At 30.2% G+C, this 123,631-nt stretch overlaps 2 protein-coding genes across 6 annotated transcripts; one reads left to right on the forward strand and one right to left on the reverse strand.

Annotated features, from left to right (window-relative positions):
• Positions 1-18,154: 18,154 nt before the first annotated feature.
• On the reverse strand, positions 18,155-41,902 carry LOC142320127 (peptidyl-prolyl cis-trans isomerase-like). The gene is made up of 5 exons (XM_075357806.1): positions 41,773-41,902; positions 35,961-36,168; positions 30,116-30,238; positions 27,167-27,249; positions 18,155-18,387 (listed from the first exon to the last, which is right to left on the reverse strand). Exons 1-5 carry the CDS (start codon positions 41,815-41,817, stop codon positions 18,202-18,204), a joined length of 645 nt encoding a protein of 214 aa, XP_075213921.1. The 5' UTR covers positions 41,818-41,902; the 3' UTR covers positions 18,155-18,201.
• A 99-nt stretch (positions 41,903-42,001) lies between these two features.
• Positions 42,002-98,191, forward strand: LOC142320479 (telomerase reverse transcriptase-like). Of its 5 annotated transcripts, XM_075358311.1 has the most exons (11): positions 42,002-42,696; positions 47,975-48,916; positions 59,311-60,011; positions 67,753-67,951; positions 68,739-68,972; positions 75,263-75,368; positions 79,049-79,199; positions 80,410-80,628; positions 83,091-83,347; positions 83,860-83,917; positions 97,861-98,000. In XM_075358311.1, the coding sequence occupies exons 2-10, from the start codon at positions 47,999-48,001 to the stop codon at positions 83,910-83,912; spliced, it is 2,838 nt and encodes a 945-aa protein (XP_075214426.1). In that variant the 5' UTR covers positions 42,002-42,696; positions 47,975-47,998; the 3' UTR covers positions 83,913-83,917; positions 97,861-98,000. The 5 variants fall into 5 exon arrangements, with proteins under 5 accessions (XP_075214426.1, XP_075214423.1, XP_075214424.1 ...); XM_075358308.1 differs by lacking the exon at positions 83,860-83,917 and having other exon boundaries at positions 97,861-98,191; XM_075358309.1 differs by lacking the exon at positions 83,860-83,917 and having other exon boundaries at positions 42,002-42,527; positions 97,861-98,191.
• The last annotated feature ends 25,440 nt before the right edge of the window (positions 98,192-123,631 follow it).

Raw genomic sequence — 123,631 nt, forward strand, 5'->3', positions numbered from 1 at the left:
AATAAAAAAATGTTTATTTTCACTGTGGTTTTAATTTTGTGACCGATCGGACCTTGAAAAAAAAATAACCTTCGTATAATGAAAAAATTAGTTATAATTTACGCTTCCTTTTTTACAAAGTTATTTTAAAGGTACATGGCCCTTAATTATAATGTATATTTATCCACAACTTAGATCACGTATTGATGGAAATGGTTTAGACTTGCTGGTAGTAGATTTTTTCTGATGATAGTTATACATTATTATAGTGGTAGTCTAAGATCCATTGACCATTTTACTTACCACATTTTCGCAAGAAACTTTTGTAGTTACATATTTTGAATTCTAGTTAACATTGTTGAATCTACCGTCTGGCGGTGACTGTCCGTTAGATTGTGCTTAGTCGGCGCAAATTGCAGTCTACCAAATAACCGACATAGTCGTTTGCAATTACGATGTTAGTCACAAGGCTGGTTCTTTTCTTATTAAGGTTTACCACCTGATAGTATTACATTAGTAAACATTGCCAGGTGTGTTGGCTGGGACCGTTAGCTACGAGACGGTTTGAATATAAGTAACAACGGTGATCTGATCATTTATGTTATTCGGCAAGATTGGTTTTCTTTTGTCTCTTAATAATAGCGTACCTACGCAAAAAAAAACTTGTTTTAAGACACTTTGGCAGAACAAAAAAAACAGCAAAACATAAAAATTTCCAGCCAACGCGACAAGCTTCACTGAAGAATGTGTTTCCATTAAAATACATAATATGTTATACAAGTTTTAGAATGTCAAAAATATAATTACCAATTACATAAATATCAATGTCTTATGTCTATATTATATTGATTATAAATTTCACGTAAAGTTTAGTTTATTTAGTTAATTTTAGTTTATTTCTTTTTAAATCAGGTCAGACACCTTGCCAAATGTAAGAAAAGATAAGGTAAAAATTTCCAGCCACCGTGGCAAGCTTCGTTAAAAGATTTATTTCAACTTAAATACATTAATCCACTGGGCTGGTCTAGTAATTAACTAGTCGTTCAATTGCTGGCTGTTCAAACGGCGACTTCAATCTTCGAAGTTGAAGGTTCTGAGGTTCAAATCCTAGTAACAGTTCGTTTTATCGGATTTGAATACTACAGTGGCGACTCGCGTATAGGAACTGTGGAACTGCAGCACCCCCTATTTCCATTTGATATTATCGATAACATTTAATATAATGAGTCCTTTTTTTTTTAATTCTTTCTTTATACTTGTACAATATATAATTCTTAAGCTTAATGTCAGAAGTCATCCCCCAGTTTATGAAAAAGATACAAAAATCTTTGTATGGAACTGGGCGCTTCACAGTTCCAACGGCGTGATGTTTGGCTGTTGTGCGCATGCGTACATAGGAAGCTGCATGCGAAACTGCGAGGGAGAGAGAGCACTGTCGCTCCCGTAGTGCCGACCCTGGCGTGCTGGTGGAAGGTAGTTTTTTTTAACTTTGCGTGTATATAGAACGTTCCTTGTTCGTTTTTTTCTAGATTAGTCGGTGGAAGGAATATGAAAGTGGTATAACTGTTTTTCTCAATAGTGATTAGAAGATAGCGGAAAGCTAGGGCTCTTTGATTGCCGAATTTGCCCAAAAAGACGCTGGAAGGGCGAAAGAGAAGGTAATTAGTAAAAACTAATTATGTATTTGTTTCTGTGTACATAGAAATTTAAATTAAGCACCATTGGACTATAGTGCTCTTAAGCGGACATTTTATTAAGTTATTATCGAATAATACTAAAAAATACTATCTTTATTGGCCTTTATTATTTATTCGGTTAAACCGAATACGAATTTTAAGCACAATGTGCTTAAAAACCGTGTACCATATTCTTGAATGTGATAAAAGTGTAGAATTAGATTATTATCCAGCTTCCAGCTATTCTATTTCATTATTTTTTTGTCGGTTCTTTTATTTTACAGAAAACTTTAACCATGGCCTTGAAAAGGCGCAGGAAAAACATTTGTGGAGCACCACCCCCCACTAATTTTAGCTACGAGCCGCCACTGATACTAGACGATGGATACCGATGTTCTTAAGTTTTTTTTTTGTTTTTTTTATAAGGATGGTCTCCTCACTCCCCTCATAGCCATTCCCAACCTCCATGAATTTTTTAAGCACTCTCAAGGCAACTGGTCTTCGTTGTTAAGCATAACACAGTCGCCTTGAAGTGGCGTGGCAGCAGTCTCTACCCACCCTATCTTGCTCCTCTTCCAGGAGCATACCCGTCGGGGTCCCTCCCGCTTCATTGAAACACGCCGACCTCCTCTTCCTGACAGCCGGCGCGTTCCTCCGCTGAAGAGCTACCCTTCCCGGCCATAGCCTATCACATTCAGACGTGCTTTCCGCACGTCCTTTACTCTCCCCCCCCCCGCATTTCAGCATACCCTCGAGATTCTTCTATGCCATCATTCGGGGGACTCCGACCCCCCACTCTTGCGTTTGGACGGTCAGAACATCCTAGCCATAGGGGCTAAACCCACCCGGTTGGTCTAGTGGTTAACGCGTCTTCCCAAATCAGCTGATTTGGAAGTCGAGAGTTACAGCGTTCAAGTCCTGGTAAAGCCAGTTATTTTTACACGGATTTGAATACTAGATCGTGGATACCAGTGTTCTTTGGTGGTCGGGTTTCAATTAACCACACATCTCAGGAATGGTCGAACTGAGAATGTACAAGACTACACTTCATTTACACTCATACATATCATCCTCATTCATCCTCTGAAGAATTATCTAATCGGTAGTTACCGGAGGCTAAACAGGAAAAAGAAAGAAAGCCATAGGGGCTACCTCCCTTGCCCTGAACGGCGTCACGTTTCATCCCGTGGTCGCTTTTTTTTTTATAAAAAGAAAAACACAGGTAGGTGTCTTCGTAATACAGCTTAATTCTAATAACAAATGACACAATATCCTATACTACCAGGAACCTTTAATTCCATTTTGTTACGTTTGCCTGGTTGTGGCCACATATTTTTATTCCCTATCCCTATTGCGCCACAATCTAGCAAAACGCAGATCTTAACCTAGCGAAAATGATTATACAAATAATATGGCTTAATTCTAACGATGATGCCACAACAATGTAATTTACGACCGGGACTTTTGCCGACTCACTTTTGCGTCTTTTGATGTCTTATCCGGAAGTTCATGACTGCATACATATTTTAAATTCGTCCCCAGTGTTAATCTTAGCTTTCCGGCTCAACCGGGCTGTCTGTCCTGTACCAGACCATCTACAGCCTGTAATTTATTTTATTAGTCTTAAGCTTAACAATAATATATGAACAATTACATGATAATTGAATGTTTTTCCTAACTCCGCCATGACTATGCGACGAGGATCGGGCAGCGACCTCCTTTCCCCTTGTTCTTCTTGTGAAGTTTTGTTGTCGATCCTTGATACCCCGTTGTCACATAGTCTTAAACCTAATTCCTAGCCTAACACGTGTTACATACTAATCCTATCCTAAACAATGGTGGACACAAGATTCCGTACCATCATGGAATTTCGTTGCTCCTCAAAAATCATGATCCCACTCTCGTCCTGTTACTTCTTTTGCTTTTAAAATGATAGTCATCATGTTCTTTACTGCTTCCTATTCACGCTGTTCTTTTAAGATGTACGCTATAGTAACTTCCGGCGTGAGGTCTTGGAGTCCATACCTTCTACGCATGTCTTCCCGTCTGATGCATATTATCTAATTAGTTATCATCAATATCAGTTAGAAGGTATGCTCTGGGGAGTCTTCTTGCCCGCAATACAGGCATCTCAGGGTCCGTCTCCTTTTAAATCGATGGCGGTATGAACCGAAATCTCCATGTCCGGAGAGAAGCTGGGAGTGAGGTAGTAGTCTATCTCTCCATGCTTCCTTCGGACCCACGGCTCAAACCTCGGGACAAGCCTCCTCGTCCGTGCCCCTTTGTTCCATCTGTCCCAAGATGTCTGCAATTGCTCCATCATTCTCCTCTTGGCTTCCGGCTTTTCTACGTAAACTTTTACTAACTGTTCCGCCCGAAGATCTATTGGTGGCACCCCAGCAATCACCTTGACTGCCTCACCAGAGATAGTCCTGTAGGCCGAGGTGATTCTGATCGCCGCATACTTTTATGGTTGGATTCAATGAACCACACATCTCAGGAATTGTCGGCCTGACTGTACAAGACTATCTCATTACAAGACCTCATTTACATATCATTCTCATTTCATTGGGTCATGGGGTTGCTTATTGTTCACTAGTTGAACAGATTGCAAGGTACACATTAGGGAAATAAAAAATATTTAGGATTATCATAATGGGCAATTTTAAAATAAAACTACACATAGAAAAATGCATACAGATTAAGTTTGGGGTCTTTTCTGTTTGTCCCCCCACAACGGTTTGTTTTAAGAATAACGATTTATACTCATTAAGAAAATAATAATTATTAGTTTTTAATAACTTACCAACATATTGACATTAAAGATTAGACGTAATAAGTTTTTAACAAAGCAATTGTTCTACACTATTTTACTTCATTTCGTATTGACATTAAAAATAAAAGCATTATTGCTTATAATTATAAATATAATCTAACCAAAATTAATCTACGCTCGCTAACCTTGACTAATTAACTCATCCCTAATTCTTCTGTTCAGTAAGCGGTGGTTGTGTATTGTTAAGATCATGAATAAATAAAAATAACGATCGTGTCAAATGGTAATATACTAGTCTGTAACCAAGTGGTCTTCCTGAGACCGATTTCAATCCTGCAGCCGGTTTTGCTATACCTCCATCTATCAGAAAGATGTAATATCATCTCATGCCCGTTATTCCAGTGCTGAGGGTTATGAAGAATCCCCCTTTCAATTGCAAAAATTCAACGCCTTTCTCCTTTGAATCAATTTCTCTAACTAAACGAAATAATGACAACTTTAGAGTACAATAACTAGACACACTGATTACAGGCAGCGACACCAATGTTTAGTAATATTGTACAACTAAGTAACCGGACATGTATAAACAAGATCGGTTACTTCAAACATGAACAATTACTAAAACGTTAAGTAAAAAAACCCATTGTGAGGGAAAAAACAGAAAATTCCCTAAGCCTGAATCAAATTTGATGGTAACGAATGAATTTATTAAAAGTAGATTTTTATTATCTTCAATCCACTTCATTGTTTTAACCCTTACGCCTGTGGTTGGTATTTTTGTGACATTGGTTATGGCGCCAAACGATTTCTCGATCGCCTAATTATCGGTATACTTGGGTGTGATTATCCGTACGATAATTTTTGAGATACAAACGAATTTTGGCAGCATGTTACCGTACACTGTCTACAATTGTATAAGAATTAATGTAGGTCATTTAAGACCTCTCTGCTTGGTGAATATATCCTGGTTTTTTTTTTAGGTGAAAAATGACTTGCATAACAATTTAAATCGGCGTTATTACGTAGCAATTTCTTTAAATTTTCTTTATATTGATAAAAATATACTAAATTAAAAGGTATGGACACAAAACTGTTGCAGTTTCACAATTTTTTTTCTCGGTTTTTCATGCACATTAACTAATTAAAAGTTTATTTCATAAAAAATTAGAGATTGGTAACATAAATTTTTAAACATTAGTTTCTTAAGTAAACAATATTTTATATGTATTTTATATAAAAATTATTTTTTAATCGTTTTTAGAATACAATGTACAATTAATGAAATTTATAATTAAATGAAACAAACTGAAAGGAGATCAAACTCCTACAGAGCACTAGACTATTGACAAGGTAGTGCCATTAATAGGAATGAAGATGGTTAACCTAAATTATAACCTGTGTTTCTCTTATCACACTAATAATACAAAAATTGAAAAAGGGATCGAAGATATTTTATCTTGTGAATGACATGAGAAAGCAGATATTACGATCATTTATCATGTCTTTAGTACTGATTTTGATGCCAATGTACAGGTAATCTGGTCTGAAAATAGATGTATTTATACATTAGGTAACATGGAACATCATTCAACATTCAGTTGTTTAAACATTAGGGAAATCTGGATTCAGTTCTTTACCAAGATTTCACAACTGGATGCAATTACAATGCTGTTTTGTTTTTTTAGAAAAAGAAAAAAGTCCATTTAAACTGTTACCAAGAGAGGTGCAGAACTGTGTACAAAATTATTTTTAAAAATCTTATTAGTTGCAGCCACACCAAATTTTATGAGTTTTACTTTTTTACATGAAATTCCTGTTAAAATCTATTCTAAGTGGTATAGTAGCAGAAAAACTATGCTTGATGTCTAGAAAAACTATAGATGTAAACAAATAGATCGATATTACTGTAAGGGTAGGCAATAGAAAATAAAGATTAATTACTGCATAGATAAAAAAATTCAATTCCGTTGCTGTTGTTTGAGTGTTTGTATGATTGTTGTTTCCATTTAATGTTTACATGATTGTAAGATAAAGCTGTCCATCTTAGTTGAACCACTTTCTAACCATGATAGAAAAATGCTACACAATTATTAAAATTGAAGAAATTATTAATATTAAGAAATGTTTAAATAAAAAATGTTAACATACTCATTAGACAGACATTTCACTGAAACATTTATGGCATTACATATATGCATCTGTTTAACCCAAATTATAGCTATACAGCCCAGACATTTGAAAAATGTGGCATATGTTCACCAAAAGAAATATATTGCTATTTAAAAGCAATAAATCTTAAAACTTTTATTTTTAAGGATTATGAAAATTTCTTTAAAAATTTGCCAGTTTTATTACTGCTAATAGTATTTCCAATAATATAGTTTTTTTATAAGCAGAAAATGCATGTATGCAAAATTTTTATATTCCCATTTGCCTTCAAAATAATACTTTTTACATGTCTTTTCTGATTTTTTTTCAAAAATAGAATCAAGTCCTCTAATATACATAAGCTACCTCACTAAATTTCTTAATTGAAGGTTAAATAATTCATGTGATATAAAGCCGAATAAATTTCAACACCTGATATTTTTAACCAACTGTAAAGTTGTCATTAGTAAAAAATAAAGTATTGTAGAAGATAAAATATAGTGTGGGTGGGCATGCTCTACCTAACTATTTAATGTGTGGGTTTGTTTAACTGTTTAATCCTACTCTTTTGTTTTAATTAACCTCATTAAGTGCTAGACATTGTCATTAAAATGTACTGATAACATTTACTATTTAAAAAACTTTATCAAATAATCCTAAAAGTAATAAAAGTAAAAAACTGTAATTACATCTTTTTTTGTATTAAAGAATGAATATATATTGTGTCTGGGAAAGAACCACTTTAGTTAATTTATTTCTGTTTTAACAATAACGATTAATTATTTATATCAGTACTGTAGATTTGATTTTTTTTCAATTTGCATGACATTTCTCCTGCCACCAACCCATTAGGTCGCCCTAAAGCATAAGACCGAATGTCTGTGCCACAAACAGCTACTGAACCTCAAATCAGTTTAGCGACCAGTGTCCTAACTAGCTCCTAGAGCTAACCTAATTGCGTGAGCGAACTAAGCATGGTGTCACACACCACTTGCTTCGTGTCCCACCGCTCACTTGTCATATAATCTAAAATGGGTAGGCGCACCCCATCAACTAATAAAATATATATGACATTCAATAAATTAAATTTATCACTCAAGACAGCAATTTGCTGCCATGCCTAGGTCGCTGAATGCCAGCAAGTACCTGTCCACCAATATTAAAGCGCTTGGAGCTTTAATTGGCTGATGGCCAGCCATAACTCTCGGGTAGCTTCCCACAGCAGTGAGGTAGGAGTCTTTCCCTTAAATAAACTACCGATGCTGGTTGAACAAAGCAATGGCATCAAGGAACACCCACACGGTCCAACAATGTGGCTCACGTCACATTAATTCACCGCTTATGAGTAGCCAATTTTCCCCTTGACCTCTAAGTTCCAGGGTGGCCTGAGTTCTGGCCCCCCAAGAGCTGGGCAGTCGAACATCATATCTGTAGGAAGGTTCGACTGGACCTCCCCACAGATGCACAGCTCATCAGCTGCCAGGCGGAACTGAAACAAATATTGGTTCAAGTTCATGTGGTTGGAGAGCACCTGGGCACCCGTTGCCCCTTAAAAACGAAGGAGAGGCATATCACCCCCCCCCCCAAGTCCTGTATAAATCTATACAAGGACTTTCCCTTAGTCGTGTCATGGTGTGCCATTCTTGCTGCCATGCATCCATCGCGAGGTTGTAAAGCCTCCTCCTCAGGTGGGAGATGGGCAACTGAACAAAATTTAGAACCGATGTATTGTGATCACCATTCCGCTCTAGTACAGTCTCGGCTCGAAACCGCATCTCAAATACCTCGGCCTTGCTGCCTCTTTGCAACTTCCACATGGCTATCTGAACTTTCACCACTAAATCAATTGGGAGAGCCTTTCCCAATACGGTGGTAGCCTCATAGGAGTTTGTTTTAAAAGCAGCAGTGCATACGCTGGGCACTCCTTAAATTCTGAATAAGTGTTCTATTTCTGTCCAACCTATGTGCTCAAACAGACACAGCATAAGAGGCCATACTTTCAAAGACACCTCGGTACACAAAGTACAAATGATGGCCCGACCGCCCGTAATCCTTCTGAGCAATGCTCCTAAGCTTGTGCATTACAGAGATGGTGTCCACCACTACTTGCCTAATGTGGTTGCTAAACAGCATCTTCTCATCAAACAGAACACCTAGATACTTATGAACTCTAACTCGGCTGATCACACAGCCTTTATACTTAATGTGGGGGTAATGACTGTATGATAATTTGCCTGCACCCTTGAGAAGCATAAACTTCGTCTTGGGCACAGAAATATTTAAATTTTGCATGTCCATCCAGCCCTCTGCGGTTGACAAAGCCGCCTGCGCCTGGTCTTCTAGCTGCAGTTGTGAATTATCACGAACTAACAGGAGACAGTCATCAGCAAAAGCCTGAGCCGTGACCCTTTCTGGGAATGCCAGTCTCAGAAATCCTTCAAATACCATGTTCCACAGCAGGGGACTGAGAACGGCACCCTGCGGGTTTTCCCTGGTGAAGGATTTTTCCACAGTCAGATGCGCTTCTCTAAACAGAGCCGTATGTTTAGACAAATAGTTACGTCTCGAACTCCGTTCTCAGATCCCTAAAATTGAAATTTTGAAATTTTTTCTTGACAGGTAAGCTCATGTGCTTCCACTCCAAGCTCTTTCATTTTGATTCTGGGTCATAATGGGGAATCCATGTCTCATCACAGGTTAGAATACTGTGCAAAAAGAAATCTGTACACATGCAAAGTCTTGTCTCCTTATGGTGATTTCTTAACTCTGTTAGAGTTCTTGCTCTTGTTTTTATGTTACTTGAGCTTGTTTATGGTAATGTTATAACTGTACCAACACTTACATGAAATTTTTCAGTTAGAACGTAATGAATCGGTCTTCTCGGATGAGACAGTCTATTTGAATCAGTTACTGAAGTTTGACCGTCATTAAATTTTTCTCTCCACTTCTAAAGATATCTGCCTTTCAAAAAATTTTGTTTGTATTGTTTGGTCATACGAGAGTAAATGTTTACCAGTTTTTCACCTTTAAAAAGCAAAAAACAGATCACTGCACACTGTTGTGTGCTAAACTAAACTTCAAGAGGAGTCCCCGTCATAAATTGAGATTTTGAGTTTATTATTTGATTAGAAGTCATCACAGGGTTACCAACTTACTGTTCTGAAAGTATTATAATCCTCTTATCAACTGTTTTGCCTACATAACTATTTGTATCTTTAATTATTGAATGACCCTCATATAATGGTGGAAATAAATTGTTTATTTGACCCCTTTTCACTGTTTTTTTTCTTTTTTTTTAGCCTCCAGGACACCCAATAGGAATTGCTTCAGAGGATGAGATGAAATGGAATTTTTGTAGTATATGAAAATGCCATGCCTGACCAGGATTCAGAACTGGGACCTCCAGATGAAAGGCCAAGACAATACCATTTGTTTCACAAAGGTTAGTTAATTACAAACATTTATTAACTAAGGCCACTGAAGGCTTACCACTTATAGGATATAGTCTCTGATTAATAATTAATTGTATTTCTGTTTTAATAATAAAAGTTCATTATTTATTGTTCAACAATGTAAAACTTCTTCCAGTGATTATTTCTTAAATTTTAAAAAACTGTGAAGTATCTAAACACACAGGAAGATGATAAGTCTTGTAAAAATTTATACAATTTTTTTTTTTAAGAAATATGGTAGGGAAAAGTTGCTCTTCTATGTATACATTTTATTTTTATTTATTAAGATGATAAAAGTAATTGAAAATATTTTCCAGACAGCAATTAATTTAAAACATAAAAAATATATCTTTTATAGAAACAATATTTGTGACCTATAAGATTGATATGTTAATTACTTTTAAATTAATAAAATTGGAAATCAAAAGTATTAGAGATCATTTTTTAATAAAAATGCATCCTTTTATCATATATTAACATAAAAGTTTAAAAATAACAGTTTGCATTTTCTTTTCTTTTTCAGCATTTTATACAAGATTGTGCATTTTCAGTAGAAACGAAACAATTTTGAAACTAATTTTTTTAAATTTTTAAATCAGAAATTTATAATAAAATTATTTCAGCATTTTTTATTCTGATTTGTTTTTATCTATATGAGGTGCATTGACTTTAAATTTCGTATATGAGAATACTTCTGACCATTCCTCCAAATTTAAAGTGCCATAACTTGTTGGACACCCCCACATTCCCTTTATGCTATATATCTTATGCTTTGATGCACTTTAATAAAATGCTAAGCTTTTCATCAATATTAAATATTTATTATGTCCACATTTATTCCTGGCTGAAGTATAGTATCATTTCCTGAGAGCTCCCTCTAAAAGTCAGGATGAGTATTCAAGATACAAAAGAATATTGTCAGATTATTTTTTTGTCCATAAATATGAATAATGTATACTGATATTAAGAAAATTAAAAATATTAACTAATCCATATATTAATTTATCCAATTTTTAATAAAAAGAATAGTTTTTTATTCTTAAAAAGCTACTAATTCACTTCTCATAAAACCAGACAATGGAATTGCTTTCATGTAACTCAAAACAATATTATGGATAATGAGAAAGAGCCTTGTTATGCTCCTACTGCTATTTTTAATAAATTACTGAACTGTTTAAAAATGTTCTCACCAATTTACTTAAAATAAAGTTTGATTTTCTTTTACAGACTCAATATAACTTTGACAATGAATTTAAAAATAATAATTAAATAAAAGGCTGATTAATTTTGTGAGGGACAGAAATTGTCTAATAGTGCTCTGCTGTTATATATTTCTTTAGCTGTAGAAGCAGCAGCAGCAGCAGCCGTCGCTGCCACCACCACCACCACCTTTTATGTTTTTAAAATGTTCCACACTAACACATTGCATATGAACTTTTTTTAAATGCACCTGATCGTTTTCTAGAAAATTGGTTTTGGGTCTGAACAAAATTCAACACACTAGTAATGTTCTAAACAATTGGAAACATTCACTCATCTTTCCTTTATATAAAAAAGATAACATCAAATTATAGGGGTATTTAATTTATTGATGAGGATACAAGATTATTTATTGGTATGCTGCTTAGTTAGCAGTATACCGTAAGGTTACTACTTGCTGCTAAGTAAGCTTTTGGTTAGAAAATGATAATATAATAATGGAATTTTAGGCAGGATTTTGCGAACACTATTCTACAGTTGAGAATATTTTTAGTTTAATAAATCTACTAAGCTCAAGTTAGAAGTCAGTTGTAAGAGTGTTTTTATTTTTTTTGTAACTTAAAGTCAAACCTGATTCCGTTCTAAAAAACATGCTAGTACATAAACTTTCAAAGTGTGATCCATCATAAGTTTATTAAAATAATAAAAATTCTAAATCAGGATACTTGAGCAAGAATTTGCAGTAATACTGGAATGTTGGATTTTTTTGGTACACTGTGTGGGCCAAAAAAAGAAGAAGAAGATAAGTGAAGAGAAACAGTAGAGAAACATAAATATCTGGGAGTGTTCAGGCTCCATCCTTAATTTCAACAGTTATTTAAAAGAAAAACAGTAGAGCTAAATTTGGAATCGTATGTACCTGGTGAAGTGAACTTTCAGAGCCAAGTATACCATAATCAACTAAAACTATTTTACCCTCTAATCTAGATCAGTGATCTAAGTAGGACAAATACGGGGCTTTAAAATGTTTGACTGCACTGATAGATTCCGAAGAGTTTTCTTGAATAATCATAATAATATGGTTTAATCATCCATACAACAGCCCAAATTATATTCTAAATTTAAAAGTAGTAATTAACATCATACACTATTAAATAATGAAATTATTTCTTAACTACATATTAAAACATTCTTTGGCTGCCAAAGTTTACAGGGCTGCAAATGGTTGCTACAGAAATTATAAACAAAAAAAAATATTGTTTGAGAAGAAATTATTTAGTCGATATTGAATATCGGTAGATATTACATCAAAAATGTATTATCTCTACGGTAAAGAAATTTACAAAAATGTATTACTAGTATTTAGGTAGAGGAAAACATGATGCGATGATATAAGGAAAAAGTGGATTTTACCATGGACTGTATCCTATATTGGATTTTAAAATTTTAATTATGTGGATTATCTCCCTTTTAATTATGTAAAGCTAATTGAAAAGCAGAGTGTGAGCATTTTTAATTAAGTTGCAGATCTTTCAAACTACATCTGTGTCAGTTGTGGTCCTGGTGTAATGTTAAGCAAGAAGAAAATGCACGAGTATTTCATTTCTAATTGGTTTCTAAAACACATAGATTGAAATATTTTAATAAAAGTGTCCTGAATGAAAGTGAACTTTGTAATTATTTGAACGGTCAAGATTGGTACTCGCTGTGTGATTAATATTAATAATAATTAAAATCGCAATTAAATTTATTAATAATTAAGGATGGATACCCTTTATTGCACAACTAAGGAATATAATTTGACTAATTTATGTGTACATAACATTTTTTAGATTTTCGTACTAAAAAAGAACAACTTGAAGGTCTACTAAACTTCAGAACTGAGTATAATTACTCATATAATGCACCTTTTAAAATGGAAGAATTCGCGAAAGCGTTGGAAAAAGCAGGTAACACAGCTGCTGGTCCGGATGAAATCCACTATAATGTGATCAGGCAGCTGAATACCACTGCAAAGCGTAGATTATTAGAACTTTATAATAAAATAAGGCGGGATGGAACGTACCCGCAGCAGTGGAAAAAAGCTCATGTTGTTCCAGTACCAAAGAAAAATAAAAATTTAACAGACCCCAATAGCTATCGTCCTATTTCTTTGACGTGTGCTATGGGAAAAATACTGGAAAAAATGATTAATAATCGACTCGTCTGGGTTTTGGAAAAAGAAAACCTGATATCACCGTATCAAGCAGGTTTTCGGCAATACCATTCTACCACTGATCAAATGATCAGCTTAGAGGACGTTATATATAACAGCTTCATTAAAAGGAAACATTGTGTCGGAGTCTTCTTTGATCTTCAGAAGGCTTTCGATATGACCTGGCGTCATGGTATAATGCTCCAGATACATGAATGGGGCATTCGTGGCAATCTGCCTATACTGCTCAGCAACTATATGAATGACCGTACCTTCCAAATACGCGTCAGCAATAAATATTCATGTGAAAGAATCTTGGAAAATGGCATACCGCAGGGTTCGCCGCTGAGCGGTACCTTGTTTACCATTGCCATTACTAAATTGATATTTGCCATTCCAGTAGAAATCAGCAAAATCGTCTATGTTGATGATCTGGCAATTATGTATGCCAGCAACAAGACTGCTATGGTGAGGTACAAATTGCAACGAGCGATCAATGCTCTAAATGAAGTTGCAAGGAATAACGGATTCCAATGCTCACCAGAAAAAACGTGCTATGTACACTTTTGTAGGAAGAGAATTCCTCATCAAAGTCCTGCGTTGACAATTGATGATAATCCAATACAATATAAAGACAGCGTAAGGTATTTAGGACTAGTATTGGATAAATCCCTTACATGGGGATTATATACAGGACTTGAGTGATAGATGCAAAAGAGCCCTAAACATTATAAAATGTTTATCGAACTTAAATTGGGGCTCAGACAAACAGACATTATTGAGATTGTATAAAGCATTGGTTCAATCTAAACTAGACTACGGATGTATCGTATATTCATCCGCTAGAAAGTCGCACTTAAGAAAGTTAGACGTAGTTCATAATAGCGGAATAAGATATGCAACAGGCGCTTTCCGAACAAGTCCGGCGGCTAGTCTGATGTCTGAAGCCGGAATAATGCCACTACATTATAGAAGAGAGATCCTTTTGTTAAGATATGCAGCAAATGTATGGGCTTTCCCTGCTCATATAAATAATAAATTGTTTACGAATCATCCTATGGCTGCAGTATATGAACATCGTGCTACCAATTCCAGACCAGCCGGAATTAGGTACCACGAATTAAGAAGAAAATATGAAATTGCTATACCAGAGACACTAGCAATTTCTACTAGAGAAATACCGCCATGGATCTTGCCAGCGGTAAATACAAGTTTGGATCTCTCTGAAGGAGAAATAAATAAGAAACCAGCAGTGATCATCCAGCAGGAATTTTTGGCAACCGTCAGTAGCTACGAAGAACATATTAGAATTTATACTGACGGTTCTAAAACCGAACATGGTGTTGATGCTCAATATATGTAAATGGAGAAGCCCACTTTTGGAAACTGCCAGATGTGGCCAGTGTCTACACGGCAGAACTCACTGCAATTCAGCAAGCTCTTCGCTACACTGAACACTATTGCGAAGAGAGAGTGCTAATATGTTCCGATTCATTAAGTGCACTCGTCGCAATTCGGAACAAGAACATTAAGGATGTCCTAATTGCAAACATCCTGTCCATTTTATACGTTCTAAAACAACGAGGACAGCGATGCGTATTTGTATGGACTCCGGGGCATGCTGGTATTACAGGTAATGAAATCGCAGACGAAGCTGCCAGAAAGGCAACAGTCTGCGATGAATTGGATGCATTTCCTGTAAGAGTGGCAGATGTTAAAAACCGTCTAACAAACATAGTAAGAAATAAGTGGAACGCTGAATGGAGGAGTTTAAATACGAAATTAAACTCAGTTAAAACTTCTCCTTATAAATGGAAAAGCGACTTTAAGTTGACTCGCCGTGAACAAGTAGCGGTGACCAGACTTAGAATCGGTCACACGCGATTAACAAATTTATATATGTTAACCGGCGAAGTGAGACCAATGTGCGGTGTTTGTAATAAAACACTGACAATCAAGCATCTAATAGAAGAATGTACCATATATGAGGACCTCAGAAAGAGGTTCCGTCTTACAAATAATATTAGTGCTGATCTGGATAATGGAAATGAAGAAAATATAGTTGCATTTCTACACGCCAGTGGACTTCTTAAAAGCCTATAAAATGAAAGTTTAAAGCTGTGGTAAAAGATACTCTAAGCGGTAGTTTATATATATATATATATATATATATATATATATATATATATATATATATATATAAAGAAAGAAATGGTATTGATAAGTTTAATTTTAATTTTAATTTCATGGTCTTTTGAGAACCTTATCTCAAATTTTAATATCGGGGCCCTTTACACCCCGTAAGTGTTTGTGATTGTCCTTGTCTTTCATGTCTTAAATGTTTTGTGTAGTTTGTGCTTTTAAATAAAATGTAAGGGCCCTTTACACCCTTACATACGACGATCCAGATGGTGATAGTAGTTTCTTTTAAAGATTGTGACGAGGGCTAATGACCTTAGCAGTCGATGCCCATAAAAATTAATAAAAAAAAAATTAAAAAAAAAAAAAAAACATTTTGTAGCAACTCTCCTGATACATTATAATCCAGAGCAAAAAATGTTTTGTTCTGTTAAATTTTGTTTCTTTAGTTCAACTAATTTAATCATATAAGTACTTTTTTCTTTAATAAGACATTATTTATTATTACTCTTACTTAAATTACTACTAATTAAAAAATAAACATTAAAATTTATTCATTGACATACTAATAATAATATTTAAAAATAAATAAAATTTGAATTCGTGAATCATCAAATTTTCTGCCTATCTGTTAATTTACACTAAAATACGTGGTCAAATAATTTTCATTGATGCTTTCTGAATTGTGATTTAATTTGTGACTATTTTATAATTATTTTTAGTTCCTAAATATATTTATTTTAATTTTACTCCATGTATTTATATTTTAAATAATTATTTTGGATTGAGAATCATATATATTTTTCATTTTATAGTATAGTGTATCTTATTATACTGCTATGTTCAAGATTTTATCAGAATTTTTCTCATCTGGCCAAATATTAGTGAAGTTATTTTTTTTAATCGATCAAGTAGCATACCTTCCCATTCCTTATACGATCTTAAAATTAATTATATACAACTCGGAATAAAAAAATTATTTATTTATAATTAACAGATGGCCCCTTACCAAAAGATGAATTTCATCTATATAATTAAAAGTACAGTTTAATTAGACCTTTCAGCGAAGAATATGATTTTAATATACATAAAAAATGTACACTATATTAAAACAGGCTAAAAACAAAGTGTATTAACATAATTGGTTAATGACTTGCTGCATTTACATGATGAATATAGAGTTGTTACAGTAGCTCTGTAGTAATATTTGGTTAGTTAACATATTTCTGGTATTGACTTAAGTAGTAAATACTATTAACCAATTGTTTGAAGTACACTGCAGTAGATGCTATTAATAAAAAATTGTCTAATTTTTCTAATATGAATGATTCTAGTACATATAATGGGGGGAGTTATGCGCTTGTTTAATTAAACCACTCCCTTCGTATTGCAGTTGCTCGGATCTTGAATTTGGGTAATATTACAGGCAGTATTTATTATTATCAGATTTAATAGAAGATTATTACTAGATTTCTCATTATAAAAAATAGCAGATGCTATCTGTAATAAAGCATAAATCTGTAGTTGCTGGGAGAAATAAATAAAATGTTTTATATGAATAGAAAGGAATGATCCCTCATGCTTAGATGACATTTGCTTAGAACTTAGAAATACTTGACTGAACTGTCTAATACACACTCACTATAGACTTAGTAACATAACCTTGTTTAGTAAATCAAGGAAATAAATAACAGAAGTAGTGTTGAGTATACTTTACATGAATGTGTTGGTGCTGCAGCCTAATGATCATAAGATACTAACATACATTATGGGAATAACAATCATATTATGCCTTGGTTTATTATGGAGATGAGAAGAGAAGAGGTTTTACATTGTCTTCTTCACTGAGCCAGTAGTGTTACAATTGAATGTCAAGTGCTCTGAAATTTGCATGCAATTAGACTTAAAAGCCACACCTTCACTTTGTTCATCAAAGGGACTGGCTGCACAAATAACATCATTACCTGCAGAGAAGGCAATTCAGACTACTGTCTGTCTAACTCTGGCACTTTAGATGCTTCACTATATATGTCACAACCATAAAAAATTTGGGACAGATAATGTAAGGGAAACACTGTCAAGTAAACAATTTATATGTAACAATGAATTGAATAATTATTATTAACTCATCCCTGAATGGAAGTGTGTTTATGATGTTATATTTAAAATTACTTAATGCTGAACAATCCACTTTAAAATTATATCATTTTGTTAAATGGTATATTAAAATTTTATGTAATCTAATTATTATTTTCATGCTATAGTTTAAACTAATTTTTGCAATTATATTTTTATATTTGATCCACAAATCTAAACCATTAACGTATTAGTTCATTAACTATTTAGTGCATCTGAACTTATCCTACATTTAACAAATGGATAACTGGATAATTCTGCAATACTTTAGTTAATGAAATTGACCTGCCAACTTGATATACATACACAGAAACTGTTGTATTATTTTTATATTTAATTATTAATAGTTGATACCTATTATAAGCCTTTTATTAGGATCATTTTCAATTATTCCCTTTCCTCATGTATTTGGTAGAGATTCAATAATTGTGGAATAAATAAATGAACAAGTAAGTGAGTTTTTAAAAAAATATATATTTGAATTATTTAATAAAAGCTAATTTAACAAAATCTTATTTCATGACGTTCTTTCTTTGAATCAAATGGTTTCTGTGGTTGCCAATTAATGGCAAATATTTTGTGTACAGGAATAGCACCACAATCTGCTATGACTATTGGTTGTGACACTGTTCCATTTATTGAACCTTTAGATTCAATTTTCTTGATGACATCATCTCCTTCTAAAATCTGTAACAAATAATTTGTAATTGTTTTTGTTTATTGGTGGGCGAAAAACGCTTTGGCGTTATCATCGCCCGGAATAAAATTTAATAAAGAAAACAAATAATAAAAAAAGCTACCTTAAAAACTAGAAAAAATTAAAAACTTACAACTAATATCACAGCTGAAAAATTTATTTTTAAAAATACTTAAAATAAATCACAGCCGTAAAACATAAAATTAAAAATAAGCTTAAAACTAAAAAAGTAAAATAACAAGAATTTAAAAAATTCCAAGAGGGGTATAAAGAGTCCCTACTCAGATGAGGGGAAGACTAGAAAATTAAGACAAAAAACTAATCCTAGTTAAAAACTAAAATATTGAAAAGCTAAAACTTAACAACTAATAAAATATCAGTAAGAAACTTAAAACTAATATCACTAAAAAATAAATAAAAATACTATCATAGATAAAAAACTTAAAACTACATAAAAACAATATATATATATATATATATATATATATATAAACCAAATAAAAATAATGAACTCCGAGAGTGTAAAAGGCTCCTTTTCGGATAACAAAAGAAAATACAAATTTAAAAAAAAAAAAGGAACATTAAAAATACATATAATACTATTAAAAGGTATGTAAAATACTAATACTTCTAAGATATAAAAACACCCGGTCCAAAACTTCCTTATCATTGCCCAAGATTTGACGAATGTTCCTGTGCATTTTAAATTTACGAAGCAATACCGCATAACAAATGCAATCCACAAGGATGTGGGGCACAGTCAAGCGGCAGTTGCATCGTACGCATGTTGGTGCATTTACTTTTGACATTAGATATACGTTTGTGACTCTAGTATGGCCTATCCGCAATCGACAAAGGACTACTTCCTTCCGACGGAGTTTTCTAAAAGACAAGTTCCATGGCAACACAGTTTTTTTTAATGTATCGGAGTTCATTATCCACTGTGGCTGTCCAGTCACCTTGCCACTTCTTTCAAAGAGCGTGTTTTATATAATTGCTAAAATCGATTGCTAAATTGAATCAATTTCAATCATCTTTGTTTTATTTCATAGAGGAAGTTTCTCAGGAGATAACAATTGTATAAGCTTACCCAAGTAACCTAAAACCTAATTGGAAAACATTTTGAACAAAAATGCTCTCTAGTTGGAAGAAAATGAAAGATTTTTTCTTTTTTGTCATCATTGCTCAGTAAATAGAAGAATAGATCCAGTAAATAGAACTGCTTTTTGTTATCATTTCCAAACAAAGAATATTATATAAATAATTACACACAGATTTTACATAATTATACATATTTATATATTGTATATATACATTGGTGTATTCAAAGTTTTTATGAGAAAATTAAAAAAAATGTAGAAAACTTGGGTAAAAAAACAATATATTTGCCGCATTTTATAGGGCCTTAGCTCACACCTAGTAAGTAGTTTTATATCAATTTTTAGCAATAAATTTCTTAATTTTATCAAGATATACTCACCGTAGTGTTTCAATGGCTTATTTCATTAAAAGAAATAATATTTTTGTAGACCTACCTGTGCATTAAATAAAAATAAAATTAAAGGAAGTAATATTACAATGAAAAAACCACAAGATCAATTTTCTTACAATTTCGACTTTGAATCCTAGTTAGGAGTTACACTTAGTTGTACTTAATTGATGGTGCATGTTTTTATTTTAGTGCTGATTTCTATAAATTAACATTTTAAAATAATTTTAAAAGATTAATTTTCAAATTTTAGTAAATTTCCTTAAATTTATAAAAGTCAGATGAATATGTACGAGTACGTGCATTTTAAAAAGAAAAACAAATTGAATAATAATTTTGTTAACAAATTAGAATAAAATATAACTTTTTTCACTGATCTCCATATAACTGGATAGGGGATCCTTATGGCGTAAAATACAATTAAGTGTTCAATATTGAAGCATATTCCAGCACTGCAGAATGAGATGATGGAAACTAAATAAAACCATTGTACGCTTGCACAACTTTATCCCTACTCTTACACTTACCTCTGCACATGCACCGTTCCATTTTATTTAGGTCTATAGGTTCTACCACTCATTTAGTGGTGCTGGTTTATGCTTCAAATTTTAACAATTCCAATACATGGGATCCCCTACCAAGTTATACAGAGATCAGTGCTTTTTTCAGATGATTAATTTATCAGATAACCTACAACTTTGTTTGGGAATGTGGTATGGAAATTGTATAGTGAATGAAAAATGCCAGAGCTATATATAACTTTAGTATACAGTTATCAAAATCTAACTTGTGTAATAATAATTGGCTGTTTTAACTGTAATTAATATAATTTAATGTAAATAAATTAGCTATGTAATTTGTTTATCATCACTTCTTAATTTCGGGAACTTAATTTTAGATCAAGATAGTAGGGTTGTTTAGTGTAACTTAAGTCAGAATGAAAAAATTAAAATATAACATCTACATGAAGCTGCAGTTTCATTAATAAAAATTTAATGTGGAATTATTTTATCATGATGGTTTTTATTTTTGAAATAAATTAAGGATCTCAAACATGAGATCTTATTTGTTTTTATGTCTAACAGCTTAGCACAACTCAAGCTAGAATGCATGCATTCTAACCTGAGTTGGTAAGTTAAAGAGCTTGCAAAGATCAATTCTAGTTTTCATTTGCAAGTTAATTGGAAAACTGAAGAGAATGTCTCCCCCTACAGCAATCAGGATGCTTGCATTAACTTCTAATTCATACCAAAATAAGAGTCTTTCATGTTAATAAATTAACAATTTGTTTGCAATTTTACTTAACTCCCTGATAACTTGATGTCGGGTTAATGGGTTCTTAATTTGTTTATAAAATAAACTTGAAAAGAAAACCAATTGAAGTTTTTAATAATGATTAGAAATAACTTATTTTTGTGTGAGTTAGATCTTAATGTATATATTCTAATTTGTAATTAGAATACAGTTTCATACTGTAATCTAATTACAACAGTGAGACAAGTTAGAGCTCATGTTAAAGGACCTTTAAGTAATATTTTTTAAAATAAAATAAAGTTAGCTTTTAATTGGTGATAACTTTGGTTATCACCTACTAATCCCAATTAGTAACTCATGTTAACACATTATTGAACGGAACCTTTAATTTATTTAAAGAATTGAATAGGTAACATTTTTAAATTTCATTTATTTTTAGTTAATTTACAATTTATTTCAGGAGTTTAATTGAAAATTTACAAATTGGTCTGCCAACTTTATGTATGTAATAATAAACTTCTTAAGCATCTTGTATTACATTTAACCTACCACATCACTATATCTCTTTACGTAGAGTAAGTACTTGGAGGCTTTGATTTAATGAGTAACCTAGTTAGATGTATTTTTGAACTACAGCATATACATGTAAAATTTAGGATTAGTGAATCAATTTATTTTCAATAAGTTGTCACAATAATCTAATGGCAAAGACAGTTAAGTTTATTTTTTTTTGCAAATGTAATCTACATCCTCATTGCAAGAGAGATTATGGTCAATTATTATACCTAAGGACACTAGTTCTTAATTTTTTATTTATTTATTTATTTTTTATTTTTTACTACACTGTGTTTCATTTTGAGCTGATGATTGCTATTTCTAATCATCTTCAAAAAAGAACAGAATACATATTTTTTATCAATATGTTCAAACTTTAAATTTCATCAAATGGACCAATTTTTATTATTATTTTTTTATTTTTAGATAAAGTTCTTGATTGTAAGGTTTTTTCTACATTACTAGTGGAAAATTTTTAAACTAAATTTAATAACTGTCTGCATACAAGATATGAAAATATATATTTTTTTCTATCATGCTTTGAACTGAATTGCTGCAACAAAATGATTTTAGCCTGATGTTATGATGATGTCCACTGATGTTTACTGACATTCAGAAAATTTCAAATAAAAACTGGTAATTAATCATACACTCCAGAGAATCTTAGTTTAACTTGGTGGTAATCTCTTCTCATCTTTCTTGGAATTTTATTTGCTATTTTTATCAAGACATCATAGGTTCTCAAGTTTGGATTTTTCATAAATGGCATTTTTTCAGGGAACATTATGTAGCTATCTGTATTTCACATAAATGAAATGAAAAAGTTGTAAAATAGAATAACTTATTCATAAAACCGACTTCAAAAAACACTCTACAAAAAATATTTATCAATTCTTAATACTTATACGTCTTGTTCTTATAATTCTTAATACTTATCAATTCTTTAAATTTTTATTTTCTGAAGTCAGCACCAAACTAAGGGTTAGTAAGTTTAAAATTTGATACTAACTTCAAAAAGTCTGACTATTTAATAAAAATTTAAAAGATCTTTTTTATTACCATATTGTATTTGTACTCAATTTATGATCTTTTAAAATAGTTATGCAACTTTACATATTTTTTATGACAGCCATAAAAATTTAGAAATTAAATTAAAGAAAACATACTCTAGCTGTTATTATGTGTCAGATTTTTATCTTTTATAATATTATAATCATCTCTAAGGAAATTAGTCAACATAAACTATTAAAAGTGAGAACAACTTTTTAAGAGAAGAATTATTTTAAATATATAAGAAAATCCATTAAAATAACCTCTTTTCTTATCAGGCAGTAAAATAAAAATTATCTGACACAGTTTTAACTAGTTAACAAATCTATCTCAATTTAAGATTATTTTAGTGATGATTATACCTCATTGAATCAGTTAAATGTTTTTTATAATCTTATCGTAATTATGTAATATCTTACATAACTTATTTTTTAAATTGTAAAATTGTCATTTAAATTGATAAAATAAAATATCTAAATTGCATTCATGTTATAGTAACAAAATTTACAAAACACTCCAGTTTCTTTTTCATTAATAAAGTAGTACAAACTTATTTCTTATTTTTGTCTATATCTTAATTAATTATTCACCATTAAAAAAGTGTGTTAGGAAAATTTATCTTTTTATTAGTTTTGCACATCTTAGAATAACTCAATTATTAGCAGTTTAATAATCAGCTGGATTTTGGTTTTTATTAATTTTTTTCATTCTCTATCAAAAATTTTGTACAGTTAAAAAAATTTATTGAGTGAATTGCTAAGTATTTTTAAATAAATCATCCAGTATTACACCACAGATCCAAAAACCCTGTAGAGGCTACTCCAAAGGGTTATCATAGGATGTTTTAATTTAAGAAAGATCAAACACTTTTTTCAGATATTTTTTAAAGGTACTGGTATCTATAGATCATATCAACCATACCTATTTCTTGTTAGGCTTAAGAAATTATGTTTAAAAAAAGTTTTTACATCCCCACCTACAATTTAGGAAATTTATGCTTTCAAAATTGCTTAACTTTGATTTAGCATGTTTTAATCAAGGGGAAAAATTGTCCTGTTATTAACATTTAAACAACAGATTTTTGATTTTTTAACTCAAATGTTAACAGGTTTATGTAATATAAATAAATACTCTCATTATAACTGCACTCAATGTGACAAATTATGTCATTTGAAGTAGCTGCATTGGAGATTCTATTTATATTTTCCTAGAAAGAAATTATTTTATAGTCATATATTCCACTTTACTGAATGCTTACTTCAGTTATGTATCGTTATAATGCACACGACTGTCAGAATTATTGTAATAAATAAAATATTTGTCATTTAAATTACATTAACTTATATATTTTTTCTAGGATGTTATTTTTTATTAAACTGAATTTACTGCTACTTGGAAGAAATCATTAAACATAAATAAAATATATATTCATTATATGCATTTTATACATGGTAGAAAATTTTGATAGAGATACAGTAATAAAATTGCTACATTAAGTAATATTTATTTTTGTAAAATTGAATTTAAAAAATATATTAAAAAGAATTGGTTAATTCGTTAAGTACAAATTAAAGCAGTATTGGAAAATTATTATCTTTTCTTATTATTATTATTAATTATTTTCTTAAAATTTTTAATTAAGATAGTTTTGTTTAAACAAAATTATTTCTGAATGAGGTATTCTATTTGCAAGATATGCAAAGGCAAGAAGCTTCCTGTGATAAAAATAAGAAAAGAGATATAGATAAATAATTAAGAAACTAATAATGAGTACACTAATTAAAGCTGTCGGGAAAAATGTATGTTTTTATTTCAAGTTTTCCAAATATTTCTTTAATTTTCATGGAAAATATTTTTAATATCAAAATGAATCTAGTTATGTATCATCAGACATAATGCTCTGATGTATGATAAATGACTTATGGTATAACCAATCAGATATTAAGTATTTAATTGTCAATCAACTACCAAGCAGTGGTGACAAAAAAATCTTCAAATTGTTTATTATAATATGTAATTTTTCATGTACAAACTCCTCCACAAACTCCTCCACTTTGTTACCTGGAAGAAACTTAAACAGATCACATAGGAACTTTTTCTACATAAAAAAAATCATTAAATTTGGTTCATTTTATAAAGAATAAGACTTGAATACAAATAAAGAACTTACTTATTCAAGTAAAATTGAGAACCTCTTTTTTTAACTCTCTTGAAATTAGAATAAATCAAATTATTATGTATAGATTAATATATACTTCTTTAGAAAATATTAATAAATCATTAAATTAAAAACTGAACAGAACTGAAAAATATTATGTACAGAAAATTTTATAGTAGCCTACTTTTCGTGAGACATTTTTATTTATCTGTTTTCTCTGGTAACTTCAGTAAAAGTTTTACTATGCAAAATTCTTTTCATAAATTTTGCCATTTTAATTTTTTTCTGGAATTTCAATGAATTTTATGATTGATTTGTAAATTTTTAATTAAGATTCAGAATTCTTATTAGAAGAATGTGAAAATAAGGCTAGCCCATAGAAAATTTTATTTTTTTTTAAATTTTAAAATAGTAAATGTGAAATATATTATGAAATGAAAAGATTTTTTCTAACATTAGTAAAGGAATTAGTTTATTTTTAATATAACATTTAAAGTATAAAAGTAACTTTAGTCTTCTAATCTGAAGTAAATTAAAAAAGCATGTAGTCTCAAAACCATTTTTATTTTAACTTATTCAAAATCTAAAACTAGATTGTCATTTTGATTGTTAAATGATTATCACTAGTACGTACAGAGCATTTAATATAAAAATCCCAAATAATAAAAATAAAGGAAAAATTGATAATTGTAAAGTAATTAAAAATCACTTAAAGAATAATTTTCTTCCTGGTTTTATAAAAAATTTATGATGAAAAGTAACTCTTCACTAAAAATGAAAATATTATTTTAATTTTCCTAGTTAAAGGTAGAAAGTTATTTTAAAAACAATCTAAACTGATCAAAACTTCCTGCTCAGTTTGACCAATCGTCTAATTTTATTAAATGAGTTTACAAATCAGCAGTTGTACAATCTAAGTTGGAAATTTCAGTAGTTTAGACTGTTGTTAAGCTTTCTACATTTGATTTGAATTATCAAAAATGAGACTTCATAGTCTTTATGAAAGTAAAGTTTTTTAGTTAAAGTTTTAGTAAAGTTTAGTAAAGTTTTTTTTTTCTAATTTACATCAAATTAAAATATGGTCTAAGGGAAGACAATAACCTAACCTGATCTACCCATCAAGTAAATAATCATTTTTCATGACTCACTTCTTTTCCTTATATTTGGTTCATTATTTCTCATTATCACTTCTATACATAGGTCTAAATCTAGTAAGTTCGTGTAGAGGATACTGGTACCTATTGAGCCAGTACATGGTTATTTTCTGGAGGAATTATTTAGCGCTCACCATAGGTTTTTTAGCCTTAGATTGATTTGAGGATTCATTTCCTGGTTAGTAGCTGAACAATGAGCCTAAAAATTGAAGTGCCTATTGGGAAATGCCAGACCTCCAGATAAAAAAAAAAACACCTTCCCACTCATTCTAGTTTTAATGCTCTTCAGACAGAATTTCTTAATAATCATAAATTGTTATGAGAAAATTTAAAATTTGCTTCAGATAAAAATGTTTTACACCCATATTTTTTTCTTTATCATTGCATAGAAATCCTCTTGTACTCATATATATATGTACTACTATGCACAGTTATAAAAATGATATCAAAAACCTGTAATCAGATGTCTAGCTCTAAAGATACACTCTCTAATTTACAATTGATTAAATGAGAGCCATATAACAAATTTTAAAGAAAATCTTTCTTCACTCTCTATAAAACATTGTTGTTAAAAACTTCAACATAAAAATTCTCCTTCTCTTTATGTGTATTACTGCTTCATAAAATTTAGTAATTTTTAAATTATGTAGAAGCAGGTTAAATAATATGTCTGGAAGTTAAGTAGTTTCAACATAACCTCCAGAGTACTTTTCAAAGTGAATGCTAGTTTCTTTAGTACAATAGCCAGCCACTTAAAACATAAAATGTATTTATAAATATATAACTCTTTGGTTAAACATTTTTATATAATCCTGAAAACACTACAGGGGTTTTTATTTTTTAAAAATGAATTATCATCTGCTACATTTACCTTATGTAATGATTTGATAACTCATCTCAGTCACTATACCACTGGGTGTGAAACTAAAGATCCCAGTTTCAATTCCCAGCAATGATCTGGATTCTTGTAGTGAGATAGAAGTATCTTTTAATGTCTCTAATAAAAGTCATATGCTTAAAAAAATATATTTATATGTATATTCTATTTTATTTACTATTGCAAATAAATAAATTATCCAACTATATTATTAGTTAAAAACTGAATTTACCTTGCCAATTACAACATCATTTCCATTAAGCCAGTTCATTGCTCCTCCTAGAATAAAAAATCTGCTACCGTGTGTGTGGTTTCCTGTAACTTCCTTAAGTTAGTTATGTGAATTTATTCATTAATATAATAATTAAAAATAGAATAATCATGAAAATTATCGCAATAATATTAATATTTTGTATAAAAATATATTATATGACATCCATCTTGACCCCATAGGAGAAGACACCCACCTTGTGACGATCCTGGTTACCACACCACCCCCTCCGTTCCTAGCTCTGATGGGCTTCACCGGAGGTCATCTTCTAGACCCTCAGTATCTGATTACATATTTCAGTCATCAGTATGATCTCTATCAGGATGGCACTGATGGAAATAACTCAAAAGACATTCCCGTCGGTTTTGAAATCCAGCTTACTAAAGATATTTTTCAAACTCACTTAAACTGAATCAAAAAACTGATAACCAATAAGAATTTACCAATTGAGCTATAAAAAAATAATCTCATACCTCCAAAAATTGTTCACAACATTGCAGTGTTGATCTACCATACAAAAGCATCCAAAATTACCTATAAATTAACCCACAAACATGCCAAACATCAACCGGGCACAAATGTTGAATGCACCTACTCTGGTGGAAAAGCAGCCAATTCAGTCCCTAGCCACCCAGGCTACTATTCTACACTAAACACCCTCTGCAATTCTCTTGAATGCTAAAAACCTTAAAAGTTGTTCAACAGTGCAAACATGTATGAATATTGGAAACAGAAAACATTAAAAAAATTGTGCAACATATATGCAATTTGCCTAAAGTGATTGTGTTTTTTGCAATTTCACTCGAAAAGATATACTGACGGTTCTTTTTTCACAAACAGTAAAAATTTATTTATATATTATTGAATGATTACTGCCTCAACTTGAGGAAGATACTAAAAAATTCTTTCTAGTACAAAATTATGCTCCACTTGACTGGCAAATAGAGGTTTGAAATCAGCTGGATAAGCATCTTCCAAGTGGTTAAATTGGCTGTGTAACTGAAGAAAACTTGGCTTTGATTCTTTGATCTTCAAGAAGTACAGACTACGTTTTTGCAGATATTATAAAAGATGAAGATTTTGTCCCTCCCTTTCATGCCGTAAAACAAAGTAGCACAATCACTGTTGGTATTGTTAAGCAGAATTTGTTTCACGTGTTTGGGATGAATTGGATTGGACTACTAAGTATATTTCAGTTGTGAAATAATGATGCATAAATGGAACACTTATAGATACAAACTTTAAGAATTTTCCTGTAAAATATTATAAATAATAATCCCCATATTTGAAAAATTAATTTTTGACAATGCATCAAACATATCTATTTCATCTGTATTCATTCTGTATAATATATTGCCTGTTCTAGAAGGTGGTATTAAAAAACAAGTTGTATTTATCCATAACTTCTTGACTCAAAATATTTCGAATAACTATAAAAAATCAAATCACAAATTTAAGCAACCACTAAAGCACTAGTATTTCTTCACTCAGAACGGCACTATTACTTCAATCAAATATACAATGACTGCACATCTTTACCTCAGGCAATCCCTAGAAGATGGGTAATTGATAGATGGATATTTCATTGATTACTGGCAGAAAAGATCAATAACTTCAATAAAAATAGCGTTTATTAATGTAAACCAAATGATTTGTGAAAACTAATGAGCGATTGCCACAACTATTTAATGAACAGATGTTGTTAAATTACTGTTCTATCTGTTGGTATGAAGCAGCCAATTGGGAGAATGCCTGTTTTGACTAATAGTGTGCATTAGATTTAGTCACATCAACTGGTTATAATCAACATAATTCTGACCAATAATGTGTATCTACTCAGCCAGTCAAAGAACTCTGTAGTCCTGCAGATTCAAAAATGTGCTTCTGTGGCCTGGGCTAGTATACTTTCAGTGGAGAAATGCAGACAATGTCTTGGTAAGAAGAGATATCTCTGTCTCTTCTCATTAGAGACGCCTCTTGTATTCTTACATGTCAACACAGTCATGCAGCAACTGAGTATTTTACATCGTATGCACACAACATTATTTGTAAATTACTGAGTGTAACAAAGTGTGTGTTCATTGGTTGCCTTGTCTACTACCAGATCAGGATGTAGGTTATATGTCCAAGCAGCCTTTCTGTTTTCAGATTGCTATTGCAGGGAAAGACATGTGTTTTAGACAATATTGTGACTATAGTCAAGTGTTGGTACCATTAATTCTTACCAGAAGTGAAAAGTAAGTTCCAGAGGTGGAAATATTAACATTGTTCATATCCAAAAAAAAGTGCTGGAAAGGTGTTTACTTTGATATTATCATCGATATATATTATCAAAATGTACATACTTAATTTATTCCTTCAAAAAGGTGTGCTGGAAAGGTGTTTACTTTGATATTATCATCGATATATATTATCAAAATGTACATACTTAATTTATTCCTTCAAAAAGGTCATTAAATATCATTGGTCAAGAAAGCTGAGAAAGCTTATACATGACATTATCATCTACCATATGGCAAATGTTACTAATGCCAAATTGAAATAATTCAGGTGGAAGGCATAAAAATACTTTCCTTACAAAACAGATGACCTTGCAACTTTCATGTGTCTAACCCCAAGAAAGAAGGCTTTCTGAAATAGCTTTATTAGTCTACTGTACATGACAGAAATACAATGTGAAAGTAACATAAAGTGCTAGAAGGAAAGAGAACTGGTGCTGCACTCTTTGACAGGTGTTTAAACCTTAGGATCAGTATATTGAAAAGTAGATCTTGAATTATGCTTTCACTGAAATAAAAAAAAATTGCCTTGAATATTAAATATTTTTTTCTTTTCATATGCATGCAACTTACTTTTTGATTTCCCTCCATATAGTCATCAATTATATTAATAACAACTGGTTTATCTTACCTAAATCTGTCATTGAAATGATTCCTCTGTCATCATGATTAATTTCAGAATCTTCGGCTTTAAAAGTAGAACCATATATGCTAACAGGAGCTCCCTTTCCAGTATTGCATGTAATATCACCTCCTGTAATAGTAAACATTATATCAATAATATAATTTCTGAAATATTATTATTACCATATTTTTTTTGCCTTCAGTCATTTGACTGGTTTGATTCAGCTCTCCAAGATTCCCTATGTAGTGCCAGTTGGTTCATTCTTGTATACCCCCTACATCCTACATCCCTAACAATTTATTTTACATACTCCAAATGTTGCCTGCCTGAACAATTTTTTCCACCTACCTGACCCTCCAGTATCAAAGTGACTATTCCATTAGGATGTGATTATTCCATTAAGGATGCCTTAAGATGTGGCCAGTATGTCCACCTCTTATTGTACCTATATTTTTCCAAATGTTTCTTTCATCACCAATTTGTAGAAAACCTCTAAGATTTGGAAACCTTAGATTTGGATCATCTCCAAGCCTCGCAACACCTCCAAATCTTCTAGGTTTGGATTGTTTATGCACCAAACATATACTTTCAAAAAGGTTTCCTGATGTTTAAATTAATCTTTGATGTAAGTAAATTATATTTGTGACTGAAAGCTTGTTTTGCCTGTGCTTTTCAGCATTTCACATCGCTCCTGCTTCGTCCATCTTTAGTAATTCTATTTCTCAAATAATAAAATTCTTCTACCTCCATAGTCTTTTCTTGCCCTATTTTTATAATCAGTAGTCCATCTACTTTATTTCTACTACATTTCATTACTTTCGTTTTGTTCTTGTTTATTTTCATGTGGTAGTTCTTCTGTAAGACTTCATCCATGCCATTCATTGTTTCTTCTAAATCTGTTTTACTCCCAGCTAGAATTACTATATCATCAGTAAATCGCAGCATCTTTATTTTTTTTGCACCTGCATACCTTGCACTTTTACTTCAGATCTTAGCTGTTCTTTAACATCATGAACTGCTAGTTCTATGTAAAGATTAAAAAGTAACGTGGATAGGGAACATCCTTGTCCGACTCCCTTTTTTATTACTGCTTCTTTCTTATTCTCTTTGATTATTACTGTTGCAATTTAGTTCCTGTAAATGTTAGCAGTTGTTCTTCTCTCTCTACACTTGACCCCTACATTTTTTTAAATGTTGAACATTTTATTCCAACCTACATTATCAAATGCCTATGTTATCAAAAGCCTATAAATACCATCTATGTTTGTTTGTTTTTCTGTAATCTTCCTTTTACTATTAATTTGGGCACTAAAATTGCTTCTCTTTCCCTACACTTTTCCTGAAACCAAACTGGTCTTCTAATACTTCTTCCACTCTCCTCTCAATTCTTTTGTACAGAATTTTAGTTAAAATTTTTGATGCATGAGTAGTTAAGCTACTTGTTCTGTATTCTTCACATTTATTTGTTCCTGCTTTCTTTGGTATTATGACAATAACACCCTTTTTGAAGTCTGACGGAACTTCCCCTTTTTCATAAATATTACACACCAGTTTGTATAATCTATCATTCCTCACCTGCACTGCACAGTAATTCTGCAGATACCCTGTCTATCCCAGGAGCCTCTCTCCCATTCAAAACCTTTAATGCTCTATTAAATTCAGATCTCAATATTGCATCTCCCTTTTCATCCTCTTCGACTTTCTCTTCTTCCTCTATAACATCAGTTTCTAATTCATTTCCTCCGTATAACTCTTCAGTATATTCCACTCACCTATCAACCTTTTCTTTTGTATTAGTCGGTGTACCATCTTCATTTAACACATTAGTAGATTTTAACTTTTGTACCAAAAAATAATTAGCTTTCCTGTATGCTTCATCTACTTTACCAATGATCATTTCTCTTTCCACTTTTGAACACGTTTCTTTAATCCACTCTACTTTCACTAATTTGGACTTCCTCTTTATAAAATTTCTTAATTGTTGATAGGTCCTTTTACCTTCTTTATCACCAGCATTTTTATACTTTGTATGCTCATCCAACATCTGCAATATATCCTCTGATATTTAAGCTTTTCTACCATTTCTCTTTGTTCTGCCTAAGTTCACTTCTACTAATTTAAGAATTTCATTTTTTACATTTTCTCATTCTTCTTCTATATTTTCTACCTTATCTTTTTTACTTAGACCTCTTGCGATGTCCTCCTCAAAAATCTTCTTTACCTCCTCCTCCTCCTCCTCAGGCTTCTCTATATTCCACTGATTTATCTGACACCTTTTCTTCAGGTTTTTAAACCCCAATCTACATTTTATTATCACTAAATTATGGTCGCTATCAGTGTCTACTCCTGGATATGCTTTGCTGTCAAGAAGTTGATTTCTAAATATAAGCTGATTAGAATATGTAAAGATTTAAATGTTTTAATTTGGTTGTGTCTGTTAATAAAGATATACTCATAGTTTGTTTTTTAAACAAATCTATATGAGTCATATTGACCACAGTTATTTTTTCTCATGAAAAAGAAGATTCCTTTTCAGTTTTTTTTCATAAATATTTTCTCATTGGTATTTTCTCATTTTCATCATTTATGAAATCTAACTGGTGTCAAGGCAGTTAGAAAATTTGTACATGATCAGAAAGTACTGATTCCCTTACCAAAGAAAATTGGCTGTGAAGAGCAGAAAACGATAAGTCTAATTTCACATACTGTGAAAATATTAGTAAGGGTACTGAACTCAACAATCTTAAAAATAATTGAAGAGAACACTGGGGAAGAACAGTTTGGTTTTAGAAGAGGAAAAGCTCTAACAACTGGAAGCTAGGGGAAGTTGTAGGATTGGTCAAGTTGATCGGCAAAAGGTACTGGGAAAAGAAGAAAGGAATTAGTTTATGTTTATAGATATGGAGGAAGCCTTTTATAGGATTAAATGCAACAAGCTCATGGAAATTATAAAAGAGAAAAGAGTATATTGGAAGGATAGAAGGCTCTCAAGGAATTATACTTAAAACAAGAATCAGCTATAAAAGTAAGTGACAGCCCTACAGATTGGATAGAGTTGGGTAGAGGAATAAGACAAGGATGCTATTTGTCTCCCACTCCTTTTAATCTTTGTAAGGACATATTTAAGAATGTAGAGTGGGATGGGGAAGGTGTAGGTATTGGAAAAAGATTTCTTGTGTAGCGGTGCATGGTGTTACTGGCAGATGACACTAAAATGCTACAGGGGATGATATTTAAGTGTGAAGGAATATGACATGAAAAGTTATGAGAGTTAATGACAAAGAGGATATGAAAGTGGGAACAAGTGAGAAAGTGGGACAAAGAGGGTATGAAAGGAAGGGAAAGTAGAACAGGTTGAGAAACACAGACATTTTAGAAGCATGTTACCTGATAATTGGAGGAGCAATACAGAAATTAAGTCAAGAATAGCCATACAAGGGAAACCTTTAATAATAATAAGAAATTGCTTTGTAGCAAAACAGATTTGGATCTAAAGAAAAGGCTGGTTACGTATTACATATGGAGTGTACTTTTATATGGATGCGAAGTATGTATTTTGGGTAAGAGAGAGAAGGATCAGATCCAAGCTATGGAAATTTGGGTGTGGAAGAAATGGAGAAAATTAAGTGGATAGAAAGAGTTAGTAATGAGTATGTATTGAAAAGAGTAAAGGAAGAAAGAACATTGTTGGAAACAACTAAAAGGAGGAAGGTCAACTGGATTGTTAATATATTAAGAGGAAAAGGTATACAAGCATTAACAACCATGATTGAAGGTACTGAGAATGGGTAAAGGCGGAAAGGAAGAAGGCTGAAGATGATAGTTGACATCTAGAGTGGAAGTTACAAAGATACCAAAGAGCTGGCCTAGAACAGAAAGAACTGGAGGCATCAGTGGTCCTAAATCCCATCAGGGCTTGGAACGGGAGAGTGTGGCAACTGGAAGCGCCACAAGCAGGTGTTCTTCCCCTTGGGGTTGGGATGGTGTCAGGGACCGACCAATGGGCAGAATACCTCATGATGACAAGATGCTATACTGATTTTGTGAATTGTTCATGTAGCATGTAACATATCAATGTTAATGTTTTTTTCAGTATATGTTCTTATTATCTCACAACAGTGGACGTTTCCTTTCAGGTTGGATTAGTCAATTCGTTCATACTGGTACACAAGAAGAACTGAGATATCATATAATAGAAGTTAGCTCCACTATTAGGAATAATAATGCTATTAGATGTGCCCGGCTAGCATGGATTCACCGAGTTGAACTCTGCATTGAACAGATTGGCGGCCATATTGAGCAACTGCTTTGAAGAAATGTTTACAGTTTTATCAAGTTACCATTTTGATAATTAATAATTTTTAGAAAAAAACAAAAAACATTTGATTTTGATTTTTTTAAGTCTATTGTTTACATACATTTTTCTGTTTTTGATAAGTTTTCACTTATTTTCATTTACATTATGTTGTTCAAACATTTATGAAAACGTTTTGTTTTAAAATCGTATCACTTTTCCGATCCAGTTGGTGCGTTTTATTTCTAATTAAAGTTGAACTTCTCAAATACTTTTTTTTAATTTTAATAGACGATATTACATAATTTCCTCAGAATTAAATGCTGTTTATTGGTGATAAAATATTGGTTTATAAAATAAACTTGTTTATTGGTAATTTAACAAATTTATTTTATTCCAAACCTAAAAAAGGCTGTTTTCCGATAAAACACTTTCGTTTTTATCCAGCTTTTCTTAAAACCTAATTGAGATAGAGGTCTGCGACAAATTTTATTGAATTTCTTAGATCAAACACCATAAGGAAGCACAAATTTACCTCTCGATTTGCACCCCAAGAATTTTAGTTAGGTTTAATTTCACAGAGGGAGCAGAAAGCATGGCTAAATGTATCGCGAGCCAGAACTCGCCAACGAACCGTTTAATAATCCATGTTTATATGAACTTTTTTTTTTTTTGGCTGTAGAATAATTTCCCAAGAGATTACCTTGCAATTTCGAATCGCTCTGTATTCATATGTCTGAAATGCTTAGTTTTTGTCTTATTGCTGCCTTAAGAATTCTGCCTCATATGTAATATAATATAGTACTAAAAACTTGTAGAATGCTAATTATAGTAAAAAATTGATGTACTTTTTTTATGTTATGTTTCCTGCTAATAATGTTTAAAAATGTTGCCCAGAAATGTATCTAATATTTTTGGAGAAAAATCACAAACAACTCAATAAGTTCAAGTAAAAAGATAAGAATTTTTAGTTTTGGTATAAAATGTCTTTATTAGTTCCCAGTAAAAAAATTTAAAAAAAATTATAATATAATTAATTTATAAAGAATTTACTTCTTAGAAAATTAATGTAATAAAGTCAATAAACAAACACTAATTTCAGAACTTCAATAATTAAAAGCAAAATATGGCAGATAATTTTATGATTCTAAAGAACAATAATTAAACAATTTTAAATTTTCATTCCTCGAGCTTGTAAAAGTTTAATTGATTTACCTTGAAGATATTGCTGAAAATAAAATAAATTCTACTAAATTTCATTAGCTTCTAAACAATATTAAAAAGTTTCACTATTAAAATCGCTGCATTTCTTAACTTGTTTCCAAAAATCTTCATGTTCCTTTATGACTAGTGGTATTTGGAATTCAAGTGATCAGTCATTTCACCCACTAACTTCTGAGTTTATAAACCTCATTTCCTGTTCATAAGCAATAATATAGTCGAGTAAGATCTGATGACCTTGGGGGCCGACTGACAAATCCTCCATAATAAATCCATTTTCTACAAAATGTTATTTAAATTTAGACACTAAATAAATTTATGATAAGAATAGTATACCATGAATTAGAAATCCTGGATAAACTTTGTAGAACAGTGATCCTTTGTATGACAAGCCACCATCTAATCCAACAGAAGCTAATGTGTAGAAATTTTTTACTGTTTTTGGCACATCATTTCCAAACAGACCAATTACCAGTTTGCCTGCAGGTTCTTCTCCAATTTGAATATCAAAATAAACTTGATGAGTTACAATATGTTCAATACCCTAAAAAGTATCAAAATTGTGCTATGAAATGAACATTGCAACTTATTTTTATTAAAAGAAGAATAAAAATACAAATTACAGCTAGTTTACAAAAAAAAAAACCTTCTGTCTTGTCATAATTATGTAACATACCTTATTATATTTTCTGTTAAATAAGATTATTAAAATTGTTAGTATAGCTAAATCAAAATGAAAAAAAATCATTTATTAAATTTCATTTTAAAATTTAAGTTAATTTACATTATAAAAGTAATATCCTCCCAGAGGTATTACTTACATTTTCCTAAAATCTTACCCTGCAATCTCAGAAAGTTAACTAACATGAAACATGTCACTAGATGCATCAAAAATATTACTTATTTCAATTTAAGTACTTCCCATCTTTCTAAGAAAAGCTTCCATTAAACAAATTTTGTATTCATTTATGTAACTTTGAAATGTGTTCATCCAGTAGGTGAATTGATACCAGTGAAAAAACTTCAGAAAATAAATAAATCTCTCTTTTCACATCTTTTTCAGACCACTCAGAATAGTGCTGTACAACTTCAAACAAAGATTTAACGACTCATAAAACCACTCTCTAGCTACATAAATTCAATATTCAATAACCACTTCATGGATGCAAATTAAAAATCCACCAATATTTACAACTTTGATATTCTAATTATAAACAAAAAAGGATCGATCACATTCTAATACAATCATTCTCAAACATATAAAGATAATAAAAACAAGAAAATATACATAAACATAAAACAATATACTACAGAACAAACAAAATTCAAATCCTACATGCTTTTCAACACACATTCTAAATGCATATCTGCCTAATTAAAAAAAAAAAAAAAATACCAGCAGTAAAATCAGCTGATTACAGTGGGAAGATAGATGTACAGTTCCTGAAGATGGCTGCAAGAATAACTGGAAACATAATGAGTTAGTTTTTAAATGGTACACTTACTAAACTGTGTTCAGTCCATCATTTAAAGTTTACAGTTTTACCACCAACTAACATGAGCATACACAGTGAAACTAAAAGTAAAAAATAAATCTCCTTGCAAATGTTCACATCTGTATGAAAGTGTGATAATGTGAGAAAAAAGTGTGTGAACATATTTTATCCTTCTTTTTAATTTCTGATACTTTTTTAAGTTTGATAATAAATGACAAAAGACTTTTAGGTAGATTTCATAAGAAAGCTACCTATTGTAATGGGTACCATGATTCGACTTTTGGAAAATCTTGACTTAGCTTTGCGTTTCACATCCCCCAGACCTCAAAACCACCCTCAGTTCAAAAGTTCACTTTCTAGTGGACATGATAACTGTCGTAATTTTGCGTCAATCACTTTCAAATTGATACATAAAATATAACAATCCAAAATCTTGGTCAATTTCATTAATGGGAAAAATCGAACCATCGGAGTGGAAATGGGGCAACTTCTTCGAAAAAACAAAATATTGCTGTAACTTTCATATTAAGTAAATTACTATTCTTATACAAAGTGTCCCATATAAACTGCAACCCATCAATCACTCATCCATGAAATTTCAAAAGTCAACCTTACTCATTTACTCGTTACTGAAATGGACTCGTCCAACATCTGAACATCGCGGTGACGCAGTAGAACACTACCAATAGTAACAACAATGCAATCATAACGTTCAGTGTATTGCTAGAGACAAGATGGTGTTTTCGGTAGATGAACGTAATTTCATTGTTGAGTCGTACTTCAGTACGAAATCAGTGGTTGCAGTGCAAGATTTGTTTCGCCATAAGTACCCAGATAAACCAACTCCTAACAAAACATCAGTATTAAGGTATTAAAATTTAGAGAGACCGATTCTGTTAATAACAAGGAACACAAAAGATCTGCGTCAGTGTTGAATACAGATACAGTCGCTGAAATCAAGGCCCGATTACTCGCCTCGCCAAATAAATCGATCAGACGTTTGTCTGCTGAAATTAATTTGTCTAAATCAACTGTTCATCGGACGACTAAGCAATTACAATTACGACCTTATCGCATTTAAACGGTTCATCAACTTCTTGAGCCCGACAAAGAAAAACGGCTACAATATTGTCAATGGTTCCGTAGATTTCTGCGTGAGGGAATTAATGTTATGGATTCGTTATTTTTCACAGATGAAGCACGGTTTCATTTGGATGGCTACGTAAACAGCCAAAACAGTAGAATTTGGAGCGCTGAAACTCCCCACGTTTATCACGAAAAACAATTACACCCGCAGAAGTTGGGCGTGTAGTGCGCGATATCGCGGAAGAAAATAATCGGTCCTATTTTTTTCGAGTACACCATTAATGTAGAACGATATCAGGATATTTTATTTCAGTTCATCGCACTCTTGGAAGAGGAAGACAGACACTGCTGGCTACAACATGACGGTGCGACATCGCACTACGCAGGTTCAACTTCTGATTTCGTTGAGGAATTCTTTGTTAATCGTGTTATCGGTCGAGGCTTGTGGCCACCAAGATCTCCAGATTTGACTGCGGCGGATTTTTTTCTACGGGGTTACCTCAAAGAAAAAGCCTACAGCAACAAACCACGAACACTTGAACAATTGAAAGTCAATATTGAACAAGCTGTATTAAATACTCAGCCACAAACTTTTAAAAAAGTTGCAAGAAACGCTGTAAAAAGAATTGAAGCTTGTATTCAAGAAGATGGCGGCCACTTCCAACATTTACTCTAAATGTAAAGTAATGGATGGTAATAATAAAAATTACATTTACGTTTACACATGCCTTTTTATTATTTCAATACCTACTAATATAAGGTTGGGTTGCGTTTTATATGGGACACTCTGTAGTAAATTACTATTCTTTGGATAAGGACCTAAAACTTACCTAAGTAAAATTTTTTGATACCACCAACCACTGACCCAGGGAATGGAAAAAATGGGATTTCAAAGACAAAAAAAATCATATCTCCCTTAATAAGCAGAGTATCAAATTGGTTTAAAGTGATTGTTAGTCCTCTAAGCATTACCTAAAACTTTAGTCTGAAACAATTTTTGATATGACCAACCCTTACAGCAAGGGATGACCAACATATTGCTGGAATTGTGAGAAGATGGGGCTTGTTGTATGCTAAACTTGTGAAACTTTTTTTCACATGCAACCATTGTTGTACTGAGTAAATTTGAAGTTTTTTTTAACTTTACGGTGGAAATCATTTTTATCCACTACTTAGCATGAGTGAAATCTACCTCCACCTTTTGGCATGCCAAAAAGAATTTTTTTAGTTGAGAAGCAAAGTGAAAAAAACAATTATTTAATGAGAAATATTTAGAATAGTTTTCATTTGCAGTTACAGTTTTACTTTATTGTATCTAAAGAATCAAATAACTGAATTATTTCAAATTCTTGCTTTCATCTATGTATATGATTCTTATTAACATACTCATCATTAAATTACTCATTTCCTAGGCTAGAAACTTGAAATTTGATACAATTATTCCTCTGTGGTTTTAGAAAAAGTAAGTAAAGATTATTTTACTTAAATCTACACTAACTCATTACTAATTTAACCATTTGCCCATTACATCAAATGCTGTAATTTGACTGTGATATTCCTGACTGTAGTCTTAAAATATAAAAAGGAAAAGTAAATAAAAATTAGTTTAATTATCAAACTTAGGTGATTAAAAATGGATTCCTAAGCTTAATATTAAGTATTTTCTCGTACAAAAAGAAAGTAAAACTCATAAAAGACACTCACAAGTCATTCATCATATTAACATTATCTTCACAAAAAGCATATTTGAAATTCTAGATTTTTTATTTTAGATTTTAATTTTTCCTCTCCTACCCTTTGGAATTTGGCCTTTGACTTACTTTCTGTTGGTAGTATAGCCGATCCCTATGCTGACGACTTGGCCTTGACCATAATCGGGGGAAGTGAGGAGGATGTTATGGCCAAGGACAATACCACAATAGAACTGGTGACAACATAGCTTGTGAAAAATGGGCTTCAACTAATGCCCTAAAAGACTTAGACAATTGTCCTCTCTAAGAGAAGTCAATCTGGGTACATGTGGGTAAACTACATTTCCAGATGATCCAGGAGGTCAAATACCTGGGTATTTGGCTGGATAGTCGCTGTAGTTTCCAGTGCCATACCAGGAAAGCAACCAAATGCACAGGTATGACGTTTGTAGCCTTAAACTGTGTAATGGCGAACATGGGTGTTTGGTGTGCATCCAAGAGGAAGGTGCTAGTGTGTATGGTGTGGACCACACTGTTACACAGTCCCAGACTGGGAGAGGGTATTGTAGTCCAAGAAACCCTGCAGGTAATGGAAAGGGTGCAATGCCAGATGGCGCTTAGGTCGCCTTCTGCTATCAGACAGTCTCCACAGAGGCTGCATGTGTGGTGGTTGGTTTTAGGTTGTGTGAGCGACAGGGAGACCATCTTAGCGGCGATTCGGATGAACGGCTGATGCTCAGATGGGAAGAACGAAGGAACGGCGCAGCTACAGGCAGGTGGCTCCATAGGCTGATACGCAATATGAGTCCCTGGGTTAATTGAGATTGGGGAGTTGAATTTTTAAATGGCCCAGTTTTTGGACCGGATTATGGACCATAAAACTCTTACCTATTCGCCCGAGGTAGGCGCTCGTCCGATGCAAGTATATATTGCGGGCAGTATGAAACTCCGTAACACATGCTTTCTAGCGGTAGCAGATGAGTTTCAAAGAGAGTGGTGTACAGAAGCGTTGGTGAGTTGGCGGCCGACAACACTGACACCAAACGGTTTCACAGCGTTCGGTTCGAAAATAATGAAGATATAATCAGAAGGTAGGTGCCCCTTTTATGGGAGTAGCTGCCTATGATGATGGCTGCAGGTGCCTCGACGATACATCGGAGCGGGATCCCATAATACATTCACGATATTGTATAATACCAGCTATGGTGGGTCCGGTATCGTGACGGTGAGGGAAAGGGGTTTTAGTTGGTTAGAGCCCGACACTACCGTCTGTTAGGGCAGGCGATGGCTGGTTAAGCTCATCCCTATTCCTGCGAAAAAAAGTTTGAAACACTATACAAGTAATTAAAGAGCATAATTCCGAAATTTTATACATTTTTTTGGAAGTAATTGTTAGGGCACGTTAAAATAGAAAGTACCTTATATATATATATATATATATATATATATATATATATATATATATATGTGTGTGTGTGTGTGTGTGCATATAAAACATTATTCAATAAAATTTACCGACTACTTCTTTTCAAAACCCACATCAGGGTTCCTTAATTTACTTCGCAGCAAAGCGATTGAGGGACTGTGGAAAAGAAATAACAGCCTATGTAAATATAGAGTAATATCGTGGAACAGACATACAGTAAACGAACAGAATTTTAACTTCAGCTGAGGTAATTAAAACCATCAGAGTTATTATACAAAACAATGGGTTTCACACTTTCAGTGGCGGTAAACCTACATGTACATGTAATAATAACAACTCTCACAACAATATTTTTTTAAAAATCTAAGTCTTAATAAGTTAATTGCAAAATTAATTCTTGAATTCTTAAAAATAATTATATTATATTAGTTTATATTTTAATTACTGACCAAAGCTTCAAAGACCGTAAGTAAGGATAAAAATATGAAAAACATGAGGAGATGGCTCAGAAATTAAAATGAAATTATGTTTTGATACCCTCGTAGCAATCGAAAAGTTCAGTTAGATTTGGCTCGTTAAATTTTCTCTATCAGTTGTGGGTAGATGACGTAATTATTATCATACAAGTGGGGGACTCGCACTATATTTCCATAAATTTTTCAGCGCGATTCTGTGCTATGAGAGCCATTCCTGCATTAGAGTTATAAAATTAAAACGATAGAACCTTCTTCGAATGAAGATTATAGAAAAAATAATCTTATTTTTCTCTAATCAAAAGGAAACACCATGTCTGTGTTATTCTATAAGGAGCTCCACTGTTTTAAACGAATTTTAATAGTTTAATTAAAAGTATTGAAATGTTAAATGGAATAGTTATTACCAAATATGGATTAAATTATGTTAACTATAAAACAACAACAAAAACTGAGCTTTTTGATTTATTTAAGTAATAATAGAATAATTTTCTTAAGTTTGATAACTACAAATCCATGAAAAATCTAGTTGTTGCTACCATATGACGTTCTTTTGAACGACTATTTTTCAATCGGTGTTTAATTATCGCTTTTGTAAAAGGTTTAGTTGATTTCGGCAAGTAGTGTGTGTTATTGATGATCATCGGTAATTTTGTATCTGTAGTGTTTATTTTCGTATTAATTAATTCTTTATAGTTACATTTTTGCTGCAATATATTACATGCAACGAGGTATAATTTTCTTTATATATGGAATATATCTTAAAAATATATGCATTCGTTTAGACTCCGATAACCGTCAACTATGTAGTGCGTGGTTTTTTAAATTTTGGAAAGTTCTGTGGCATTTAAAATACCAAAAATATTTATACTGTGATTACCTAATTGTTACTATTAAAGGGTTTGTAGTTATAATGTTACTCTTTTAAAATGTAAAAGTATGTAATTACTTTATTAAAAATAGCCTTCTTAAATCAACTACTTGGGTTATTTCATTTACTTATAAGTGTAATCATGAAAAAACAGATTAAAACAATTGTTTCTAGTTTGTAGAGTGTATCATAAATTTTCTTTTCATACAAGGGTTTGACAATGATATTAAACAGATATTTTTAATGTTAGAACACACAAACTGAACACTTTGCACTTGACTTGTAAATTCTTTACAAGAAAACTAAAAAAATACAAGAAGTAGAAATTTTTTCAATGTCCTCAAGTTAGTGATCAGATCTTCTCTGCTGATTCAATTTCTATTTTCATAGTACCTGCCAATCACTAATGGCTGATAAATGTCAACCATCAAGAATACCTTTGTTGATAAAGAAAAAAACATTTAACCAATTTTTTATATAAATTTAGCCAATTCTAACAGTAACTAAGTTGGATTTTGTTTATTATTACTTGTTTTTGTAATAGGTAAAAACCTTTTTGTATAAAATCGAAATATTTTTAATATCTAGAAGAGATTAGAACTAATCTAATACATCATTTATTGTTGTCGCATGTTATCTCACCATATTGAATTATACTGTTAGGTAGGTCTGCTTACCGACCTATTCTGTATAATATATCAATATATACCAAATATAATAAGTAAAATAATTAGGGAATATAAAATAGTTATTAGTTTGGGAATATGATATATGTCATTATATAATATAAAATAGTTATTAGTTTGGGAATATGATATATGTCATTATATAATATAAAATAGTTATTAGTTTGGGAATATGATATATGTCATTTTATCCTGTATATATATTACAGACCAGTGTTATATGTCTGTAACATGTAGACAAATAACTTTTTCATGATTTTTCCATTCCAGTGTACAACTTTGGTAAGATTATTAACAAATGATGGTTAATAGTCATATTCCCGACATACCAATTTGGAGTGGTGAATTCGTTCATCAAATTTACTTACAAATTCAACCATTTCTTTATGTTCTTTAATTTTTCATTTAGTGACAGAGTAAAATTTGTAATCATTTTATGGTAAACTGTTACAAGAGATATAAATGGGTAATATCTAAAACTGTTATGATTTATCTTATAGATTTCAGGTACTGATATATCTAATTTAACTATTATATTTCTCCTTCTCCAAATTCAGGTTCATTTTCCATCTGATTGTTTAATAATTCTCAATCCCAATAAGTTTAAAAATTATATTCAAACTCACGCAGCTTAGTATTTTAATAAAAATAATGTGTATTCACATTTATATGGTTTTAAAACCATCTGATAATAAGATTTTGTTGGACATATTTTTTCTCATTCACAGATACAAATTTTCAAAATGATAAATTTCTCTTTTATATATTAATATTAGAGAATTTCATTGGAACCAAACAGATTCTCTGTCAGATTTGCAGTAACTCAAATTCCATGTATTTCTTAAAGAAATAGATTCAACAAATAGTTGCCAAAAAAATAATAAATGTAATAGTGATGATGCAATATCTTAAAATAGTAGGCCGATTAGTAAATTTGCTTCATTCCTTGCTTTAAGCTTAAGTAGTCTTTAAACAACTAAAAGTAATCGGAAGTAAGGGTACTTACGTATTAACGTCACCGCAGCTACAGCTTTATTTAAAAACAAAGTAGTCAATCGGATTTTGGTGGAAAATTGGCCGATATAGAGTTTAAAAAAATAAATAAATATTTATTTTATAAATATAATTTAACTAATCTTAACCTACGCTCGCTTCGCTCGCTAACCTTGACTAATTAACATAGTAATTTTTTGAGTATTTATTTAATAAATTCAATAATTACAATTATTTATTATTTAAATAATCAAATTGCAATAATTACTGAATTTATTAAATAAATACTCAAAAAATTACAGTGTCAATTAGTCAAGGTTAGCGAGGGTAGGTTAAGTTTGGTTAAATTATATTTATAAAATACATAAATATAAATAATCATTTATATTCTGTTTTGAATCTGTTTCAGCCCATTTTCCACTGAAATCCAATTGACTACTTTGTTTTTAAATAAAGCTGTAGCTGTGGTGGCGTTAATACGTACGTACCGAAGTAAGCTTTACGTACATATAAATAAACACCAGAAAATTACAGACCTTTAGGTTTGCTTCCATCCTTAAAAGTTGACCTATTTAATTAAAAGATTAATAGTGTTAAAAAGATTACAATTTCATATAAATTAGTATTATACATTAGTATCTGAATAATACAGGTGTATGAAAACTAAATCTTCAAAAACAGCATTAGAAACTTATTTAGAAATTATATTCAGGAAAATAAGCCTTTATCAGTATTTTTAGATCAAATTACAGTTTTTGACTGCAAATTTTGAATTCCTTCAAAAATGAGAAAAAAGTATGTGTTTCAGGTACATTAATGATGTTTAGATCATGCCTTATTAGTGGGAAACTGTTTAGAGCAAGAGACAGGATTAGTTAAAAAATATTTGCCTTTATTTTTTAGGTATTAGATTATTGTAGTTTAATACTAGGCAAAGTTCATAAATAAAAAAAATGTTACGATATTGATATCTGAAGTAATAAAACAAATTTATAAAAAGGGTAAAGTAGTTTTTAGATGAAAATGTTTTTACTTCATTGAAAAATTTATTTTCTTTCCCAGTGATAACTAGGTTATTGGTGGGCTTAGTAACCTTTTACTTACTATATTCAGGGGAGATGTTAAAAAGACAGTAACATAATTTTCTCTGGTGAATAAACACATCTTGCCAGCCTATCCGTCTGGCAGGCAGGTTCTTAAGAAAGATTAAGAAATCTTAAAAAAACGATTAAGAAAGCAGGACACATCAGTAAGATGTGAATATATATTTGAATTATTAATTATTTAATGTACACATACTGGCATTAGGTCATGTATTGCCACCTGCGTCAAAAATCACACGTGCTATGGTCTTCCGTAACCCATCCTTTACTTGTAAGAAGAAGAATAAAGAATCCTGTTTTTTGTGTACTTAATTCTTTTCAGAAGAGACTCTCTTCTCCAAGAACTGGAATTTGTCTTCTGTTAACTAAGGTTAACAGAAGAGAAGAGAGACAGGACAAGACCACCCAGTAGAAGTCTGTTTTTTCACCCGCCTAGTCCTTTTCAGAACTAGTGGCTACTCAAAGGTTAAAAAGAAAAGAAGACACAAAATATTCTGGAAAATCACTTCCTACCAGCCTAGGACAGCCCGGTCAACCCACACTTGACTGTAAATTTATTTATTTTTTTTAATGACGACTGTAAACTACATTTTTTTTAATAACTACCTGTATGGGAGGATTGTCCCTAATTACAAGGCTTTCTGCTCACTCTGGACAGAAAGGGAATATGTCATGGAAGATTAGATTATAAGATAATTGTTCCTTCACGTTCCTACCACCGGAAACTCATTTGGATAGGAATACAATCCCAAAATTTACATAAACCATGAATAACAGTCGGTTTTTTATTTAATATCCAACAGTCCACTAAAAAGATCCAGCAGCAAAGGACATAAGCCCTTCCTGCAATTGGATGTTGTCTAATGTACTCTCTGACATTCTTGTGTTCCTTTTGTTGTTTTGTGTATCTTCATTATCTCTAAAAGCTGTATTATCCCATTCAAGACTTTTTTCCTAACTAATGGTTATGTTGTAGGTTACTGTACTTTCACCTCTAACACTTGGCAGATCTGGATTTCTAAATACATGTTAACATACCTGATATATCTGACAATGCAGTCTGCTGCTTAAGTTTATGTACATTTAATTCATGAAATGTTGCATTAGAATTATTATATCAGCCTTTTCAATACCATTTAAAAATTCACTTTGAAAATATTATTTCCCACTAATTCTTAAGATTTCTTTCACTATCAACTACATATTGCAGTTTTCCATTCATCATTATAAATTCTATAGATTATTATAAATGATTATATTTGTTAGGTGTATAAGATAATGAACACTTATTACACTATAAAATTTGTAGATAATGCACAACTTCATAAACACGTTTAACCTTACAAAAGATCTCGTGTAAACATTCTATATGTGCATCATGTAGTTTATTGGATACAACCTATATTTATGATGCAGAATATTTAAGGAAAAAACCAAAGAAAAATATTTAAATGACTCCCTTCCAGAATACTAGAACCTTTTTATCCTAGGAATGTCTGAAGTTTATTGCAGCACTTTCATCAGAGGAGTTACCAGTGGTGTCCATTCTAAAAACTTAATTAACATATGTTCACTTTTAACACAGATTAAAAATATTATTTGATTATATAGTTAAAGGATTTCCTAACCTTTTCCAAGGTAGACATTGCTAAAAATAGTGCTACTGATAATTCTCTGAAAAAAATGTTGCTAGTTAGTTGGAAGAAATCCTATTGAATTAAACGTATTTTGATAGAGAGTCATTTAAATACTTGATTATTGATCTGTTATTAAGTTTCATCTCGTTGTTCAACTAAAAATATTTGCTTTGTAATATGGTATGCTCTTCATAGTCTTCAATTAAAATCAAAATTTTAATTTTTTTCCTTCACTCATGTCAACTTTATGAAGATATATGACAAAACATTAAAGATAGCATGAGATGGATTCTATATTGCTTACATTGAAAGTAAGCAATAATAACTACATAACATTTTATCTTCCCACTTAAGAGTTAAACCAATGCCATATACAATAGCTATGAGGTTGGGATCGAATATATTTTGTAAAAGACAATGTGAAAGTACATTTAAAAATGTAAAAATTGAATTTTATATTTTTTATAAAGGTGTAAACTCAATTTGTCTTACGATTTTCAAAGTTATTTTATTTTGTGAATAGCATTATGAAACATGGTAATGCTTTAAACTCTCTCAACATTATAAATGGATTATTTTCAGATAATAAGGAAATTGTTCACACAGAGGAACTTTTTTAACTAATTATGAGCTCCTTTTTCAATAGCTGTTAGTGTTGGACTTGCCTCAAATAAAAGCACCGAAAAAGGAACTGTATAATGATTTTCAAAAGGTCTGCTGGAAAAAAATTTTCCACTTGATTTGAAAATGAGTTATTTATAAAAATCTTATTAACTTATATAAAAAAATAATTTAACTTCTTATTTATAAACTTATTTTGAATAAGTTTAGTTTCTATTTAAGAGATTCAAATGTATTTAAGTTAATTTTTCTTTCTTTATTTTGTAGGTTTTAGTGAGATTCCACATTTATATGCATGTAGGAAAAATGGAAGTTTTGATTAAGGCACATGGTGAAATTTATTATTTAACTGATTTTATTAAACAGTTAATTATTGTTGATGAAAGTGAACTGGATTTTTTAAACAAGTTTAAAGACGTTCTAATTTATGTTGATGAAACAAATAAAAAGAAATGCAATAATATTAATCAAAATTGCACTGGAGAGTGGAATGATTATAAAAATGCACTTTATACATCAAAATTTCCTTTTGGTTTAACTAAAAGTATAATGCCTACTGTTACAAACATTTTTTATCATCGATCACAGTTTTATTCATCTGGAACAAATCTTTTTAATTTACTTGATAATACTATATGGAAAGAGCTTTATTATTTAATTGGAACAAGTTTAATGAATTTAATACTTAATTGTTCATTATATTTACCTTTAGATTGTAATTCATTTATTGTTTTGCATGAAGAACGTGCTTTAAGAGTACTAAATGGTGTTACAAAAACTTTTACCCCTCTAAATAATCACCTAAAAGATAAAAGGACAGTTACTTTTGATTTAAAACATAAAAAGAGTGTTAACTATCAAAATTCCAAACAAGATTCACTACATAAAAAAATTAATTCTGCATATGGATTTGATGGTTCATTGTTATTAAGTTTGGATAGTCTTATGTACAATAGGAGTGCTGTTAAATACAGATTTTGGTCTGCTGATTGTAATTGTGTTAATAGTGGTGATGTTTATGAAAATATGTGTAAAAATTTACAGTTAAGTATCTTAGAAGAGAATGTTGGTGTTAATATGGATTATACAAATGTTGATTTATCTAATTTTATGAAAATGTTAAAAGACTTTATATATAAAAACTGTGAAAACAAAAATTGTAAAAAAATTATTAAACTACTGTTAGACATTAAACATCCTGATCATCTGGTAAGGATATTATTAACATATATGTATAAAATTAATGTATTTCAGGTTGATTGGTATTTTCTTCAGTAGTTTGTAATCAATTATGACAAAATTCACTAAATAGATGACATATTTAATAAATGCCAAGTGAAGCATTTAAAATATAGATGTTTTTCAATATAATCTCCAAAATAAACATTTAATAATTCATTGATTTATTGTCCAAAACCTGCTGCACACAATTCTTTTGGTTGATAAAATGAATAATTAGCCGGGGTAAAAATCACTTTGGAGCTGTAAGACAGCCGAAGAAGTTGGCAACATAGAATGCATAAATTTTCTACTTGGTTGGTTTGTGTGAGATCTGGCATTGTTGTTATGGAGCAATAATTCTCTAGTCATTAGGTCTGAATGTTTTCTTCAAATTGCAGCTCAAGATATCAGTTGATCTTCCCATGATTTAATTAACAGGATTTTTACTTTCCCGTAACAATCCTGTTAAAATTCTAAATTGTACTGAGGAAGATGTTCCAGGCATAATTCTATTTAATTTATTTTGTTATTCAGTTAGTTGTCTGAGCATCCACCTGAAGCACAACGTTTACAAATTTTACCAGTTTTGCATGTTGTTTAGCCTAAACTATTAAAACTGTTTATTAAAGTTTGTATACACTGTCTGTCGGCTCAAATTATCTTCTTCACCTGCTATAGTATCTGTTCTGTTACATTCTGAACAGGGTAACCAAATCATTTATCAATTTTTAATTATCCTTGAGAAAATTTATTGGCCCAGAGGTGTTCCATTTTAATTCAACAAATTTTCAAAAATTTTATTGCTATTTTTTGATTTTGATGATATTTGGTATATGATAACTACTTACCTTGTAGTGGCCAAAAAATATTTTTTATAGTTTTAAAAAACTTTTTTCTTGAGTAATAGACTGTTTTCTAACTCGCCAACAAGTAAAAACAGCCATTTTCGTCACCTTTTTCAATGAGCTGTAGCATTCTTATTTTACATCTTACAGAGGTAAAAAAGGGCTTTTTTGAAATGTAAAGAGGGAAACTTCATCATAGTGTACTCAAAATTCATTTTGTTACATAACCAAATCTTCTAATGTTTATTGAATTTATGTTTACAAATTACAGTTTTTTTCAAATTTTGGGCCCAAAATAAGTAATGAAGGGCTTAGGGTAACAGGCCTGTTTTTTACCTTTTAACTTTTAGGTACTAGTAATACTTATAAAAAGAAATTGTACTGTTACTAAGTATACAGTGTATACTTTTTCAAATAATAATGTAGGCCTACTTTACAAAATATTTTGATATGTCTATAATAAGATAGCTTATATTTTAGATAATTTGTTACTTAAAGTATGACTCATATACACAAACTCATGTTTAAAAACTAAAGTGGATAGTCATGCATGGACATGAATGTTTGCGTAATCCTGAATGTAAATATTGTAGATGGTTCAGTTACTGCTTTGATTTCAATGTGATATGTTGTGTAGTTGCTAGTGTTAATACTGTGGTTAGGTAATGTACACTTGTTTATTAAGTAATTTTATTAGCAGTGAACTTCTCTTTTATGTGATATCTTTATTTTTAGTTTTATTTTAGCTGTAGAGAAACTGGGATAAGTCAAAGTGAGGTGTAATTGGTAGTTTTATAATTTATACTAACTGTATTGTTATTGTAAGAACCCTTGCATTTTCTAAAAATGTGATGTGGACACCATATGACCTGTTTGTATGCATATTAAATTACATTTAACATATTTTTTTTTATGAATAGTACATAAAATTTTATTTCATTAAAAACTTCTGATATTTGTTCATATTTTTTTTTTTGTTATTGAATTATGCAAGATACATACGTAGATACAGACACCATGCTGAAACTAGTCAAAATGGATTCAGGAATGGTCAAAATAGATATTTTTACTGAAATCTGGAAACAAAAATTTTTTGCAATCACAATACTTCCTTTACTTTGTACAAGGAAGTAAAAACAGATTATGGAGGAGTGTTCAATTGGCATTCACACAGAAACAGTATGTCACAAATTGACTTACATAGATCTTCAGTATTGCACTTTGAGTGAGTATTGCATTTTGAGAGTTTACTGGACAGCAAATAACATTGATATCTTTAAGAAGCAGATGTACTGAAACAAAAAATATCTCTACTTTTCATATAACCTATTTAGATAAATATTTTCATATTAATAAGAAAGTGAGAAATGAGTTGCTCTGACCCATTTAGCTGTCACACTAAACCAGTTATGAAATATCTTTGAGAAATACCTTTGACGCTTTCAACAAGCAATTCAAATTTTAAAATTAATTCCAGGCAGAGCACTGTACAAAATGCTTAAATAAAATACAAAAACCACAAGATGATACAGAAAGTGAACCGGAATGTCAATATATTTGAGCCTCAATGTGTTGTAGTCGAGTCGGTGAATAAAACTTGTTCAGCATTGGCGTTTATCCTATTAAGGTTCAAAAATTATCGAGCAGTGCAAAGGAACCAATTTAAAAAAAATAAAGTTACAAAAGTAACCATCAGTTGCTAGTAAATTAAACAATTCCTTTGATTTAAATATTTTTACACAAGAAAACAGTTTAGTACCACAAAATTATGCTGATTTAGGTAGGGAATATGAAGAATTAATCATTAAAATAAAGGATAAAGAAACAAATACATCAACCCAGGAAAAAATTAATATTTTAAGTTTATTATCATACAGCTGGAGCATTCAAAATGGGTTTCTGTTAGTCAGTATTTAGCCTGTCAACAGTTATTTAAAACAAGTTGAATTTTGCCACAAATCAGCAAAAAGAACCCCAGTCACATAATTGATGAAAATGTTATTAAATATGTTCCAAGATTTTAACCAGAATGATGCCAGACAAGAAGGATTGTGTCTCTCTAAGACAAGCTGACGGGAAGAAAATTAATATTCAAAAAAGGCTTATCTTATGTAACTTAGAAGAATTGTACACAGCCTTCAAAGAAAAACATAATTTAAAAATTGGTTTTTCAAAATTTATTGATTTAAGACCTAAATTTTGTGTTCTGGCTGGTAGGTCTGGTACTCACTCTGTGTGTCACCCACCAAAATGTAAAACTCATTATACCAAAGATGAATGAGGACTTCTCAGTTCTACACAATAAAAAAAATGGCAGGAGCACTAAGTTATGTTAGTTAAGTTTGTTATCAAAAAGTGCAAGATTTATTCATAACTTCCATTAGCAGAAGTAAAGTAAGGTAAAAGTTAATTGAACAATTTTTTACTGAATTTGAATAATCATTTTGTAATTGACTATTTATCATTTTGCAATTTACTATTTATTAATTATCAATTTATTCATTCTAATCAGTTTAGTTATAATTTTTATAATCTGAAAAAATACATAACATCAGTATTTTTGGATATGCTGTTGACAGTTAGAAGGAACAGTGTTTTTAGTGGTTTTGTTTGCTTCATTACTCATCAACCTCTTTGAGTAACAAAATAAATTTTATATGGTTTTAAGGTAGATAAAAAGTACTTACTGCTGTAAAAATTTCAGATTTTTGCCACTTGTCCACATGTGGTTTTTGGGCCCCAAAAATGGGACATTTTCAAAATTTTATGATTTGGCGACCACTTTTTTAATGAAGGACATTCGGTAATAGTCCCATTTTTTTTTTATAAGTACAACTATTACCTAAGAGTTAAAAGGTAAAAAAACAGGCCTTTTACCTTAAGCCCTTCATTACTTATTTTGGACCCAAAATTTGAAATAACAATTTGTAAACATAACTTCAGTAAAAATTACAAGATTTGGTTAATTAACAAAATGAATTTTGAGTACACTAAGATGAAGTTTCACCTTTACTCTTCCCAAAAACCCCTTTTTGACTCTGTACGAGGTAAAATAAGAATGCTCTAGCTCATGGAAAAAGTGATGAAAATGGCTGTTTTTTCCTGTTTGCAAGTTATAAAATAGTTTATTACTCTAGAAAAAATATTTTTTAACCACTAAAAGGTGGGTAGTTATCATATACCGAATATCATTAAAATCAAAAATAGTGATGCACTGATCATTTGTTGAATTAAAATGGAATACTACCCCCTCACTGTTAATACTATAAACTATTCTCATTATAAATAGGGAACATTTCCTTATACATATTCTTTGTAGGAAATCATTTTACTCACAAAAAAAGGCAATAGTGTGCTGCTCTTTGATGTAGACTTATTGAGCATGATTATCATTTATAAACAGAGTTGTGCTTGTAGTTTATTTGGGTAACTGAATATCTTCAAACTGAATTGTGCCATCAACTTATGATACTTTTAACTTGCTACTACTTTCAACTATCCAAATCAATTAGTAACATACTTACTGACATCCCTCATATTATTTTCAGTGAGGCATTCTTTGTTATTAAGTTTTGTTTTATTTTTTATTAGTCTGTTGATTTATTATTATTATTCAGTTTTATTCCAGATTTTTCGTCAACAGGAGTAAAATAATGATGAGTTCAATAGAAATATTTTATATATTACTTACTAGTATAGCAATTCATAATAAGTATATATACCTCTTATTCATCAATCACAATCTCTCTTGCCCTCGCTTTAAATTATTCCATTAACTTCTGTCCCATCAGTCAGCAGGTTTTTCTTTTTTATTAAACATCTTTGATATCAATCCAATAGTAACTGTTTGTGGCCAGCCATATTGGCTTCTAGTTCAGTGCCCATCTTCTCCCCTTGCTCTCTGTACAATACAGTTTCCTGCTGCCATTTTAAGTATTTTACTCAGTCAGGTACATTATTTTTTTTTTTAATAAAAATTATATACAATCAGCCGTCTTTCTATAAAACTTTGTCAGTCCTTGAGGCCTACGTGAAGGCCAAATTTGATTTGTATTTTATTGATGCAAATTTCTGCCAAGGCATTTACATTGGCGGCATCCCGACCAAGGCCTGGCTGATGACTGTGAGATGTAATCAGTTAGAGGATCTATAGACCACCTCCGGTAAAGCCCCTCAGGACTTGGAACAGAGAGGGGTGATGTGGCGACAGGTAATGTCACAAGGTGGGTGTCTTTCCCCTATGGGGTTGGGATGTCAGTCCTGGAATATTTTTTCATTCCATGTTGCACTGTCCTTAATTGTCTGTTTATTTGCTTCATGTCTATTACAATGCCTTTAATTGATGAACACTTATAAAATGCCTTCTTCAAAACTACAGAATACTAATTTTAAATGTTATCCAACTAAGTTTGTTATATCATTAAAGTAAACGTGTTTTGGTAATATGAATTACTTGACTTAAATTCTTCCACAACAAGCAGTACTCATCTTTTTTTTACAGTTATCGCAATATATTTGTCTGATTTGTACTGGGTTGTTAGCCACATAGTAATCCTAAGTACTTATCTAATAGTATAGCTGTTAAAGCAGCTTGTAAGCTAACCTTCACAAAGCAACAAAACAGTTCAGAATATACCTTTTTTTTAATAATGTTTAAGTTAGTTTGGCAGGAAGATTGTAAACTGCAACTGTATATGTATATAGGAAAGAGAGATAGTGAGAAGAGAGTTTATACAAGGTTTGATAAAAAAACGTGTAATTTTTAAATTTCCAATGCTTTATAAGTCCATTTGTTACAATTATTTTTGTTTTATTGTTACATTTGTCCCTAATGTATGTTTACATTGGTACCCATATTGGATATGTAGTTTATTGTTTATTATTCTTTGTTTTTAACTTGTGAAAGAAATGGAACAAAGAATTTGCGTTAAATTTTGCTTTAAGAATGGAATAAAGTGCAGCACTGCATTTGAAATATTGAATGTTGCTCTTGACGATTCTTCTATGAATGAAACAAGCATTTGCAAGTGGTACAAATGTTTTCAAGAGGGCCTTGAAGACATTCAAGATGATGAGCGCCCTGGACATCCTATGACAATATTGAAAAAGTAAAGAAAATGATTATGGACAATTACCAAATCACTATCAGAGAGTCAGTAAGGTACTACCGGGAACTTCTACATTATTTGCCACCGAAAATTGTGTTCTAGAGATGCTTTGAAGACTGGAAAAAGCATTGGCACAAATGTATTTTATCTGAAAAGGAGTACTTTGAAGGTGACAAAATAAATATTGATGAATGAATAAAGAATTTTTGAGAAAAACTAAAATTCCACGTATTAGACACTATACCACTATACAGAATAATGGAGAAAGTTTTTCTTACCTGCCTTCTTTAAGAAGCACATTTTGAGGCTTAATGTACTTAAAAAATAAACAAAAATATTATGTTATTCCACAAATTATAATTTTAATTATAATGTCTAAAATTATTCATATTTTTCTGCAGTGGAGTCCAATGTGAGCCTTAGCCTCCATCACCAATCCTCTCTATTGCCATCTCCATGTAACCTCCCCAACTCATCCTTTCAAGATCATCAAGAATCCATCCTTGGTACCCTGGGTAACCTCATTTTTTCTAACATCCATATTTCGATTCTGGTTCATTTCCAAATAAGGCAAGCCATTCTAAAGCTTATTTATTGGTTTCATAAAATATTTTATTTGGTCAGATTGTTGTCGTGACACAAAAACTCCAACCTGGAGGATCAGGTTACTTTTAACACAGGTTTTCTTCCCTTGTTCTTTGAAGAGTCAGCTCCTTACTGCAAGGCAGCAGCCCTGATTTTGGTCTGACATAGGTATTTTATTTTCCCAGTACCCACTAGACCCAGTGAGCATTCCCCAATCTGCCATTTGGGGAGGCACGTAAAGGGAGAAAAGGAACTCCATACAGAATTGTAAATTATTATTAATAAATATGATACAACTAATGCTTGCAGTCCACAGGAAATATAATGTGCAGGATAGGGGTTAGAGTGTATGAATTCTAATAGGGGAAAAAGAGTTTAATTTTATAAATATACATGCATTATTCTTTAATACTAAAGCAGAAAACATTTAAAGAAAAATGTACATAATTAATTTGTGTAATATTTTAGAAGCTGATAGCCATAATAGATAAAAAAATTGAAAATTTGAATTGAATTGAATTGAAAATTGTAAAGAGAAAGTAAATATGAGGGTTGTCTGAAACGTTTTGAGCCTCAACATGAAGATGGGCAGCACTTGTAAAGGTAGGGAATGTATTCATGCTTGCTTTGAAGGGTACTCACTAAAATTTCATCATTAATCATTTTGGACGCTCAGTTGTTGTTTAATAATAGTTTGAGTAAGTCATTGTGGGTGTTTTTGTGAAAATGGAAAAAATAAAATATTGTACCATGATTAAATACTTGAATTTGAAAGGCAAAACGCCTACGCAAATTAAAATGAAGTTTGACGCTGTTTATGGGGACTCTGTCCCATCATTTGCCATCGTGAAACTGAATTTAAACATGGTCATACCACCTTGGTTGATGATGAATTCAGGATGGCCAAAAACTGCAACCACCATCAATATCATAGAAAAAGTTTACCATATGATACCAGACGACTGACGAATTAAGGCTAGAGAGATAGCAGAAGCTATGGACATATTGAAAGAACATGTTTGCCATATATTAACTGAAGAATTGGATATACCTAGGCCATCTGCGTGTTGGGTGCCGCGTTTGCTCACTTTGTGGACCAAAATCGCATTCGAATGAGCATTTCCGAGGCCCTGCTGGAGCAGTTTAAGCAAAATGAGTCAGATTTTTTGCATCAATGCATAACTGTAGATAAAATGCAGTCCACAGTTTAAACAGTGGACTGCAAAGGGTGAATCTGCTCTGAAAAAGAAGAAGATGGTTTCATCGGTTGGGAAGGTGATGGTAACTGTTTTTTTGGGATAATAACAAAACTCTGTTTATCGATTATCTTCAGAAAGATAAAACAATAACAGGACAGTATTATGCATCATTAATTGAAGCTGAAGGCAAAAATTGCAAAAAAACGACCACATTTGAAGAAGAAAAAGTGCTTTTCCATCAGGACAATGTGCCTGCTCACACTTAAACGGTCACCATGGCTAAAATTCACAAATTGCACTTTGAATTGATTGATCACTTGCCAAATTCACCAGATCTGGTTCCAAGCGACTCTTTCTTGTTTCCTAACCTGACAGTTTCGCTTGGAGGAAAGAATTTTTCATCAGTTCAGAAGGTTATCGAATTTGTTATTGCCTGTTTTGCAGAGAAGGACGCCAGCTACTATTTGGAAAGTTTAAAGAGGTTAGAGCATTTCTGGAAAAAGTGTATCATCTTGAAAGTAGACTTAGTTGAAAAATAAAACTATATTTGACAGAAAAATACGTCTTTCTCCGTTAGGCTCAGAACTTTTCAGATACATATATTTATAAAAATAAGGAATATTAAATACTGTTACGAAAAGTCTGAAATCAAAATTATTATTGACAAAATCTAAATTGAAATTTAATCAGTTGAAACAGTAAGTACATTCTCATACAGTGCATTATTAAACTGTGGGATAATAAATAATAACCTGTTATTAATGAATATCTTGACATTATTTGTAAAACAGAAAAAATATAGCAAACTTGATATCATATACTATTATGCTTTGTTAAATTAAGTGAAGCTTGTCTTCACCTTCACTATTTTTATTAAGATGGTCAAGAAGAACTTTTAATAATCTATTAGTATACTTTATTCAACAATACAGTTATTTTTATGTATACACAGTTAATGTTGAGGGTCCCCTCAAAAATGCTCTCGAGTTAAAAATAGCCAAGAAAAACTTGCTCATTATTCTGTTTTTATGGTTAGTGTAATTATTGTTAGATTAATTACAAATAAATGTGACAACACTTAAAAATATGTACCTATATAAAAGAATATATATTGCAGATTGAGGATCTTTGCAATAACAGGATACGTGAATGTTCCTTCTGACTGAATGTCCTGAAAGACCTGATTTATGTAAATGATGAACCGTGATCGTTTTCATGTTTGAAAAATAAGGTGAGCCCTAGGAAGAATACATTCTTCTTAGCCTATTTTGATAGTACTATCTTGTTGGATGAGATGTTTGATGTGACATGAAAGAGTGATTATTTCTTGAAATCGGAATCAGCTAATGCCTATTCCTTGTGGGAAGATGTACAGAGGTCGATTAGGGAAAACAGTTAAGTTAAGCTTTAGGGAAAAGAGCGATTCTTTAATACCATTTATGTGTATTTGTTCTTGTCATTTTAACTCTTAGTGTTTGTTTCTTTTTAGTTTCAGTTTATTTTTTTCTTTTTGCCCATCATATTTTTTTGCTTCTAATACTTATTTACAGCCCACCATATTTCATTTTCTGATCTCTGTTCTAATTGTTAATCTTCTCATTTCATTTATTATTGCAAGCTCTGCTTCATTTGTTATACTGTTCATGAAGTTAATTTATGTCATCTGTTTCCAAACCCATTTTACAAGCATTTGTTTAGTTTTAAAGCAATATCCTTGAGAAATTTCATCAGGTTTAGTTCAGTTTTATTTGCAATGAAATAATTTCATCCTTTTTTTCTACTTCCTTTATTATTCCTATCCATGATTTTGTTTCTTTCTCATTGTTCCAGTCTTTTGTTTGCATATTTACCAATTCTTTGGAATTTCACTTATCTCTTTTATTGCTGTTTATTTTTTCTTTGTCATCTAATCTAATGGAAATTTTTTGTGTTTTTTATTTTGACATTATCCTATTTTCACTAAGCTGACTGTGCAATCTCATACTCCTAAGACAACTTATATTTTCTGGCCCACCATTATCGCTATTCTGCTTGAATTTCATTATTTTTTCGTGGTATATTTTCCACAACTAGTTATGATCAGTACCTTGCTTTATACCTCTTCTTGAATCTCACCATCTCTGTATCCTTCATCTATGTGATTTATCATACCATAACTCATTTTTACACTCTAGTGATTTTTCTCATTCATTATTTTTCAAAAATCTTTTACAGGTCTATGAAATATTAGTACAATTCCTTTTTGTTATTTTGTAATTTTAGACAGTTTTCTTGTTGGATGGATATTACTGTTAAGAATGATAGAAGCTTATAATGTAGTTATGATTTTTTTTTTACTTTTCTAAGAAGCGTGTTTCTATTTGGTGATTGCTAAGTCAACCAAGGCTTAGTATCCCTTCTAGTTAAAGCCAGGTCTTGTATTCATTGTAAATTTTACCCTTTATGTGTGTAATTTACGTAAATCGATCAGTGTAATCTATTCATATATTGGTTATAAAAAAGCAGTATTTAATGCTGATTATTGAATCAAATATCAAAAAAGCCTCTTTCGGAGGTTTTCATAAATTTGTAAATCATTTTATAAAATTTGTCTTTATAATATTAATTTTGAGTTTAATTATTTTCTTAAGTTTCATTATTTCCAGATTGCCTGTAATAATAAAAGGAAACTATCTGTTGAAAACTTTGATGCTGTTAAAAAAATTAAAATATCTGAAACTGAAGATCCTGTAGTGAAATCATTTGAAAGTGAACATCCAGTAACAAAAATTAGGAAAAGTAATAGATGGTTACATAACAAAAAGAAGTTAAAATTGAGATCTTTATATCCGATAAGTTTAAGTATTATTCGTAAGCATCTCACTTCTATATTAAGAAAAGTTTTGACGAAGGATTGGTTTGGTGGGCAACAAACATTTGTTATAAAGCAGTTGTTATTTATTCTGAAGTATGGAAAAAATCAGGTTTTTGAATTAAGAGAGTTGTTAATGAATATAAATGTAAAAAAAATTCCTTTTCTGCAAAATGTGAAACACTCTGGATTGAAATGGAACCTTCTAGCAAAATTCATAAAGTGGTTATTAAATAAATATATATTTGCAGTTATTTCTGATAAATTTTATGTCACTGAAACCAGAGGATCTTTTAATAAATTACAATATTTAAAAAAAAAAGACTGGCAGTTTTTAAGTTATTGTACTATAAATAAGTTTAGAAAAAGTGGAAGATGGAGAATTGTTACAAAAAGCATACTAAAGCAGCAAAATTGTTTAAATTTAAGACCATGTCAATTGAGGTTCATTCCAAAAGGAAGATTCAATGTTAGGCCGATTGTATGGAAAACAGGGTCTGTATCTGTATTACATTTTATTTTAGAGAAAATGTGCTGCAAAATTATTCAAATATAACCCAAAAAATTGCCGCTGTTTACAGTAGCATAAACTGTTTTATTTGCTAGTACTTACAATTGGTATTGTCAGTTGAATTAAGCCCAACTTAATTATTGTGGTGAAAATACGTCTACCTGTAACATGAGTCTGAATCCCTAACCAATCAACCACTTAATAATCCTTCTGGTTTTCTCAATTCATCCTCAGACAAATACAGCTCATAGGTGAGTGTTTGTCCCCCAATAATATTATAAATATTCCATTTAGCAAAAAAGACTTTCCGCAAACGTTTGTGTATAATTTTTCTTTTTTTTTTATTGTACTTAAGTATACTTTTATGACCACCAGCCCTATGACATTTTCAAAACCTTGAGTCAAAGAATATTTTTATAGAGTTGATCTGACATCTTTTTTACTAATAGTAATGATGACAGTGACATTGATGATGATGATGTGGGCAGCAACACAACAATGATAATAAATACTTTATTATGTTGTCAATATCAATAGACACTATTTTACAAATTATTTGAAATCATTTATTTTATAATGTGCAGAGCTGAAATAGACTATATTTTAATAGTTGTTTTAAAAATTTTTTTATGTTTCTGAGAAAATTTCTTGAGATAGCCAATTGTTAATACGAGTTCTTGGAATAGTAATCAATGTTATCTGTTAAGAACTTTTCTAGAAATTGTGGGATTTTTATTTTATTTCTATCATGAAGGATTAAAACACATTACAAGATATGTTTATTATCCAAGACAAAATTTGAAAACTTGTGAATAAATAGTGCAGGGATGGTAACATATTTTAGCATCTTGAAATGGGATTTACAGAAATTACAATGATTACTCTCAGCAGTGTCTGATTGTCCAAAATATTGTTATTTGAACTGCCCAAGTGCAATTTTTTTTTAACTTTAACTCAAGTTTGAATTAGTACTTTAATTACTTTACTTAACTTTAATTACTTTTTACTTGTTAAAAATATTAGCCTAGAGCATTGTTTATTTTTTTTCATTAGATAAGAAAATATGTAGGGTGTAAGGTATAAAGAGTTTTAAACCCTACCAGTGGTGACGGGAGTGTTTAAATTTTTACTACCTGAAATTGCTGATAAGGTATGAGAGTAGCCCTGACCTTACCCAGCTGATTGATTATGTATTATAACTGTTTAAGGGTGAAGGTTCCATAATGCATGCACGTGCATGCATGCATGCATTATGCATGCACGTTCAAGATGCTACATAAATCCAATTTTAAAAAAAATTACTACATCTATTATTGTTATTATTAATTTAAACATTATTAAATTGAAAGTTTTATACTGTTTTATAAAAACAACCAAAAGTATTTATATAATATTTTGCTGTTCTCTTACATTTTATACATAGTGATTAAGAAGGAATGGGAAATAATTGGGGAACTGATTCCACAACTAGAAATAAATTTAAAAAATTTCATTTAAACATACGTCTGTAAACGCATTGTTATCTAGTTATGGCTAGCGAAAAATTTCACTACTGGATTTCAGTTACCCCGCTGAAATGGGGTTACACTGTAATTTTTAAAGTGTTATATAAGGAGTAATCTTGTAGTTTTCTTTTTTAACCTGAAAAATGGATAAAACAGGTCCCAGAACTGTATCTCCCTTAGTTTTCATGATATCCAACGTAAAACAGAAATATTTGGTGATGTAAAACATGTTTTTTAAGTTTTGAAGTACAATAATTTTTTAAAATGACTAATAAATGCATAAATTTTATTATAAAAACTTGTAGAGAATTTAATTTGAGAAAATTGATGTAATAAAGTCTGAAAAACAAAAAAAGAACAACTTTTATTGTTAAAAAAGTATTATAATTTTGTAAAAATTAAAAATAACAATTTTGGGCCTTTCATACTAGAACAACCTATCATTGTGTAAGAATTTAGCATTTTTAATTATTTAAAAATCTGAAATTTTTAAACAATGAATTTCTTACAGTGCTTGAAAATATCTCATAGCTGAAATGAATTGAAATGTACTATCAACTGGTTGGAGCTACAACACATTTCACAAATGAAGTAAGACTATTTTTAGTTAAAAATTACTGGTAAATGAATTGGATGTAAAGAGCCAGTAAATTGGCCAGCAAGATCACCAGAACTTATTCCCTTAAATTAGTGTTTATGGGGGGGGGGGGGCTGGTGAATGATATGTAAGATATACAAGTAAGGTAGACGTCATGAACTGAAAAGCTTGCATTCTTAATGCTGCTGCCCTCATCAAGAAATGGGAAGATATTAGGTTGGCAACAGAAAATGTAAAGAAATGAGTTAAAAGTGCATCGATGTCAATGGTGGAATCTGAACATTTATTGTTAAGTAGCTCTGTTTTTGGTTTTTAATAATAAATGTAATTCCTTTTTTACTTCTATAAAGTTTATTAAATCAATTTCCTCAGAATTAAATTCTCTACAAGTTTGATAATGAAATTTACGCATTTATTAGTCATTTAACAAAGTTACTGTACTTCAGACCTAACAAAAAAGGTGTTTTTGGTCATTGAAGTTTTTTGTTTTACATTGGATATGAAAACTATGGGAGATGCAGTTCTGATGTCTGTTTTATTAGATTTTTCAGTTAAAAGAACAAGAAACCATCAGTTTTACCACTTATATAGTACTTTAAAAATTTCAGTATCACCACATTTTACGGGGGTAACTGAAAATTGTGCTAGCCGTGACTCGATAACAAAGCATTTATGGACCTGTTTATATAAATTATACATAATTGCAGAAATAAGTTTAGTTTTGAATGCAAAGTGAGGGTTTGGTGACTAATTAAGTTTTTGAAAGTGTAGTTCATTGAAAATAATGATAGTTAAGGTTTCAGTTTTTTAGTGTGCAGTCAAACGGTGTAACTGTTTTTATTTTTTCAATTAGATTCTTATGCAAAATGGATAAATATGTGAAAAACAAAGTAAGCCATATACATCCAGAAAATCGATTGGTAAAAAGACAAGATAGTACAATGACAGTATTTTAAATTATGGTTTTACCTAATTTGATGGAAAACCACAGTGTGTTTGCTTTCAACTCCTCTCCGATGAAAGCATGAAGCCGTCAAAATTAATTCGACACTTGGAAACTAAACATCTTGATCATAAAATTAAACTCTTCAAATTTTTCAAAAAAAATTACATGCTTTGAGAAATCAACGAGCTTCTATTTGTAAATCAGTCCATAATAGTAAAAGTAGCCTACGCTTGAAGCATCTTATTTCATAACATTAAGAGTAGCTAAGGTGTCCAAACCCCATCAGAAAACCTCATATTGCCTGCTGCAGTTGATATGGTCAGTATTGTAATAGACATGGAGAAAGCAAAAATGTTGAAAAAATTCCACCTTCTAATGACACAGTATCAAGGCAAGTTGATGACATGGCTGCTGATGTTCGCGATAAGATAATTCTGCAAGCGTTTGGTATTCAGATTTACTGAATACTATATCATGGATACCGGTGTTCTTTGGTGGTTGGGTTTCAATTAACTACGCATCTCAGGAATGGTCAACCTGAGACTGTACAAGACTACACTTCATTCATACACATCATCCTCTGAAGTAATACCTTACGATGGTTCCAGAGGCTAAACAGAAAAAAAAATTGATGAATCAACAGATGTGGCAAAATTTCTCAGTTCTTATTTTTTATGAGATATGAATGCAATAGGGACAGATCAATCAAAGAAGATATGTTGTTTTGGAAATCAATACCTGTTCATGCTACAAGACCAATGTTTTTTTTATGTTTTTTATGAAGCTACTAAAAACTAATCATAGATTGGATGAAATGTATTGTAGTATGTAGGGATGGTGCAAAGGCAATAACAGGAAAGAACAGTGGATTTCTGAAAAAATTAAAAGATCGTTTTATACCAAGGGCAGAATAGACACACTGCTTCCTTCACAGACGTGCTCTTGTCTCAAAAAATATGGCAGAAAGTCTCAAACAAATTCTTAAAAATGGTTAATTTTATTAAAAGTCAATCATTACAGAATAAAACTATGCGATGAAATTGGCAAAAAGAAAAAATCTCTTCTTTTCCATACAGGAGTCGGATGGTTATCACAGGGGAAAGTGTTAACCCAGTTATTGGAATTGTGAGATGAATTAATAATATTTTTTCAGGATAAACAAAGGCCATTCTCATTATTTTTGGAGAGTAAGGAGTATATTTTGCTGTTTGCTTACTTAGCTGATGTAATTTTGCATATAAATGACTTGAATGTTAATTTACAACGATGTGATAAAAACATTTTATTAATAACATCCAAAGTTCTTTCATTAAGAAGCTTTATATTTGAATTATTCGCGTTCAAAACAAAAATTTTGATATGTTACCACTCACTTCTGATTATATTGAGAAAGATTTGGATGAAGAATACATTATTATTCACCACTGTTTGGATAGCATGAAGATGTATTTGCGTGAGCCAAGTATGACGGGAGTATTTGCTGAAAGATGGAAATGATTTCTTGAAGAAATGAATACTAAATCCATTTAGTAAAAACATTGCAATTGTTAAGTCACTAGTTGGGATTTATGACCAGTTCATTGAAATGACTACCGATAAAACATTACAACTGTTACTCACATCTGAAGATTGAGATACTTTTTTGCTTGCTTGTCAAATTGAATATGAAATTTAGTCACAGAATCATTGAAAATACCACTTTCACCACGTCTTACCTCTGTAAAAAGGATCTTTTATGTATGTTTTTGCTAAAAAATAAGTATAGGAATTGCCTTTTATCATTTGAAAACAATTTGCTTTTATGTATTTCTAACATAGATCCATGTATGGAGAACTTTTAAATGAAAAACAAATGCAACCACCTCATAAATTTAATTTCTTTTCATGTCTACTTATAAATGTAAATAAAATGTTTATAATAAATTATTTTTTCTCATAAAATTACATCATTATTGTTTAGCACGTGTAAAGTTGTAGGCCAATTTCATGACCTCCAGGTTGAAAAACGTTGCTTATAATGTTTAAATACAACAGGATCAATCCATATCAAGTGATTCAGAAAATATCTTATTTGTTGCATGATTATTTTTAAGAACTCTTGATTTTTTTATTTATATTTTTATGTGTTTATGTGGGTTTTGTGTATTATGTGGATTTTTATCTATTATTGTTGGTTTTTACAGGGCGGCCATGTTTCTTTTTTATTGTTGAGTACAATTATCTACCTGTCTTAACTTCATCATTATTAAATCATATGTTAATGTGTTTCGGATAAATTCTATATTCAAAATTCACTGTACTGTACATTTTGAAAGTGGCGTATATCCAAAATGCATCAACATATAATTTAATTTTGACGAAGGTAAGAAAGGTAAAAAACTACTCAATATAAACATTATGATGATTTTAGAGAAAAATATATTTTAATAATAATTTTGTTTTACTGTCCACAGTAATTTTGCAAATTGAGGGATTTATAGAATTGATAGGGATTTATAGAATTGATTGGGATTTATAGAATATCCCATTTTCTACTCATCCTGTCAATATGTGGTAAAAAAACAGTTTATTAGGAAATCTTAAAGGTGAAAATTTAATAAAAAATTAGATTTCTGTCCAAAATTTTATCTTTCTAAGATTTAAGCAAGGAATAGTGCCTAAAAGCCAGTTTTTGTTTTACTGTTTCTATTAGGCAGTATTTATAGTGTCATGAAGAGTTTCATCTGCTACTTAATTTCTCTTCCTTAAAAAGATTCTTAACATCTCAGATGGGGCACGAGATAAATATCAGAACTTTTGGACCATGATGGTGTTACAGTTATGCGTAAAATATTTTAAGATGGAATTAGATTATACTCTTAAGATATTCTCATATCTTAATTATAAAATTCTCATAACATAAAAATCTTGGATACACCATTCTTATCGAATGAATATTATCTGCATTTCAGTAGGCTTAGTTCTTTTATATTGTGCTAATTTCACAATATACTGTTTTGCCATGCCTGAATTTATTGTCGTACAATTATATATATTTGGCTCAGTGGTGAAGATAACAGGAAACCAATCCATTTCTCATTCTTCTTAGTAAATCTTTCATGAAATTTGTTATTCTTGAGAAAGGCTAAGCTATTTTTTGAAAGTGAATTTGTCTTGTGTCAGATTGTCTTTAACCATTACAGTTCAAGCTCCCAAATGTCTTACTGGCTATGTTCACGCTCGCCAATATAAAGCACGTAGCAATATCGGCATTTATATTGTTGCATGTGGCAACAATATATTATTTTGGTCATATAAAAGAAATTACAAAAACCTGTATTCTAATCAGCATTACAATAGAACAGGATCAAAATTAATAATCATCAAATAGTGAAAAATCTTCCCAAGTCACCACACTTAAATATAAAAGTGAAAGATCACTTAACAAATTTTGGTAAAGGGTATTTATCGATGAAAGCAGAAAGAAGTTATGGGAAATATTTAAGTCAAAAACATTTGTCTAACAGAGCAAATAGTCTAGTGAAACTTAGATGAAAAATGAGTTTGAAGTCCGGTAGAAAATTTGGATAAAGAGCACCGTATAAAAGACCAAAAAATACCGAAAGGCCGATAAAAAGACCAAAGATAAACATTTTCTTATATCCTCTAATTCATTATTAAAGTAAGCACTGCATTTAATAAAACCAGAAATAAGGGCTATACACTCAACTTAGCAGAAAAATCTTGTCTTATTTATTTATTAGAATTATACCTTTATCATAGATATTATTTATAGTCCTAGTACATCTATATCATTTAGCGGTTACATACATGTTTTCATTTGGTTATTTTGGGAATTTAAGCTTCATTTAGTTTTCTATTGTTTATCTAAGAAGAAATTTGTTTTGGTGTGATAGTTATTTTTTATTTACACTGCAACAGTTAATACTTCATTTTTTTTTAATTAGTTATATATTAGCTATATGATATATTTAAAAAAAGATTATAATGTATGTAAATGAATCGGTAAAGTATCATAAGCACTTTTATGGACTAGTACTTAAAGATGTCAAATTTATAATAAATTAAGTGAAAATGATCAAGATATTATTGCAATAAGAACAAATGGTGTGTAGAAAACATTTAGAAGTACTAAAGATAAAATCTTGTTAAAATACTGTCAGCTTTTTGTAAGTCTTATTATACACTAAACCCACTAAAAAATTATTTATAGAAATACAATGTACTACCATCATAATGTGCAATTTTTGCACATCTGCCATATCTTACTACAATATATTCAAGTCTTTTATCTGGAATTTTTTTTAGATACACTGTACTCTCATAGAAGAATTGTGATGTAAGTTTGAGAGCATGCAAGAGAAAAAGTTGCCATTTTTTAAAGAGAATAAGCAAGCAGACTCCTTTTTAGCTGCTGATACATTTTTACCATTAATACCTGCGTTGTCTATTGGTTTAACTGTATACTTAATCTATTGTGAGATAAAACAGTGTTTTATCATATTCTACAGTAGTGACGGCACACTTATAGATGAGCTGTTACTAATTTAATTTTTTTAAATTAAAACCAAAAACTGTTATTTTTGTTTCATTAAAATAAGTACTTTTTATTTAATTATAAATTGTTTATTTGGTTTTGTTTGGTGCTAATTAAACTTAGAAATTTTGGATTTCAGCAAGGACAAACTTTTAACATATACTCAAATATTTTTATCACAACTGTGTTTATTAAATACAGGAAGTAGAAAATTAAATAACTTAAACGAACTTCATAAATTATGGTTATCTTGTATAAAAAATTGGAAGCCAGCTAGTTTATATCCGTTATATTTTGTTAAAGTTGATATAAGTGATGCATATGGATCAATAATTGTAGTAAGTTTTTTTTTTAATAACTTAATTTAAAATCTTTTAATTAATATTGGATTTTACTTTATTTACATAAGGCAATTGTTTAACACAGATTAGAAGTTTGTGATGATCACAGAAATTATGATGATCTGTGAAGTTTATGATAATGGCTATTTATTTTCTGCGATTTATCGATGCAAGCATTTTTTTTAAGAATAGGTTTCTTTCCTCATTTTTTATTTATTATAAGATTTAATTATACCTGCTCTCAGGTCAAAAGATAAATTATGCCAGTTCATTTACTACCCGATGGTTTTCATAACATTTTGAACATCTCAGGGTTTAGTGTCCTGGAAACTGAAAAGTATGAAGTAAAGTAAGTATGTACAGTTGAAGTCACTTGAAATTCCCTAGTTCTCATAATTACTGAAATTAAATTTTTCTAAGAATAGTTTCATTACATGTGTTACTGCTGACTGGTGAAACATTGCAAAATGTTGTTTGTTGTACTGTAATAAATACAAAATGAAGCATGCAAAACTTTATATATTTATAGATAAAACATAAATAGAGAATGCTCAAAAACTGTTTAAAAAAACAGTTGAAATGGGAAGTTTAAATGTTTAGAATATTTTTAAACTAACTTTATTCTTTGTTTTATTAAATATTGTTTATTTATTTTTTATTGTCAATATTTCTTTTATACTCTTTTAAAAATTAGAGGTTTAAAAAACTTTTTGCTTTATCTTTTGTCTAATTCAATACATATTTCATAAAGTTACCAATAGTTATATTATTCTTTTGATTTCAGAAAAAACTTCTTGACTTACTCTCTCATGTGATTACTAAGGCAATGATTTTTAAAACTAAAAATAGTGATGGCATTACAACTTCAAAAAAAATTCTAAAACAGTTTACTTTGAGGAAAATAAAATGTTTTAGAAAAAATTGCGGAACTGTTTCATGCAGATATTTATACAGATTTGATGAACTTCCAAGTAATATCCCATCTAATGTAGTTATTGTTCCAACAAAAAATGTTGAGGTAAAATTTAACTTTTAGTATGTAAAATATTTTTTATTTGCCAGTTTAAGAACTTCATGTACTTTCATATAACAGTGAGATCTCACTATAATGACATCAAAGAGATCAACAGTTTTTGCTGCTTTAATAAGATTCTCATTGTAGAGTTAAATATGAATTTTAAAAATCTGTGCATTTTTTCTTATTTCTTATTCTGGACAATGTTTTAGAATTTTAATGTAAAATAACTTTAATAAAAATTTTCATTACACAAATAAAATCTGAGTATAAAGAAAAGAAACGTGCACTTACTCTGAGAGATATGAGACATCAGCTCCTGAAAATAATTTGTTTAATTTAATTTTAAGCAAAATTTTCTGATTCACAGTACAGCATTACGTAAAAACACTATGAAATTACATTATTCTCAAGCAATTCAAAAAATAAATATTTACATTATATACACATATATCTATCCCAGTACTTTTTTTAACTTTTTTTTTGACAGTCGTGGAATAACTTTATGCTTCTCTAATTCAGAAGTCATCTATGCTGTTACTTTGATAATTTACTGATAGATTTTAAATGTTTTTGATACATTTTCTGTTCTCTGATTTGGCAATTACTGATAACAGATGTATTTTCTATTCCTAATATATTGCTACAGACCAGAATGGTGACTTGTTTCTATTTTTCTGCTGACACATTTTTTGCTTTTAAATTTTTATCTGGAAGAAATTTATAGAATATTCCTGTTTCATCAGCATTGAATGTGTTGTCCCTTAAATCCATCACATATATCATTCCATATAATTCTTTAAACAGGTATTTGTAGAAGTGAAATCAGTAACCTCAACTTCACTAATTATTTTTCTAAATGTTATGTTACTTGTATTTTTCTAACCAATCTGTAGAACCTGTCATATTCAGAAACCCTTCATTTTTTTTTGTGAGAAATTCAGTTCTATTTTTATTAGTGGGCCATTTATTGGAATATTTAAACTCTTAGTTTGCTATACCACTACAAAATTGCTTGATCAATAGCTAGAATTCTGGGCTATAAATCTTTTGAAGTTTTTTTTTCATTTAAATTTGATTTTTCTGTTTTTCTATATCATGCTTACAAACTAGATAAAATAAATTTTTTTGTAGATGTCAACTTGTTTATTGCCTCTTTCTAACTTCTGAATTATACTTATTTATTTGTCCAAAAACAGCATTCTTTGTTTTGAATACATTTGTAAAAAAATGCTAATTTAACAACTAATGATTATTATAGCAGAAAGTTATTAGTGGTCATAAAACCAAAGCTTAAAACTTTAAAACAAAAGAAAAACTTAAAGTTTAAAACGAAAGATTGGAATCTATCAAATCAAAAAGATTGGAATTTATCTACAATCGTTCTACAGATTGTAGAACATTATGTCTTTGAAAATATAGGAAGGTCTATCTTTATAAAAGAATAAAGTAAAAACTTATTTCGGATTACTGAACAGTTATTTAAAAGTAAAATTAAAGCATAATATTGTAGAATATTTTAAATAACCTATTTATTTTACAGTTTAAAATTTTCAATCCATTCTATTGAAGAAAAACCTGACCAGACAGGATAATTACCATTACCCATATAACACTCTCAGGGTTAGTAAAACTGGCCCTGATAACATGACAGTTACTGATATTATAAATTGTAACGGTAGTACTTTTTTGTAATTCTGTCTATTACTTTTACTTTTTTCATGAATAAAAATGTGCTAGAAAAAATAATCCCTAATTGGCCACAAAAATATCACCATTATAGAGAAATTAGTAAATTTTATCTGCTGCAATAGAAATAAAACGCAGACATAATGTGAAGGAACTAATAAAAAGAGAACCTCAGTAGCAAGATTTTACTGTATTAACTTTCCCCTTATTTCTTTGTATAGAAACTTTTTACCTCCTTCATTTCATTTCTTTATAAACTTGTTATGAATACTTTATATTTTATTTAAATATATTTGTTAAGAATTAGGAGAGAGTTAGTGATAGAAATACTTAATGGTTGGAATGTTATTATTTACAAGTAATAAGTATATATCATACCATTTTTGTAAATGTTGAACTTCAGGTTGATTTCATTATTTGTATTCCATACTTGCAGGGTTTAGGTTTTTTAACTTAAACTGTTACACGTTTGTAAATCTAAAAACTTATAATCAAAAATTATGTTTTACAATTTGTCCCTTAACATTTATAACTAGCTCCCTGTTGCAGCTTCACCTGTATCATATGGTTACTTGTGTTTTCTATAGTGGTCAGTTTTTTTATATTGTAACAAGACCGGTATAGCGGGCCTGAGTAACGCATTCCTACCAATTATGAAAGTTGTAGAAAGGATAATAATTGGTGAATCCAGAAAGGAACAAAAAGAGAACCCTTTTAGTAAAGATAACATGTTCGCTTAACAGTCATGTTTTGTAATATTGCCTTCTGACACACAGTAAACACCTGTTTTTACCGTGAGAAAAGCTGCTGGACACGTTTATGGAATTCATGGGAACGAAAGCCTCAGTCAATCATTCTCATGCTTTGAGTTGGGTCCGGTCAGGCAGGTAAAGAAAACAGGAGTACAAATACCCCTGGGAAGACCATTTAATGTTCAGTTCTGTGAACTAATCCAGCGAGACGTTACAACATCAGTTCTGCGAGGAGAGGCTGCAAGATATGAGTTGCACGAAGTCTGCAAATCAGTCCAGCAAGGAGAGTCTGCGAGACGAGAGTGCGAGATGTCAGTCAGCAAGAGCATTCTGCGGGGATGACAGATGAAGGAGCGAATTTCCAGTGTGAATTAAGTTCCAAACAATTAAGGTGATGCCATGAGTAATTCCAGTAAACAAAAAATACTATTGATGAGTTACTGTAAAACTATAAGTGAAAGAAATAATGTATAAAATTTCATTCATTAACTGTAAGGGTAGTTTTATTTGTGGACAGAAAAGTTATTTAAAAGTGTTAAGACCAGTAGTCATGCTGTATGTTTTGTTAATGGGTCAGATTTCTGATTTTCTATTTATCTACCTGGAATAAATCCTGAACGACTATTTTAAACTCTGTCTTGTGTGTAATCTCTGTTATTATTACTATTTGATGTGTGATATTATGATTGTTTACTATTTCGATTATATTATATATTACATTATGTTTGTATGTAACCTCTATTTATTATTATGATTATTTGTTTGTTATAGACGTGTAATATTATTGTTCGCTGATGCCATTATTATCATCCTGATTATTGTTGTGGTTGTGGTCACTATGATTAATATTTGTTTATTTTCATTAATTGTTTTATTATTGTTGCTTATTATTATTACTATTACCATTATTATTATCATCACCGTTGTCATTAATATTGATTTGTCTTGTAATTATGTTTATAAACCAATAAACTGTAATTGTATAAACATTCTTTGTCAATCTCTCAATGTCCTGATCGAGCCTCGAGCATGCAACGATATTATATTTTTTTAGTCAAGTGACCAGAGGCAGGTGCAGTCTGTCACACATATAGTAATGGGGCAGTGGCTGTATTGGTTGAATCACAGCACCATATAACTTTGCACCCTTTAAAAGATCAAAATTAACCTTAAAATGGTTTTAAAATATTTGTCTAAAATGAGTATTTGCAAGCCTAAATCTACTGAATATTTCATTTACTATAACCGTGATTGGGTAAATTTATACACATTGCTAAAAATTTTTTTTACCTTTCTTCATCACCTTTCAAGGTCAAATTTCAAAAACCTAGAAGTTGGTTTATTGATGTGAAGACTACACTTATCAAAAATCAGGTTGATTTCTTCATTTGTTACCGAGAAATTAAAAAAAATAACAGGGATTCAAAAAAAATTCAAAAATCCATTTTAACCCTTGAAACTTAGAATTTAAAAAATCTAGTAATTGGTTTTTAGTTATTCATATCATTCAAATCAAACCCAGCTCACACAGTGCTAATTCACAGTTTACAATTCATTAAAGTTTGTGCTTTGACCGACAAATCTCCACTACTACACATATACATGTATATTTTTTAGATGAAATGTATCCCGAAACTTTCTCAGGTATGCCAAGAAACATGGGTAAAAATTTGGTTGCAATTAATCGAATAGTTTTTTTTGTTTATACTGAACAAACAAAAATACTCTTCTCTTAATATATTACTTTATTTAATGTAAATTTTATTCTATTATTATGTAATATTATTCATTCGATTGATTAGAATAATTCAGTTGAAACCCTGTTCACAGTTCATTAATGCAATTTATTAAGGTTGGTGCTTTAACCGGCAAACCTCCACTATTCTACATACATATAAATAAAAAAAATATATAAATAAAAATACATAAAAAAATACAAAATAAAATAATATAAACAATATACAAAATAATAAAAATATAAAATATACAAAATATATATATATAATTTTTTTTTTTTTGAGATGATCTATCCAAAAACATTCTCAGTTATGCTAAGAAACATGGGTAAAAATTTAGTAGTGATAAATCGAGTCTTATTTTTTGTTTGTCCCAAATAAAAAAAACTCTCTTCCTGTTTATACTGTTGCGTGTTCACGGCTCAATCAGGATATTGAGAGATTGACAATTTGAAAATGTTTATATAATTACAATTTTTTGTTTAAAAACATAAGTAAAACAAGACAAATCAATAATAGTAACAATAGTAATATCAATAGTGAATGACAACAATAAAACAAATAATAAAAATAGTAATCACAACCGCAATAATAATGATAACAGCAAACAATAATAATAATAAACAGTGATTACATACAAAACAGAATTTAAATTAATCATCAGGATTTATTCACAGGTAGATAAATAATTAAAACCAGAATTCAGGCCCACTGATAAATGTTTTTAGCATGATTGATAGTCTTAACACTTTTAACCACTAGTCTCGTATTAACAACAGCAGTACAACATTTAAGTCAAGTATAAAGTTCTTTCATTACAAATATCTTTGCTGTTCACAAATAAAACTACCCTAACAATTTATGAATAAAATTTAGTACATTATCTCTTTCACTTATAGTCTAACAATAATTCACCAAATCATTTCTTGTTTTCATGTACTGTCCACATTAGAGTTACTTGTGACATCACCTTAATTGCATTGAATGTGTACACATTGACCTCCTCGCAGAATATTCTCGCTTCAAACTTACATAACTTTTCTATCATAGCACTCTTGCAGACTCACATCTTGCAGAACTGACATCATAACATCTCACTTAGACTGATTTTGCAGAACTGATCTCAACTGGTCTTCCTCAGAGTAATTATACTTCTATTCTGTTTAGCTGCCAGATCGAACTCAACTTGAAGCATGAGAATGATTGATCACCCTCACATTTTCCCATGAAATTCCAAACCTTGGTCTGGTAACTGTTCTCACGAAACAATATCTGTTTAGGTGTGTTAGTGGGCAGTATACAAAAGGTAAGCGGACCTGTTTCTTTAAAAAAAAAAGAAATTGTTTAAGGTAAACTGACTAAAAGGGTTTCTTTAGCTAAAAGGACTAAAAGGGTTCATTTACTCAGGTCTTATTATACTGGTCTTGTTACAATATAATAGTATAGATAGATTACGTTATTTAATTTAAATTTAATTCTGTTATTATATAATAATATTCATTCAATTGTTTTAAATCATTCAGTTCAAATCCTGTTCACAGTTCATTAAGGTTGGTGCTTCATCTGGCAAACTTCCACTACTACATATATATCTTCTTTTTTTTTTAGATGAAATATATCCCAAAACCTTTGGTTAGATAAACCAAAAATATGACATGACAAGGCAGTCTGCCAAGTTGGTAAATGGGAAGCCTTAAGCTCTCTTATTCAAACAAATTCATTAAACTTGCATAATATATATTTATATTTTATACTTTATTATGCATTAATGGTGGTTTTGAAAGACATTCTTAAAAAAACAGATTCATTCATAAAACACTAGAAATTAGCTTGCTGCTTAACTGAAGTTGGGCTGCAAATTGCTCCAGTTAATATTTTAAGTTAGAATGTGGATGTAAAAATACATCCTGTGGATGTAGTTTCTATACCCTTAAATGCTCAGGTTTTGAAATTTCATTGTAATATCATTATGAAATTTTATTGAGATCATCTTGTTACAATTTTAATGTATGTATGCATACGTGTGTGTAAATTTTTTAAGCATATGTCTGCCTGTGTAGATTTTGTTGTAGTATCTGAATTTTTTGCTTACTTATTTATTTTTATTTTTTTTTAGATGATACAAATGAAACACTTGTTTAACTGTATTCGTAGAGAGATATTATTTAAAGATGTTCGCATAGGGAGTAAACGGTTTTTAATAACCAAAGGGATTGCTCAAGGTTTGTTATTCATTTATCTGCATTTGTATTATACTTGTATATATTTACTTTGCGCGTGCACACTTTTGTGCATATTTATGATGCATATACAAGTGACTGTGCATTTGTGGATTCCCATGGATTTGTTGACTAATCAGAAATTTAAAATTTTTAATTAAGTATTTTGATTTTGACTATAAAACTTGTTCATAATTTTTGTAGCCTAACTGTTAAGTTTGAATTGTATTATAACATTTTGAGATAAGAACTTATTGTAATTTACCGCTGTCGATTTTCTACTACGGGCTTTATCTAATCTTTTTTTGTAGAAAAGGAAAACCTTAACATATGATGATTACCTGTAGAAATGATGTAAATGCTAATATTAATAATATAATATTAATTATATTATGAATTATTATTACTAATAATATTACTTTTTCCATTAATTTATATCAAATATATAAATCTTTCAAATATTAAATATAATATTTTTGTGGCATACTGACTGTGCCTTAAACTTCCTTAACACTATTTATCTGCTTAACTTGTTGCCTTTGAAAATTCCCGGCACACAAAACATTATTTTAAGTCATTTAAGTGACTATTATTATTTTATTGAATTTTATTAGATCATTATTAAATTTATTTAATTTTAAAGATCATAGTGTGTTACGACTTGCTATAATCCAGCTTTAGTTTGGCAGTGTTTTACACAACATGAAGTCATGAATGAGACATTTAAGCAGGTGGATTAACTTTTTTTTTATTCCTCTTAAAATAAATTTTTTTAACATGTTCCGTGCTAAACAATTTTTCCATCCAACTGAAAAAATATTTATGGGAGATTTAAAAAATCAAATACCATATATAGTGTTATATTAGCCATAATTTATTATAAATATTTAATATGGCCAAATAAAATGTTGGATGTTAATTAATGTACTCTGTTATTATCAATAGTTTTATCATCAATGCCTATAGGTGTTAACTAACATCCTGTTCAAAAATTGTTCTTATGTATGTAAATTTTTTTAATAGTCTTATTTATGTTACATGATTTTTTAAAATAAATTTAGGATGACTACTAAAGACTTGGAAGAAATAAAACTTATTTTGTGAGTAACAATAATTTATTGTGTGTATTTTTCCAATTTTACACACACTATGTTAAAAATAAAATAATTATTAAAATGAATATTTATTGAATAATTTTATTGATTTTTTAAAATAAGTTTCTTTTTATAACACTTGTACATCTTTAATTTAGATTTGGGATATCTATCAGAAATGTTTTTTTTTTATTTGAAGCACATTTTGTATTAAAAATTTACTACTCCAAACAACAGGTTTTAATCACTACTGCAATAAAAATTATTAGAAAATGATTTTATAAAATTTAAACCTACAGATAAAAAGTAATAAAAATAGTTTTCATAATAAAATTAAATTTTCTTAGGCCTAGTCTAAATAGAAAATGTTGTATGAGAGAGTTGTGCGCATGTCCGCAAAGGTTTCTGAATTAGTTTGAACCCACTAGGTGGCGCTGGGGTTGAGATATTTTGAAAAATTGTGTTTATGGTCTGATTTGGCTCATATTCAGAATATTTACTGGTTACATGAAAAGAAAAATTTTTGAAAAAACTATACCCCCTAGGTGGCGCCAATGTCAAGATATTTACAAAACAAACAAACTTTCTTCTATATATATATATATATATATATATATATATATATATATATAAGGCAGTGTTTGTATGTATGTCTTCTACAGACCAAAAAATTATTGGATTGATTTACGCGTGGGTTTTTTAAAAATGGTTCACATTGTCCGGAGGAAGTTTAAAGCTATTGAAATCTTTGATCTGACCAGTAGAAAGAAAGTTAGGGGTATTTTGAACCGACTACTGTGTTTAGGGAGTAGTTAGAATTAAATCCGATAGGTAGTGCTGTTTTGATAATTGAATTTATTTACATTTTGACTTTTATAAAGTGAAAAGTTAAATTTTGTGAAGTTTTTTGTAATGTTTTGTGAGTTTCTTAATGTTCATTATTAATTGAGATGATTCTGCAGATATATATCTTTTCATTAAAAAGTTATTTTCCACTGACTACTGTGTTTAGAGGGTGGTTTGAATTAAATTTGTTAGGTAGAGTTGTTTTGCCAGTCGGATTTATTTACATTCTGACTTTTATAAAGTGAAAGGTTAAATTTTGTGAAGTTTCGTAATGTTCAGTTTTTAAATGTTTTATCAAACTTTCAATTGTGTTCATTTAATCTATATATATATACACTCAAATCTAGCAATAGCGAAGCATTGCCGGGTCTGCTAGTACTATTATATTTGATCAAATTACTGAGTAAAATAAGGAAAATGAAATAAATAGAATTATGCAACTGAAAATGTGTTATAAAAATTAAATATTTTGACATTAATATTGTTTTAATTTAAAAAAAAAAATTAACAACATCAATGACATTTCTACTGCGGTAGTATAAATAAAAACAGTGGGTGGAAAGGATGAAATTTTAGAAATTGAGATTAAGGGAAGGACAGGAGGAGTATTTTTGCAACACAAACTAAAACCACTGTGTAACAAAATATATTTATAAATGATGATAAAAATACATATACATCCAAATCAGTCAATGGACATTATTAAATGCTCACAGGTGCTCCTGAGGTCAGTTATGGGATATTAATTGTTTCTTTAGCATGGGATGTGTTAAAACAAGTTATGTTTTATTACATATAAGAAGATGAGACTAGTGTACATGCTATAATAATCCTAATCACTGGAACAGGAGTCAAACGCCCACCCATTTCATTTCTTTGAATATAGTATTGTTAACGATTTCTTGAAGTAATTTTTAATGCTGTACATGTCCCTCCCTAATGCAAGGCTGTAGTTAGTTTAAACAGCTAAATTTTGAGAAATTATGGATTGAAGTTTTTATCAAAACTTTCTCTGCATAACTCATTTACTAATTAAGCTACAGATACTTAATTTTGCACCTGTATTTCTTAAGGAATTTAAGTAACTAAAAAGATACACTACTCTTGTGCTGAAAATATAATGAGGAATGATTGCTAATACACAAGAGAACCAGAAAATGTAAATGTTTAAGTTATGATAATCTTGCATTAGAAGTGCAATGCACTTATAATAGATACTATCCTTATATAAAGTGGTATTTTTTAAATAAAAATCGTAGAAATTTTCTTTTACGTATTTTTTTTTTTTACAAAGAATGTGGGTATAACCTTTTATATCTTCTAAACTACGCCATTAATTATATAAAAAATAAATAATTCAATATTTGCTAACAATTTTTATTTTGTGTATTCGTAAGTTGTATTTTTTATTGTTTGTATAAGTTTAAATTACTTAAAATGTTGGCAAGTCTTTCTGATCATCTGTGTTGATACGTTAGGCTTTTATATTTCTGTAAAAGGGGGATAAAAAAAATGAAAGTTAATATAAGTAATAATTTTTTATTTATATTAAACAGATTATTTTAATTGTCCGATATGTAAATAAAATTTTAGAACGTGTTGTAATTATATTAAAAAAATAAATAAAATTTAGTTCATCCAGTTTCTTTCATGTTTAATGAGTAGTTGTTCTACATCTGAACTGTTGGCAACTATTTTTACACAACTTCATACATCCTGCAAACATTTTTTTTCTTCTTCCAGGTGACCATTTGTCTTCTGTGTTGTGTCAAATGTACTATGATTACGTTGACCATTGTTTTTTATTGAAGTATGTAAATAAAAATGAAGATTTATTAGTTAGAGCTGTTGATGACTACTTTTATGCGACTCCAAACTTGGATCGAGCAAAAGCGTAATGTTTTACACATCGCATGTATTTTTATTAATTTATTAACCATTTACCTAGCTTCCCTAAGTTATGCTTTATCTCCTAAACAAGTGGGAATAGCTTAAACATTTTTTTTTTTATATAAAAAAAATATTTTAATAATCACACTACATTATTATTTTTAATATGTCTTAGTAATGTTATTTATGTGATTTACATTAATATCAAATACAAAATTTACTGAAGACTAATGCCAACAGACATCACAATTCTAAACAAATCAAGCAGACACACACACATACAAATTGCACTGTACTGATGTGTAATTAACAGGTTGTTAAAAGTACTACTAAATCTAGAACATAGAAGTAAAGAACATTATATTACTTATCAAACAGCTCAAGAAAATCTTTATGACAATAGAAAAAATAGACATAAAAATATTATGTATTATTACTATTATTTATATTTAAATAACTTAAATACCAAATAAACATCAGTAAAGGTTTCAAAGCTTATCTTTGAAGCAATAAATCCTATGAAACATTTGATGGGAAAAGTAATTGAATTGAGCCTTATGCAGCATTAAAACTTGATATTTTCTGCATTATTCTTGATAGTTTCATTTTATTTGAAGAAACTTTTTATAGTAAATCGCATATAATTAACCCCGTTTTTCATCCGGTAGTGTAATTTTGATACATTGCTTTGTTAAATATCAGTAGTAATTTTCAGACATTTCTACAGGTTTTATTGACACAGACAGGTAGGTATGTGTTTTTTCTATGCAATCTCTCAAAAAAGTTTTTTTACTTAGTGATTCTTGGTTAATGTGTATGGGGAGATTTTTGTAATGCTTTAACATTTAGCTTTTGATGCCATTTTTCCCTATGGTGTTTTTAAATTATAATTATGGTAATTTTAACAAAAATTAGATTTTAATAATTGCTTGTTATCCCTTGGACTTCATTTTTATCACAAACAGAAGAAAGTTATACGTTATTTTAAACATGTTTGATTATAGCATTATTATTAATCAACATATGTTTTCGTGTTTTTAAATAAAAAATAGAATGTAAAAGTAAAATATACTTTTTTCTTTAAAAAAACCCATGAATTCTATAAAAAATGTTAGTAGCTCATTAAATTTAGGAATTTAGTGCAAAAAATAAATTTCATTGGAGACAACACTGACAACACATACCATTTTAATAATTTTTTATTTTTTTTGCAGATTTCTGGAAAGGATGGAAGAAGGCTTTGATGAATTTGGTTGTTTTATAAACAAGAAAAAAACTATTACTAATTTTGGGGAAAATTCTAGCAATTTGATCCCATACTATGGTCTTTTATTTGACACAAAATCTATGGAAATATTTGGTAATTATGAATTTTACAAAGGAGTTAATGTGTTTCACACACTTTCATTCAGATCAAGAGATCATCCTGGAAAGTAAGCGGAATTTATTTATACATTTAATTTCCCAAACTCAAAGATTTTATAAAGCTTTGAGGTATTTGTTTCACATTCAAAAACAAGGTTAAACTATTCAACTCACGTTCTTGTTAATGGAACATGAATAAATAAATGTTTTATTCAGATATGTGTGTAAATTGTAAATTATACCGTTCATATCAGGAATAGGTAGATATGCTACACCACGAACAGCCAAAATCTGCTCTTCCATTCACTTGGGAAGTTGAATAGAAATTATGATAAAACCTTGATCAGAACAGCATCTTGAAATTCAGATAAGTTTAATAAAAAATGCATTTATTTAATAAAAGTTATCTTTCCTTATGATGTTAACTCTTACTCATTTATGTATTATTTGTTAAAATAATTGATGCATTTCAAACTACAAGGTTCATTGTTGGAGTGCAAAACAAAAAAAATATATATTGTACAAATTAGTATACCCACTACTGAAGCATAAGCCTGAAGGTAATAATTGGGATTGATGCAATGACAATTTTAAAAAAAAATTTTAAAACATCCATTAAATTGTAAATTTTTTCTTTTACCTAAGTTTCATTTATTTAGAACTGTAAAATTAAGTTACATATTTACAACTACTGAATGTGATAATTTAGTGATAAAAAAATGGCATGTCTCTGGAAAAAAATGAACTGACAGAGTCATTAACAATAGTATAATTGAACAAGTAGAAATAAATTTTAGAAAATAGAATACATTTATCAAGACTTATTGATAAATACATGTGCGGTAGAATTCAGATTGAGAACTTCTTAGTTTAGATTGTAGAGCTTTAGATTTATAATTAATAGAAGGGTTCATTGTGGCCTGAAGTAGAATATTCCAATTCAAGTTGTACCATTTATCAGAATTTTTTGAAGAAGGTGACATATGAGGTAGATGTTTGTTATATTCAACAGTTTTGTTGTGCATTTTCCAGTTGTTTTGTTTAATGTAATCTACTATAGTTGGCAATTTTAGGTCTTAATGTAGTGATTAATTAGTAACATAAAAGGATACTTTGTGATAGTTTGAAGCTCAGTGGATTGGTGTCTGTTACACTTATTATAATTTCCATGCTATCAATATTGATCCTATATATGGTCGGTCATATTATATATTTTTATATAGTCATATTTATATACGGTAAGTTTTGTATGTAAAGGAAGTATGAGTTGCAGCCCAGTGAACAATATAATTAATGGAATCTACATTGGAATTGACGAACATGTGTTATCTGTTTTTCACATTAGACTTTGTATAATAATATATGAATTTAGTGGGTGTCAAAACTCTATTGTAGACTTGTATAGTGAGCAAATTATAAGTTTAAAGTGAAAGTCATTTGTGTTGATTTGATGACATTTGTTTCTATTTTCCTAGTGAACTAGGTATTTAATATATTTCATTGGTTGTAGTTTTTGTCGAGTCAATGTGGTTATTTTCTCTGGACAATATTGCTGTACCATTTGCACGAGCACAAGATAAATCTCAGGAGGATTGGATAAACACTACTGTAAATGTTATATAATATTGAACTTAAAATTTAACTTTATGAAATCCTTGCTGTAATTCGGTAATAGTCTGATTGAAAGAAACCCTCTGAAACATAGAAAAATCTATCCTGTAAAAAATGATTTTATTATTAAATAATATGTATGTGAAAAAAACACAATTTTTGTAACTAACCATTACACTAGACATTGACAAATGTCTGCAACATGTCTAGAAAACCAGAGGCTACTTTTTTTTTAATATCAAGAGCCAGTACAATGAAGTTTGTTAATCTGTTAATTTGATTAATGGTGGAGGAATATAAAGCTTGAAAGCAGATTAGTGTTCAAGAAAAATGTTATTTTCTTCAATGTGAGCCATTATTCATTTTAGTAATAATTTTAAACAGACTGGGAAAAAGCGGTTTGGTCTAAGATGTGATTTTTATAATTTTTTTACATGAGTTTTAGAATCATGATTTTTTAAAGTTTTCATTGTATGGGAATAGTTGTTTTTAAAATTACATTAAAAAACTTTGTTAGGAATTTGAGGCCTCTATGAGGAAATTCTTTAAGGATTCTGAGGTAATATTTGATTCAGAGGCATAACCCGGTGTTTTTTTTATTTTTTAGAAAAAATGAGCAAGCTTCATGAATAAAGTTGTGATCAAAGTGTTTAAATATTTTGAATGTTCGTAACAAAGTGAAGAAAATTAAATAATTTGTATGATGTCTTAGGTAAACTGTGTTGTGAGGATTACTGAGCGTAATTTATTGTGTACAAACTGCCATTGTAACTTATAAGATTAAGTTATGAAGGTTTGCTTAGTAGCCATTGTGACTGCAACATACTGTAACCTTGAATCACTTTTATGTATTAGATATAAATTACTTAACTTAAGTTTAGATTTTAAAATTCTCAATTTTTAATATTTTTCTTAACAGATTTTTAAAAAGTAGAATGACTGGACTAAGTACCTTAAAATTGCAAACTATTTTGTTGGATCCTGTTATAAATAATAAAAAGACAATATTATTGAATGTAATGAAGGCTTCATTACTTATGGCCTTTCGTTTTCACGCCATTGTAGTAAACATGTTAACATCATACAACAGTGATTTTTTAAATCAATGCATAACAATTTTTGCCAGATTAGTCTCATCTAGAATTATCAAAGTTTCAAAGAAATGTGATTTACCAGGTAAGTTATGTTGTAGTGTTTTTGATTATTTAATATCTTAATACACTTAATTATGTATTAATTTTTTTATTATAGTTGTTATAAGAATTAATTATTTTACAGTTCTCGAATCCAAAAAGTGATTTTTAGAAAATTTTGGTTTGTCTACATTAATGAGTCTTTACAGTACGAATTCCAAATGTAGTTCTTGTGATTTTTTTACTTAAAATCTCAGAATCTGGATTTGTCAAATCACTGGCTTCTTTAATTGGCCTTTAAAAAAAGATCTTAAAATATGCTCTTTTAAATGATTATAATATTAGTTTAATAATTATTTTGTAGATTTTTTATTTTTATTATTTGTGTTCTAATAATCATTTTATTTATGTTAAAGAATTATTTAGTTTTCAGTTTTTACTGACTAAATAAAATATAAGGGTCATTCCATGTACATCATGATGTTTTACAGAAGTTTCACACTTCCATAAATAACCTGTATTCGTAGATTTAAGAAATATATTTATTTTTTACAGGTCACAACATTCAAGAAAAAATCAAAATGGCCACCTTCAACCTGCAAAATTGATTGTTGTGAGTCGTTTTCTTGTATTTTTTAAACTATTATAGTATATTAAGTATCAGTTTCAGATACAAACCGCTAACTAAGTATAGTTTACGGTTTAAAATGAAATATTAACTTTTCATTTACTGTTTTATTCATACAAGACAATTCATCGTGCATGTTTACCACAAATCAGATTATTTACACTCTTTAGAGTTTATAAAATGAAGGAATTATATAAAATTGAGCCATGAATTTAAATAACAAGCATATAATTAGGCAATGCTGATGAAAATTAAAACCCTCCTTCATTTTAAAAAAATCAGTTGAGTTTTGAAACCATTCAGTTGATTTTTAAATGAGGTTTTAAAACCTAATTTTGACTAGTTGACAAGCTATACCAGAAAAAGTAAAAAATTCATAAAATCTACTTTTAGCAGAGATGTTTCTATTGTTTAAGCCTTTTATTGTATCTTTTTTCTGTGTGACTCCTACAGGATTCTGATAATCATAAAAATAATTAGTAAAAAGTTAGACTTTTAAATCAGTTCTTGGTTTAATTGTAATTGATTTGATTAATTATTAAAGAATGCTCATCTAGAAAACTTTTTAGTGATGATCTTGATATATGAAAATATATTATATTTTTAAAGATCAATTAAAAGAAGCCGTGATTTGACAAATGCAGATCCTGGTATAAATGTGAAATAATTGTTACTTTATTCTACTTATTTTTTAGATATACAACAAATGGATGATAGGTTATCAATTCACCTAGTAAAATGATTAAATTTTATCGTGCATTGCTGCAGAATGATTTTCAGAGAAAGCGCTAATAGTTTCTTCTGTCTAAAATAGGCATTTTACATCTGCAAAATTTCTACCAAGTATTAGAAATAAAATGATGCTTCTTCAACATTTTTTCTTTTGTATAATAAAAAAATATTTACTTCAGTTAATAAATTTAAGACATATTTCAATTAGAAATTAACTGAATGTACTACTTTGAAAGAACTTGAAAAATACTTAATTTATTGTACCAATCATATTAAAATATCAAACAAAATGCCTATTTTTGGTGTCACTTTCTCTGTGACAGCTTCATTCATTTCAGAACTAATATTTGTTAGTTCAGTTATACTAGGTTCTACCACTACGATTTTCCTTTATATTTTAAAGTTTCACCCAAATTTATCACAGCTTGAGATTTGAGAACAAGTGTATGGACCATTAGATAAAAAAAAAAAAAAAAAAAAAAAAAAAAAACATTTTTGTTGTCACATATATCTTCAGCTTCAGCTACTTTTGGCCACTATTTATGGTTATAAACATAGTGCACAAAGTTATTAATTTTAGTACCACTTAAGTCAATTTTTTACCTGATTAAATACATAGGGAGGATGATAATGTGTTTAGCAGCTGTTATTTACAGTTTTTTCCTTCTGTAGCTTCATAGACCCAATCAGTTAACTATTGGATAGTAACAGGTCTTCAGTTTGGAAGTAACATAACTGTCTTAAACTTTATTAACCAAAAAGGGGGCAGGTATTTTAGTTTTAAAATCATTTTAAAAATTACACTTTTTTTCAAATAGTGAATTAGAATTAGAAAAAAAATTTGAATAGAAAAATTTGAATTAGTGAATTATATATATTAGAATTTTTTTCAAATTTTAATGATGGTATTCCATAAAACAATACAAAAGAAACACCTTTTGCCTCTTGTGATTTTTTTAAAAATTCATCATTCAAATAAAAGCAAAACTACACTCAGCAAAAGGAAGCAGGAATGCATCACAGCTAGCAATAATGTGTTACATTATCATTCATTAACATTTATATTTCTGTTTAAGTAGCATAATGTTTTTAAAAACAGAATAAACTTATACCAGTATCATATCTAGATGATTACTTTTTTTTTGTTTTTTTTTATTTAATTTTTATGGGCATCGACTGCTAAGGTCATTAGCCCTCGTCACAATCTTTAAAAGAAACTACTATCACCATCTGGATCGTCGTATGTAAGGGTGTAAAGGGCCCTTACATTTTATTTAAAAGCACAAACTACACAAAACATTTAAGACATAAAGACAAGGACAATCACAAACACTTATGGGGTGTAAAGGGCCCCAATATTAAAATTTGAGATAGGTTCCCAAAAGACCATTAAATTAAAATTAAATTAAAACTTATCCTACTATATCTTTCTTTCTTTCTTCTACGAGTCTCATTTATAGTTTGTTTAAGCACCCTCGGGGCGACCAGAACCGCCGTTGAGCAGTATATCAGTCGTGCCAGGGTGCTGTGGCAGTTGAATCCTTCTTATAGACAGGCTATAGGCATGCACAGCATACACCCACAGCCTCACGCCCTCAATCCACCCTTGAGGGTCCCCCATGCCATCATCGGACACACCCCGACTCACTGCTCTTGAATGCAGGTGAGCCAAAATGGCCTAGGCAAGAGGGCTACCTCCCGTCACTATACGTGCCACGTTTCAAGACTCCCTTATGTATATATGCATACGTTTAAAATTAAAATTAAACTTATCAATACCATTTTTTCTTTATATATATATAAACTACCGCTTAGAGTTTCTCACAGCTTAAACTTTCATTTTTATAGACTTTTAAGAAGTCCACTGGCGTGTAAAAATGCAACTATATTTTCTTCATTTCCATTATCCAGATCAGCAGTAATATTATTTCTAAAACGGAACCTCTTTCTGAGGTCCTCATATATGGTACACTCTTCTATAAGATGCTTGATTGTCAGTGTTTTATTACAAACACCGCACACTGGTCTCACTTCGCCGGTTAACAAATATAAATTTGTTAATCGCGTATGACCGATTCTAAGTCTGGTCACCGCTACTTGTTCACGGCGAGTCAACTTATAGTCGCTTTTCCATTTATAAGGAGAAGATTTTACTGTGTTTAATTTTGTATTTAATCTCCTCCATTCAGCGTTCCACTTGTTTTTTACTATGTTTGTTAGACAGTTTTTAACATCTGCCACTCTTACAGGAAATGCATCCAAAACATCGCAGACTGTTGCCTTTCTGGCAGCTTCGTCTGCGATTTCATTACCTGTAATACCAGCATGCCCCGGAGTCCATACAAATACGCATCGCTGTCCTCGTTGTTTTAGTACGTATAAAATGGACAGGATGTTTGCAATTAGGACATCCTTAATGTTCTTGTTCCGAATTGCGACGAGTGCACTTAATGAATCGGAACATATTAGCACTCTCTCTTCGCAATAGTGTTCAGTGTAGCGAAGAGCTTGCTGAATTGCAGTGAGTTCTGCCGTGTAGACACTGGCCACATCTGGCAGTCTCCAAAAGTGGGCTTCTTCATTTACATATATCGAACATCCAACACCATTTCGGTTTTAGAACCGTCAGTATAAATTCTAATATGTTCTTCGTAACTACTGACGATTGCCAAAACTTCCTGCTGGATGATCACTGCTGGTTTCTTATTTATTTCTCCTTGATAGAGATCCAAACTTGTATTAACCGCTGGCAAGAGCCATGGCGGTATTTCTCTAGTAGAAATTGCCAATGTATCTGGAATGGCAACTTCATATTTATTTCTTAATTCGTGGTACCTAATTCCGGCTGGTCTGGAATAGGTAGCACAAAGTTCGTATAATGCAGCCATGGGATGATTCGTAAACAATTTATTATTTATATGAGCAGGGAAAGCGCATATATTTGCTGCATATCTTAACAAGAGGATCTCTCTTCTATAATGTAGTGGCATTATTCCGGCTTCAGACATCAGACTAGCCGCCGGACTTGTGCGGAAAGCGCCTGTTGCATATCTTATTCCGCTATTATGAACTACGTCTAACTTTCTTAAGTGCGACTTTCTAGCGGATGAATATATGATACATCCGTAGTCTAGTTTAGATTGAACCAATGCTTTATACAATCTCAATAATGTCTCTTTGTCTGAGCCCCAATTTAAGTTCGATAAACATTTTATAATGTTTAGGGCTCTTTTGCATCTATCACTCAAGTCCTGTATATGTAATCCCCATGTAAGGGATTTATCCAATACTAGTCCTAAATACCTTACGCTGTCTTTATATTGTATTGGATTATCATCAATTGTCAACGCAGGACTTTGATGAGGAATTCTCTTCCTACAAAAGTGTACACAGCACGTTTTTTCTGGTGAGAATTGGAATCCGTTATTCCTTGCAACTTCATTTAGAGCATTGATCGCTCGTTGCAATTTGTACCTCACCATAGCAGTCTTGTTGCTGGCATACATAATTGCCAGATCATCAACATAGACGCTTTTGCTGATTTCTACTGGAATGGCAAATATCAATTTAGTAATGGCAATGGTAAACAAGGTACCGCTCAGCGGCGAACCCTGCGGTATGCCATTTTCCAAGATTCTTTCACATGAATATTTATTGTTGACGCGTATTTGGAAGGTACGGTCATTCATATAGTTGCTGAGCAGTATAGGCAGATTGCCACGAATGCCCCATTCATGTATCTGGAGCATTATACCATGACGCCAGGTCATATCGAAAGCCTTCTGAAGATCAAAGAAGACTCCGACACAATGTTTCCTTTTAATGAAGCTGTTATATATAACGTCCTCTAAGCTGATCATTTGATCAGTGGTAGAATGGTATTGCCGAAAACCTGCTTGATACAGTGATATCAGGTTTTCTTTTTCCAAATCCCAGACGAGTAGATTATTAATCATTTTTTCCAGTATTTTTCCCATAGCACACGTCAAAGAAATAGGACGGTAGCTATTGGGGTCTGTTAAATTTTTATTTTTCTTTGGTACTGGAACAACATGAGCTTTTTTCCACTGCTGCGGGTACGTTCCATCCCACCATATTTTATTATAAAGTTCTAATAATCTACACTTTGCAGTGGTATTCAGCTGCTTGATCATATTATAGTGGATTTCATCCGGACCAGCAGCTGTGTTACCTGCTTTTTTCAACGCTTTCGCGAATTCTTCCATTTTAAATGGTACATTTAAGTACAGTAATTATACTCAGTTCTAAAATTTAGTAGACCTTCGAGTTCTTCTTTTTTGGTTCGAAAACCTTCCTCGTAGTTGGCCGTTTTGCTGGCCTTTTTGAAATGATTGGATAACAGCTCTGCAATTTCATATGGCGTATCTTTTATTTCATCTTCATCTTGAAGGCTAGTTATGGGAGCAAAATCATTACGCCCACAAATCGCCTTCACTTTCCTCCAAACATCTGATGCAGTAGTAGTTTTGTCGATGGATGACACGTATTGGTGCCAGGATCGTTTTTTCGAATCTATCATAAGACGTTTTGCATACGCCCTGTATTTCTTAAAGGCAACAAGATTTTCTATACTAGGACGCTTCTTAAAGGCGTTATACGCCCTTTTCTTTCTTTTTATAGCTTCACTTATTTCATCGTTCCACCATGGAATGGGTTTCTTTGTAAGTTTCCCAGATGTTTTGGGAATATATCTCGATGCCGACTCAATTATTGCATTTTTTATGGCGTCGACATCGTCTCCGATAACTCCAGTTTTTTCCGGGAGTATCGTTCTAGCTGTGAAGCTCGTCCAGTCTGCCTTTTCAAATAACCATTTTTTAGGGATGGGATATATTGTTCTTGTAACATCAGTTACAATTTGCACCGGGAAATGATCCCTTCCATGCAGATCGTCTATAACATGGAAGCTGTACCTCGGTGCTATCGATCCGCTTATAAGTGCAAGATCTATACAGGACGTCAATCCATCTCTGGCATTGAAAAAGGTTCCTGATCCGTCGTTTAAAATAATAAGTTCTGAATTCATCAGGAACCCTTCCAGTTCTCTTCCACGCGGATCTACTCGATCTGATCCCCAAAGAGAATTATGAGCATTAAAGTCACCCACCAGTAAAACAGGTGGGGGAAGCTCGGAAATTAGTCTTGCTATGTCATCCTTATTCCAATCAAAATACGGCAAGTATATGCTGCAGACAGTGACCTGGAGCGGACGCTTCATTCTAACGGCGACCGCTTGTAGGTTTGTGTTTAGAACAACCGCTTCGGTGGTAGCTCTAGTCGATGTTAATATAGCTACTCCACCTCTAACTCTTATATTTGGCGGTTGATCTCGCCGAAATATATTGAATCCTTTTAATTTAAAATTTTCATTTCGGCGGAAATGTGTTTCTTGCAGACATATACAGATCGGGTCTACATCATGTACCAAGCGTTGGAGCTCATGGATGTTTGAAAAACATCTATTGATGTTCCACTGTACTATCGACTCACTAATTTTTAATTAAATTATTGTCTGGGTTTTCCTTTCGGCCATCCTTTTTTTCGCTTCTTCTCCATGTTGCGAACAGCAGCATGCTCGCATGCTGCTGTTCGGAGAAGGTCGTCGCCTGTAAGGCTTCCGGTCTCTGTGTCGGAGACCACCGAAGCCGCCGACGACAACGGACATGGATCGGCGCCGGTTTCAGGCGCCGATTGAGAGGCGGCAACCTGGCCACTCCCCGACACGGGGATAGCACCGGTCACCGCCTGTGGGAGGGGGGACACTCGCCCCCCCCTGTGTGATTTTTTGTGGCCTCTGGGGGTTTAGAGGCCAACTCAGTTGCTGGAGGCTTTGGAGCCTCCATAACAGTCTCTGTAGGAGTCACCTTTTTCTTTTCATCAAGAATCTCACTGAGACGGACCTGACAAGATGATTAGTTTTGAATGGTATAGTTATGGAAACAACAAAAAAGTGCTAAATAGAATAATTATTATTAATCAAAAAACCTGACTACTAATTATACACATCTACCTAGAATAATAATAAAAAATAAAAAAAATATTTAAATAAGTTTTTCTTTCTTTTCTTACAGGCATTTTTCAGGATACAATAAGTTAGTCATTGATGAGAAATTTAATATTACTTCTACATTTTATGTTATAGTCGGGTGTCTGTGTAGGATATATGAGTTGGTGACTTTAATGGCCAGTAACTTTGTTAAAACTAACATGCATTTGAGTACAACATTAATAATCCTTACAAATGAAATTATGCTTCTTCAAAATTTCTAAAATGTTATGTTAGTTTTGTGTTGAAGTCCGAAAAATGCTCACAATTAGCAGGGTTCCTGGTTCTTGAATCAAGAAACATATCTTAACATTCAGATGAATGACATCAACACATACATAATGTATTCCTAAAACTCCTGCGAGAATACAAAATTTTGGCATTATACCAGCAAGTTTAGAAAATCTCATTTTTACATATGAATGAGTGCTTTTGAATGTTTCATTTAATTCTTTAACATTAGAAGTTACACAGTTTAGTTTCATTTTTTTAATCCATTTTCATTTTATATGGATGGTAAACTTTTTTCCAGGACATATTTGACTTGCATCATTATTTTCGTAAAAGTTTTTTTTTAGTTTCAGTAATTATTTTTTTAAGAAGGCTATTTATTCTTATTCTGTAGTAGAATGGATTCTTATTCTGTAGTTTTCAAGTACTAGTAACAAAATTTCCAGATGTGTTGAATCCATCATAATATTATCTGGGTCAAGATTTTTACATAATATTAATTTTTACATAGAATCTTAATTTTTTACTTGCGATGATGTAACATGATTTATTCTGCCTTTAAGATGATCTATTAAAATAATCTTCATTTTACAAATTGAACATAAGAATCAAATACCAAGAAAAAGCTTAATTACAGTTATTTTTTTATCCCATTTTTTACCTCATTAACTTTAATTATTATTGCTTTCTTCCTTTTTATAAGCTTGAGTACTCATTTTTTCAGGGAAAATGCTTAAATTTACATACTAAATTTATTGATTCCACATTTTCTACTGGTAAAATATATTTGGCATATGCAGTTTGTTCAACACTGTGAAAAGCTTTATTCAACAATAGAACATAAAGATTTATCTGCAGTTATTTTGATCCTATGATAATTTCATAAAATTTTATAGTTATTTCTGTTAAGCAAAGGATTTAGCTTCAATGAATTTAATATCTTGAATTATTACAGTCTTCACCAAACATTTTCCAACGTTTCCACACTATTCTGGTTATGAAAAAAAACAAAATCACAACATACTAAACACATTATTCTGTTAAAAATAATAAAACACAACTTTGCACCGCCAAAGTGAAATGCGGAATGACAAAAATGAAGTAAAATATGTATATGTAATACATAATAATTACACAAATTTTTATGCAAATACCCTAAAATTGAATGAATAAAGATAAAATCTAATAAAATATTCACCCAGATAAGTCAGTTTGCTATGCAAAATTAATTGACATTTATATAATTCTGATTTTCAATATTCTGTATAAACCGTACAAATCAAAAATACTGTATGAGACTTAAACAGTGACAACTTTTCTAGGCGTTCCTTTATGTGAAATTAAATAATTTTTGCAGTCATTCTTTTTTTAACAACTACAGCTTGTTGTTGAAAAGTGGAGTTTTTAAGCAATTTTTTACTTTACCGACTGTAGCAGTATATGCTACAATAGGAAAGTATATGAATTGGTAAAAATAATCTAAAAAATTTTTGTTTATGTATGTATTTTGGCCTGTACAAGGAAAATGTATTAAATCTTTACTAAAATTGTTAAAAGGGTGGGAATGTTTTTGTCAAAAAAAATTACAAATATTTGCTCAGGCACTTAGGAAAAACATTTTTCTTACAAAAGTTGAAGGAATTTTTATAGAGATCACAAATTACCAAATGCTCTTCTTTAATATTCACCCCCTCCCTCGTAAATGACTATATTTTTTTTCTTTTTTTAGTTATATCTTTCTTCAGAAAAAGAGTTAATAGAAGTTTTTTGCATCCATATTTTCTATATTAATAGGTCTAACCAATATAGAAGATTTTTGCCCATACCACTCCAGTGATCTGTGGCAAAGTATTTTTTTTAAATTTAAGTCCATCTCACAAGTTACCCATTGCATTTAATTTGTAAAAATCATAATTTTTAATAGCCCTTACTATTTAGTATTTCTTCTTCCTTACTATTTAGTATTTAGTATTTAACTTGTAAAAATCATAATTTTTAATAGCCCTTACTATTTAGTATTTCTTGAAAAAAAAATTAGCCAAAAATGTTCACACTCTTCCTAGAAAATTACAACTTTATTTATTTAGAATTACAGCTGCATCTTTGTATTTTTTTTAAAATTTCTTTTAAATTTATTATCATCTACTAGGGATTATTTGACTAAAGTTTAATTTTACCCAAATATTTTCCCTTGAATGTGGGACCCCTGAAAATAAAATAAAAATTACTTTATCTTTTTCACAATTTCAAATTTTTAATGCTTGAAATGTATTTGTTAAACAATAAAGTCACTAAATAATATTAACAATTAATGAAATCCACCTTATCAGCACATTGATATGAACTGAAGATCTTTCAGCTTACTTGAAAGCCATCATCAAGAGATAAAATTATTTCATTAAAGTCAAAAATTTTAAAGTTTACAGTTAAAATGTAAAACATTCATGACTGCCCGGTCCTACCAGTACAAAGAGATAATTATTAGATTAAATTATTACTTCTTTATATTTTTTTATAAAATATATATCGTTTTTAAACATTTTTTTTTATAATTAAATTTTTATTATGACAGTATCTATGATATTTTTCCAAATTACAAGGATTATATAATATTTATAAGAAATATCTTAAGATTTTCACAGAATTGTTATGATTGTATATATGACTGTATTCTATTACATACAGTCACAAAAATTTCTATTACATACATGTCTACATACATTGGCAAAATCGGAATTTTTTGGTTTATTGTTTTTAATGCTATTTATGTGCTCTTTTGCATGTGCGGAAAATCTGCAATTAGTCATGCCTACGTATATCATATCGCAGTTCTCACAAACAAGACTGTAATACTCCCTGTTCATCAAATTTGGAATCATTATCATATGATTTTTTATTAGAATTATTATTAATATAATTAATTAATTTGTTATTAGTAGAATATGCAGGTGTTAAACCATATTTTTAATATATATTTTTTCAATTTTTTGACTAAAAGGTGTATATTCAATTTTATGTATGTTTTATCCTTTTTATCAAGTAATCATTTTGTATTGTTATTTAAATTAATTTTATTATGTAATTTATTTATATTACCGATTTATATTTATTTATTTAATTATATACCATAATATTATAGATTAATATCTTTACAAAAAAAAAAAAAATGGAAAAAAAAGATTTCATTATTTTGGTTATTGTTTTTCAATAAAAAGGAATTATTTTGTCATAATAGAGTCTAAAATGGTTGAATTGAAAACATTTTGGAGCTATTGCTTGTTTGACTGACATATCTGGGAAATTTATGCAATTCATTGCTGGATTTTTTTTAATATGAAAATGGATTATTTGTTAACATTCTTTAGTTAACTAATTGTGTACAGTTTCATTTTATACATGTAATTCCTTATAAGTTATAAACCAAAAATTGTTTAAAAATTTGATATTGTGGTTAAATTACACAATTAATTTTCTTATAGTGAATAAAACAGTAAATGAAAAGTTAAAATACTCAAACTATACTTAAATTAATGGTTTTTATTATAACTGATTATGTATAAAACAATATCAAAAATATCAGACAACAAACATGATCTCTGAACTTAATTTTGCATATTGAAGGAAACCATTTTCTTGAATATGGTGTAAGCCATATATAATAAAAGTAAGCATATTTATGAAATCTACATATAAAATTACTCTGTGATAAAAATATTATTTTTTTCTAAAATTCATCCTTAACTAATTTGTAAATCATGTGAAATTTTATGAACTTATAACAGAAACTATATTTGAACAGTTTTTTGTATCTCATTGTGTATCCAAGAATGGGATTTACAAAATTTGTTGTGGGTGATCATTTACAATAATCAGTCAGTGGTTTACTGATCAGTGACTATTTTTATGAAAATAGGGCTGCATATGTAAAATGAAAAACTACATGTTTAAAACAGAAAGCAGTGTTTTATTATTTTTTATGAACAAATTCTAAAATTAATCAAAACGATAAACTATGCTAAACAATTGTTAAAATAAGAAGCATAAAGAGAATGCTAAGAACTGTTTCTTATTAGTAAAAAACTGAAAAACAGGAAGAACCTGTGAACCAAAATGAGATGATAGATGTTTGTATGCTTTTTTTCATACGATTAGATGATACATTTAATTTCTAAACATTCTTAGTTAATTCATAAACAGTTATAGTTAACCACATTATTAACTAAATAAAAACTGTTTTTACTGCTTTTTACAATTTCTATAAAAATTCAGTATCATTACTGCCTTATACAAAGAACACTAAGAAAATTTTGCAATAAATTTTATTTCTTATAATTTTTCAAAATAGTTTCCTCCACACATTATACATTTTTCTGTCCCTTGAAACCAGTTTTCAAAAAAAACCCTGCAAGTTTCATCAGAGATCTGGGCATACTCCAAAGCTCAAAGATTATCGTCATTTGTAAAATGCCTCTGTCTCAGTCTGTTTCTCCCTTACAGCACAAAGGCACATGGAGAAAGGTTAGGAATGTAGGAAGAGTCCTATAACAGTTTTATCATAGTGGTGGCCAGATACTCAGAGCAAACTTTGAAGTGTGCTAGAGCATTATCATGGTGAAGAAACCATGTCTCCACCATTGAGTTTTGGTGGAGCTTCTTGAGGCAGGCATTCCATATTATAATACTTCTCAGTAATTGTCTTCTGAATCTTCAACATAAATTGCTCTAAAACAACTCTCACACTAAAAAGTACGGCCATCATTTTCTTCGTCACTGATCTGGATTTTTCAACAACCACAGGGATCTCCTCATATTTGAACATCCACATTTTGGTGTGAGCCTTGGTTGCGACATCGTAATAATACAGTCAAGTTTTGACATCTGTCACAATACTGTTAACACAGGGAGATTTTCTGTATTCAGACTTTTCCAGGATTTCATGTCATCATTAAACACAATGTACCATCTTGTTGGTTAAGTTACGCAGCACTCAAAGGGTATAAATCTTCTTAACTTGAAGGTGATCTCGCAGGATAACATAAACATTAATGCATTAATGCCCAAAGACATCTCTGTTTAGAGTAAGTCACATGTATGTCTGTCTCAAGCATTTTTCATAGATCAGAAATATTTCCCTCGGTCACAGATGAAGAAAAATTTCCTCTTTCAAACACTCACAGTTCCACCTAAATATTGTTGCACGATGAGAACAATCCTCTCCATGCACAGGAAACATTTCCTCTAAACACTGATCATCACTTAACCCGTGTACAAAATTGCCTGGTATTCAGTTTTTGATCACGATACCTCTTTTCACTAGTACAGCTAAAAAGCAAATGACACTGAGAATGTAACTCTAGCTAGCTACAGTATAGGTCTACTATTTTGTAACTGCGTGTGATGATGCGTTCCGCCATCTGCAAAACGTTCATATTGTTGTTTATATATATGAATTACATACAAAATTTTGTGATTATTATTATTTATTGATAAAATAATAACAGGCCCAACTACAGCTACCACAGGTTTTTTATGTTTGAGAAATAGATTTTATTGTGTGTGAAAAGTGCTAAGTCTGTTTATGGATGCAAACCAAAAAAATTCTGGATGAAAGGCAAAAACAATATCACTGGTATGTGTACCTGACTTAGAGACATTAATCAAAATAGATGCCAACAGACACAGTTCTGTACATGATACAGTTTAATAATGATAATTATGAGATATATATTACATTGTATGCATACAATAATAATTATGTTTGATTGTAGTAAACTATAATAGGGTAAAGTAAAAAAGTTCTACTTGAACAATAGTCAAGAATTAAATTAAATTTTTTTTCAAAAGCTTTTGAAAAAGCTTAGAATATCTTTTGTCTTAAAGTAGACTCTAACTAACTGTTGTTAATATTTTAAGTTAAAAGAACTTTTATTATTTTAAAAAAAGTAGCTAATTGTTTGTCAGGGTTAAGATAACTTCATTCAAGTTTTATTAATCATTGGTTCAAATGCTGCTAAAAACTGTTCCAGTTTTCATAAAAAATTTAAATTATATATAATTTCATTTATTAATTTTAAATTAAAATTATATCATATAGCCCTACATTATTCATGTATAACATGAATCACTAAATCAAATTTCATAATTTTATATTTATCCATTCCAGAGGTATTAAGTAAATTCATAATCACCACTTATACTATGTACATCATCATTATATATAAAAATATACATACTAAATCTACCCACTTCAAATATTCTACTGGTGAAATATGTTTGGCATTTTCATTTGACTCAATACTGTGAAAGTTTACAGCTTCGTAAATCGTACGAGTTTTTTTTTTGGTTATTTCAACTTGAAGAAGCTTAAACAATTAGAAAGTGTAAAAACTGTATAACCAAATTTTAGAGACACATTACAATACTTTTTTGTTTTTTATAGAACTTTGTATTATAATAAAGATGAAAATGAGAATCTGAAAAAAGTGAATTTCAGAATTTAGATGTTACAGATTATATTGTAGGCTAATCTTTTGTTCTACATTTAGACTGCTTAATAAAAAGTGTTGTATTTTTAATTTTGGTTTTCAGTGTTTGTTTTATTTAATAAAAACTGGAAATTCTTTATTGTGTTTAAATATTACAAATTTAATATTTTATATTTTACAGTATGTATACAATTTTATGCATTTATTTATTTTTATCAATTTGATTATAACTACTGATGATTGTTCAATGATTGAATTGCATATCTATTTTTATGTTTTTACTTTCTGCAAACAGTTCTTGAGTATCCTCATTGTTATTTTAATGTTGAAATAAGATTTGAATTTTTATTTAAAGTATGATTTGTTTTCTTAAAAACAATTTTTTATCATTTAACATTTTTTTTTTTTTCTAGAAAACACCATTGTTAATCGTGAAATGACATTATGGGTTGTTTATAAAGCATTCTTTATGAGACTGGAAAAAGAGATAATGGTTTTTGATGCTTATTATAATGTTTTAGAATATTTAAAAATGAAATTGATAATTTTCTTTAGTAAATTAACTGAAGAAAACCAAAATATTTTGAGAAGTATTTCTTCTTATGGAATTGAGAATGACTTCAAAGGAACACATTAAATGTATTTTCTATCATAGAATATAACATTATGTTTATATTATTGCTGTTTACATATGTCTATGTTTATATTTCTTATGAATGATGTAATAAATGAAATCTAAATTGTTCTGGCCTTCTTGACTGTTGTTACTATTGTTTATTATTTAATAATGTGCTTGCATTAAGATGTTTTTATGATTAGGTGACAATTGTGGGAATGACAGGTATGATTTTCTTTTTATCTTCTAATGTCCTTATTTGTATTAGAATAGAAAAAATAGCTTATTTTTTATTGTTTTGTTTAACTGTTATTTTCTATTTACAAATTACATTAATTATGTAACTTGTTTTTTAGGAATATTACAATAATAATAGCAATAGAAGTAGCAATAATATACTTCCTAAATTGTCTACTTTTGCATTGAATATTTTATCTGTATACTGAAGCACTAATTTTACAGTTTACAATCAAGGTTGTTGCATTTGCTTGTTCTGTAATTTTTCAGTAGTGATAAAAGTGATTTCAAATGTAAAAACAAGTTTGAGAATCTGTTATTTCCTACACACTAAATTATATTAAACTGTGCATGATTTTAATTTTTTCTGGATCTTGTCCCCTGCTCGAACAATTATATTTGCATGGACTATCACAATCTGAAAAGCTGCTATTAACACAGTAGTATCAAAAGATGGTAAAAGATTAATACTTTTATTTTTAAGATGTTAGTAATTTTCATATAGTCTGCATAACATTTACCTTTATATGCTAATTTTGAATTAATCATCATCATGTTTAAAATTCTCCCTCTTATGCAAGATTTAGATAACAATTCCTCTATTCTATATTAGGAGTCGCAATTCCTGTATATTAATATAGTTATCAGTTGTCATTGAGCCCCAAACTCAGGCTCTGATGGTTTTCATCAGCAATGCACCTTTCACACCAACTATCATGAATAGGAGATCACCTTTATATAACCAAAGATTGTGGTTTCTCAGGGTTACTGAAATTCTATTAGGAACTGATAAATACTGATTTGACCTCTTCTGCTGCAATTTGATCCAATGAATTCCTCCCTTCAAAGTATACTGTAACATCAACAATCAAAACCCCCTCATATTTTTAAACTATAAAATCAGGTTTCAGCCTCTTCTGTCAATGTTCCACATCCAGATGATTTGTCTGCAACTAATGAGAACCACTTTCTTGCATAACTCCCCCATATAGAAAATCATTTATGTTAACTATTAATTGCTTCTTTGTTGGCATGGATACAGCAACAGAGGTTGTCTATATTCTTATCTGCTTGGGTCTATGCTACCTCATACTTTCATACCAAGTGTATTTTTCATCAAATTCAGTGGATTTATAAATCTTGATGAACTTACGGGCTCTTTCTTGGTTATAAAACCAGATATCACTAATACAGATATTTTTTAACTAAGAAATCTCGGTTCCTGTAGGTGTTAATTGGGACTATCTAATGAACTCATATTTCTCCAAGTTTTCTTTAATCCTTTGAATCTGGCTCACAAACCCATCCATTGTAGCTGAATTTTTTCAAATATTCATTCTGATCTCCTCTAAGTCTTTCCACAACTCATAGCTATGGCCATTTTCAGGTTCTCATTCAACAGGGTTATGTCACTGGCAAAAGCACATACTCCTATAATTTCTATATAGTTTCTGTAGCTGTCATAACAATGCATCAGTCATCAGGTTAAAAGTAGGTTGAAAGTGGTCAACTCCTCGAAGAAGTCTTATCTTGTACACACTGTCATCAGCTAATAAACATGTCACCGCTCCCTCATACAGATATCACATGGATCAAACTTGTAGATATTCCTTGACTTATAAGCACAGATTTTAAATACAATGTTTTTTTTTAACCTCCGAGACCACCGTTAAATATTGCTTCAAAGGATGAGATATGAATGATTTGTAGCATATGAAAATGTCATGCCTGACTGGGATTCGAACCTGGGACCTCCAGATGAAAGCCCGAGATGCTACCACGGAGGCCAACTATATACAATGCTGGACTGTATCAAATACTTTCAAAAGATTAATTTGAAACTTCAGAGCACAATCTGAAATTTCAAATCTCTGTCTTGAGATGGAAAACTCAATGCTTTCACGAAATCAACTTTACTTTGTAACTCTTGGTGCTCTGCTTCATGTAGTACAAAACTGTTTCAAAAATGTCGAAATCATTACTGGGCATAAATCCCCTCTGCGTGGCATGAATTGACACTACTCTACTCATCACGGTCTCTCTTCATTTAGACTGGAATAAATCAATCACAGTCACATTTAACTATAATAATCAGTTTACTACTGCCGGGTAGGCTTAGGTCTTCTTCACTTTTAAGAATTAGAGTTTTCCTATTCACCTTTTGTTGCCTCAGATAAATTTTTGTTATAAAACAAAGTGTAAGTAGTTTGATGAGTAGTCCCTCTACTCTAGTCTGCCCAAATTCCTGAGTTATTCCATATGGACCTGTAGCTCCTTTAGTTTTCAGCCTGAAGATACGCTTCGTGACACAAACAACTGCATTTAATGGGATGGCCAACTCAAGATATTTTACTTCCTTAACCAGGAGGTAAATGTCTACTCAACTGACTCATCCTATTGTTCTGGAAAGATCTTAGTAAATTGCTTTGACAGATTAGTTAACAGATTCTATTCTGGATCTAATAGTTGTTCAAGATATCTAGTTACCACTATCTCAGTCAATTTAGAACAATTTCTGAATAACTCTTGGCTGCACATATAGAGCCTAATTTTCCTATTATTTAGTCCCTCTTCTCTTTCTACTCCTGTCTTTGTTACAGTTTGGCTGATTATCTTTTACTAACTTACTGAATTTCAAACACCATCTTCAACCTCTTCCTGAGAGTAAGAGTTGTCTGTCTACTGTGCTAGAAATAGATTTAATTCCTCACATACAGTAGCTTGAACGCCTATTCCCTACATATTGACTTCTAGCTGAGTGAACTCAGAAAGCTACCTCTCAACCGAATCCAGTCCTCCACTGTCTTCATTTAAGAGATTGCACTTTACATAGTAGGCTATAGCAGCACTGGATACCCTCACACTGCTCCTGCCAGCTCATCGTTTCCAACATGGACTTAAATATTAATCGTTTTATGTCAGACCACAATTTTGACAGCCGGTCTCTCTTTTTCTGTTTAGCCTCCAGAACCACCATAAGGTACAACTTCAGAGGATGATGAAGATGATATGTATGAATGTGAATGAAATATAGTCTTGTACAGTCTCAGATCGATCACTCCACAGAGAAGTGTGGTTAATTGAAACCCAACCACCAAAGACCACTGGTATCCACAATCTAGTATTCAAATTTGTATAAAAGTAGGACCTTTACTAGGATTTGAATCTTAGAACTCTCGACTTCAAAATCAGCTGATTTGTGATGACAAGTTAACCAAACTGACAGTTGGTCTGCCTAAAGATTGTTGAGTCTGAGAAATCATCTCATTGTTGAAAACTATTGGATACCACACTTCTATGCACAGTGAAATAAACTCTGCTGTTGTCCAAGTCTGCTGCACTAAATGGTTTACACAGTCTTACTGGTTTTAATGTTTACACAATCTATGAGTTGGTCACTTATGTTGTTCCACATTTATTACATCCTGACCTTGGTAGGAGAAGACAGACATAAAACCTTATGATGATCCCGTTGCCATACCACCCTATCTGATGGGCTTTACTGGAAGTTATCTTTTAGACCCTCAAAACTTGGTAACATAACACAATCATCAGTTTGACCTCTGCCAGTATGCCACTGATGCAAATGCTTCTGCAGACATTTTCATCATTGTATTTACACAATCTACTATCACCTTTCTATGGCTGCTTCCAGTCATGTTCATCTACAATAATTTACAACCCTCAACTATCAAATTAACCGATTCACGGAACCACGATTCCTGTGCCTTCCATTATTTAACAGCATAGGTTCACACAAAAACTGTTTTATTTGATTATTTTTCTATTTTGTGTTATGATTATTAAAAATTACTAAAAATGTTTTTCACTATTGCCTTTTCTTTTCTATCTTCTCTGTTAAGTACTTTCACAGAAAGATCTTCTTCAGAATTAGCTTTTTTTATGAAAATTTAAAACTTAAAAATTGTAGATAGACGTTTTTCATCTCAGCCAATGAAATAAAGTAGCACTGTAGAGAAAAAAATTTTTAAATTAATTTTAAGAAAATTATTTTTTTTTCTGACATGCAATTGTTTAACTATTTATTTTTAATATTGTGTACATAGGGTTATCAATATTAGGGTAAATAGTGTTATTATTTTTTTTTAATTATTAAAACTTAACATTTAGAAAATATCTTTGTAAAATTTCTTAGAATAATCAGTTTATGTTGCTTAGATAGATTTTCTCAAAAATAAATTGTTGCAAATTTTATTTGTTCAAGTACTGGCAATTTAACAAATTTATTATACATCAAACCTAATAATTTAAATTTTACAATAAGTTTCTTAAAAATTACCAGAGATACAGTTCTCAGGCCTATGTTACTGATTTTTCAAGTTAAAATATAAAACATCAGATTTACGTCTTCATCAAGGTTCTAAGAATTTTAATATGGCTTCATTTTACCCTTGGAAAAGAAACAAGGGCAAACTTTTCACACGCTATAAGTTGAAAACAAAACATTTCTGGACTCATGTTTAAGCGAATATTTTTCTTTATTTTTAGTTGTAGAACATGTCCTGAAATTCATTCCATTTTTTCATGAGACTCCTGCATTTCTTTCATATCTGTATGGACTATACTTTTGTCATATCTGTATTGTATTTGTAAGGACTATTTGATAGTTTATATTAGTAACATTGCACTTTTTTATCATCTGATTACTTGAGTAATTATTTTATTTATATTAATTACTGTAATTTAAATAATTCTTATTTTAGGATTCATTCACCTTGATAAACTGCTTGAATTAATTATTAATCTCATGTCCATCATTGTTTTTGTTTACTTCTTTTTTAATTACCTTTATTTATTGGCATTGAAGTTATTAATTTATGCTAATGGTTCATTCCATTAACTTTTTTTAAAATTATGATTACTTTAATTACCATAAATTTATAATAAAACCTTTATGAAAGTAAACTTTTTTACTGTAGAATAAAAATATAGGCATATTATAAAAGAAGTGTATGCATGCTCATAAATATACTGTTACTATACACAAGAGTTTGTTATTATTGTGAAGTTTGTTTGTTTGTGAGGGCTGAGCTCAAAAAAAGCCTTCACTGCTTAGTTACGTACATAAATAAAAATCGTACTTTTCCTTAGTTACTTATGTTATTTTATCTCTCCAGTTACTTCTCTTAAATTTATCTTCATTAATACTCCTTCATGATATTAACAACATATTGATAAACAATCAAATTTATAGTGTTTGCAACAAAACAGTTATTCAGAGATGTACAAGGTCTTACAACTGTATCCTGTACATATGTACCTTTCAGTTTTGTAAAATGTTATTTTGTTGTAAGATATATTTATAGTAGTAAATGATTGAGATGAGGTAGCACATTCTATTTGTAAAATTTGTTTGTTTATTAATAGATGTTTCAAACCAGGAAGTATCTCTCATGTTAGATTTTAGTATCTGGGCAAGCACTCAATAATTTCCATTTATTCAGCTGTATAAAGAGAGTACTACTTTTATGTTTGCTATTTGCCGTTACTTATTTAATTTGTTATTTTAACATAATTTTAATTATGAATTTTTGTCACCTAAGTTTATTTTTAGTAGTAATAATTTTTAATAAATGAATTAATGGATTATGCTATTTTCTATTTTTATTTTTTTCATAAAACTGACTTTATCAGGGTGCAATGAGTTTGTATAATCTTGTATGATTATGTAAACTGATTACTATTTTGTGACAGATCGCTGACATGATCACCAGTAAGAATAATTCCTACCTTTACGACCATCTTACATCCTCTTGTTAATTAAAAAAAAAAAAAACACAAACAAAGACTACAGGCATACACTGTAGTAAAATTAATTTTGCAATAGTTCTAATATAACATTAGTTCAATGAAGAAAAAAGACTTTACTAAAAGCTCAAAGATCTTATTTTTTTAAATGGCTGCCATATTGAAACTGACAATTGAATTTCTTTTTTAATAATCTTTTAATAGGTAGAACACTTAAATTTTGTACTAGTGGAAAAAACCCAAAAAGCAAAATATTTTTGTATTTTATTTACAATAATCTCTTCAGATCTTCTTTAAATAGATTGAAACCATGAAGAATGTCACAAATACTAATACGGTATTAAATTGAGTTATTTATATCCAGTAATTCTAAATAAGATATATGTATTCTAGTAAGATATAATTCTCTTAAGATAATCTGTTTCTTTTATCACCTAATAAAGTTGAATTATAATCAATGACTCATTTAGATGATACTACAGAGTAGCATATACCGTGACTTTCTTATGGAAGTTTACAACTGCTATTCGCAATAAAAACATTCTATTCGATTGTTGGCAGTTCATCATACCATTCTGTAAGTTATCGATATAATTTCAACATTTTTTTTTTTATAATACATAATAACAATATAGCTACAATATAATAAGGTATAAAAATATTGATTGCAGTTTAAATGTAAAGGAAAACAATCTGTATGAATCATAAAATTATATCGGTCATTAATCACAATTAATTTTCAAAATTTGTCAACTTATTTATAGATATGTACATTAAAAATAAATACACGGAAATGTTAAACAATATGCAATATCAAATATAAGCATTTCATTTCCTTTTCTCACGGTTGACTGTGAATTGTAATGTTTTATAAAAAGAATAATACTTCAAGTCATCTCCATTTGAACAACAGTCTCAACTAAACGTGTCATTCAATACACCTTTTATCATTCTTCTACTTACCAATTCTTATCAATTACTCGCTAGGAAATAACGTGTCAAAATTCCTGCAAAAAAAAAATGTTTACGTGGAAACTTCTTGATAGTTTATTTGATATAGTAGCTTTATAGTAAGATATTTTATTAAAATACAAACCCAGCATGTAAATAAAAAAACTTTGCAAGAAAATTTTGATTGAGTGAGAGGACCCTGCTTGAAATTAAAAAAATGTTAATGAAAGTTCTTTAAAATTATTTTTAATTTTTATTGAATCATAAAACCAGTAATTATTATATTTTATTTAAAATTCCATAACTGACAGCCTACAAATTATAAAAAAAATGATAATGTTTGTTACAAAATTCAAATCTGTGAAAAGGAAAGAAGATTATTAAAATTAATAGCATATTAACTAATAAATATTAATTATTATAACTGAATAATGTTTCAACATAATTAACTATAGACTCACTCACTCACATTCTGCTTGAGTAAGCACAATAAAAATCATAATTTATAACCACAACTATTGTTATCTGGTTTTGAATGAAATAAAATTTATCTGGGCCACTTTAGCAAAAACATTTTCTTACAAAAATTGATGTTTTTTATAAAGATCACAAATTACCAAAAATTGCTATTTTAATATTCACCCCTTCACCAAAAAATGGTTTTATATATTTTTCTTTTTTACTACATATTGCTTCAGAAAAGGAGTTGAGAGTTTTTAACATTTACATTTCTACATCATCATCAAAACACTATAAACATTTATTGCTCATCCCAGTTCAATAGTCTGGTGGTAGCAAAAAATATTTTTTTTAATTTTTAAAAGAATTATTTTAAATTTAAGTCCATCTCGTAAGATACCCATTGCATTTAACATGAATAAATCTTTTTTTTTTTTTGATATCACTTACTATTTAGTATTTCCTGAAAAAAAAAAATTAGGCAAATATTTTCACCCCTTCTTGGAAAATTAAATCTTTGTTTATTTAGAATTATGCTTACTTTATATGTTTTAAACAATTTTTAAATTTATTATCCACTTAGGGATAATTTTCTTAAAGATTTATTTTACATGAATGCTGCCCCTTGAGTATAGGAGCTCAAAAAAAAAAAAAATTTGCAATTTCAGTTATTTAAAATGCTCAAAACTCACAAAAATGACTTAATAGCTCTCCCCTGATGGGGGAGCTTTTTCTAAACTTTAAAAAAATCTAAAAAATGTTTAATTAAAATTTTTTTATATTTAAAATTAATATTAGTCAATATTTTAATCATTAAGATAGCCCCCTGATGCAAGGACATCCAAATTTTCAAAAAATTGAAAACATTTTTCAAAATTGTGATGTCAATATAATAATAAAATGTTGCCTCTTTTTTTTGAGAATCTTTCCTTCAAAAATTAAAAATAAAAATTTTAAATATAATTAAACAAGTAATTTTATACTTAATATAAAACAATTTTTTTTACATTAAAAACTTTACATTAAAATTTATACATGTTTTTTTTTTAATATGTCGAAAAAATAACTGAAGCTGTAATTGAATATTTTTGGTTGGTATTTTATAACACATTCATACGTTGTAAAAAGAATTCATAATGTTGGTTATTATTTTTCAATAAAAAGGGATTATTTTATCATAAAGATATACAAATAAAACTTAAAATGATTGAATTAAAGTCAGAAAGTTTTTTCAAAAATGAATGAAATGACAATTAATTGTCTGCTTTTTATAAAATTAAAATTAACTTTAATCATTTTTTTTATTTGTAATGTGTATTTTGTAACATTGCTCTTATCTGGGTTTTTATCAATTTCTCTTGAATGTTCAGGCAAATTCTAGGGCAGTTCCTTTTATTAGCACCAGAATATTTCATTCTCCCATTTATAATATGATTTTCCATAACATAATTATTTTTTCATAATGTATAATCACACAATTCTGAATGAAATATTTATTTAATGTATTGATTCAGGATGTAAAGGTATCTGATTTTATGTTAGCATATATATGCTACTTAGTATAAGGCAAATGATTATTAACAAATTGACAAAGATACAGATTTAAGCATTCATTATGAAGGTAAGAAACATTCCATACCAAATTTAAGGAAATTAGGGAGTGAAGTGATTTCCTAGTCTTTTTACTGAATCAAACGTAATGTTGCATATTGGATGCCAAGCCAACAAAATGAAGAAATTCAGTCTGTCGCTCACAGAAATTGGTGTATAATGGACATCATTGCAATCTGAGAAGGCAACTATGAATTAGTTCTTTGATAGTATAATACTTAATAATAAATATTATAGAGGATAGCTTTATTAAATGTTTATCAGGACTCGATGCAATTACTGTGAAGTTTCAATTACATTATTAAATTTATGTGTAGAATTAAACAACTCTAAACTGTTAGAGTAAGTTTCTTAAAAATCGGATTAGAAAGCAACATTCACTTATGTTTGCATTACAAGTAGCATATCACCTGAACATAGGTGAGAATGTGTATCAATAGAGAGTAAAAAAAAAAATTGCTAGAGGTTTGTAGAACAATTTTACATAGACACTCCAAAAACTTATTTGTCATCAGCCTACAAATGTTAGATCATTATGACCTACCTACCTAATATAGTAACTCCTACAGTTATTAAGATGAGGTAGCAAAGATCCTTTGGAATATTAATTTATTTTCATTTTGTTCTTGGATTATCAGTTTATATTCAAGAAACTCCTTTTGCTATGGTGTAATTTTTGGGCTATTGAAACTTATTAATTCTATTCATTATGTCTGTAAAATATAAATAATTTGAGCTAAGCTCATTATAAACATAAGACAAATCAATAACTTTATAATATAATAAATAATTATCAATAAAAGATAATTGTGCATGCACAATAATTGTAATTACAATTTGATAATTGTAATTGTGCATACACAGTTACAGATAAACTATGTACTCTAATACTATAATATAGATTTATGTCTGTTTAAATTTATAACAAAAAACTACTGAGGAACAGAAGATGAAGAAACTGTAAGCTTTTCCATTACATTTTTTTAAGGAAATCTCTTTAAATTACATAATAAAGGTAAGATGGCAAACTGAATTTCTTACATTTTGTTCGCAACTGGAACATCTGAGAATACCATCCTCAAAATTAAGTTGTGATAAAGGTAAAATGAACAATAGCCAAAGCCATGTCCAATGAATAAACAAACTATATTATTAATGCCGCTTGAAATAAAAAAGATGCATTAGCATATTCACTAATACTCTTTTATTTTTTTTTTATATATATGACATGACTCCATCACAAGTTAAACAAGTGTACGCTCCTAACTTCTCAATAATATCCCTGGCCACTATGGTCACTGGGTTCTACATAACAACTTATCCTGGCCTGACAATACATTGATGTAAGAAGCTGTAGCTACATGTATCTACTATTGCCTCAAATCAGAAAACTGTACTATATATCCAGAGACTAACATATAAAAGATCCGGTTGCTACTTCATTAATGTACTCAAACACCATACTTTGGGGTTTCATCAATAAATGTTAAAAGGTATTAGTTTGCTATATCTGACTGACTTGTCAGAAATAAGTGATAAAGTATATTGATTTATTTGCAGTAAAAAAAAGTCAAAAAATATGTAGAGCTGAAGAGTACGTAGGCTAAGTTTTTAAATAATAAATACCAAGAGGCTTAAGATTTGCTTTTAGAAATTATTCAGATAATTTTTGTAAAAGAAACTTATTATTGTAATTTTTGTGATCCCAAAAATTACGTCAAATTGGATCAAGGACATAAATTTACCATGATAGACAATTACAGTTAACTTTGTTTTCTCAGATTATTAATCTTTACACTATGTTAATGTTTGCTATTTGATGACATCATTCGGTATTGATTAATATTGTGTATTCAAGGTATTAATGTATTTACACAGATGTAATTAAGTTTTTTTCCTGGAATATAACATTACTATATAAAAATATATATGTATTAAGGTATTACTATAATTTAAAGGTGTTAGTTGATGTAATGAAAGAAATTTTCATTCCTGGTATTATTATTTACTTTTTAATTCATTCATTCATATTTTTTACCTAAAAAAATGTTTGAAACAAATATTACTTTTTTAAGCTTTTATGTTCTATATTTATTTTTTATTTCCAAAAAAAATTAGTTATTACTTGCTTTTAGAATACTTCTCAATAATCTAACTTAAACAAGTTATTTATATAATTTAATGTTATTTCACATGTGTTTTAACATTTAAATTTTTTTAATAAACTATAAAACTGCAGTTAAATCTTTTATTACACTATAATAAGTAAAATTAAAAGTAAAGGTTACAAGTCTGTTTAAGTAAGTCACTTATTATTGAAGGCTTTATGATTAGTTAAATAAAATCTGTTTATTAATAACTATAATATAATGCATTATTTTTATGTGTGATTCTATTATATTTAAGGAATTATTAAAATTTATGCTAGTTATTAAATTAATGCAGTTGTTAATTGTGTTATCTGTTTGTTTATATGTTTGAAGTTTATTAATTTGCTTATCAGGGTAAAAATTTGTGGGTGGTTTTTTATTCCCCAATCAATTCCCTGTTAATCTTTGCATTTTTACTTCATTATTTAAATTTTTCTTCAGAAAACCTTAAGACGGTATCCTTTTTGACTACTTTAATTTACTTACATGAAACATAAAACAAATCCTAAGAATATATTCTTTTAAGTGCCCGATGACTAATCTTTTCTTATTGTTCTGCCAAATCCGGTTGCTTCTAGACGAACAGTTTTGTAGTTATGGTTATTTTCCTAGTAATAGTTATTTTTAAAAATAAAAATTTATGTTTGTTTTGATAAGTTCAATAAGAAAATGTATACTGTAATATAAAAAGCTATTTTTATTATTATTATACCATATGAATCATTTTTAAATAAGTGTTACTCTTAAATGTTATGCGGAGGGAGAGGAAAACATGTAGCAATCTATAATAAAAAATACTCCATTATCGAAACATCTTAGAAGACTTAATCAGTGCTGTAACAAAGGTATGAAGCACCTGGGACAAGTTTCTAACTTGCGCCTCCCCGTAACCCAATAATAACAAAAAAAATTAAAAATTTTAATGTAATAAGTTAAATTTTACTAAATGCAGTATATTAAATACTATTAACCTTATCAAAATGAGTTACCTGTATATTCAATAATGTATTTGTATGAATAAATAATCTGTAACCTAAATAAGAACAAATTTTTATTCATATTCAATAACAAAATAAAAGAAATACAAAACATAGGTATATGTTAAAATAATATAATAAAAACATAAAACACTTCACCATATTTTATAAAATAATTTTTCTCGCTTTTTCATTTGCAAACAAATCTATTATATCAAAATAATTTAATGCTTAGGCAACATCTTTTTCAATTGATATAATAGACATGTTTGTTATATCACTCATCCAGTAGTAGCATCACTCTTGTCCAGTAGAAGAACAAAGGTACAACGTTACAATGTTTAATTTGCTAAACGGACATTCACAGGAAGCTGTTGTTACAGGCATTGTTATGTCTAGATCTGGATACATGTTTTGTAATGAGTTCGTAATTTTTTTGCAAGATTTGAAAAGCGTCCACATCCCTTAAATATTCAAAAACTTCCATAGTTTGAAACTCTCAATTTCACATACAAATTCTTGAGCATCTAATTTGCTATTATATTTCAATGCTAGGTCTATTGCACATTGTTTAAGGTCATCTAGCGACATGCTTTCTAAAGCATGTCCATTTAAAAAACTGAACTCGTTTGTGACCTCTTGCAATTCAGTAAATCTATCATTGAGTTGTATCAGTATTATATCTAAAGCTTTTCACATTTATTTTTTTAGTAATGCACTTTCATTCATAGCAAACGAATCCTCAGTGGCTTTCCCACCAGGCATATTTTTTATTTTGCACCATCACTTTTCTGGAATGAAGTTTCAATATTTGTTGTTTCGGCTAAACGTTTTGCTGAATGTGAAGCGAATCGAAAAAATCATTTTGGTACTGTTGAATTTCATTTTTGCAGCATTTTCGACTGGTTTTTCTTCCTTGTAAAAGTAAATTTACTTTATTTATCTTTCCTAATACTGTATCCCAAAATATTAATAGTACAACATATTTAAATTTTGTTAATAATTTTTGCAACATTCAAGCATTTGTTATAGATTCTACTGTAACTTGTCTTTTTTCATCACACATTTCATTAAGAAGTTCTCTTATTAAAGGTATTTGATTTTGTAAAGCTTTAACCGTGTTAGCTTTTGTGAACCACCTCGTGTCACTTAAATCTTTAAGACGAACAGATAATTTTTGCTTTCCCATCTAATAGTAGAATTTACAAAAAAGTTGAATTTAAAAAAATTTACAATTGTTGAATTGTTTCAAAACATGATTTCATTTGAACAGATGTTTGTGCAGCATTAACGCCTATTAAATTAAGGCTGTGAGCCGTGCATAGAGCAAACCTTGCCATATTGTTTAAATGTAATTTCCTAGCTTGTACCCCTATGTATTTACCTGCCGTATTCACTCCATTATCATATGATTATCCTCTTATATTTTTAATATTTAATCTGTGTAATGTTAACTTGTTTTCAATATCATTCGCAAGTGCTTCACCCGTTTTTTCATATGTCACAATAAAGTTTATGAAGGTTTCTTTAGTGCTACATTTATTCGTGTTGGGATCAATGTTATCATAGCACAAAAATTTGCATCATCTGTTCCTGGTGAGAAGTGTCAGGTGTGGTATCGAATAAAATAAAGAAATATTTTGCTTTTTGAATATTTTAAATAACATGGTTTCTAATTTTAGAAGCAACTATATTAATTATATCATTTTGTATTATAGAAGAGAAATAATTAATTTAATTTTTCTTATGACTTTCAATATGTTGCGCAATAATAGGATCGTAATGACAAATTCATTCTGTTGTGTTCAGAAATTTTCCATATTTGGAATGACCAATTTTTTCACAAGTTCCTCTCAAAGAATCATTATTTTTTATGCAGTGCAGAATGGCATCCAAAATAACTTTTAAAGTATGCCTTCACTTTTCTTTTTCTTTTAAAATATCTTCTTGTAATTGATCATCTATAAAACCACTGATTTTTGATTTGAAAGTTTTCCATTTGACATAACCTTTTTTATGATATAAATTTTCATGACTTGGTAACATAGGATTTAAATGCTGCCAGTCTCGAAACCCTGCAGTGGTCCATACATTCTGATTTTTTCCAAAAATAAATAATATATGGGAAACAGAACAATGCATCTTTTCGCTTGCAATATTTCAACCAGTTTCTGAGTACTTGTTCTCCATTTGGTTTTTACAAACCATTTTTTATCAAAATGCCTATTTTCTCAGTCAGGAGAAAACTCTTAAATTATCGCACAACTCTGGTCCATGTTGAACAAATATTTGTATGTTACTATTAGTTAAGTGCCATGTTGTGGGATAATTGAAATCTATTATTTTTGCATTATTATCAATATTTTCAAACTCAACCATATAATTATCATCATAACATGTGCCTTGCTTCTTGATTTCCTGGTTTTGATGTTCAATTGTACTTTTCTGTTTCAGTTTCACATGAAACATGACTACTTGAAAAGGCAAATTTAATTCAGTTGTTAAGCTTGAATGAACTAGTGGTGTAGATGATTTTTTAAGAAAAATATCAATCAAAATATCAAAAGTTATATTTTCAATCTTCTGTTCTCTTACTTTTTTGTACTGTGCATCAGACGGGTTTTTTGGTGGCATTTTACCCTAGAAATGTTTTTTAATTAAAATTTGTGTTTTTATTAATATAATTATTTACAGTATTTAGTATGTGTTGTATATAAACAAAATTATATTTCTTTACCAGTATGTTTTGTTCCACAAAAGAGAGAAAATATTAAAAATAGTTACGACAAAGCAACAACACCGCTGATTTTATGAACGAGGAACGACTAGGAGTGTAAGAAAGAGAAAGAGTGTGATGCGCGCGCAAGAGTGCCTCTGCTGGTCAGGAGATGAAAAATGGCCAGTGAGTCTGTGTTGATTCATGTAGAATAGAATGGTCGAAACCATCAGTTTGGTCTAGTGGTGAACGCGTCTTCGCAAATCAGCTGATCTGGAAGTCAAGAGTTTCACCATTCAAGTCTTAATAAAGGTGTTTATACTGATTTGAATGCTAGATCGTGGATACTGGTATTCTTTGGTGGTTGGGTTTCAATTAACCACACATGTCAGAGAATGTACAAGCTATATTTCACCTACACTCATACATTTCATCCTCTGAAGTAATATGTGACGGTAATTCCCAGAGGTGAATGGTCAAGTAAAATAAAAACCACGCGCAACTCTGAACCGGGTCGGTAACCATTGTTTTGCGCCCCAAACTCAGTTGTGCTAGTGGCGGGTACCTTTTTCGCCACACCCCCATTATGGCGCCGGAGTTAATATACATTATTTGCACTAACAGAAATATTTAATCGCATTTTAATTTATTAATAATATTAATTCATCTATAATGAGTGATTGTTAGCAATTTTTAAAAAGAATTACTCCTGATTGAAATAATTTTAATTTGAAAAATTATAGGCCCAAATTTGGTGAGTATGAGAAAACATTTGTTTATAGGCACCGAATTTTAAATAAATGTTTATGCATTTTACATCGACATAAAATCAAGTAAGGTTGAATAGTAGCCAAAATTGTCTTTTTTAAATTTTTAGGTTTTTGAAAACAAATTTAAGTAGTAAAATGTATTCTTAGTTTAACAGAAAAGTGATTAGGGAAAGTACAATACTAGCATAAGATATATGTATGTAACACTACATAATAAATAAAGATTAATCATCTTCACTAGCAGACATGTGTTGATGTAGTGATTAATTGTTAATAGTGAATTGATGAACTTTTTTTTAATTAATATTTAGAATCACATACATTTGCACATATGTTAACTACATTTCTATTTATATTGCCTGGCTGTGATCTCGTTTGTATTTTGTTAAAGTATGCATTATTTTACTCAATAATTACATTTTAAAACTCCCTATAAAAAACAAAAACATCTTGTCATACTGATAGCATTTTCATGCTGATTACAAAGTAATCTATCATTTGGTTGCCTTTTTTTTTGTAAATGAATGTATTCCCTACTGTCAGTTTCAAAGTACTTATTACACCTTTGCTGATAAGATAAGCAGTTTTTAATTCAATTCTTTCCAAATGTCTTCTACATGTCATCAGTTCAATAGATGTAGTCAATGCTATGTTGAACCAGCAGAAAGTACAACTCTCTGTGTAGAGTTGTTATTATAAAAAGAAATTTAAATATTTTATGGATATGAAACTAGTTGTTATACCAGAAGTTTTACAAAGTAATTAAAATACTCCTCATTCATTTTTCTGCTTTTTCATATAAATTGGGTAAATTATGAAACTTATTTCGTAAAAGACTGTACTTTTAGTAAAATCTACCCCAAAGAAAAGAATAATTGTTATCTCTTTATAATCGATGAATTAAGGTCATTGAGTTTATAATGAACGTTATCTTTCAGTTTGCTGATTCTTAAACTATAGATTTATAAGATGCCAATTTTAGAAATTTTATATTTTTTTTTTATATCTAGAAAAGAACTTTTACTACAGATTGGTTATTTATTTAATAGCATTTAACTGTAACTTAACACATACTATATTCTTAATCTACACACACATCAAAATTGGCCACTATTTCTATTCATATGCTTTTCCAAGTCAACCTGTTATGTTTTCCATCACATGACCAGTGTATTCATAAAAATTGCAATTGGCTTCTTGATGAACTTTTCTTTAAGTTCTTCGATCCTCTGTTGGGATGGATTGCCCTTAGGAGGACCATCTTACTCTTCAAATAACTCCACCAGAATAATTTACATGCTGTGAGATCTGTTATGCAAGCATGCATGATCTAGAAACAGTCAGTTAACAACATTTTTTGACAGGTATCCTGTTGAAATCATTAGTTGGGTTGATTTCAGGTTCCTCCGCTGTTTGATAAGACAAATATTCTTCAATCATTCGAATATATTGTTCTGTGATGTGGGTAACAGCATTCCCATTATTTGCTTACAGAAATTACAGGGTGAACATAAATAAAGTATTTAGCTCATTTTAGAGGTTAATAAAAAATGGATTGTAGCGCGCGTTGATTTTATCAAACATTAGTGTAGATCAGAGGTTCCCTAACTTATTTTTCTCATAGACCACTTTCAAAATTTTGCTGGTTCCGGTGGACCCCCTGCAGCTACATTGCTACCAATTTCCAGTCGACGGAAAATGTGAAGATTAGATCTAGCTATGAAAATTTGCGTTACGGCTGAGTTCCACGAACTAACAGCTTCCGAAAAAAAAGTGAGAATCAATCGGTTAATTTTTGATTGACTGTGCTGTGAGTGGATGTCAAAAAAGTAAAGTTAGGCGATCAAAAAAAATGCTTCCATCCAACTTTACATTTTTGGCATCTACTCACAGCACAAGAAAGCAATCGATTCTCACTTATTTTATTTAGAAAACTTCCCATTCAGAGTGGTAAAAAGCAAAAGAAAAATAGTATATTTTTTTGTGTTGCATTTATTCAAATATGTAATCATTACGCTATTAATTATTATTGTTATCGTATTGCAATGTAATATAATAAAATTGTCGTAATATAATTAAAATTAAACATTAATAACGTAATGTAACTTCTACAATGACGATCACAAAATAGTAACAATTTTAATGGGAGGGATGTACTTGATGGATTGACAGCAAATTATCAATATTTGGCTTCAGTTTTGTTAGGAATAAGCGCAATCTCCCCATTCTGTGATATTGAATCTGCTCCTTTTTTTTGATAAAAGGTTTGTAACGACACTAAAACTTTTTTCGACAAGATATGACGAGGGAAACACTATCAAAAGCTTTCTCGCCATTCCCCACGGTCCAGGATATTTTTCTGGTATTTCTGCCTGCAGCCAAAATGTTTGATACTCTCTTAAATTTCACCTTCAGCTCCTCATTAGTGCTAAGCTCGAATAGCTCCTCTTGTAATATCAAAATCTCCACTTTTGTTTCATCAAATGGATTTATGATCCGTGGTGGTATTTCCATCGTCAGAATATCTTCAAATCTGATTTTGAAGTCATCATGCAGGGCGATTAAATGTTGAACGTATGTCTGAATATCCTCATCAAGGCATTCTACCTGTGACAAGTTTGAAAACTGGGAAAATACGCGCCGACTAATATTTTGCTTCATAAATTTCAGTTTTCCAAGAAAAGCTGAAATTAAACCCTTTGTTTTTATTAAATTGAGACTGTCCCCTTGTAATTGTAAGTTAATGTCATTAAATTTTTTGAACAAATCTGTCAAATACGCGATGTCAGCTTTCAAAGTGATCAAGTTTTCTTTTAAATCTGAATCTTTAATCTTTACCTTCCAGAAACTCTAAAACTGATCCAAAAAGTGCATAAAATCTTGTTAAACATGCACCTTTCGACAACCAGCGTACTTCAGTATGTAAGAGCAATCGTTGGAAGTCTTCATCATTTTCATCGCACAATTGGGCAAATAAACGCGTATTCAATGCATTGCTTCTTATCTTGTTAACAGCATTAATTACAAGTTGAAGCGATTGGTGCAATCTATCACTCAGATTTTTCGCTACTAGGTGTTGTCGGTGGATGACACAGTGAATTGCAGTTACCTCTGGTATAACTCTTTTAAGATGGCTTATAAACCCACGATATCGCCCGGCCATGGCAGGAGCTCCATCTGTTGCCACCGAAATGACGTTTGTGAATGGAATCGATATTTCGTTAAAAAAATCACTCAGGACATTAAATATTGATTCACCTTTAGTGTCCGTCTCCAAAGTTTTCCCGAATAGTAGCTCTTCGTCCATAACATATGCCAATAATAATGCTTCATTACCAGGTAAAGTTGACTCCTCCAGTTGAATAGAAAAATCAGTTGTTTGCAGATAATTACACAAGAAACTTTCAATATCAGAGCTCATTTCATCAATACGTCTTTGTACAGTGTTGTTACTCAAAGGAATTCTTTTGAGTATGTCAAATGGAGATTTGTGCAGAACAGTTTTTAAAACCTCTTCAACAGCGGGTAAAATTAACTGTTCTCCAATGGTGTGCGGTTTTCCAGATTTCGCTATAAGTAATGAAATATTTACGATGCCCGCAAGCCATCATCGTTACTTTCAGACGTTGAAGCGAACATACTGTGCACGGTAGGTCTCTTTTCATATTTTTCCTTCAATGTTTGAAAATATTTCAAATCTTTACCTATTTTATCTGGATGACACCTTCTTAGATGATCTTCGAGCTTCGATGGTTTCATAGAGTCATTGCTCAAAATTTTGCTGCACAAAAGGCATATAGGCAATCGCTTGTCCGCCTTTGATGGAAGAAATCCAAATTTTAAATAATCAACACTGTACAGTCGACATTTCTTCTTAGATTCAGCCATGTTTCGTATCGGTTACCTACCGGTAAATAAAAAAAAAACTTTGTTTTAGTAATCTGAAGGCGGTCTTAACAGGATATGACTATTTTAACAGAATAGGATTAATTAATTATTGCAATGAAATAAAGTACCAGCGGCAAACTGATTCTTATTATTAAAAGAATCGGTAAGATTCATAATAAAGTTTTATGAAAATGGCTGAACCGATTTTAATATGATGTAAAACATTTTTTCATTAATTATATTTTGATATATTTCTGTAAATTCTATAGAAAATACTTTTAAATAACCAATATTTTGATATCATAACTCTGATATCATTACTCTGATATCATTACTTTGATGCACGTTAAGAGTATGTAAAGACAGGCACAATTTATGAAAATATACAACGTATTACAGAATAAGGGTTACAACCGGGAAATGGTATGTTCAGGATCAGTTTTTAAATCGATTCCAATAGTTTTTTATATATCTTTAAAAAAATGTAGACCAAAAATTAATAAATCCTTAAACGGAGACAGTAAAAAGTGGTCACATTACAATATTGTGATGCGCGTAAGTAGCGTAGCCCCCGCGGCTTTGACCGCGCCGCGCGCGACGTTTCAATATTGAGATTTGACCACTTTTTATTGATTTTTTATTAATTTTTGGTCTAATTTTTTTCAGATATATAAAAACAAACTATTAGAATCGACTTAAAAACTGATCCTGAACATAACATTTCCCGGTTGCAACCCTTATTCTGTAACACGTTGTATAAATGTATATAATTATTAGTGAACCACCACACAGTCGGGTAAAAAAATATTACTAATATAGTAGGGACAAAAGATCAACCTTTCTCGGCTTTCTGTTCTTTTAGGGAAGTCTCTAATAATGGCTCTGTTCAGTATTTAATTTTTAATACGTACCTACAACACGCAAACATTACAAATATATTTATTACAACATAAATATATCTTTATCGCAGGTGGATTGGAAGAGATTTGTTTTAGGAATAAGCCTCGCCTTTTGTACTTACGTATTTTTTGTAATTTGTGAATTTTTTGTTTACTGACGTGTGGAATAAACTGTCAAATAAATAAATAAACAATAAATAAAATAAAAGTAAGTATAACAAAAAAGCAGGTAAGTACTTACTACTTTTTCCGACACTGGCAAACGCTAACATCTATTCACTTTACTTTTCTTTTCGAAATTCCGGAAACAAATGAGTAACGTTTATCCTTGGCAATCGTATTTATATTAGTGAAGAATCAAACAAGTTCGTGCAAGATTGCTAGCACACACACCACAAGTCGTATTTCGTCCCTTTGCACGTCTGAACAAGCGTTGCGGACGGCGGCGGTAGCGGCGGCGCTTTGCAAGTCTCGACACGTTCGTTGTACTGAATATGGAATATGCAAGTTTTTACAAGTAACAGTCGCTGAACTTCTCAAAACATTATCTGCCTAGATCGATACGCAAACTCAAGCCAACATTTTAGTTCTTCACTATCGAAACCAGATGAATTTTCGTGGACCCCCGCTTACGAATTGTGAACCCCCATTTTTTTTGTCACACCAACGCAGACCCCCGTCGAGTCTCCCGTGGACCCCTGGGGGTCCACCTGGACCACTTTGGAAATCAGTGGTGTAGATAGTCGAGTTACTGATGACGAATGAATACGCCGGCGCGATTACAGGGGGAATCGTCAGCTGAGTAATGGCTACCGAGAAAGTAACTTGCTTATTATGATTTCATGAAAGCGGATTTGTTAATACAGTTTGTAGATGTTTTCGTGTAGAGTACGACCGTGATCCTCTTTAAACGTTGTTATCAGCAGTTTAAGAATACAGGAAGTGTAGTACATGAAAGGTGCTGGCAGACCTCCATCTCCGAGGAAGTTGTGCATCGAGTAACAGAAACCTCTCAGAGAAGCCCGGATGAAAAGACTCGTATGAATTTAGAACTGGGAATTCCACAATCCACAATTGTGAAGGTTCTACACAAGCGACTAAAACTTCATGCATACAAAATTCAGGGTATATGCGATTGAAGATGACAATAAACCACGTCGTTAGAAATTTTTCCGTGGAAATTCTTGATAAGTGAACGAAGATAATGCGTTTTTAGAAAGCTTAATCTTCTCTAAAGAAGCTACCTTGCATGTTTTTGATCACGTTAATCGTCATAATTGTTGGATTTGTTTATTCTGGGAGAAAAACACTTCGACGTTATTATTGAACGGACACGACATGTTGTAATAAACAAACATATACCACATTTTCTGGCTCAATTAAAATACTAAAATTTCACTACAATACGGCAATTGGAACGAATAGCTAATACACACTACAGCAATTTAAATTATTGAATATAGACGGACGGCCCTAAAAAACCTTAATTCGTAAGATAAAAACATTTCATCATCCCCTAGAAAATAGTTTGAATGTTAGACCCCAGCTTAAACTTGTGACAGTGCCGCATAACAAATACAGTCCACAAGGATGTGGTGCACTGGCAGTTGCAGCGAGCACAAACTGGTGCATCTGTTATCAGATATCCATGAGTGAGCCTAGTGTACCCTATTCACAAACGGCAGATAATAACCTCCTCTTGATGGTTAATTGTGCATGAGGAGCTCCATGGTGTTCTTGAAGTTTGTTCATGATAGCATCCCGTTCACTTTGCCACTCATTATGAACCACCCTCTTTAGGAAACAGACAAGTGGGTTGGCGAGGACCGTCATGCCGTTCGACAAGCGTGACGGCCCAAAAATTAACGTTTAATGTGCATTGACTGCTTAAGAAGTGATAGGACCGTTCTTCATCACTGAGACAATGGTTACTAGAGCTAGTTACGTAGACATGTTAGAAGAGTATGCAGTACCACAGATTAAACATCGGTAATCCAACGTTTACTTCTAACAAGATAGTGTACCACCATACTGGGGTTTACATGTTATGGACTACTTACATGAATAATTTTTTCAACTTTGAATTAGCTGTGATGGACCCTGGCCACTCGATTTCTTTCTTTGGGTTTTATCAAACGTTTATGCAACGAAGGTTGTCAACATCAATGAACTAAAAAAAGACTCGAAGGTGTAATTAATGGAATAACTCCAGATATTCCTTGTAATGTGTGGTGTGAAATTTAATATCGTCTAGACATTTTACAAGTCACAAAATGTGCTCATGTGGAATGCGTTTGAAGTAAATAAGTGTAGTAAACAAAATTGTTTGAAATGCCATTTCAACAATAAAATATGTATGTGAGTACATTGCTTTGTTATTTTTTTTTAATAACACCTATAATAACTCTGTATATTTATAATTTCTCTTTTGATAGCTTACTCTGTATAATAAAAACATAATTTTAATGATAACTAGATCAATTTTTAGAATAAATTTGTAAATAAAGAACAGTTTTGTATAGAATCAATTCTAAAGTTATGAGTTGCAAAAAAAAATTGTATGATTATTCGGATTAAAAATATAAACCGTCTGATATAAAGGAATGAAATGGCTCAAGAAATATTTATTGCTGGTACAGACAACCTTCTTCGAGAATTAAAAGTATGAAGTAAAGCATGTGATAAGGAATAAAATGATGTTTTGTAATGTGAAGTTATTTTTGAGGATGTGAATGTACCAGAGGTATGGAGTATAGGTTATATGTTAATATGAATCCTTTCATAATAACATGATTCCCATAAATGTTAATTTTCGTGTTAAAACCATGAAGCTTGAAAAAATTTATAGTTTTATACATCTACTTTTGAAAGCAAATTCTGTTATTTCTCATAATTTTGTGAACTGGTCATTGAAGGAAAGCTTTCAAGTTAATCTGATTATTTATTTTTAACATCGAGTTCAAATCTTTGAACAGTTACATTTTTTATCTTTTTTGTAAAACTATTTATTATTGTGAAAAAAATCATTTTGATATCACAGTAAAATATGAAGATAGGGATTTGTTTAAGGCCTGCTAATATCAAAATATTGGACGAAACGATCTGAAACTTGTTAAGGGTAAAATGTGGTATTTTAACATATGTAAATTGCACATACTACAAAAATGTTTTGTCAAAGTTCTAGAGGTTGGAAATAGCATATATAAAAAGACGTGTTTTCTGCATTTTCTTTGAGAATGTAAATATTTTGTTTATTTTCTGAAAAAATTCTTTATAAACTAATGTAGAAAGGAACAAGCTTTGGTTTGTTACATGTTGATTTTTACGATAGTTTATTGAGAAATTTCTGTAGTCTAAGTTCAGATTCATTCTTTTATTTGTCAAAGTAAGCAGTTCATAATTTATTCAGTACTGTTCATGGCAGTAACTTAATATTTAGTATGGACTTTTAAGTTGGTCAGTGATGCCTATTTACGTCAGGTAATTTATTTCTAAAACTCTGCCTTTATGCATTTAAAGTAGTATCTGTTTGATAGATAATTTTTTTTTGTAGATGTCACAAATTCTACTTGGTATAAATATTTATTTAAGCAATAATGCTAAATAAAATCTTTTAAGTTATTCTGACTGATAAAAGTAATAGATCTGAAGAGAAATGTTATCTTTAGATACTTAATTGTTCAGATAATTCATTTTCAAAATTTAAAGCATAAAATGTATCATTATAGAACAATGTATATAAATACTATATTCAGTAAAAGAGTTTATATAATTAATATTGTTATTAAATAGAGATAGAGTGAGTATTCACTCAAGTTTTAGATTTGACTGAGATAAAAATATAATTGATCCTTCTATTTTTATTTGTATAAGTATTCTCATTTTACAACAAAATCAAACATGATTTTGTTGTTGACAAAATAGTGAACAATGAAAATGTAATATGAATACAATAAAAAATATAAAAAGGCCTAATTAGATTGTAATGTAACATTTTAATTTACAACTTTTGAATCTTATATTTTGCTGCACATCTGTAGCATATTTCATGTACATATATAATTATATGTAATTAATTATTAAACAATATCCATTCTGTTTTGGAACAATTTGTATATCTGCACATATTTTGTGTGTGTTCTGTTTGGAGCTTCAAACAAGACTCCTTTAAAAGTAGTTGTTTTGTTTTGAGTGCTTCAGCAGGCAGGTTGTCCTTTCCGTACTAGCCACACTATTCTCTGATGTTACTTTGAGGGGTTTAGTAAAACACTTTTCAGAACTGTGTTAAGGTTATGGGAACTTTTAAAAGTACCGGCTGGTTAATGTTAAATGTCTTTTACTTTGAGAACATGTGTCTATTTACCTATCCACAGTCTAAGTTCCTATCCAATAGCTGCAAAAATAGGGCCGCAGCATCTCAATGCTGATTAGATAAAGCTGGTAATCCTAATACATAAAACAGAAAAATATTTATTCAGATCATAACATAGTTACATATTACACATAATGTAATGTAGTTATACATTACAGAAGTTAAGAATGACACGTTCTATTACAAATATAATAAAAGTGAGATGCGTTAGCATTTCCCTGGATAAATCAAGGGAAACCATGGGAAATTCTTGATAAGAGCAGAATTACAAAGTACAAAATTAATGAACAAAGCAGAAAACTGATTAATCAATATAATTACATAAAATTAACGTATATAAGTATAAAGTAGCATTGATACAATCTCATAAAGATTGTAAATAAATATCAGTCAATAATAAAATAACAATTTTGAAAGCCTTATTGATCATCATTTCTGTTTGTTTAAGTGTATGTTAAATGAATATGCAGAAAATTAAGGAGGTTTGTAGTTAGTGCAATTAAGAATTCATCACTAGAACAATATTTTTTCTACGAAATAAAATCTTATAATTTAATTTTAAATAAATGAACTAAATGTCTTTTTCTGTTGGGTAATTTATTAGAAATTGAAACTAAAGGATAATATTACTTCTTGTAAGCCAAGTATATGTATAATGAAAAATGTATATAAAAGTATTATGACATATGATGAAAATATTTGTGTTTGATTTGATGCTGATACAAATAAATATTGATTTTTAAAAACTTCTTAAGGAAAGGTTGCTTGT

Source organism: Lycorma delicatula, chromosome 2 (genome assembly GCF_047948215.1).
Source record: "Lycorma delicatula isolate Av1 chromosome 2, ASM4794821v1, whole genome shotgun sequence".
NCBI lineage: Eukaryota > Metazoa > Arthropoda > Insecta > Hemiptera > Fulgoridae > Lycorma > Lycorma delicatula.

Bases quoted from the DNA above. Each gene is read 5' to 3' on its own strand.
- LOC142320127 (XM_075357806.1), bottom strand. From the start codon at position 41,817: ATGTTTTTCATATTTTTATCCTTACTTACGGTCTTTGAAGCTTTG. The intron at 36,169-41,772 runs GTCAGTAATTAA...GATACTTTTTAG, and splicing joins TTACGGTCTTTGAAGCTTTG to GGTATTGAACATATTGTAAC. The intron at 18,388-27,166 runs GTAAATTCAGTT...TATTTGTTACAG, and splicing joins ATGATGTTGTAATTGGCAAG to ATTTTAGAAGGAGATGATGT.
- LOC142320479 (XM_075358308.1), top strand. From the start codon at position 47,999: ATGCATGTAGGAAAAATGGAAGTTTTGATTAAGGCACATGGTGAAATT. The intron at 48,917-59,310 runs GTAAGGATATTA...CATTATTTCCAG, and splicing joins TTAAACATCCTGATCATCTG to ATTGCCTGTAATAATAAAAG. The intron at 67,952-68,738 runs GTAAGTTTTTTT...TTTTGATTTCAG, and splicing joins CATATGGATCAATAATTGTA to AAAAAACTTCTTGACTTACT.